At 38.9% G+C, this 144,179-nt stretch overlaps 1 protein-coding gene across 1 annotated transcript; it reads left to right on the top strand.

The window, feature by feature from the left end:
- Nucleotides 1-17,352: 17,352 nt before the first annotated feature.
- VEGFC (vascular endothelial growth factor C) lies at nt 17,353-104,865 on the top strand. The gene is made up of 7 exons (XM_068970960.1): nt 17,353-17,499; nt 75,375-75,588; nt 77,279-77,469; nt 90,030-90,181; nt 100,134-100,240; nt 100,527-100,860; nt 103,711-104,865. Exons 1-7 carry the CDS (start codon nt 17,353-17,355, stop codon nt 103,823-103,825), a joined length of 1,260 nt encoding a protein of 419 aa, XP_068827061.1. The 3' UTR covers nt 103,826-104,865.
- Nucleotides 104,866-144,179: the final 39,314 nt, after the last annotated feature.

Here is a 144,179-nt window from a genome sequence, read left to right on the forward strand (position 1 = left end):
AGATGTTGATGAACTATTTTAGACAAATGTAAGAAACAATTCTTCTCAAAGATGGTGATGAACAAAGCTTATCAAGGTTGTTTCTGAGGCAAAGTATTTATGTATCTTAATTTCAAAATGATTTGAATATAGGCTTTCCCAGACTCTGTGCCTGTGACATCTGTAGTTTCCACCTGTACTTCTGTCCACAATGTGTTCTTTCGTTCTATCTAGATGAATTTAAGAGCTCGGATTGTACATGGAAAAGAAGTGAAAAGGCACAAGCTTAAAAGATTAATTCAAAATTAAGAAACTCATGCCATATATTCTGCCAATCAATAATCTCAAAGGGATTTTCATTTGCCAGCATGCCTTTTGCTTAAACTAGTTTATAGATATTCCGAATGCAGAATTATTAATGTCTTCTTAGATATGATCATTTTTAAACATGACAATGTTATGTGAATTTCTCTCAAAATAAATGTTATTTTACTAAACAATAGATTACTGTAGGAAAAATTAAGTACACTGTAATTGTTCATGTACGCTGTCAACTCTAAAGGACCTATTCAACGCAAATGGCAAGTGATGTTATCTGTAGTATTTTACAGTGTTCGTTCAGAAAAGAGGCATTTCCTGCTATTTCCTTTGCAGCTTATCTGTATCCTAAAACATAACAACTATGGATGAAATCATTCCAATTCTAAAACAACTATGTATTTGTGTGCATGCCATTTTGTTATATTGAAATTCCTAAAATATCTTGTTTTCTTTAAAACAAAACCTCAAAAATAACATGTGAAAAAGTGAATGGTTAAATATATTCTGTCATGAATTTAAGGTTGTATTTAAACATAAACAGCCACTTGACTATTTGACTGACTACAAATAATGATCACTGACAAAGTAATTCAGCTATATGTGACACTTATTCACATATTTTTCTTCTTTACTCTTTAGTCCTTCTTCATTATATTTTCTTAAGCTTATTATCCTGTTGACTTAAACTTATATACTGTTGCACTACTACAAACTGACATAAATTCTGTAGCAAAAAAAATGAGAAATTAGAAAAAAATTTTTTTATATTGGAGCATAGTTGATTAACAATGTTGTTTTAGTTTCCGGTGTACAGCAAAGTGATTCACTTATACATATAAACGTTTCCTTCCTTTTTAAAATTTTTTTCCCATTCAGGTTATTAGGGAATATAGAACAGAGTTCCCCCTATTCTACAGTAGGTCCTTGTTGATTATCTATTTTCAATACTGTATATTAGTATGCACATATCAACCCAAAACTCCCAATCTATCCCCTACCCTTTCCCCCGAAGAAGGCAATGGCACCCTACTCCAGCACTCTTGCCTGAAAAATCTCATGGACAGAGGAGCCTGGTGGGTCACAGTCCATGGGGTCTCTAAGAGTCAAACATGACTGAGCGACTTCACTTTCACTTTTCACTTTCATGCATTGGAGAAGGAAATGGCAACCCACTCCAGTGTTCTTGCCTGGAGAATCCCAGGGACGGGGGAGCCTGACGGGCTGCCATCTATGGGGTCGCACAGAGTCGGACATGACTGAAGCGACTTAGCAGCAGCAGCAGCACCCTTTCCCCTGGGAGAAAAACAGATACTAGATGGATAGATGAATGTGTATCTAAATGTGTGGCATATAGAGATAGATAAAAGACGAGTTATAGAAAAAAGAAGATAAGAAGGAGGAAGGGAGGGAAAAGGAAAGATCAAAGAAGGAATTTTCATTAATAATTTTGGGTAATAAAATCCTGGGACTGGATTCAAGAAATGCCATTTAAAAACTGCAGTCATCCCTGAGTATCTGAAGGAGACTGGTTCCAGGAAGCCGAAGGTCCCAAAATCCATGGATGCTCCAGACCCTTATATATCAAATAAAAGAACTTCGTATTTGCACACAGCCTACACACACCTTCCCATATACTTTAAGTCATCTCCACGTTAGTTACACAGTCCTCACCCTTGAACGATGTGGCAGTTGGGATGCCGGCCCGCTAAGCAGCCCTATAACTTTATTGTCAGCCCTTCCTGTCTGAGGTTCCTCCGCATGTGAGGCCCTGCCGCTTTAGACTCAACAAACTGTTGATCGTGTGGTATATGACTGTATATATGAGAGTCTTATTTTATTTCTATTTTATCCTGAAAATTTGTCCATGAAAATTCCAGATTCATTGACAACACGATTCTAACAGATACATAATATTTCATTAAAGACTAACGTAGCAAAATTTGACCTTAGTTCCCACTCTGGTTACCCCTGAATTCTCTCTTACTCTTCCTCTGCACATTTTTCAAAACATCTTCTACACTCACTGTGTCTATCTCCTTGTTTCCTTCTGTCTTCTCAACCTACTGGAACAAGCCTTGTACTCCGAACTTTACACCAAAACGTTTCCATCGGTCAGCAGAGTGTTCAGTGCACAATGCTCAGCGCCCACCTCACTTACTCTCCTGCCAGCCTTTGACTGCCAGTGGATACCTCTATCTTAATACACTCTTCTCTTGACCTCTGTGACAACCCCATCTCCTAGCTCTCCATCTAACTCAGAGGCCACTCCCTGCGCTCCTTTGTAGGCTCAACCTCCTCTTCTTGACTTTTTACCATAGCGACCACCAGACTTTTCCATTCACACATAATACTTTCTCTGGAGGTGGTCACTTTCACCTCCCAGTGTTTTAATGATCCCACACTGATGACTCACAAATGTATATTTTCAGCCCAGGCTTCTTTTCTGGGATCTCATCTAGTATTCTCACTAATATTCATCATTTCCACATGGATGAATCACGGGCAACCAAACTTCCACGCATCCAACATGGAACTTGTAATCTTCCTGCATATACCAGGCCCTACTCAGCTTTCATATTTTGCTGTATGTGCCATCATCAGTCCAATGGTAAAAGCCCAAACCTGAGATTTAGCTCTAAAACTTTCTTGTTGCTCACTCTTATGTCCAAAAAAACTCAAAGTTCTATAAACTTTAACCTTTTTGAATGAATCCAGCTATTTTCATTTCTGTTTCTACCATCACAGTTCGACTTATAGCCTATCTTGACTGAACTCTCATTATCGTGTCCTGACTCTTATTTGCTCATAAACTCTTCCATTCCATTTTCAGCACTGTAGTGGGGCACTACAGATTTAAAAGCAAAAATCTAATGCTGTTATTGCATCACTGTGAATTCCTACGGGGCACTACAGGATCTGGCTGAGAACTAAGTTAAAGCTGTCAGCTGGAAAGGTGATAAATTCATGCAGTTCAGGCAAACTGCAGGTGTAACACCTGCATCGGTACAAGGGATTTGCTCTGCACATCGGCCGAGCTCAGAGAATACTGCAAGTAGGCTATCAGGCTAGTAAAAGTCAAGAGCTGATTTTCTTCCTTCGCTCCCCATACCCCTCTTTTCTTTTCCTTTCCCTTTCCCTATCTTGACTTCAAAGTATCAAATACTGCAGCTAGCAAGACAGGGGCTGAAGAGCAGCAACATAGAGCAACTCTATCCACCCCTTTCCTGCCACTGGAAGTGAGACTGCAACAGGACCAGTAGTGGAGGAAGGCTGCAATTTTAACAAAGACAGGAACTCTTTTTCATATATGATTATGAAACTGAATTAGAGTAATAAATTACAAAATTCTGACTGTTTCTATGTCTAGAAGAAATTAGAAGACTATTGTCTAACAATGATCAGAAAACTCATTAACACTGGCTTAATTTTCATGCAACTGCCAGCAATAAGTTTAAGCAGGTACTAGTGAAAAAAATAATAGGGATTTATAATTATACACTGTGAATCTTTCTTGTTCAGTCCACTAGTTTGGGTAAAGAAAATATGCAGAACTTTGTAATTTAATGACCAGTGAGAATGAGAAATCCAGGGCTTTGAGCATAAAATTCAAGCTCTTATCTTAAGAGCAATAGGACAACCTTGAGATAGGAGCCTTGAGACAGACAGCAAAGCAGAGAGACAGAGCGGCTCTGACCTTGGTAGAAGTGCAGCCACCACCTGAGTCCAGAACTTCTCACCTACAGACTCATATTACATCAGAAAAAAACAGATCTCTGCCACTTTTTAAGTAGGTTGAATAAATGTACCAGTATTCCCAGGACAATTGAGATTTATGTCTATTGTTACAGTGTAATTATTATCAGAGCCCTTTTTCACTCTCAAAAAGATCTTATTTTTGAATAAAATATAACATACATAAGAGAGATTAAAAATATATGAAAAAAATTGATGCAACTGCAAAGGAGAAATAGACAAACCCATCTGGAAGCACTCTCTCAATAACTGATAGAACATGTAGACCAAAAATCAGAAGTGATACAGAACAAGTGAACAACACTATCAATCAACTTGACTGAATTGACACATAGAAAATTCCACCCTACCACAAGAAATTATATATGTATTCTTTTCAAGTGCATATGGAGCATTTACCTGAGTAGATCACATTCTGAGCCAGAGAAACAAGGCTTAATAAATTTAAAAAGATTCAAGTCATAGTATGTTCTCTGTTCATAATGTAAATTAGATATAATAGAAGGAACTCTAAAACATCTGAAAATATTTGGAAATTATAAAACACAATTATAAATAACATGTGTCAAAGAAGAAATCAAAAGACAAAGGATACAAAAAATTGAGAGAAATCAATGAAATAAAAGGTTGGTTCTTTGAAACAATCAATGAAATTGATTAGCCTCTAGCTACTCCAATCAGGAAAAAGAAAAGAAAACTGTAAGCTATTAATATCAGGAATGAATCCATCATGATAGACCATACATATTTAAAAAGGAAAAATATGACATGAAAAATGCTATGTCAGTGAATGTGTTACAATTTAAGTGAAATGAAAGAAATCCTTGAAAGGTAAAAACTACCAAAACTCATTCAAAAAGAAATCAATAATCTGAATAGACCTACATCTTCTAAGAAAATTGAATTTATAGTTTAAAATCTTACCACAAAGAACAGTCAAGGTCCAGATGCTTCAACTGTGAATTCTACCAAACATTAAAGAAAGAAAAAGAATACCAATTCTATACAAACTCTTGGGGTTATTCCAGCAGCAAAAAGTGAGTTTAACACCTAAAAACTAATCAGTGTTACTCACCACATTAAGCAGCTAAAATAGAAAAGCCATATTGATCATCTCATGAGAGCTTTGTCCTCTTGTCATACTAAGATCTGAATGTGAATGTTCGCAAAAGCTTAGTTTCTAACAGCCAAAAACTGGAACACAAATGTTCATCAGCAGGTGAAGGGATAAAGGAGTGGTGTCTCTGTCCACACCACAGAATACTAATCAGCAATGAAAGGAGTGAACTTTACATGTATTCAACAACATGGATGAATCTCAAAATAACCATGCTGAGATCAGACCCCAAAAGAGTACATAGTGCATGGTTTCCATTATGTGCATAGTATAGATGTGCCATTTTTAGCAGGTTACTTATATTTCAAAAAACCTGTCAAAATAATAAATGAATAAATTAATCAATTAATAGATAGATGAATAAATAAATAAGTTTTTGTTTCAAATTACTTGCTTACTTTTAATTACATTCAACACACCACTGCACTAATGATACAAGGAAGAAAATGATGAGTGAACATTCAAACTGGTTAAGGACTAAGTAAGACAGGGGCAAATATAATTTTTATCAGAGTGTGATTTGGAGAAGAAGGTGGAGAATAATGATGGGAAGGAGGAAGAGGAGCAAAGAAGAAAGACAATGAGAAGAAACAACTGTGCTTTTGTTAAGCAGAGAAATAAGAGACATACTCATTCTTCAAGCATTTATGAACTGTTTATAATAGCCCAGGCCATATGCTCATCAGTGAGAAAATACCCCTAAGAAGTAAGCACACAAAGAGATAAACATGCATGTAGGTGACGAAACACAAACAAAAGTTAAGATTTATATTTAAGTGCTCAGAGAAACAAGGAGAAAAGAATTCACTGATGGATTAGAAAGGAACATGTGACCATGACCTTAACAAAAGTATTTCAATGAACATCAAGACTGGAAAGAATTGTTCCTACCATGGAAATGGCATAAAAAAAAATCCCAGATATGAGACAGTTTATCTATTGTGATTGGAGAATGAAAATTCTTAAAGCAGTGTTGGCAAATAGGACACATAAAAGGAAAGTAACTGGAAATAAAGCTTGAAAGGTGGGGCGGTGATAATATTGTGAAAGAAACTGCCTCCCACAGGAAGCAGTTTGAAACCAATTACATAAGAACATGGATATTTTAAAACAGTAGCATGACCAACAACTGTTCTAATCACTTGTGGGTTTAATAATTATTGGGTTTAATAATAATTTAATTATTTTAATAATAATTAATAAAATTAATTATTTAATAATTAAATCCAATAATTTGCTAATTATAATTATTACATTATTCATGCTTATAAACTATGTTTTTAAAAAGTCAATCAAAATGTTCTCTATCATAACATCATACTCAATAACTGATTTTCCAATATTCGCTTGTGAGTGTGAAAGTAGGATATATACAATCACAACTGGTGAGAGGTAGAATTTCAAAAATACTTTAATAAGCACAGAAAACTGTCAAAAAAGTGAATTATAAAATGTATATAATGGCAGAAAAATTATGTATGTATATATACACAGAAAGAGAAGAATCATTGATAGAAACAATGCGAGGTGTTTCAAATCATATGAAAAGTTCTAGAATGCATGAGGACAGGATGAATAGGTGGAATGAATACAAGAAAAGTTAACACATATGAAAATAAAGGTAAAAATGTCAATGTCTATAGGCAATAAGTTCTAGGAAAACATAAGGAGACAATATATCAGTTTGCATAAGGTATTTAAAGACATGTGACCTATAATTTCACAGATATATCACACACAATACTTTGGCCACGGGATGCAAAGCGCCACCTCACTGAAGAAGACCATGATGCTGGGCAAGACTGAAGGCAGGAGGAGAAGGGGACAACAGAGGATGAGATGGTTGGATGGCATCACCAACTAAACAGACATGAGTTTGAGCAAGCTCCGGGAGATGGTGAAGGACAGGGAAACCTGGAGTGCTACAGTCCATGGGGTCAAAAAGAGTTGGACACGACTAAGTCACTGAATAACAATCAAACACACACAAGCAAACATGAACTCAGACTGAAAGATCCCAAAGTGTGCAAAGAAGTGATAAATAAATCACAATGGACATATTATTGCAAAATTCTAGTCACATCAACCCCATGAAAAGGCAAAAAGTATGAAAAGGCAAAAATATATGACACTAAAAGATGAACTCCCCAGGTCAGTAGGTGCTCACTCTGCTACTGAAGAGTGGAGAAATAGCTCCAGAAAGAATGAAGAGACGGAGCTAAAGGAAAAACATCTATTGTGGATGTGACTGGTGATGGAAGTAAACTCCGATGCTGTAAAGAACAACGCTGCATAGACACCTGAAATGTTAGGTCCATTAATCAAGGTAAACTGGAAGTGGTCAAACAGGAGATGGCAAGAGTGAACATCTACATTTTAGGAATCAGTGAACTAAAAAGAACTGGAATGGGTGAATTTAATTCAGATGATGATTATATCTACTACTGTGGGCAAGAATCCCTTAGAAGAAATGGAGTAAGCCTCATAGTCACCAAAAGAGTCTGAAATGCAGTACTGGGGTGCAATCCCAAAAATGACAGAATGATCTCTGTTCATTTCCAAGGCAAACCAGTCAATATCACAGTAATTCAATCTATGCCCAATGTCTACACATGGACATCACTAGATGGTCACTACTGAAATCAAATTGATTATATTCTTTGCAGCTGAAGATGGAGAAGCTCTATATAGTCAGCAAAAAGAAAACTGAGGGCTGTCTGTGGCTCAGATCATGAACTCATTCTTGGAAAATTCAGACTTAAAGAAAGAAGGGAAAACCACTAGACCATTCAGGTATGACCAAATTAAATCCCTTATCATTATACAGTGGAAGTGAGAAATAGATTCAAGGGATTAGATCTGATAGACACAGTGCCTGAAGAACTATGGACGGAGGTTTGTGACAGTGTACAGGAGGCAGCCATCAAGATTATCCCCAAGAAAAAGAAATGCAAAAAGGCAAAATGGCTATCTGGAAGGCCTTAAGAATAGCTGAGAAAAGAAGAGAAGCTAAAGGCAAAGAAGAAAAGGAAAGATATATCCATCTGAATGCAGAGTTCCAAAGAATAGCAAGAGGAGATAAGAAAGCCTTCCTTAGTGATCAATGCAAAGAAATAGAGGAAAACAACAGAACAGGAAAGTCTAGAGCTCTCTTCAAGAAAATTAGAGATACCAAGGGAACATTTCACGCAAAGATGGGCTTGATAAAGGAAAGAAATGGTATGACCTAACAGAAGCAGAAGACATTAAGAAGATGTGGCAAGAATACACAGAAGAACTGTACAAAAAAGATCTTCATGAACCAGATAACCACAATGGTGTGATCACTCACCTAAAGCCAGACATCCTGGAATGTGAAGTCAAGTGGGCCTTAGGAAGCATCACTAGGAACAAAGCTAGTGGAGGTAATGGAACTCCAGATGAGCTATTTCAAATCCTAAAAGATGATGCTGTGAAAGTGCTGCACTCAATATGCCAGCAAATTTGGAAAACTCAGCAGTGGCCACAGGACTGAAAAAGGTCAGTTTTTATTCCAATCCCAAAGAAAGGCAATGCCAAAGAATGTTCAAACTATAGCACAATTGTACTCATCTCACATGCTAGCAAAATAGCGGTCAAAATTCTCCAAGCCAGGCTTCAGCAGTATGTGAACTGAGAACTTCCAGATGTTCAAGTTGGATTTAGAAAAGGCAGAGGAACCAGAGATCAAATTGCCAGCAACTGCTGGATCATTGAAAAAGCAACAGGGTTCCAGAAAAACATCTACTTCTGCTTTATTAACTATGCCAAAGTCTTTGACTGTGTGGATCACAACAAACTGTGGAAAATTCTTCAAGATATGGGAATACCAGACCACCTGACCTGCCTCCTCAGAAATTTGTATGCAAGTCAAGAAGCAACAGCTAGAACTGAACATGGAACAACAGACTGGTTCCAAATTGGGAAAGGATTATGTCAAGGCTATATATTGTCACTCTGCTTATTTAACTTATATACAGAGTACATTATATGAAATGTTGGGCTGGATGAAGCATAAGCTGGAATCAAGACTGCTGGGAGAAATATCAATAACCTTAGATATGCAGATGACACCACCCTTATGGCAGAAAGTGAAGAGGAACTAAAGAGCCTCTTGTTGAACGTTAAAGAGCAGAGTGAAAGCTGGCTTAAAACTCAACATTGAAAAAGCGAAGCTCATGGCCTCTGGTCCCATCACTTCATGACAAACAGAAGAGGAAACAATGGAAACAGTGACAGAGTTTATTTTCTTAGGCTCCAAAACTACTGTAGATGGTGACTGCAGCCATGAAATTAAAAGACGATTGCCCCTTGGAACAAAAGCTATGACCAATCTAGAGAGCATATTAAGAAGCAGAGACATTACTTTGCTGACAATGGTCTGTCTAGTCAGAGCTATGGTTTTTCCAGTAGTCACATATAGATGTGAGAGTTGGACTATATATAAAGAAAGCTGAGCACAGAAGAAATGATTCTTTTGAACTGGTGCTGGAGAAGACTCTTGAGAGTCCCTTGAACTGCAAGGAGATCCAACCAGTCCATCCTAAAAGAGATCAGTCCTGAATATTCATTGGAAGGACTGATGCTGAAGCTGAAGCTCCAATAATTTGGCCACCTGATGTGAAGAACTTAGACTCATTTGAAAAGACCCTGATGCTGGGAAAGATTGAAGGCGGGAAGAGAAGGGCATGCCAGAGGATGAGATGGTTGGATAGCATCACCAACTCGATGGACATGAGTTTGAGCAAGCTCCAGGAGTTGATGATGGACAGGGAAGCCTGGTGTGCTCAGTCCATTGGCTTGCAAAGAGTCAGACACAACTGAGTGACAAACTGAACTGAACTGAGTTACATCAAAGACAAAGAAAGCATTTTAAAATTTCACAACAGTAAATGGCAGATCAGGTTACCAGTCAAAACATGGAACAACATTCTTTAGGAGGCAGTAGGATGTAGTGCTTGATATTCTAGATGCTAGAGCCTCAGGCCTTTGAATCCAGGGTCTAGCCACCACTAGCTCTAGCTCTAAAATTAGACAAGATATGTAACTTCTCCACAGCTCAGTTTCCTCATTTATATAAATATCATAATAGTAATTTCTATGTAATAAGATTATTAGAAGTACTAAATATACTAAAATATGTGAGACACATAAAAATACAGTCAGGCATGTTAGCAGGCATTTTACAGCTATAAAAAATTATTATTCTCAGACTTCTTGGTAGCAATATTGGATGGAGGAGTACCACAGCAGAACATTTTCAAATTGCTTAAGAAACAATGGTGCTTGTTAGAATTTATCTATTTTAACAATCATTCTAACACATGAGTGGAAGAACAGAGAAAATATAATAAATATAAAAAGAAATCAAGATAAATATATCAGACATGACATAATTTATACATTAATTTTTAACTATTATTCATTTTCCATCCAAAATTTAGTGAGGGATTATTAAATGCCAACTATTATTAAGTTCTTTATGCATATGTGCATGCTAAGTTGCTTCAGTCGTGTCCGAATCATCTCATGTCTACTGCCTTGCTCAGTGGAGTCCTGACCATTAGTGCCTGGGAAGCCCCTCTTTATGTATGTATTAACTAATATACTATTCATACTAGCCCCATGTGGAAAAGAGAGATTGACCAAGGGTCACTCAGGGTAGACTGTCAGGCAGTCAAGGGCTACCTCCACAGTAAGCCTTCTGTGTAAGATCTGTAAATGTGAGGCAGGTCTTAAATATAAACCATCTGTTCCTGATTCCCTTTCTGAGTCTTTCTTCCATGAAAGTTTGTTTATAGACGTTATCTCTGAGGAATGGTCCCTGAGCGTGCTTTCAATGGAGGCAGAAACCTTTCTTTCTGAGGAGTTTTTAATTTTGGTTACCTGTGCTGTAGTGCTATCTTTCACACAAAAAGCAAATTTGTGGTTGAGTACAGTTATGGATAAAACCAAATACTTCCTAACAAAAGATTGCCACTAGCTGGCTAGCCCTCACAGAGAAATGTGTGCAAAGCACAGAGCTTTAATAACTAATAAGGACCTATTGTATAGCACCAGGAACTCTACTCAATAGTCTGTAATGGCCTAAATGGAAAAAGAAAGTTCAAAAGAGTAAGTATAACTGATTCACTTTGTCATCCAGCAGAAACTAACACAGCATTGTAAATCAACTATGTTGCTGCTTAGTCGCTTAGTCATGTCCAACTCTTTGCAACTCCATGGACTGTGGCCTGCCAGGTTTCTCTGTTCATGGGGTTTCCTAGGCAAGCATACAGGAGTGGGTTGACATTTCCTTCTCCAGGGGATCTTTCTGACCTAGGGATCGAACTCAGATCTCCTGCACTACAGGTAGATTCTTTACTGTTGAGCCACCAGAAAAGTTTTTTAAAAAACAGAATTTTTGTTTGTTTGTTTTAGACAAAACATGTGCGCACGTTCTCTAGTATGTGAGTCATAGCAAGGAAGGGCTAAAGAGAAAGGAAATCATATTAAAGTTAGAGACTCTGATATTCCACTGGTCATCCACATTACAGGCAGATTCTTTACTATCTGAGCCACCAGGGAAGCCCTAAGAAATAACAATGGCTGGTTAACTACTCAGAATCTTAAGGCTACAATCACATAAGAAAATAGTTAAGGAAAAACAGGTTAAGAAAGAAAGCATGCAGATGCAAGCAAGGCCACAGTCATCTAATTCTAATTCTGAAGGCCTTGAGCGGAAGCTGGTCATGTCTTGCAAACTCCACCTTGACACAAAGCTCACTGGTGAAGTTCTTTCCATCCAAAGACCACCTGTCTCTAAAAAATTCTTAAGAATTTCTCATTTTAAATGTCCTAAAGGTATGTTAATTCTGTTGTCAGTGAGTTAAACCCTGTGTCTTTTTTAGCTGGGACACACAAATGTAGGTTTTCACTTTCTCAAGTTTATCTATTGTAGCAGTCAAAACTACCTGACAGTTCCCTTCCATTGCGGGTCCTAGGCCTTTTTTTTTTTTTTCTTTCATGGTGTCTTTTCCAGATGACAAAGTCTCTGTTTCTTAGGGCATGTAGAAGCTACTTCAAGAATATGAAGGAAATGCAACTCATACCTGAAGGTGATAAAACTAGTTATACTGCAGGAACCCCTTAGAGAGTTTTGTCACATCTGGAGAAATACGCAACCTTAAACAAAGACCTGTGATGTGCTTTTATGATGAGAGTCAGTGAGTCCTCATTTGAGCTTAAAAATACCACTGACTTTCTCTGCTTTTCATGAGGATTGGAACTGACAAGGACGATATGACTTCTGAGTAAACATCAAGGATGCACAAAGTCCTCCAGGAACTATCCCAGGACAATGAGTGCCTCCGTCCATAGAAAGGGAGGTTGAAATTCTCCAGGTTGGAAACACAAAGTCATGCAACTTTTTGCTACCATCAGAACACTACTGTCCTGCTGTTCATTCCCAACTACGCCAATTGTCTAGCTGTATTTCACTGTGCACACCGTTCGCTGAACCCAGGATAGACAAGCAGGTGAACTGGAATAAAATGCAGAGATCAGTAAGAATGCAAACATTCTTTATTCACAGCAGCAAGGCAGACATGCTTTACTCTCTAATGGCTGACACAGCAGCAACGATGGCTATGCAACTCAACCCATCTCAACTGGACTGGACTCGACTCGACTCGACCCCTGCCCCCCGCCAAGAACTTTTCAGGTGATGCTTATACAGGGCAATTTTTTCAACAATGCTGATATAGCACAGTGTTCAGTTTGTCCTCCTTGGGGTGGAACACAGGGTCTGAACATGAACTTCCTGCTATCAACCAACAACAGGAAATAATGAAGAGCAGTGACAAAAAGCGATGTTGCTAGTAACAGGCAGCTTTCCACCAGGGATATACTGCTTTCAAATTTGATCAAAGAATCAAAGCATTCCTGAAAAGGAATATTAAGGGACACAACACACTTAGCATCTGGAAGCCTAATGAAGAGAAATTGGAACTGAGATTCACTGTGAGACTTACCCCATCTCCGAAGGCTTCAGTTGTTTTCCCTGTTTCTGAATTAAAGGTCCTGGGCTTCAGCAGCCAGGGAAGTATCAATAGGATATTGGTAGGACATCCAGGTTGTTGAACTTCTCAAAATATCATCAGCAAACCTTTAAACAAACAAAAGCTACATTTCATTTAGTAGAACTTACAGCAGTAGGAGAGAATACTATCTGACAGAGCCTAAAAAGGTGTCTCAAGAGAGTTAATTCAGAAACAGAATAATTGTAGGATTTGGGGACTCAAGTAGAATAAAGTAAGTCTGCAAAAGTGGAGAACTAAGTAGGGCTGGGCAAAGTTCATGAGGCAGTAGTTTAGGGTTGGCTGACATAGGGGAATGAGGGTCTTGATAAGCAAATTGTTATTGATAAGCAGGCTGTTTGGCAGCATGAGATTACTGTCTTCAATGTATAGATTTGTGGGCATTTCCTGAAGCAAGAGTGGACTAGTTTACAATCTTATCTTTTCCAGGCTAAAGCTTTAAAGCTTCCTAAAAGGAACAATTAAATTATACTGATATAAGTCCATCATTTTATCTAAGTCATAATCACAGATGGTCTCAATTCTCAAAGACTAAGATTTTTAATATTAGAGAAAACAGAATTTCAAATAAAATCATTAGAAGTTACAAAATTGGACATTATACACTAGTTAAAGGAAAATTAGATTAAAAAATGTGCCATCATGAACATCTCAGACTAGCAATACAGCATCAAATTATATAAGGAAATAACTGAAAGAATTAGTCAGAAACAGAAAATAAAGTCAATAATTGTAACAAGATTTTAACAACTCACTTCCAACCAAGATTTGAATACTAAAATTAATAAGCTCAAACTTGATATCCAAGAAAAGAGAGCATACAAAGAATTAGCTCCAGTAAATCAACCATGTACAAAGTCACAAAGAAAGCTTAAGTGAGTTTCTAAAATCAATATCATTTATAGTACAATTAAATAAGATTAAAATTAATAACAAAAATTCCATCAGCCTATAAAGCATAAAAATGAAATAATTTTTCAGGTAAAGAAAAAGGGTCATAGGGAAATTAAGATAAATTACAACTGTTCAACAAAGAAAGCACAACAAAAGTGGCAAATATATATGTAAAGCAAAATTTAGATGGAATTGTTTTTTAAATAAGTTCATCAGAAAATAGACAAAAGACAAACTTTAGTCTAAGCATTCAGCTAAAGACATTTGAAATAGATCAACAAAGTAAAATTAAAGAAGCAAAAATGAAGAAAAACTCAAATCAGAAATAAACTAAAGATGGTCAGAATGGATACTGGAGAACACAGAATGAAGATACTATAATCACTATATGCCTTCAAACAAAACAGAAATCCAATACGTAAAGCAGGCAAGAGGTGTCACTCCAGCTGGGGTCTGGGGAGATGGCAACAGGAACACTGCTCCCTAACTCCCCTTCTCAATTTCTCCCCGCTGGGGGGCACTTTTTGAAAAATCATTGTTCAGAAGCCCTGTTATTAAACAGGTGCTTTCTGAAGCTAATAAAGGACTCACAAGCCAGGAAAAATGCACTTCTTACATTTCAAAGTGGGCTGGTGGTAGAAAATTTTTCCACAGGGTAAGCAAGCAAAACCAAAACATACAAACAGGGAAACAGATAAGCCCTGAAACAACTAATGCAGGATTGTTTTCTGAAATCATCGATTTTTTTTTTCTTTTTCACTCAAATATACATTTTGCCAGCATTTTCTGTACTTAATAACCATAGCAGGAAGAAAGCATTTTCAAGGGGGGCAGCGGGGGAAATCCGGTGATTATTGCTCTATTTCAAATAAAACAAATAATATACTTACTATGATATATTTCAATTCTGTTGATTTCATAGTCCTCAGGGGTAAGCCCGGCTCCAGTTGGAGATGCCAGAGATTCTCAACTTGGTTGCCTAACAGGATCCTGAGGCTCACATCTTAACCCCGACCAATTAAGTAGAGTCTCATGATGGTGCACACAGGTGCAAACACACTCAGGTGTGGTTTTGAACTCTTTTGGTATTCCAGGTGCAGTCAAAGTTGAGAATCACTAGAATGGTTAAAAGGAAGCTCCAGTATCTACTTAAATCCCACCCAGGTCTGTCCTTAGCTCTTCCCTTTCAGATATTTTATCTGAAGACAAACATAGCAAATTAATCAAAAAGGCAAAAAGCAGGAACATAATGAAAGAACTACTACCCAGCGGGCTCAGCTTTCCCAAACATATCAACAAGCTACAATGATGGACTAACTCTGAGAGGACAGCGTCTAATAAGAGAAACAACAAAGCTCAAATCTTGGGCACCGTCTACCGACTTCACAAACGTAGGGAACCGTGAACATGAGTAGACAGCAGTACACGGATAAAAAAATTTTTGAGAAAGTTAGTTGATTTTCAGTGTAACGTGAGTCAACACTGATTTGACTGCCAGAAAATAAACTCCATCCAAGGCGGCATCAACACATGTAGGATATCTGGGCAAGGAAGGCCATTTTCTCCAGCTTGCTGTAACACTTTTAAGTACTGAGTCACGTTCTGGGGAGTATACTAGCTGAAGAACACACAAAATGAGGTTGCGGTTGAAGAGGGAACTTTGAGGGGTCTTTCAAAAAGGGCGCACGGTGATGGGTTACTATGACAGATATTTATGAATGGTTTGAAGAGCTCACAGAAGGAAGTTCGATTTGACTCATGGAGCCAAGTCCAGAAGTCAAAGCAATGGATAGGTGGAAGAAAACACTTTTCAGTGACGTTGACCATCAAAAATGTTAACGACGACGGGCGGCCACGCACGGCGCGGTGGGGGTGGGGTGGGTCGCTTCTGGTCACTGTGGAGATTTGAGGCTTCTTACTTGAGGGGAGTTTCAGAACTTGTGGGTGGACTCCAAGTCTCATGTTCTGAGATTTTATGATCTGTGTATTGAAACGTCGCCCCAGGTAAAAGTGAGGCTTTCCCACTTTTGGGGAGCCAAGGAAACCCTGAGCGGGGGACGTCTGCACCCAGGCCACCCAAGCCAAGGTGAACGCCGGCCAACAGGGCGCTCTGCCGCCCGCTCACTTTTCCGACCGGGAAGAAGCCCTTGGCTTCCGCAGACTTCACGTCAGACAACGTGCTTCACACGTGTCTCCCGCGTCCTGCTTCCTCCTTCAAACCCACTCCCCACAGGCGCTGCTCCTGAGGCGCCCGGCCCGGCGGCCCCACCGGCCACAGGCCCGGGCTTCCAGCCGCTCCAGAGCCTTCGCCCCACAGTCCGCCCGCCTTCGCATCCCCTGGGGGGGGCCCCCCGAGTCGCCCGCCAAGGGGAGACAGGGGGCCCGGCGGGTTCTCCGCCCCGGGCCGACTTTCTCGCACTTTCTAGAGTCTGGAGCTCCCCTGCCTCTCGAGCGGGGACGGGGGGGCCAGTCTGCGGGTGACTCTGGCCGGAGCCGGGGCGCCCGCGCCCCCGGAGCCCGGCGCCTCGGAGCCCGCGCGCCGGCCGGCCCCCCCCCAACCCCGCGGGGGGCTCGCGCCGCGGGGGGCGGGGGAGGAGCGGCGCGGGCGCCGGGAGACGCCGCCAAGGCCGGCGCGCGGGGAGGGCGGCCGGGCTCGGCACGCGCCCTCCCTCGGCCGCTTTCTCTCACATAAGCGCAGGCAGAGGGCGCGTCAGCCATGCCCTGCCCCTGCGCCCGCCGCCGCCGCCGCGCAGCCCCGCGCTCCCCGGCCTCGCCGCCCGGCGCCGCCGCCGCTCTCGCCGCCCGGCCACCCGGCTCGCCCCGCCGTGGGGGGGAGGCGGGGGCTCGCGGGCCCCGGGGCCGCCGCAGGGCGCGAGCCTCGCGGGGCGTCTGGGCTCGGCTACCCCTCGCTCCCCGAGCCGCCGAGCGGGGCGCCGTCCTCCCGCGCCCTCGCCTCACCTAGCGGGCCGCGGTCGCGGGCGCTCGGATGTCCGGTTTCCTGTGAGACGCTGCCCTGACCCCTCGGCTCGCGGGCGCCGGCGGCAGAGCGGCTCGCAGCGTCGCGAGCACCGAGCCCGGACCCGCTGCCGCCGCCCCGGCTCCGCGGGGTCCCGGGCGGCCCTCGGGGACAGGGCCGAGCCGCGAGGCAGCCTCGCCGGGGCGCCCGGCCCCCGCGCCCGTGGCCCGGCCACCATGCACTTGCTGGGCTTCTGCTCTCTGGCGTGTTCCCTGCTGGCCGCTGCGCTGCTCCCCGGTCCGCGCCGGGCGCCCGCCGCCGCCACCGCCTTCGAGTTGGGACTGGGCTTCTCGGACACGGAGCCGGACGCGGGCGAGGCCAAGGTGGGTGCGCGCTGCGGGGACCCTGGGGGCGTCGGGGACCGTGGGGAGCCCGGGGAGGGGGGGTGCGTCGGATCTCAAAGGACCCAGAACCTGTGCAAAGAATGGGCTTGTGTTTCACCTTGTGTGCGTTGGATCCAAAGTTGCTGAGCTGAGTGTAGAGTTTCTGAGAGAAAGTTTTCTCCTTTTTTTCCACAGAAAGTTGTTACTAAATAGGAAGGCAATTTACGCCGAGTGCAAGGCTCGGAAGGTAGCTGGTGACCGCGCTCCTATAACCTACCGGCTGGAGAGCGGTCCCCGCCGGGGAGCCGAGCTGTGCTGGAACCCCGGTTAACCCGCCGGGAGGGTTCTTTTCTTCCCTAGCAAGTGAGTTGGGACCTCAGCAGCTCCCAGGGCTTGGATGACCAGTCATCCGAGGCTGCTTTTTATGGAGTGTTCCTCTTCTGTGGGGTTAGTAATTGGGCTTGAGGGCATCAGACTTCAGATTCACCTGGAGAAGTTGGTCAAACTTGAGATGCAACAGGATCTCGAATCACCATCAGGCATAGCTTTTCGACTTAGTAAACGCTGCATTTGTGAAATGTGGTCAAGAACTGTGAAAAGTAAGGTGGATTTTCTTGTTTGTTTTTCGACGAGATGTTTAACTCTTTGCCTGAAAAATGTTGCCAAGATGCTTTGGGGACATTCTGATTCCCAAATGTCATATATTATTTGTGTCTGCTCTTCTAAAAAAAAAAAAAGTATGTTTACCTTAAAAGCTCAGATCTGACATAAGGATGGAGAATATGCTTAATAAAGTTCTTGAATTCATGAAAAAGTTTCATATTCCACATAAGATGGGAAGTCTCACTTCACACACTTGCTGTACCCCCTGGCTGGAACTGCTGCTGCTGCTGCTGCTAAGTGGCTTCAGTCGTGTCTGACTCTGTGCGACCCCATGGACTGCAGCCTACCAGGCTCTTCCGTCCATGGATTTTCCAGGCAAGAGTATTGGAGTGGGGTGCCAGTGCCTTCTCCGTGCCTTCTCCGTAGCTGGAACTAGATTGCAGCAATTTATTTCATCTGATGGCAGGAGTAGTGCCGGGCGTGTGTAACTGCTAATCATGAGTTTACTGATTAGCATATATTGAATGTGTACAAATTAAATTGCCTCCCCAGTTTTATTTTGAAACACACTTTTAAGATTGAGAAGACTGATTAAAAAAAAATCTTTGTACTTAAATTTGGGGGAAAAATTAAATGTTGGAATTTGTCATTCAGTAGGGTCAAGGGAAAAAAACTATGGAGTAAAAACGTATACACTAAAGTGCAGAAAAGAGTGTTTTATGTGACTTGTAAAATAATTTTCAATACAGATGTTTACATCGGTAAAATTACTGCCATAAGAATGTCTTCCTGTCCTCAAATGCCACAAAAAAATGTAGTCTTAGACCCACTAATGCTTCCTGCAGCTTAAATGCCTTGGATTTCATGATATTGATTCACTTTCTGTTTCCTCAGAGTTAAACTATTTCTTAAAAGTATGACTTAGGAAGAGAATTCCTCTCTACTGCCTACGATAACTTACTTTGGTTTACAGTTGAGAAACTGAAATAGCAGGTCCAGTTAGAAGCCTATCCTGATAAGCCAAGAGCCTGTGTAAGAGTCACTCCCTCTGTTGGATGAATCCTGAGTGGAGCGGACCATATGTGTGTATGTGCATGTGTTTATATACTTCTCTTTTGGTTGGAGTTAATTTATTCTTAATTTTCAAAACTGTCTTCGTTGGTGATTTAATTAAGTTTTCCCTTTGCTGTGAAAACTTTTATGAATTTTGTTAGCTTTTCATGGTTGACCATCCGTAAAGCAGAGTATTATTCCCTCACTGAAGTGTTCCCCAGCGGTTGAATAGAAGCTTGAGAGGGCGTGTCATTATTGCCTTCAGCGGAGTTGCTGTGTCCTTGCCATGAAAGTGCCAAGAGACATGGTCCAAAGACTCCACATCTCTCCCTAGTGGACAAAACAAGTGCCTTATTTGGATGTAAGCCCTGATAACAATCAGGAGCTAATGTTAATTTTCTGCGCTCTACATAAACCTTAAGAAGAGATTTCAGAAGGTTAATAGAAGACTCTACATATACATAATCCCCAAGAAATGCAGATTTTTGTTAATTTATACTTCAGAATTATTTTTTTAATATTAGAATAGAAGAAAACTCACAAGGTGTGAATCATGGTTAACTATCCATCCTTCACCCCACTCCCAAAGCCCCAAAGTGAAAGTTACTCAGTCATGTCCAACTCTTTGCGACCCCATGACCTATATAGTCCATGCAATTCTCCAGGCCAGAATATTGGAGTGGGTAGCCTTTCCCTTCTCCGGAGGATCTTCACAAAAAAATTGGGAGGTAAAATCACAAATGGAAATGAGATCTCCTTGTTCCTAGACCTAGGTTCCTTTTCTAATTATTTATGGTTGTGAGTGAAGTGATAGTTGCTCAGTCATGTCCGACTCTTTGTGACTCCATGGACTATACATGGAATTCTCCAGGCCAGAATACTGGAGTGGGTAGCCTTTCCCTTCTCCAGGGGATCTTCCCAACCCAGGGATCGAACCCAGGTCTCCCACACTGCAGGCGGTTTCTTTACCAGCTGAGCCACAAGGTAAGTCCATTTATGGTTGTATGATTTACTAAAAACTTCTAAATTGTTTTTCCCAAGGATGTGAGTACAAGCAAGTCAATGTCAGAAAAGTAAGGCAGGTAGTTTTACCTAATTATGTAATTTAAATTAACTAGACATGTCGGGGTTAAAAAAGGAAATATTTAAAATTACGAGCAAGCTAAAAAGAAAAAACTGCAAAACCTAAAAAAAGCACTAGATTACTAACTACAATTATTTGCCAACATGAGATAAGATAAGAGTTCACTGTGGTTGAAGCTGAGTTTGTTTTTAAAAGTTGATTTATGATTAACAAAAGGAAGAATTACTTCATATCATGAAATTCCACTTTCATTTCAAAAAATAAAAGTATTTTATTGGGTTAGACAGAGTTTAAATACCTAGATCCTTATATATATTTTTGATTTCAAAAAATGCAGGTGTGAGAGAATGAGGACTTGCTGTCTCAGCACTGCTGTCTTTTTAGTGACCATAGGGGTCTTCACAAGTTCAGATCACCCCCTGGATACCATGCATACCTACACTGAGAGTAGGTGTTTAAATACACGTGTTTAGGTTATATCTGCAATGTTGTGATTACCTATACATTAATTTCATTTTGTTTTCCACTACATCTTCATGAGATGGGTGTTATATTTTTTATTAAAGATGATGAATCTAAGACTCAAATGATTTAACCAGGAGCAAGAATAGAGCTTTTTCCTTTAAATAAAAAAACAAAAAAACTTCTGCAGCATATAGTTTAGAAAAGCATGGTAATGGTTTAGGGCCTTCAGGGTTGCTAAAGGCCTATTATTCTCTTCCTCTTGTAAGTGGACCAGTATGCAAGGAGACAGAGGAAGTATTGCTCTGCAGCCAGGATCGCCTGTTACATTCCCCACAATGGAACAATCTAAAAGAAACTGGGACTTTCTTCCAGGGTTCATCCCAGGATGCTCTCTGATTAAAGGTGGATCATAACTGGCCTAATCCATAGTACTGTTACAAGAATGGCTGCAGAGCTAGAGGCCTAAAAACAATTTCTGACAATTACTATTTCTAAGTTGCACTAAGTGTACAACTTAGAAATAATTCCTGTTTCTAAGTTCCACTAATATAACGTCAGTGAAATACAGTGATCTTACCTATATGACCTTTCAGGAATAATTGGGTTTAAAAGAACAGACTTCAGTTGCAGAGGAATGATATCTCCTTCAACTTCTAAACATTACATTGTAGCCCCTTTTACCTGTTACATTATTCCTGCTGCACTCTCTAAATACTTCAGAGGTCTACTTTGTGTTGCAAAACACCAATTTGTCACTTCAGATTTGTAGTAGTTGTGAATTAAGGTATTGATTTTTCACATTGGAAATATTAGTGTAGCAGAGAACTTTAAACAATAAGAGATAATGATTGATTTATATTATAATGATAAATTTTACTGTAAATATTTCAGATTTGTCAGTGTCATCCTTTCTGCTGAAATTTACTCATGCAAATTATTCAGGAGGCTCCTATCCACAATTGATTTACTTAATTTGTAGTTTAACTGTTAGAGAAAAATTGCATTCATTTAATTTACTTTATTGGGCATCCATCACAGAATCAAATAGTTGCCTTAAAATACCTTTTGCTGGTGGGGTCTCACCCTTTCCTGGTACTGATAGCACTCCAGTGGCTGTCAAGTGTTAGAAGGGATCCCTGATGATTCCTTTTCTGCCTTTCTGAAACCCCAGAGCTCATTTTCATACATTTATTTGGTTCTATAACCTTGACCTGATCTGACATAAAGCTACGTATAGTCTTTACTTACCCTCTAAGTTTGAATATATCTAAGCATCGTTGAAGAAACAGTAATATATTTATTTATGAGATGCTGCCACAGACCCTGCTGGGTGTAGAGGGAGAATTAAAATGCATATGTACTGGGTTTCTTGAAAAATTTTGGAATCTGCATTTATGCAATCCACAGGGCTTTTGGTAAGAGATTGGAATGGAGAACTATTCTCTTCCAAAGGGCTTTCTTCCTCAGTCACCTGTTGCCTCATAACAGCCTGGAAGGAAAATTGAAGTACTCAAGAAGAAGGCCCTATGGACACCCCTACCTCTTACTTTACCCATTAGAACCAGGTTTATATACTTTTTACTCCAAATTCTCATATTCAAATCTACTTCAATTCAGGGATGTTTTAGTTAATCCTCACTAGTGGCAGCTTCGGTTCTAAACAGGAAATTACTATGCAGTGAGTGATACAAAGTGAGTGAGTGATTCCTGTCTATAACAAGTATATCATCATTTTTAAGAAACAAGAAACTTACTCATTAAAAATACCAGAAATGAGTTAATCTATAAATGCAGACAATTATAAGACATTTTGTAAGAGTCTCTTGCTTTACCAGAAGTCAGTGGCTAGGCTTCTGGGGGATGCATTGGCAGTCACAGGAAAGGTGGGGTGATGTTGAGTAAGCTGTGAAAAATGGTTAAATGCTGGTTACAGAAAGGAGAGTGGGAGGGATATTTTGGATATTGAAGTGTGAGAGTGGAGGACAGAGGCCAGTAATGCCAATGCAGTCAGTGGGTGTTTGGGCAACTGGGAGCAGCCCATTTGGCTGGAGAGTCCAGAACATCATGAGAAACAGTGAAATATTATAGAAACTTCAGACTTCCTCAAAGTGCCTGGCAGTGCCTCCTCTCCTCACTTGTTGACCACCCATATATGTTGTCTGAGCTCCTCTATATGCTCTGGACTTCTGATGATGATAATGATGACCACTTAACTTATGTAAGCGCCCATCCCTGTTCTACTCAGAAGCATTTATAAAATACACTAATAACAGTCATCTTGGCTCTTCTGGCTTGAATTCCAAACAGAACAAGCAATGTAAACAGTGGTCATGCTTAGATACACACACACACACAGATACACACAGACGTACACATTCACCTCTTAATGGTTCTTCAAGCTGCCATCAATGGCTTACATGTTCTGTCTTACCAAGTTAAATATTTTTAGACAATCTGTTGAAATAATATATAAAAAACATATAAGATTGGATTTTCCATCATTTATACACTTATTCTCAAATAAGCTAGCAATTAGAGAGAGAAAGATAATCCTAAAGTGTCCTAGCAGTTCCTTCATTTCAAATCTGCTTACAAGTATTCCTATTAAAAGTAAGACCAGAATGGGGGCAGAAATGAACTATCATGTAAATAACACAATTACCTTGTACTTGTTATTTTAATTTTTTAGTGCAGCAGAAAATTTACTCAAACCCAAAAGTCAGTTATTATAAAATGGATGTAATGAAAGAGGAGGTATTCAGATGTATACCCTTGTATAAATAGCAATGCTTCAGAGTTTAAAAGTCAGACTTCTCAGCAAGGTCAACTTCAGTACTGTCCTGGTTTGGACAGATTGGGAGGAGATGAATATTTTAGAGTAAATCAAGAAGATGTAATTTACCATTTTGCTAAGTCGCTTCAGTCATGTCCGACTCTGTGCCACCCCATAGACAGCAGCCCACCAGGCTCCCCTGTCCCTGGGACTCTCCAGGCAAGAACACTGGAGTGGGTTGCCATTTCCTTCTCCAATGCATGAAAGTGAAAAGTGAAAGGGAAGTCGCTCAGTCATGTCCAACTCTTCACAACCCCATGGACTGCAGCCCACCAGGCTCCTCCATCCATGGGGTTTTCCAGGCAGGAGTACTGGAGTGGGGTGCCATCGCCTTCTCCTGTAAAGATTGTAATTAGCCATTTATTTTGTAATTTATTTCACCTTAAAACTTGTTCCTCAAAATACCTCCATATATGAAGAAACAGTGATATTCTTCAGCGTGATTCTTCAGCTCTTTCCCACCTAATTTATTACATGTTTTCTTTTTATAAGCTTACCAGCAATTGTCCTGATTTCTGTAGTGTGGGAACAGGATGTTATATGGATGTTTGATTTTGAGACAGTTGGGGGAAATCCAAGGGATTTGATCATTCAGTGTAGGAAGACTGTTTTGTAGACTCACTTATAATACGCTTCCACCTGTCCTGTGTGCCAAGTATGTGTCTGTCCCTGGAGGAGACATCCAGCCGTAGACCACCAAGGCATGATGGTTGTTCCCTAAACGCCACCCTTAAGTCACTGGGTAAAAAGGACTTTGGTACACAGGGCATTATAATGCCATATAATATCACATGAACTCATCCTGAATATTTTCAAAGCTCAAATACTTTGATGTTTATTAAAGAAACAGACTATTATTGCTACTTTAATGTGCAAATATCTCATCTTTATGTTATTAATTTGCACAAGAGAGAAATATGCATTCTACATGATAGTAAAATCGTCATAGAATAGCTAAAAGATGAAAATACACTTTCACCAAATTAAGGAAAAGACAATGGTAGAAGCTTACGTGCAAGAGTTAAGGGACTTCCCTGGTGGTCCAGTGGTTAAGACTTCACCTTCCAATGTACGGGATGCAGGTTTGATCCCTGGTCAAGGAGCTAAGAACCTCCATACGTCACAGCTAAAACAAGCAAACACCCCACAGGAGCAACATTGCAACAAATTAAATAAAGACTTTAAAAATGGTACACATAAAAAAGTATTAAAAAGAGTTAAATTTGTGTAAATTTGTTCAGCAAGTATGATTGCCTTGCCTCTTTGAGGGTGCTTTTCTGAAATAACAACCACAAAGCATCCAGTCTGCTGTCACTGAGATGAATCTCGGAGTAAATACCTTCCTGCTCCTAGGGTAAGGCTGGGTTATCTCAGTTCCCTGATTGGCTTAAGAGAGTAGATTTTGTCTGATGGTTCTGTCTGCCAGTTTGCCAGGCACTGAGAATACACTATGAATTTCTTGGCACTGAACACTTGATGGTGATGGGAGTGCCACTGGAAGTGGCAAGCAGAGGGAAAGAGGAAATTCAGAGTAAGTGGTGGATACAGCTCCCAGCTCTTCAAGAGATAGTAACATGTTTTTACTTAATAACATTTTCAAAGTATCCACTTCCTTAGGATTCCAGTAGAGATGTTCAGTTCAGTTCAGTTCAGTTGCTCAGTCATGTCCGACTCATTGCAACCCCATGAATCTCAGCACACCAGGCCTCCCTGTCCATCACCAACTCCCAGAGTTCACTCAGACTCACGTTCATTGAGTCAGTGATGCCATCCGGCCATCTCATTTTCAGTCGTCCCCTTCTTCTCCTGCCCCCAATCCCTTCCAGCATCAAAGTCTTTTCCAGTGAGTCAGCTCTTCGCATGAGGTGGCCAAAGTACTGGAGTTTCAGCTTTAGCATCATTCCTTCCAAAGAAATCCCAGGGTTAATCTCCTTGCAGTCCAAGGGACTCTCAAGAGTCTTCTCCAACACCACAGTTCAAAAGCATCAATTCTTCAGCGCTCAGCCTTCTTCACAGTCCAACTCTCACATCCATATATGACTACTGGAAAAACCATAGCCTTAACTAGACGGACCTTAGTCGGCAAAATAATGTCTCTGCTTTTGAATATGCTATCTAGGTTGGTCATAACTTTTCTTCCAAGAAGTAGGCATCTTTTAATTTCATGGCTGCAATCACCATCTGCAGTGATTTTGGAGCCCCAAAAAATAAAGTCTGACACTGTTTCCACTGTTTCTCCATCTATTTCTCATGGAGTGATGGGACCGGATGCCATGATCTTCGTTTTCTGAATGTTGAGCTTTAAGCCAACTTCTCCACTCTCCTCTTTTACTTTCATCAAGAGGCTTTTTAGCTCCTCTTCACTTTCTGCCATAACGGTGGTGTCATCTGCATATCTGAGGTTGTTGATATTTCTCCCGGCTATCTTGATTCCAGCTTGTGTTAGTTGGAATATTTTAGGAACTTTTGATCAGATACCATATTTCTAAGCAGAGGAAGTTTTGCTGACTAAATCGGGAAGGAAGGACTTAACACTAAATAGATAACTCAGCCAATATGTACATGAATAAAGAATTAGAGAATACATTATCTAAACACATCTACACATATCGAGGTACATTATCCATACAAATCTACATGCAGATACTGAGATCTATTTTTAAAGTGATTTTCATATTTCTATCTCAGGACTCGAAAAACTGTAATTATAGAAAATGAAGCTTTATATTTAAGTGCTGATCTATTTCTTCAGTTATAGGATGCAATTTTAAATTTTAATGTAATTTTCTTCACAGCAGTTTTCCATTCTCATTCTAATTTATTTTTCTAGTAAAAGTGCTATGCTTATTTTAGGGGGTCAGAAACAATATTAAAATAACATTACTTTTTAGATATTCTTTTATAAGGAGAGGCAATGTTCATGAAATTAATAATATTTTTGCTTCCAGTCTGCTTAAATACTTGAAATGGGTGAAAATTTTCTTAAAAAAAAAAGAAGACGCCAATGTGGTGTTTTAGAAAGATTCTCCAATATGAGTTGGTGCCACTTGAAGACAGGCAATGCTTACTCCCTCCTGGGACTGACTGGGAGAAGGACAAGTAGGCCATTTATCACCTCTTCAGCCAACTGGTGCTCAGAGGTTTAATACCTTTTTCGGAGATGACAAAAATAATTACCTTATTTAAAAAAAAGTGTTGGTGATAGCCCTGTAACCTCTCCTCAAGAAAATAGTGCATTTTTTTCTCTTCCTTGTTTATGTTTAAATGGAGTCTTTTCTTCCTCCCAATATCAAACCATCCCCTCTGCAAGTCCAAACAAAAATGGGTGAGATCGGCAAATTACATTAGACCAAAATAGTAAAGAAAAAGATCTTGATTTTTTTATTTTCTTTTAATCGGAGTGACCACCCAGGTGCCATGAATTCTATGATTAAATTCCCATAATCTGTAAAAGAGATTATTTCCTCTTACTCAAAGTTCCTTGGAAATAGTTACTATCAAATACCAAATGTGAAGCTGTTTCAAACCACTGTGGTTTACTTTACTACAATAGCATTGCCCACATGGAATATTTTTAATTCCTTCTTTTTTGTTTGTGTCTGTTGTATTTAGTTACTTTATCCTTTTAAAAGTCTTCTTCCCAGTTTATGTTTGGAAAAATGGAGCACTTATTTAGATACATGTTTGCTTATGGGTCATGACATTTATGACTTCCCTAAAAAACAAACTAATTCTTGTGTCTCAGAGCCAAAATTTTAGTTTTGGGCTGATAGTGATTCACTGTTTGTTCTCTTTAAATCCTAAGTCTTTTAATTTTGATGTTCATCCATTCCAAATTAGAATTTTATCAAGGTCAAGATTATTCATGAGTCATAACCACTACACTTAAATTTGGGTAATTGGAAGCTGCTTTAGATACACAGATTAAGCAAATAATGATGTCATAAATTAGTGCAAATGATTTTTTCCCCCTAAACTTTGGTAGCAGTGAGGCCTACTTGTTGGAGGCCTATTCAGTGTTGCTTTAGGAAAACAGGCTCTTGAGTCGCAGCGACATGAGCATAGCATACAGTTAGCCCCCTGCATCTGACCCCCGGCATCTGAATCACCATTGGAGGAGTCAGTCCCACCAGGTGGTTGGATACAGGAGGGCTGACTGTTCTATGCCGTTTATAGAATAAGGATTTGAGCACCTGTGGATTTTGGTGTTTGTAGGGGTGCTGGAGCCACGCCCTCGGATACCAGGGCACGGCTATGTGTAGTTACATTACTGTCACATGGCATACCATGGCATGTAACTTAACTGAATTCAGGATGAAGACATTTGGAATCAGGGTTACCTTTTTGTGTCATGCTTCTTGACGGTGCAGGCTCTTCTGTAATCAGTGGGGATAGTCACACTAGGGAGCCTCAAGCTTCCTCTAGCAGAGAACACCCAAGATTTTAATTTTGCCTTCATATGTCAGGTTTTTAAAATTATAGTTTCCCTTAATGTTGATGTTCACTTTCAGAAAGGAGATACACGAGGAGACCACATGTACCTGATTTGCTCTACTCCTCTTAGGGCTGGATGTGGGTTTCCTCCTCCCAGGACTGAAACTCAGACTGGCATAAATTTAATTTTCTCTTCAACATTGGAGTGGTAACTCATAAACTAAGAGATGTGCTAGTGAAGTGAAAGGCACTCAGTCATGTCTGACTCTTTTTGACCCCATGGACTATACAGTCCATGGAAATCACCAGGTCAGAATACTTTCTCCAGGGGATCTTCCCAACCCAGGGACTGAACCCAGGCCTCCCGCATTGCAGGCAGATTCTTTACCGTCTGAGCCACAAGGGAAACCCAAGAATACTGGAGTGGGTAGCCTGTTCCTTCCGCAGCGGATCTTCCCAACCCAAGAATTGAACACGGGTCTCCTGCATTGCAGGCAGATTCTTTACCAACTGCACTATCAGAGAGGCCAAGGGATGTGTTAATGTGATATTAAATCACACATTAAATTTGCGACACTCAGATGAAGCGTATGCTCTGCCATGTGCATTGCGTGTGGCTTGTGCTTAGTGAATGGGATATAATTGAGTTTTAATAGGCAGCTCTGAAAACTGCCAGCCTGTCAGGTGCCATTAGTCTACACATCAAGAGTTCCCATTAAATATACTTATGTTTAAAACTTTGCAGTTTTTAATAAATTATCACCAAGACATCATAAATATGGATTTCAGTGTGTGCTACTATGAGTTTCATTGGGACCTAATGGTGTGCTGCGATTCATGGGGTCGCAAACAGTCGGACACGACTGAGCAACTGAACTGAATGGTATATAAATCTCTGAAGCTGTATGATTTTTACCATAGTTCACTGGAACATTGCAACATAATCATATTTAGGTTCAGTCTTTTTTCAGAACAGTTTCTATTTTGCTAAGACTAAACTATTATCACTTTATTCATTAAATCCATTTTTTAAAACCATCTAGGTGCTTTGCTTTCCCAAGGATGTGATCTGTTGTGTCCTATGTACAGTAGAAAAAAATGTACAGTAACTCCAGGATCATGATCTTGAAGGTCAAAAAGACTCCTGATCTAGAAATCAGTATTCACTACAAAGCATCCAGTTTGATGACATGCCCTTGGGTGCTGATAGATATGGTAACACTAAAGTTTCAGACTTGGCATTACATACCCTTCAATGTAAATTACACATTCTTTTCTTTCCGTTTCTTCCATACTTTTACTCATATGGTATATTGCACGTAAATATTTTTGAACACACTATAAACAACTATTGCTCATTACAAAAATAAATGCTCACCACTGTCAGGAGTTATTCATTGTTTATACCACTTTGTGGTGGTGGTGATAGTGTCGTTCAGTCACCAAGTTGTGTCCGACTCTGCGATCCCATGGACTGCAGCTTGCTAGGCTTCCCTGTCCCTCACCATCTCCCAGAGTTTGCCCAAGTTCATGTCCATTGAATTGGTGATGCCATCCAACCATTCCATCCTCTGTGATATATCCACCTTGTGGTACAGTATATAAATTTCATGCTACAAAGAACAGTGACATCAGATTTTCTTAGAGTAGACTTAAATTTTTTTTTTCAAAATCAGATTTTACAGTCTCTGTTGTCATTTTACCTCAATACATCTTCCCACTATTTTGATGCATAAATTATGTTTTTATATTATGGCGATTTCAATTTTAATATAATATTGCTGGCTTATGGCTTGATAAACATATTGCATCTATAAATATAGAAACTCACAGTGTGTGGTGTGTGTGTGTATGTGTGTATAGCTATGGCATTTAGTGTGAAGAACCAAAATTTTTTCCATACTCATCAGTTTTTTTATGTTTCTGGTGGTAGGGAAGGAAGTCAGTCTTTGCCAACATGTAAAATGTATAATAATTTTGTCAAGCTAACTCATTTCATTGCTACACTTTGAAATCAGAAAGTTGTGGGGGATCAATCTGGAGTTTATGAGGAGAAAGAACATGTGAAAATGAGGCAGTCTCCGGGAATTGATAAGGTGAGTTACTGTGTGTGTAGAGAAGAGGGTGTTTTGGATCAGAGAAAAATTTTGCAGCAGAGAGTTGAAGCATGGTTAAAATACATCTAGGTTATGTTTAGTTATCAAAACCTGACTGCAGTGAGACTGATAATTAAAAAATGGGCTTAGTTTATAGTAGCCCTTGTAAATCTTTAGATGTTCAACAAAATAACTTGCTCTTGAGGCCAGATGATTTAATAAAAATTATTTAATTAGGTAATTCCTACTTAATCAACATTTCATTATAATAGATGTCATAGGACTAAATAATTGGGGATTGCAGGTTCTTATTGTTGGAGAAAGAATACATTTTTTCTTTTATTAGGCCATCTTGAGGAACAGTTTTCCCTCCAGTAGCATTTTTGTCTCTTGAATAATAGACTAACAGAAGAGGGTCTTATTATTTTTTTTTCCTAAATATGTTTTTTCTTTACTTTTGGCATTGTCTTTATTGCTTCCAATTATGATTGTGAGAAAATTGCAATAGAAATGCTTTATAACTTCTAGCTTGGTTTAGTCATCAAAGCTCACCAGTAAACACCTATATTGTGAGAAAACTGAGTTAGCCACAACTAGACCATCAACATGTGAAGACACAATGTCTTCTGTTCCCCAGTCACCATTTTTTGCCTATTTATGCTTTATTCTGTTTAAAGTTCAATATTTTGCTGATTATAATTGTAGGTACAGTGAAAATCTATTTCATTTTGAATTACAAATAGAAAAGACATCAAGTTCTTAGATCTAAAGACTTATTTAGACTATGATTATAACATAAAGCAAGATGAGCTAAAGAACTAGATTTCTGGGCACATTTTGACTCAAAATATATATACTTTGTGTATACCAAGAGTAGCTTTTATATCTGTATCTGTCACTTTCTAAGATTCATTAATTTGTTCATCAAGCAGTTATTGCTTTCTGTGTACTAGTGTTTAAGGTATCAAATAAAGTCTAAGGGAAACAATTCTGTAAAATTCCAAAGTATAAACTATTTCATATCATTACAAGTTTTATGTGTATATAATAGTGACTTGTTTTTTGACAAATATAGACAAGAACTTAGACTTCTGTGAAAAGTGACAACTAGTTATCTATTATAGTGCCCATACAGTACCTTTTAAAATTCAGTCAATTTAAAACATCTCCTGTCCAGTAATGCCAACTAATAAGTAGCAAAGTATGGCATATTTTTTAATGAAATGAAAAATACTGTGTTGTCCATAAAGAGACTAATTAAAGTACATAATCTGATAATTCCAAGTAGTAATACTTTATGAAACTTTTATAACTTAACAAATCCAGGTTGTTCACTTTGATATTTAAAAAAAAGACAAAGTCAAACAAAATATGATAAAAATGACAGAACTAATCACTGGATCATAGCATCGAGTTTTACTTACTACCAGCACTTTAGCCAGGGTTTGGTCCAGGGGCTCAGGATCAGGCAGCTGTGATCTTCTCGGTCTTGCTTCTTTCCTTTCCCTCTTGCTGCAGCTCTTGGAAGACTGGTCTGTACGTGGTCTCCACAGTATCTATGAAACATGGCAGGGGGCAGAAGTACAGCTCTTTTCTCCTCTCAGACTTGATCACTTATGCCTAGGCCCTGCTGCTTCGTATTCATTTTTTTCATGTCATTCAAATGCTTAATTGGAAATTTTAAATGTAGTTGTGACCCAACTGCGTTTGAGGTCTCCTGTATCCAGTTTAAAAAAGTTTTTTTCCCCAGCTCTCTTTGCAGCTCACACACCCTAGCCAATTGGCCAATGAAATCCAGAAGACAGAAGCTAGTGCAGATTTAAGGGAAAACTTTCGCTTTTGTAATAAGGTACTGCTTGTCTTCCTGTTTTCTTTTCTCCCCTGGAAATCAGAAAATCCCTTATAATTAAAAAATTACTTTATATTTATCAAAGGAACACTTTCAAGTGGACTGAAATTTTTATAATTATTAATATGAGCTTGTGGCTATGGAGGGACTTTATAAATTTCTTGTTGTTTAGTTGCTGTAAACTAAACAACTTGTGTTTTTATCTATCAACTTGTGTTCTTAATCTGTTGATTCAAAATAATCTGTATTTTGTATCTAACAATCTTTGCCTTGCTGACGGATTCTTTTAAAATGTTATGCTTATATCTTGTAAATAGTTTAAGAAGCCATATTTATTAACCACATTCCAAGTAAAAAAAATGTTCTGTTAAGAAGGCTTTATCTTTTGTCCCTTCTTGCTGTTAAAAGTGTAATATGTTGAGAATGACCACGAACCAACACTAAGTGTTTGGATAGTGGTAACTGGAGGGAACACAGGGAGAGAGAGAATTCTCAAAGGATCTAGAGAGAGAGGAAGTTAGAGATGAGAAGTCTCAGAACTGACAGAAAAAAAATGTGCAACCAAGAATATATTTTCCTGTCTTCAGATTAATGAACAAACACCTAGACTATTTAAAAGATGTATTTAATTCTAGGCTTTTACAAGCCTGAATTTGTCATTATAGAATCAAGATGGGAAATTAGGAAAGAGTGCTAATTTAAATTTAAAACAGCTGGAAATACAATACATGGTATGTATGGTAATCTTCTCATCTATCAACAAATGCCTACTGATGCCACATGAGCTATTTTAACTGCAATTATAAATCTCAGTAGAATGTGTAGAGGTGATTGGCTAACAGAGTACTGGTTCTTAAATACTTTGTCCAACACAAATTTTAATTGATGCAGCCCCTTTAATACTAATGAAGAGTTTCATGTTAAACTTTGGGGGGAAAATTCACCATCAAATAATAAATAAGGGATATATAACCTTATTTTAGGAGAAGGCAATGGCACCCCACTCCAGTACTCTTGCCTGGAGAATCCCATGGATGGAGGAGCCTGGTGGGCTACAGTCCATGGGATCGCTAAGAGTCAGACACGACTGAGCGACTTCACTTTGACTTTTCACTTTCATGCACTGGAGAAGGAAATGGCAACCCACTCCAGTGTTCTTGCCTGGAGAATCCCAGGAATGGGGGAGCCTGGTAGGCTGCCATCTATGGGGTCGCACAGAATCAGACACAACTGAAGTGACTTAGCAGCAGCAGCAGCAACCTTATTTTAAGTTGCTTATCTTAATAGTTTATTTATAAACACAGTTTTCTTTCAGTTAGATATATCTTTTTTTTCTCAGCTTCAAGATTTTGGAGCTGTAGTAATCTGGAATGATTAATGATTTTATACTTGATGAGTCTTCTCCCTGAGGGTTACTTGCTTCCCTCAGAGCTGTGGATTTATCATGCTCAACCCCAGGATAAATGTCTTAAATTCCCTTCTGCCACATTATTTTCCATATGGTGGATTGTTAGACACTCTGTTGCAGAACAGTATTCCTACAGTACACTCCCTCTGCCCAAGGCTCTTTGACCATCAGTCAGTCAGTCAGTTCAGTAGCTCAGTCGTGTCCAACTCTTTGAGACCCCATGGACTGCAACACTCCAGGCCTCCCTGTCCATTGCCAACTCCAGAAGTTTACTCAAACTCATGTCCGTTGAGTCTGCGATGCCTTCCAACCATCTCATCCTCTGTCATCCCCTTCTCCTACTTTCAATCTTTCCCATCATCAGGGTCTTCTCCAATGAGTCAGCTCTTCGCATCAGGTGGCCAAAGTATTGGAGTTTCAGATTCAGCATCAGTCCTTCCAGTGAACACCCAGGACTGATCTTTAGGATGGACTGGTTGGATCTCCTTGCAGTCCAAGGGACGCTTAAGAGTCCTCTCCAACACCACAGTTCAAAAGCATCAATTCTTTGGTGCTCAGCTTTCTTTATGGTTCAACTCTCACATCCATACATGACCACTGGAAAAATACAGCTTTTACTAGATGGACCTTTGTTGGCAAAGTAATGTCACTGCTTTTTAATATGCTGTCTAGGGTGGTCATAACTTTTCTTCCAAAGAGCAAGCATCTTTTAATTTCATGGCTGCAATCACCATCTGCAGTGATTTTGGAGCCCAAAAAAATAAAGTCTGTCACTGTTTCCACTGTTTCCTCATCCATCTATTTGCTATGAAGTGATGGGACCGGATGCCATGATCTTAGTTTTCTGAATGTTGAGTTTTAAGCGAGCTTTTCACTCTCCTCTTTCACTTTCATCAGGAGGCTCTTTAGTTCTTTTTTGCTTTCTACCATAAGGGTGATATCTTCTGCATATCTGAGATTATCTTTGACCATATCGGTTATTGAAACCTGATCAGTCATGGTTTGGTACTGAGGCTGGACCAGTTGATTTGTAGGATGTTCTCACTGAGCAATCTAGAGAATACAAATCAAGATGTGTCATGTTCAAGAAGCAATGTTAAGTAAAACAATGTGTTCTAATGTATTCCTTCAAGACATAATCTGGCCCATGAAATATATATATTTTTATATACAGCATTTATGTGAGATCATTTTGATTTCTAGAATTGGTCATATTTTTTTCATTTTTGGACTCTGATATTTAAATTTTCTGTTTCATATTGTGTTTTACATGCTGTAGCGATTTTATATAAGCAAAGATAATTTTTTTGCAATGAAAGTAAGTGTTCCATAAACTCCTCACATGTAGACTACTGGTTATAACCAAATATAGTTAAGTCATAAGCACTCTTCTGAAATAAAAATTCTTTGACTTCAGCTTCTGAAGTTATTAGTACCTATGTATAATTTTCTATCATATTTAAAAACCTAACACACACACACACATATACAATGAAATATTACTCAGCAATAAGAGGAATGACATAATGCCATTTGCAGCAACATGGATGTACCTAGAGATTATGAAATGAAGTAAGCCAGAGAAAGACAAATAGCATGATATAACTTATATGTGGAATCTAAAAAGATGCTATAAATGAACTGATTTACAAAACAGAAACAGACTCACAGACTTTGAAAACAAACTTACGGTTACCAAATGAGAAAGGTGGTGGAGGGGAAGGATAAATTAGGAATTTGGGATTAGCATATATACACTCCTAGACATAAAACAGATAAACAATAAAGACCAACTGTTCAGCAGAGGGAACTCTAATCAATATTCTGTAATAACCTATATGGGAAAAGAATCTGAAAAACAGTGGATATATATGTGTGTGTATAACTGAACCACTTTATTGTACATCTAAAACTAACACAACATTGTAAATCAACTATACCTGAATATAAAATTTAAAAATTTAAAAATAAAATCTAACATGCATTGAGCTAATTTTTCACAATTATTGCTGTTTGATAATTCAAAATATCAGAATTGTTACTTAATATGCAGTTTCATTCTGTTCAAACTTATATACTAAATTATCCAAGAATTGCAAGTAATGGCATGTCTTAAATCACCTGTATATAATATGTGTTATCAATTTTATTTTAAAAGGCACTTGACATTTATTCAGTAGTCCAAATAAATTATGTCTTCATAAGTGAATTTTCTGGACTCCTGAAAGTTAGCATTTATAAATATAGTAAGTCAAGTTTATTGTGTTGATAAAATTATACATAACTTCATCTTAATGACTCATTTACAATCAAACAAAATTTATTGCATGTTGCCTCTTCTCTTCCCACCACCATTGTTTACCACCTCTGCTGTGTGCAATTGCTTTTGCACTTTTCAAAAATTTGCATTTATTCTTCTCTCTTTTGTCCCCTTTCCCCGAGGCTTCTCCTATACTTTTGTCCTTTGATGCTAGAGAAATGTTTTTGTTTTTTATAGCTATGCCCTCACCATAAAAGAATTTCATTTCAGCATTGGTGATCTCACCAACTACGTAGAGAATATCATTTAAAATGGGATTTAACGGTATGAAACAAGAATTCTAACCTCAGTAGAGCTTAAGCAAGTTTGAGTTTCTTTTTCATGCCAGTGAGAAGTGAAGTGCTGGTGCTACGTCGAACTCTGTTAGGTTGTAAGTGTCCCAGGCTCTCCCACATTTTCTCCCCCAAAGTTGCAACAAGACTGATTCCTCTACCACATTATGTCAGATCTTGAGGAAGAACTAGGAGATAGAAGTCTGGTGCCTTAATAGCGAAGCTTTCTTGAAATCTCTAGAAGATTTGCACTTACTCTTATTGAACAAAACTGCCTTTTGGGCATCCCTAGCTACAAGAGAAACCGAGAAGTAAAACATAGGCAACTTCAAACAAGATTGAAATCCCATTTTATGGAAGAAAAGGAAAATGGATTTTGAGTAGCATTGTTTGGTTTGTAACATTGTATCAACATGATTTCTAATTTTGATTTCTTTTTCCCATAATAGCTCACTTTTTTTCTCATGCTTGCAAACTCGGTAGCTTCCTTGTACGAATGATTACTGTTATTGAAGGATTGAATTTTAAGTTATATGAGTGTTATCATATAAGACCTTTTGACTGTGCAAAAGATTTAAAGTTGAATTTGGAGAAAGAGTTCTCACATGAAACATTTATAGAAAATGAGAATTTAAACTTGCTAATTTTCTTGTATCAAAAGTAGATGTAGTAACAGAAGGGGAAAACGAGAAAATTAGCAGGTTTAAAGTGTCTTCACATTATCAATAAAACACCAGGAACAGATTCATCTGTGTTGTCCTCACAAAGGAACAACAGGGTCACTTCTCCCCGGTGGAGTGTCCACGGTGTCACGACCAAGATACAAGAATCTTCGTGTGTACTCTAGCTTCTGTCTGCCCTTCTTCATGTGTCTTACACATTTACTGAGAAGGAGAACAGGAAACATAAGCTCATAAGCACGTATTTAGTGCATTTCTGATGCTAATGGAAACCTTGGGCACATTTCTCTGTTTTTTTCTCTTTACCTTTAATAGTTCACCCCACTGATTTTGTTACTCAAATTTGTAAGTCTTTAAGTGTTAAACACATTTTTTTTTCCATAAGCAGACCATGTATCAAATGTAATGGGAATTTGACATGAAAAGATATTTCAAACAGAGAAGAAAACAACTATTATAAGAATGTTTGAAGTTTGAGTATTTACCTTGTTTAATTTCCATAAATCATCACCTGATACAATGATATTAAGATACATCTGATAATGAAATTGGACAAGTTTATATTATTTTAAACTTTTCCCCCTGCAACTGGATTATTTATCCTTAATGTTTTGAATTGTTCTTCTTAATTGCCTTAGGGGTGATCATCATACATGATGATGTTTCAAAGTAGTCCATATTAGAATTTAATTGTTTCATTCCAAGCACTGATTCTTGTTGTGTTTTTTTTAATAAATTTCCTTGAGAGAAGTAAGTTTTGCAAGTTGGTATTTGCACTTTCATTTGGATGAAAGATGAGAGTGTGTTGCACTAGGGCAGAGGGGATGAAGGAAGGGGTATTCTCATGGGTGCCTCAGAGGTCCATCACCCTCAGCCACTCAGAGGGTGGAGGAGAGGTGTGGAGAAGATGCTCATCATTTGAAAAAGCCAGACCTTCATGTGTGCCAGCTGCCAGGAAACACTCATAGCTTTTATCTGTATCCTGATCGCTTTAAACCAACTCAGGGACCATCTGTTGCTAAAAGAGGAGCTCAATTATTTTTCAGGGGCCGTGGGCCAGAGAGCATGATAATAGAAACAGATAACGTCAATGTTGACTATATATTAGATACTATTTTATTCTCTTTTTGGAAAGCCTGCATTGAGACTTTGTTCCATTCTGCTTCCTCAGGGAAATAGCCTTTTCAGGTCATTGGAAATAACATGTCAGATTTGAAAAGAGATTTCATTTGTAGCCAAAAACCTGCTAAATATATTTAGAAAATCTAGTGACTAATATTTTAAACTGTTTCCACAATAATAGTGTTGGTCATGTTAGGATTTACCATTTTGCATTGGAAATGACTTGTTAAGTCTGAAAAGAGACTCTATGGGCAGCCAAATGTACTTGCTAAGTGTGTTTAGAAAAGATTTTTACTAATATAAAGTTTTTTTTTTAACATAGTGTATTAATTTTAAGCAATACTACTGATTGAAATCATTAGGTAGCTTCAGTAGCCGTAAGAGAAGTTAATTTGGTGGTGTTCATTTTAACATTTCTAGCCATTTCCAGTTTAATGGGAGAAGAGGAATAAGATTCACCTGCAAATATTGGAACTTTCAATATTTAGGGTTATCATGAAACAGTATTTCCAGGGAGTGTAGGGCACATATTTTCTTTCCAGATCGTATGCCTGCTTTGATTATCCTATTTTATTTTATCTTTAGAGAGAGCATAGGGTGGTTGAACCAGCATGGACTTCGGGGTCAGTATAGGATTTGAACTAGCACTGCGCTAGGTGGTGTATGATCCCAACACTTCTGAGTCAGTTTCTCACCTATAAACTGGGGGAAAGAGTGTATACCATCTAGCTTTGTAAACTCACATGAAACACTGCCTCGTATTAGCTACTGGTAAAGTATTGTTCTCTATCCAAATTATTAAATCCATCATTGTGATCCCCACTCTTACCTTCAGGGTTTTCAACTGAGGTTGCGTGAATCAGGTCCACAGATGGAATAAAGTTCATCCGAATATCCATTTATTAATGTACTATCTGCTAGCTCAATACATATTTAATTACATATGAATAACACATTGTTCTTTTCAACATAGCACTGACCTCCCCATTGCCAAAGCCAGCAAACAATGATCAGAACTCCACATTCCATGTTTGTTTACACAATGGTCCGTCAGGTGTGGGGCCACAAGAGGAGTCACATGAGAGGCACAGGAAAACAAAGTCTGTCCTACCCGTAGGAAGGGGTCCTGGGGAGGTTCTGGTGAAGAGGCAGAAAGCAGGGGTGAGAGGAAAGCTGAGACCGCAGCCTTTCCTGGGACAGAAATGCCATTATTTCTTCAGATATCGCTTCTGCCCTCCAGCCTCTACCCTCCAACTGAATGTTCATTGGTCCTCTCCGCTGTCCCCTCTGTGCCCTGTTCTGTGTGGTCTGTGTCTGTTGTGCTTTTTCTCTGGTTTTCTCAGGATGTTTTCTACTGATCTACATACCAGTTCACTAACCCTCGCTTTTCCCCTAATACTATCAATCCAGTCTGTTGAGATCTGCTTTCAGTTATTACATCTTACAGTTTTCAGATTTCAGGGTTTTTTTCAGTAAATTCAGTTTCTTTGATAGCATTCTTCATCTTGTCATCCATTTTCTTAAGCATACTGGTCACCATGTTTTACAGTACCTGTTTCAATATCTGGCTTATCTGTGTTTTGATTTGTACTGTCTTTTCTTTTTCCCTAGGTTTCTTTCCTCTTAGTCTTGTTTGTAGTGTGGTTGAAATTTTTCCTGAGAATCTCACATTGCACATGAAAAGCTTTAACTGTCATAAAACCGTGTTGTTTTTCCCACAGAGGGTTTACTGTATCCTCTGATCATCGGGTTGGCTTCCCTTGTGGCTCAGCTGGCAAAGAATCCGCCTGCGAAGCGGGAGACCTGGGTTCCATCCCCGGGTTGGGAAGACCCCCTGGAGAAGGGAACGGTTACCCACTCCAGTGTTCTGGCCTGGAGAATCCCACTGACTGTAGAGTCCGTGGGGTCACCAAGAGTCGGACTCAACTGAGCAGCTTTCACTGGGCTTCACTGATCATCAGGTAGGTTAGGGACAGACGACTCCAGTCAGAGTGTGGCGTGGCTGGAGGCTCATCTCTAGTCTTTGCAGGGGTCATTCTGCTCCCATTTCCCCACATCCTAGGGAGCTGTCATGCAGAAGAACCATGTGAGAGCCCGTGGGTTTATGCACTCCCTCTTCCTGGCCAAGTCGTAAGCTTTGATTTTGGTTTCCTCAGCACAGTGATACTGATGAAAATGTTCTTTTCAGATTTTTACATGGCTGCTTTGCTTCTTTCCCCAGGCAGTTTGAAAATTAAGCCAGTGCCTCAAGAGCAAAACCATAAGTTTCAGACTTAGGTCTCTTATCTCACCTTCTCTCCAGGATCTGAGCCCCTCATGTCCTGACTGCAGTCTCAAATGTCACTGTGCTGTCTCTCTAGTCAGAGTAGATAGTGTGCCAGACAGACAGAATGCCATAAGTCTCACTTTTTTTTTTTTTAATAACGTCTTTGTTCTTTGCCTGGATTCTCAAACTTTTCCCATTCATGGACCGCATGTTACCTGAGGGAGAAAGTAGCCCTTAAAATGTCAATTCACCTCTCAGCTATTTCCCGCCCCCCCCCGAAGATCTTGGCCACTGAAGCCCAGGTGCCTTCACATTTTTATCTTCAAGTAGGTGTATGTCGTTTTTAATTTTATCTCACATTTTCTAGTTTTCAACAGGAGTGTCATTTTGTCACAAGCTGTTTCATTATGGTTAGAAGTGGAATTCACTCAGTAAGCCATCTTAATAATTATCGTGAGGTTAGTATGGCTTAATGACTAAGGGAACAAGGTTTTTGATAGGTTCATGGTTTAAAGTCCACTTACTGTGTTTGAGATGTTTACCCACTGAAAGTTCAATTTTATCATCTGTAATTTTTAGTAAGATTTTTGTGAGACTAAATTGGAAAGAAAATAGACTTAATTTGTTGTCCAAGGTGAGAATGACTTGTGTGCTTATGTGGTCTCTGATTTCCCTCTTTAATTTCAGTTTTTGCTTCCTAAAAACACTCACTTTCTTACTAGATCTTCACTATTTAAGGAGACACATACATACACACATATATGTATATGTGTGTATGTATGTGAAGACAGACAGAAAGATGGATGGATCTACTTTTTCAGAAAGAATCTGTTCTACCAATCTGTCAGAAACATAAGTAACCAACTTACAAGAGATTTTAGGATTGTTCCTATGATCTGCTGACTTTAAGACTCAGAGTCTGCCTCTGACATCAACTGTAGTGTGCAGATGCCAACTGCACAGCTTTGAGCATCTTTAATTGTAGACACAGTGTGAAATAGATTATCACTTCCTCTCTGAGCTTGGTTGGCCCAAATGCACAGGAAATGTGGGAGATTGCTTAGTTGTGGTGACTAAATTTATGCCAAATAAAACTAATAAACAGGTCAGAGACAGCTGAGTCTACTCCCTATCACTTTCTCAACTTTATCTTCCTCTGACCAGATTTTCTTCCCAGACAATGATTTCTTCCAATTCAGACTGAATTTTAGTACCCACAGTCATCTCATTTTATACTCCATGTCCTTCTGCTTCGATCTTTTCATCTATCTTAGAGGAGCCTGCAAGTTCTTCCTTTTGTGTCCTGTAATATATAAGTAACTTGGTGCTAAGTATGTTTATTTTTCTACTGATACATATGCTGTATATAATATTCATGGGGGCGCTGATTGACCAAGGCAGAGACTGCACACACACACACAGCAATTTTCATTATTGTCCTTGATGCAATATTCAGCATTACAAATCCTGACATCTTCATAAATCTATGAGAGTTTTGGGGGTTGCTTTTTCATTTTTTAGTTAACACCTATAAAAACTGTATATTTGTTTCCCAGAAAACTAACATATGCATATGTTACTAAAGAGTTTATATGATATCATCATATTCACTGACAGTAGATTAAAGAGACTTATATTAGAATGTCCACTGATATTTGAGGGAAAAGGTATAACAAGAAGAAGTAAATATGTTTGCTTATCAATTGTATTAATTTTCAAGCAATTATAGGACAGTTCCATAGGTCAGTAGTCATAACACTTCTTTCTTTATTGTTTTTAATTGTCATTTGCTTTTGTTAGATCAATAGCAGGATACTTTCACTTTAGGGAACAAATCATCCTAAATTCCTAGGATCCTTGACCTTGCTCATTGGGCTGGACTTATACGATTCCAACCTTGTTTATACTGACCTTGAGAGATTTTTGTCATATGCAAACCAATGGTACTGGTACTGGTCCTGTGAGTAATATTAAGCTTAGATGACATCTCAACCAAGATGGATGCTGCTTGCAGCTGCCTCAATGTGGCATTTGTTCAGTGCTTTAAAATATAACTCTTTAGGGCGAGGGTGCGATGATTTGGGAAAATGGCATTGAAACATATATTATTATCATGTGTGAAACGGATTGCCAGTCCAGGTTCGATGTATGGGACAGGGTGCTCGGGGCTGGTGCACTGGGATGACCCTGAGGGATGGGGTGGGGAGGGAGGTGGGGGGGTTCAGAATGGGGACACATGTACACCTGTGGCTGATTCATGTCAATGTATGGCAAAACCCACTACAATATTGTAGAGTAATTAGCCTCCAATAAAAATAAATAATAAATAAAATATAATTCTTTGTTTTAGAATCAGCAGATTATTAATGAATGGCATGCTTCTGGGTAATAAATAAAACTTTTTTTTTTTGGCTTATAAATGTTTATTAAAAATGTATAGACAGTGTAGCCTAAAATCATCAGAAGACAGTTTAGCTAGTTTTAGTCAGATTAATCCTATCAGGCATTAAAAGATGGTTTTGTCTGAAGAAATTTTTTATTCTTTGGAAGTAGCTATTGGAGAAAAGCCCAGTGCTTAGTAACTTAGTTGAAATGTCAGCATACAATTCAATTAAAAATAGCCTTCACTTTAAATTGTTTTCCTAAATATAGAAAATATATAAGGTCTTTGTAGGTAATTTTTTAAAAGCAGAAATATATTAAAATAACTACCTGTAACATTACCATTAGCGCCTACATATTCTCAAGCTATATTCAGAGAAAATAAACTCATGCTTAAAATATTAATTCATAGCCCACTTTTAAAGTATAATATTCACTATTATCCATATCCTGAACTATTCCTTAAGAATTTTAATGACTGCATTACCTCATTTCTACTTAAATGTTTTGTTTATGATATTATTATTAACTTTAATATTAGTTCCTCAAATGATGCCTCTTCTCCAGCTCCTCTTTTTCTATGGAATTCCCAATTCTCCTAGAATTGTTTATAATATTTATTTTTTTTTCCTTATTTTTATAATCTCACCATTTTCCTCTAAATTTTGAAAGACTTTGCAAGGATTATTTTTATTTCACTGATTTTTTTTTCCCCACAGAATGCCTCTTTAGTGATTTTGAATTAAGCAGTTCGACAATTATCTTACTCTGGGCCTTTTTTGTGGAGACAGTGTGATATTTTGAAATAATCTCCTGTGTTGTATAGCTTTATAAAAAAGTCATTTAGTCTAATTTTCAAAGTGAATTTTTTGAAGCTGTTTTGTAATTTCACAGCTGATCATTTTCTCTCATCTCCAGCCTATAAATGAATGAAAATTAACCCATAATGGAAGTTGAGGTGGCTTTTGTTAGAGGGTATATGAGTTCCTGTTAAATAGAACATTTTAGGCCCTGTTAAACAAGAACATGGCTACAAGAGCTTTAAATTCTTTCAGCTTCTGTCCCTTTTTTATATAATTAAAACTCCTCTCTCTATATTTACATTCAGTGAGAATCTTAGAGGAATGGAGTTAAAAATATATACTCAAGTCCCATCTATATATGTCATATATAAGATTATAACATGAAAATAAAACATACCTATGTGTATGAACTGTTTCAAATGCTTCACTCATTTTAAAATAAAATATCCTAATGGTTAGATTTTTCCACAAATATCTTTTATTCCCTTACTCTACTAAGTGAATTGGCTCAACTCCCAAAATACCAGATGTAATAAATCTTCCCAAAGAGAAGCCTATTAAATTTAATATCTAAATATAAATTGAAAAATATTTATCCTGACAGTTCTAAAATTCAAAAAACATTATAGTTTGAGTTTTTACTTTGATGAGACATTATTTTAGCTTTTCTGTATTTATACATTTTTTCGGTTCAGCTGTAAACTGTGAACTGGCTTTCTCTTTCAGAAAGGTGGATAATTTTCACAGCATTGAAAACTGGCCTTTAAGAGGGAGTTCCTTAGCATTTCAGAAAGCCTCTTAATCATTTCAATAGGAAATTCTTCTAGCGAATTTAAAATACAATTCGGTAACAATGAATTTGAACAGGAGTTATCTTTGCTTTCCTATCACTGGGTTTGGACAACTGTGGGATGAGCTTACAAAGGTTGGGACATCACCCAGAAAACGCCAGTCAAGACTAAGGCATGCAAGACCCAGGGTCTCTTCTAGGAATGGCCATGTGATAGTGCCAAGACATAGAATACCTAATTTCAGATTTATGAAATACAGACAATGTCCAGGGAAATTAAGCTTTCACTTTTATGGATTTTTCATAGTTACATGACTATGAATATGTGTATATCCATGGAATCACATTATTTCTGACTGTCTTAATTTGGGCTTCCAGAGAAGTAGACTTTGAGATGAAGATTTGAGGCAAGGAGTTTATCTGGGAGATCATCCCAGGGCACACTGATAAGGAAATGATGAGAAGAGACAGGATAGGAGAGGGCCTGATAAATGGCCCTTCATCAAGGAAGCTACGGGCTTTAACTCCGCGGGGAACTCTGGGAACCAGTGTAGAACATGCACTAAAATGAGCGGTAATTTACTCCAGCAGCAACGGGAAAATCATGTGCTACCTAACCTCACACATGGCTGCTTGTGTCACCTTGAGTAAAGAAACTTTGACCTGCATTTCAAAAATCAGATCAATTTCCAAATATATTTGTGGTGGTAAATACTGAGTTTTGAACATTGGAAAGAATTTGGATTTTAAGAAAGCAGAACTGATTTGGAATTCTGCCTAATTACTCTAATTTGATCTCCGTTAATGTTTAATATCTCTTCACTTTAAGTTCATCATCTGGAAACTGGTGACAATAATATTCTTGCGTCTCTCAGGAGTTTGTTGTAAGAATCACTTTAGACAACTGACATGACAGTACGTACTAGACCACAAAATAGTACATGCAGACTTAATTGTCTTTACTCCAAATGGTAGTGCCAAACAGAATCTCAGAAATCAAAAATACAAAAGATATAAATTAAGATACATGATTTTAGTGTTTCTGAACAAATATGGCAAGTATATGTCATATTTACACTGAATAAGCAATAACTATGTTAAAAGATTGGCTATTTAAGGAGAGTGAAAAATCACACTATTTTTCCATTATACATTTTAAAATTGCATTTTTTTTCTAGCCCTTCATTAGAAACTTCTCAGGCTAATTCATTAATGTAGGAATAAAAGCATCTCAGCAGTCTGTCAGACATCAAGCTCTGCATCATCCGCTTTGGAGGGGTTATGAGACTGGGTTCTGATTCATAGCTTTTCTGAAACTTTGGCAAAATCAGATTGAGACTTCCTTTGCATCTATCTTAATATTAGCAGAGATCCTTTGGGGGCACAGAAAGAACAAACTGTCTTTGATGAAAGGGTCATCCTCGCTGCCAGACCAACAGAGCTGCCTGCTGAGCAGCTTCGCACAGACTCCAGACAGACAGGGACAGAGGTGAGGAACACACACACCAGCGGACAGCAGAGGGGCGGCTGCTGGCTTCTCTCTTCTTAAGTCCTAGACAGACAGCACTGATGCTCAGGTTTTCTCATCCTGTGGGTGACACATCATTATTCTTCGACATGTCCTGCGTTTTCCCACCCCTACCAAAAGCACGCCCGAAACAAAGCAATAATAAACAACTTGCTGTTTGATTTTTAGACAGCAGGACCATCAAACAGCCCTTAGTGACGCCACAGCTTCAAACCTGTCACTTAGTGTTTCAGTAGGATCAGCTGGAGGCAGCAGCAAGAGGCAGAGAAGGCCAGGGTATGTAAAAAATTTTCCTTATGGATTTGAGTTCATTACAGTCAGTATCAGTCAGCTGTGTTGGACCTGTTTCCATGCATTTAGTCCCTGCCCTTCATCAATAAATTGTAACTAACCCATTCGCTGAACAGGCTGGCAGAAAGTTTTTGAAGGAAGCCTGGGTTATGATATTTCTTTAAAAAATGGTGGATTTGTTTTTAGCTAATTTATCTCTCTTTTATTTTTACTGTCATTAATTATTGAAAATAAGACTGTCATCATTCCTGCATACGTCACTCAAATCAGTCTGTTTTAGTGCACTACCCTCATGAAGATCCTATTCGATTCAAAACTTCAATTTGAATCCATCTTGATTATTTTTTTAAAAGTGCATCACACATCCCTATGCTTCCACGTTCAAAGCATACACAACCATGGTGTCAAATTTCACACATACTGTCACAGGATACAGTCCCATGATACATTTTCATGATGCCAAAGTCTTGAATTATGAACCGGGAACCATGAGGCAGAAGCATTTGCCTTACTCAGCATGCAGTGCCGCACAGCGTGCTACACAGGGAAGTGATGCCATGTGTCCCCCATCTACATGCTCTGAAAGTGCACGTCTCCCTGGAAGCTAAGTGCTCAAGCAGAGAGTAAATGTCTGCTTCTGGTTCATAAATTAAGCAAACAGGAGCTTGTCAGCATCTGGTGTCTGCCTTACTTTAGTGACTTTATATGAATAACTGATGCCTGGTGACCTTTAATAATTGAGGGGTTGCTCAAAATTTCAGTAGTGGATCCATAGTGTTGGTGTGCTGTTTTGGATTTTGATGTTGTAATCAGCATTCTCTTGGTACTTTACTCATGCTGGAAATCACAGCATCTTCCAGTCAAAATCTGTGAAGCCTTCAGTTTTAACACAGATACTCTACCTTGCACAACTTTCCAAAATATTAGCACTGAGAGGGAAAACAAGTCAATGAAATATAAGAATGATGATGAGGAGAGAGAGGTTTTCAAAAGGATATCATTCAACAAGTAACAGAAACTGAATCTTATTAACTGCTAACTTAAACTTGGTTAAAAGGGTATTTTTCCACCTTAAAAAACCTGTTACTGGTGTACTGCAGAGAACCAAGTAAAAACTGCATGGTCAAGATTCTGGAAGGTTCCTGCCTGCTTTTCAGTCTTAGCAGTAGAATGTCATGTCTTTCTCTTAACATATTTACATTCCAGTTGTTCAGTTACAAAGACTGTCCTCCTCCATATTTTCTTTATAAGTTTGGAATTCCTAGAAGGGTGAACTTACGGGTGGATCATGGGTTAGCTGACCTCATTGCTCTGATGTCAGTATCACTGCTGTCTCAAATTAGGAGACATTCACCACCTGCCATTTCTAGCACCTGGCCCCATTCTTGCCAAATAAATATTTATTGGAACAAATTTTAATGTTTGGCCCTTCACATCTTTATAGGCAAAACTTCTGCTACCCATCATGGAAGAATTTAAATAGAACTTCCTAAGAGTAGAGTTGTTTTTAAAATTTTGCAACAATAATTAGTGCCAAGAAAATGCATGAGGATGATGACACGCAGTTTTAGAACACACTGAGCATTTAATCTTCAGGACAGCCCAGACGATAGTTATTATGAAACATTTAGACATAATAAAACTGTAAGACTCAGGATGGTTATTAATAGTGATTTGGAGATAAATCAGAAAGTAAGTAGGAAAACTGGGATTTGAACTAGATTTATCTGATCCCAAACTCATGATCTTCCCCTAAATCATGCACTTAAAGATAAGGAAGAAAGAGAAGAAAACAGAAGGAACACTTCACTAAATAAGAGAATCAATTTGATCCTACATCATGTATAGCTTTTCTTCCTAAATATGGTGGTTTTATGTCAAGAAAAAACATACTGATCACTCTGGCTCACCTTTTTTTTCCCATTATGGAGATCTTGGGTACAGTCCATAATTTTTGTCCTCTAATGAACAGTATGATCAGTAACAGTTGCACCAAACATTTCAGTTTAAAATACACATTGAACAACTTTTCAAGTAAAGGTTACACTTTATCTTTTTTATTCTTCACAGCATAGTGTGTTTTAAGATGTCTAGGACAGTACACATTCTTATTAGTTTAAAATTAGGAGCTAGAGGTCTAAGTCATCACACAGACAGCATAATTCAGTAGCAATTTGGCAGTTTCCCAATTGCTGTGATACTAAAGATAACCATGCCAGATACATCAAGCCCCAGAGTAGACAGCCTGGATTTCTCACATTTTAATGTGCCTGCAGAGTATCCCTGTATGATCTTCATCAACACGGATTGTTCAGCTGGTGCAGTCCTGGGCACTAAAGTGATTTACATAAACTAAGTCATTATTCCAACAATTGAAACAGCTGGAATTAGTATAAGAATTTTTTCTGTTTCTTATATTAAGAATCCTTTCATGCTACAGATTTAGGATTGAAGTCAAATGAATACATCCTTCCCTATGTTCTATAACTTTTCAATTTACGTTAAGATGATGATTTGACATTAGATAGCACAACATATGGAGATTCTGGTCTAAAAATGAATACTTAAGACTTTTCCATGTGTCAAAAACAAGATCAAATTATGAAAGATACTGGATAGTGACAGTGAGAAATTAAGAATGAAAAACATATTTATTAGCTCTTTGTATGTTTTTGGTTTATCTGCCAAATTCAGGGAGTTCTGATTGAGATTAATTAATGGATTAATAACTTGATACAGCAAACATTTGTTGACCACTTGCTGTTCAGTTATCAGTCATTGAGTTATTCATTTAAATGAGTAAGTCCTACTTAATTGAGGCCCTACTGTATAAAAAGAACTATTTAAGGGGCAGTAAAAAAAAATTACCTGAAATTGGAACAAATGAGGTGTTTTCTTTTGCTTAAGGCATTTTTGGAACATTTACTTCTCAAAATGTCTCAAATAGCTATAGCAGTTCATTTCTTTTCAATAATTTAAATGATACCAAATACAATAACGGCCAGGTTATTTGGAGCCAAGGATGTTAAGTACTGTCAGTATGCCAATTGCTACTGGTTTGATCAAAGTACTTCTATAACTATTACAATGATGAGATAATTTTTTCATTTGCATTCTGAAAACACTTTCACATCGATGGTTGTTGCTTGTTCCTAGCCCTTTTCAGACTCTGAGGGAAATTCCCCAGACAAATCATAAGAGCAGGAACACTCAGTTCAGTTCAGTCACTCATTGTGTCTGACTTTTTGCAACCCCGTGGACTGCAGCACGCCAGGCTTTCCTGTCCATCACCAACTCCCACAGCTTGCTCACACTCATGTCCATCGAGCTGATGAAGCCAACAAACTATCTCATGCTCTGTTGTCCCCTTTTCCTCCAGCCTTCAATCGTTCCCAGCATCAAGGTTTTTTCCAGTGAGTCAGTACTTTGCATCAGGTGGCCAAAGTATTGGAGCTTCAGCTTCAGCATCAGTCCTCCCAATGAATATTCAGGCTGATCTCCTTTAGGATAGATTGGTTGGATCTCCTTTCAGTCCAAGGGACTCTCAAGCATCTTCTCCAACACCGCAGCTGAGAAACATCATTCTTTGGTGCTCAGCTTTCTTTATGGTCCAACTCTCACATCCATACATGGATACTGAAAAACCATATAGCACTGACTAGATGAAACTTTGTCAGCAAAGTAATGTCTCTGCTTTTTAATATGTTGTCTAGGCTACTCATAGCTTTTCTTCAAGGAGCAAGCGTCTTTTAATCTCATGGCTGCAGGCACCATTTGTGGTGATTTTGGAGCCCAAGAAATTAAAGTATGTCACTGTTTCCATTGTTTCCTCATCTATTTGCCATGAAATGATGGGACTGGATGCCATGATCTTCGTTTTTTGAATGTTGAGTTTTAAGCCAGCTTTTTCATTCTCCTCTTTCACTTTCATCAACAGGCTCTTTAGTTCCTCTTCACTTTCTGCCGTAAGGGTGGTGTCATCTGCATATCTGAGATTATTGATATTTCTCCCAGCAATCTTGATTCCAGCTTATGCTTCATCCAGCCCAGTATTTCACGTGATGTACTCTGCATATAAGTTAAATAAGCAAGGTGACAATATACACCCTTGATGTACTCCTTTCTCAATTTGGAACCAGTCCATTGTTCCATGTCCAGTTCTAACTGTTGCTTCTTGACCTTCATACAGATTTCTCAAGAGGCAGGTCAGGTGGTCAGGTATTCCATCTCATTAAGAATTTTCCACAGTTTGTTGTGATCCACACAGTCAAAGGCTTTAGAGTAGTCAATGAAGCAAAAGTAGATGTTTTTCTGGAACTTTCTTGCTTTTTCCATGATCCAGTGGATGTTGGCAATTTAATCTCTGGTTCCTTTGCCTTTTCTAAATCCAGCTTGGATATCTGGAAATTCTTCGTTCACTTACTGATGAAGCCTAACTTGGAGGATTTTGAGCATTACTTTGCTACCATGTGAGATGAATACAATTGTGCAGTAGTTTGAACATTCTTTGGCATTGCCTTTCTTTGGTATTGGAATGAAAACAGCTTTTCCGGTCCTGGGGCCACTGCTGAGTTTTCCAAATTTGCTGGCATATTGAGTGCAGCACTTCAAGCATCATCTTTGGGGAGTTGAAATAGCTCAACTGGAATTCCATCACCTCCACTAGCTTTGTTCTTAGCAATGCTTTCTAAGGCCCACTTAATTTTGGCCTCCAGGATGTCTGGCTCTAGGTGAATGATCACACCATCGTGGTTATATGGGTCATAAGGATCTTTTTTATATAGTTCTTCTCTGTATTCTCGTCACCTCCTCTTAATATCTTCTGCTTCTGTTAGGTCCATACCATTCTGTCCTTTATTGTGCCTATCTTTGCATGAAATGTTCCCTTGGTATCTCTGATTTTCTTGAGGAGGAACACTATTCCTAGCCTAAAGATTTCTTACGTTTTCTTGCACAAGATGAAGGGACCGTGGGGTTAATTTATTTGAGGACCTTACTCATCATCATCAAGCTATAAACAAATGGTTAGTGTTATAAATTGGTGTGGAAACTACCAAGTCACCATGTAGTTAATTGTGCTATTTATGAAAACTCCTGTGAAGCTAGCATCTTATTCTATCAAGTGGACATTAGAGAGACTTCTGTTCAATTTGTTATCATCCTCATAACCAAGAAACTTACTCAGCAACAACAGAATATGGAACAGTTTCAAAGTTTGCAAAACATTCTGCTCATTTTTTGCTTTATGCATCTGCAGCTCATAAAGATACAGAAATGTATTTTGAACTAAATTTGGTAATAGGCTCTAATTTCATATCATGGGAAATATGGATTATTTTTATATAGTCACTAAGAAATAAAATGGGAAAAAATAAATTTTGAGGAATTGGTATGATTTTCTAGAGTGTGTTTTATTGGGGGAAAAAAGTGAAGTTATCCTGCAAAAGTTTTATAACCAAACTATCTTTATGATTATTCTGTTTAGAACACTAATTTATATTGCTACTTGTGGTCTTTTTTTATGAGGTTAAAAAAAGGCATTACTCCTTTTCAAATAATTTTTAATTATTAGCATTACATGAATACTAAAAGATTTTTCAATTCGAATAAATCCTGAATTAATCTATATCTTAGTGATCTGAAAAACATTTGAAATTTAACATTTTTATGTTACACTAACAATCACAGAGTATTTTCAAACAGACTTCTTTTATAATAATTCCCACCTCTTTAGTGCTTTTTTAGGTTCATTTACATTTGTTTTTCAATGTTAATTACATTTTATGTAAGGGTGTTTACTAGTTAATATGACAAAGTGGGTGGTCTTTTAATTAATACTATCACATTTGTAAATAGTGCGTGCTTTGTGTAACTAGAATTTGTATACTGGTACATTAGATATTTTAAAAATATTTTTTAAAGAAACAATTATTTTTTTAATTAGAAGAATCATTGTAAAATGCATCTTTAAAGATAAAATGAGTTATGCTTCAGTATGTAGTTCATTGATAAATATTTAGTCTATAGTTTTCTTTTATCTCTAAGTGTTTAGCTCAGAATTGTTTTTAACTTGGTGAACATTACCCTATTTAGGAATATGAAAAATGCTGACGCAATTTCAAAATACTTTGAGGCACAGAAAGACTAAATAATGCAGATGCAACTAAGTTTTTAATTTTTGAGGCTAGATCTAAAACTCTAGGCTCTTATATATTGAGTGAATAGACAGACTAATGGTTATTAGCAGTTACAATTCAAGAAAAACACCAGAAAAATCTAACTATTGGCTCATTAAACAAAATATGGTCACTTTATTTGAAAAGTTTGCTTGAAATATGGGTGAACTTTAACAAATAATAGAAGCTATCCATTGTCCAAAAGCATGCAACCTTTTTTTTTTTTTTGTATTAGCAATTTAGGTGCAAATTATTCCAATAGTTTTCTTCTTATTCAACAAATGATTTTCAGTGCTGGACCCTTTAGAGAATTCTCTGCTTACAAAAATAAAGGCGTAAATCTCCTTTGGGGAGATATTGCTTGGGGTAGAGCTAGTGCCTCTTCTCTAGCAGAAAATAAGTAAAGTAAATTCATTTTTGAATAAACAAGTACACCTTTTTCAAATAAGGCCAATTAGTTTCCAAAGCCTTTGCTATTTTAGATATTACAGAAAGCTATTTAAATGTGCCAGTTTATATAATATAGATTTCAAAAGATTATGAGAAAGAATTTTACATACCTCATAGAAACAAGTTTATAGTCCTTTCAAATAGTGATTTTGGAACTGAGCCAAATGGCAAACAGCTCCTGAAGAGTATGCATGATGCTGGTTGACCCAAGGTCCTTTCACATTTGCAGGCCAGTATTAGGTCCTCCAAGATTAAACCTTGCAGTACTCTATTCAAACCATCAGCAGTTGTAAGAAAGCATTTACAAGCTCTTATATGATTCACAGTCTCTTGCTCCATTGAGTTCCTATGCACCGAATAGGCAAAGATAAGAATTTAAGTTTCTGGGAAGATTTCCTCTAAGCGCCTCTGTCCAACACATCCAGTGCTGACAAAAAGAAAAGGTGGTGCTAGTTCAGTTCAGTTCAGTTCAGTTCAATTCAGTCGCTCAGTCATGCCCAGCTCTTTGCAACCCCATGGATGCAGCTTGCCAGGCCTCCCTGTCCATCACCAATGCCCACAGCTTGCTCACACTCATGTCCATTGAGCCAATGAAGCCAACTAACTATCTCATGCTCTGTCATCCCCTTTTCCTCCCGCCTTCAATATTTCCCAGCATCAGGGTCTTTTCCAATGAGTCAGTTCTTTGCATCAGGTGGCCAAAGTATTGGTGCTTCAGCTTTAGCATCAGTCCTTCCAATGAATATTCAGGACTGATCTCCTTTAGGATGGATTGGTTGGTCTCCTTTCAGTCCAAGGGACTCTCAAGAGTCTTCTCCAACACTGCAGCTGAGAAACATCATTCTTTGGTGCTCAGCTTTCTTTATGGTCCAACTCTCACATCCATATGTTGACTAGATGAAACTTTGTCAGCAAAGTAATGTCTCTGCTTTTTAATATGTTGTCTAGGTTGGGCATAGCTTTTCTTCCAAGGAGCCAGCATCTTTTAATTTCATGGCTGCAGGCACCATCTGCAGTGATTTTGGAGCCCAAGAAATTAAAGTATGTCACTGTTTCCATTGTTTCCTCATCTATCTGCCATGAAGTGATGGGACCGGATGCAATGATCTTAAGTTTTTTGAATGTTGAGTTTTAAGCCAGCTTTTTCATTCTCCTCTTTCACTTTCATCAACAGGCTCTTTAGTTCCTCTTCACTTTCTGCCGTAAGGGTGGTGTCATCTGCATATCTGAGATTATTGATATTTCTCCCAGCAATCTTGATTCCAGCTTGTGCTTCATCCAGTCTGGCATTTCATATGATGTACTCTCCATATAAGTTAAATTAGTGGCGTGACAATATACAGCCTCAATGTACTCCTTTCTCAATTTGGAACCGGTTCATTGTTCCGTGTCCAGTTCTAACTGTTGCTTCTTGACCTGCATACAGATTTCTCAGGAGGCAGGTCAGGTGGTCTGGTAATCCCATCTCTTTAAGAATTTTCCACACTTTGTTGTGATCCACACAGTCAAAGGCTTTAGAGTAGTCAATGAAGCAAAAGTAGATGTTTTTCTGGAACTCTCTTGCTTTTTCTATGATCCAAGGGATGTTGATCTCTAGTTCCTCTGCCTTTTCTGAATCCACCTTGAACATCTGGAAATTCTTGGTTCACGTACTGTTGAAGCCTAACTTGGAGAATTTTGAGCATTACTTGACTGGCATGTGAGATGAGTGCAGTTGTGCGCTAGTCTGAGCATTCTTTGTCATTGCCTTTCTTTGGGATTGGAATGAAAACTGAGCTTTTCCAGTCCTGGGGCCACTGCTGAGTTTTCCAAATTTGCTGGCATATTGAGTACAGCACTTTCACAGCATCATCTTTTAGGTTTGAAATAGCTCAACTGGAATTCCATCACCTCCACTAGCATTATTCATAGCAATGCTTCCTAAAGGCCCACTTAACTTTGGCCTCCGGGATATTCAGCTCTAGGTGAGTGATCACACCATCGTGGTTATATGGGTCATGAAGATCTTTTTTGTATAGTTCTTCTGTGTATTCTTGTCACCTCCTCTTAATATCTTCTGCTTCTGTTAGGTCCATACCATTTCTGTCCTTTATTGAGCCCATATTTGCATGAAATGTTCTCTTGGTATCTGTAATTTTCTTGAAGAGATCTCTAGTCTTTCCCATTCTATTGTTTCCTTCTATTTCTTTGCACTGATCACTGAGGAAGGCTTTCTTATCTCTCTGTGCTGTTCTTTGGTACTCTGCATTCAAATGGGTATAATTTTCCTTTTCTCCTTTGGCTTTAGCTTCTCTTCTTTTTTCAGCTATTTGTAAGGCCTCCTCAGACAACCATTTTGCCTTTCTGCATTTCTTTTTCTTGGGGATGGTCTTGATCACTGCCTCCTGTACAATGTCATGAACCTCCGTCTGTGGTTCTTCAGGACTGTATCAGATCTAGTCCCTTGAATCTATTTGTCACTTCCACTGTGTAATCATAAGGGATTTGATTTAGGTCTTATATATATCAATGAATATCTTTTTTCTTTTTCTTTTCCTTTCTGTATTATAAAAAAATGTATGTAAAAATAGACCTGGGTCGAATACCTGTGAGTCAGAATTCTCTTTTTATCCCCCAAATGTGGACAGATTTACACTGTTCTGAATAATGTAAGTTATTTTATAATGTTGAAATTTAAATTGTTAAAACATGCAATCACCTATTTTACCAAAGTTCCTTTATATTTTGGAGGCAAGTTTTATCAGATATGTTTTAAGTTAGCTGTTCATGCCTTTTTCATCCACTTTCATGGATTCGCTAAAAGGCAAAATGGTTTTGAAATCTATTCTCAATAATTGGAGAGTCTTGGATCTTGGATTTTGTGATTGTTATTAGTCATTGGCTCCCTTGAAAACCTCCTGCTGCTGTGTTTTTAGTAGTCTCTTTCTAGTCAAGATTCCTGAAACCTATGTCTTTCAAACCCTCAAACCCAAGTCCATTCTTTCGGCAAATTAGCAGAACTGGTTAGGAAAATCCTCATTCTCTCGGCTAAGTCACCCGTCAATGAGCCACCACCTTTTTCTTACCTACACTGCACCCGCCTGGATCAGTCACTGACCTTGCTCAGGTGCCCAGTGACCAGACTTTCCGGTTTCATTTTACAGAGTGTGCAGAAGAATTAGACTTCAAACCACTCCTTCCTTTCAGAAACACTCTGTTACCTGTAGCTTTCATGACAGTACCTGTTTCTGCCTCTGGCTTGGCTATGTCGCTGGTTCACCCCCTGGACTCTGAGTGTCAGGTTTCATAGTTCCCCACCCTAGGTTCTCTGCTGCCCTCTGCTCATGCTGTGCCTTCTTAACTGCACACGTGGCTTCATTTTCCAACCAGACACACAGACAACTGTCAAGTAGGTTTTTCCTGATCAGTAGAACCACATATCCTGCTTCCTCACTTCAACATGGATGCCTTAAATGCCCCCAACTCACGTCTAAAATAAATCATTTTCCCCCAGTCAGAACGCATCCCCCCATAGTGTTCTCTAGTCATCCCTTGTCACGCACACCAGAAACGTATTCACAGGGACATTTTCCCCTCTTTCTCACTGTGCGAATATAAACCAAATACTCCAGGTCTTAGTACCCAGTAGCCCTCAAACTTTCTTAAGGTTTGCCACAGTTTACCAGACTCCATGTCCACACAGAGAACAGTCTTTCACACACAAAGAGACATTAAATACTTGTTGAACGATGATGACTACAGTTTTATCCCTTGTTAATAAGCAAGAGCCAAGTGATGAATTTTAAAATATTGCTTAAATAGCTAGAGAAAACAAAAATGCCTCTAAGAAATTGCTTGTATGTGTTTAATCTCACTATGGTGTCAGTAATAATGGCCTCATCAAATAAGGTGAGTCATGTATTTTTCCTATTATATTTAAAAAAAATTTTTTAAACTACTATTTCTTCAAAGTGTTTGTGTAAGTTTAGTATTATTTCTTCTGATGTTAATGTTTCATAAATGTAATATCTTCTCTAACAATATCTGAAAATATTGTAGGGTTTTTCTCTAAGAGTTTTACTTGCCATATTTCCTGTTTTTATTTGATTCCGTTTGTTTGATTTCTCTCTTTTTTACTTTAGAGATTTTCCTCAAATTTCTTATCATCCTTTGTTGTTGTTTTTGTTTATAGTTAAGGTTGAATCACCGAAAAAAATCAATAGTTCATTCTGGGTTGTAGAACTAGTCAATAGATAGGATATAATACAGAGAGAGTGGATAGAGATCTGGGGTGTTTTTTTTTGTTGTTGCTGTTGTTGTTGTTTTAATTTTCCCACTGGGGAAAACATCTGTGTGTGTGTGTGTGTGTATATATATATATATATATATATATATATATATACATATATATATAGACACACTATATATCTTTTCCCTGAGGCCACAAAGACTCTTCAGAGAAAAAGCATTTCCATGACTGGGGTAGGGAAGTAGGTGTGTGTGAGCAGTGGTGGAGGGCTGTTGAGGTCCCAGCTAGCATGGTACCAAGCAAAGTAAGAAACGTGAAAATTTACTTTTCTCAGTGTAGGCTTTTTCTTTGTCCCCTCATGCTTTCAGTAAGTCTTGTCCTGCTCTTTGCTGTACTTGGTGACCCTGGAATGAGCCTCTGGATCAGGCTAGGGTTTCAAAGGTTTAGTTGCTTGACTGGATAGACTTGGTAAATGGAGAATCTGAGGGTTAAATTTGGTCTTTATGTTTAAAACCCATCTGTCCGTTTTCTCTGTTTCTTCACCTCCATTTTGCAGAGTACCCATGAGTAGCTATATTTGTGGATCTGAGGCATAAAATGACTTGCTGCTTCTAGCCATTCCCAGCTATTCCCAGCATGGTTTTCAGCTCTGTCTCCTCTGATAACACCTCTATGTATTTCTTAAAAAAAAAAGAAAAAGTATCTTTCTTTCATCTCTCATTCTCTCCTATCCTGTTCTTTTTACCTCTGTGGCAATGATACATTACCCCTATTTTAGCGAAGTTCTGGGAGGAAGCAGAGCTATACACTTGATTTAAATCTGCCAAATTTAACTGAAGTTGAAAGATAAATTTTTCATTCATGACTGACTTGGTTTTAGCTCTGTTTCCAATGAATATTGTTAATAAACTGAAAAAATGCATGTAGAAGCATCTGTTCTATAGGAAAAAGTAAAAGCAACTAGACACCTGGTTTTTATATTGTTAGTACGTCATTATACATTTGGAAAAGGAAATGGCAGCCCACTCCAGCATTCTTGCCTGGAGAATCCCAGGGACGGAGGAGCCTGGTGGGCTGCCATCTATGGAGTCACAGAGTCAGACACGACTGAAGCGACTTAGCAGCAGCAGCAACAGCATACATTTGTCATGACCCATGATTGCTTTTGCTCATCAACTGATCTAAAAATTGACACACTAGAAATGTTATGTCCGTGATGTATCATCTCAAGGAGAAGGATGATAAATATTTAATTCTCACTGATACTGAACTCATGATTGTTACCCCCAAGTTTTCTGTGACTCAGTGGTTGTTGATTTTGCTTTCTCATTTGGTACCCTTTTGCTTTGAGTCTTTTGTAGCCACCTCTATCTTTATGTCCTTTTCACCTTTATATTGTGGTGTGGCAAGACTTCCATTCTGATGAAATGGGGATAGTTACTTTTTCTAGCTACTAAGAGGTTGGGGCCAGACAGGAAACATGACGGTCCAGTCAGGCTCTGTGTACTAAAGACACTGAGGCAGGGAAAGGAGATGATTCTCCAAAATCCTGGACTTTTAATTCCTGAGTTTCAGGGAAATGCTATAAATCAATGGTAGTCTTACAGAGTCTGCAATGCATTTGATAACCTTTATGATGTGGGGAAAAAAAGGAGCTAAAGGTATAATGTTTCAGTTGCAACATAATTCTGTCTTTCCTATTCATGCCCCAAGCTACAACTTCAGAATGTATTTTTGAGACTATGTGGTTTAATTCACCTTACATTACCTCAAGGGAGAAATGCAATCAAGTGCTAAAAACTTTCCACTTAAAATATAAAATAAATGGAATCTTCATTAATCCAATTTTCACTTATTAATCTTTGAATGAATAATCACTGCTTTTGTAACTTTTTATGAGATCTGTGTGGATCAGACTTTCTTTTTTCCTTCTTTCTGTCTTTCTTTTTTATTTCTAGATTTTTAAATTTTTCGCTAAGCACTGATTGTCTGTATTTGATTTTTGAATGTGAAAATAAAATAGAGGAAAATAATTCAGATTAAAAGGATATGGATTTCTTATGTTTACTGTCTACCATTGATTTAACCTTGTCAGCATGTTTAAATAGTTAAAATTAAAATGTACTATTTTTCAATATTACTTTAAAAAAAAAATTGTGGGTTTTTTTCTTATTCCTTGATTTAGACTAAACAGGAACATTTTCCTAAATGATACCTTAGTCACTTAAGAAAAAAAATACATCATTGTCAATAGTTACATTGGGACTATTTTAATACGATTTGAATTGAATTACCTTTAAATATTTTTCTAATGTTTCTCTTTGGTATTAGGAAAGCCTTATTTGTAGAGTTCTTCCATGACATGAAAAATGATAGGAAACTGCTTTTATTTCATCCTCCTGTTTAATTTATTCTTTAACTAAATACCATATGCCAGATAGTCTACAAAAGGTAGGCAATAAAATAGGCACGATAGGGAGTAAATAAGAGTAAATACACTAGTGTTTACAATGTCTGAAATAAATATGAAGGAAACAAAAAGGTGCTGAAAAAGCATATGTCAGCCAGGTTATTTAACTACAGAGGATAGAAAGCTGCAGTGATTATGTGACCTTTGAGCTGAAACCTTAATGAAGAGAAAGCACCAGCTGTGTATAGTGCTGGGACATACAATTCTAGGAATGGAATAAAATTGTCTAAGGTTTTAAACTTGAAAACATCATGACATTGTGAAGATATTGATGTTCTATGACTTAAGGTGGCAAGGGTATAAGATTGGAGCATTGATGGGAGTCACTCATTGCCTTAGACTGGATTTTATCTGAAGGAGAGTTGGGTTTTACTTGAAGTCTAAGCCACTGAAACACAGGTGAGTGGGATCATTCAATCAATAGGTGTTTACCGAGGATTCTTGTGATTTGTGGATGAAGAGTCAATTGGAGGGATAAACAGAGCAGCTGAACAGATCAGTTATGAAGGTAATGCAATAAATCAGGTAAGAGATAGTGGCAGCTTAAATTTGGAGGTCAGCAGTGAACATGGAGAAAAACTACTGTATTTTAGAGGAAAGATTATTAGTACTTGCTGATAGGCCATATTTAATATGATCTAAGTAAGGGAAGGAATGAAAATAAGAGTTAATTCCCAGACTCCTAAATAAGCAACAGGTTAGTAAGTTTTAATGAACTGGGAAAAGCCCAAGAGGAAATGCATTTGGAGAGGAAATTCATCAGTTCCGTTTTGCATGTGTGCTCAGTCACTCAGTCCTGTCCAACTCTTTGTAACTCCATGGACTGTAGCCTGCCAGGCTCCTCTGCCCATTGGATTTTCCCAGCAAGAATACTGGAGTGGGTTGCTGTTTCCTCCTCCAGGGTTTCTTCCCAATTCAAGGATCAAACCTACGCCTCCTGCCTTGGCAGGCAGATTCTTTATTACTGAGCCACCAGGGAAGCCCAGTTCCATTTTACTTATGTTAAGAATGAGACCTTGAGAAATCTGATCTTTTTTTCAGGGTTGGGGAGAGATGAGGATACTTGGAAAGAAGTATAAGGAGAATGTCAGGAAAATTATTTCTGAGCCCTGAGAATTCAGACATTCAGGATGATATACAAGATAAGTCAGCAAAGGTCACCGATAATAATCACCACTAAGGGAGAAGGTTCCAAATAAGAAAAGGAGTACATTAAGGCTGTATATTGTCACCCTGCTTATTTAACTTATATGCAGAGTACATCATGAGAAATGCTGGACTGGAAGAAACACAAGCTGGAATCAAGATTGTCGGGAGAAATATCAATAACCTCAGATATGCAGATGACACCACCCTTATGGCAGAAAGTGAAGAGGAACTAAAAAGCCTCTTGAGGAAAGTGAAAGAGGAGAGTGTAAAAGTTGGCTTAAAGCTCAACATTCAGAAAATGAAGATCAAGGCATCCAGTCCCATCACTTCATGGGAAATAGATGGGGAAACAGTGGAAACAGTATCAGACTTTATTTCTGGGGGGCTCCAAAATCACTGCAGATGGTGACTGTAGCCATGAAATTAAAAGACGCCTACTCCTTGGGAGAAAAGTTATGACCAACCTAGATAGCATGTTCAAAAGCAGAGACATTACTTTGCCGAATAAGGTCCGTCTAGTCAAGGCTATGGTTTTTCCTGTGGTCATGTATGGATGCAAGAGTTGGACTGTGAAGAAGGCTGAGCGCCAAAGAATTGATGCTTTTGAACTGTGGTGTTGGAGAAGACTCTTGAGAGTCCCTTGGACTGCAAGGAGATCCACCCAGTCCATTCTGAAGGAGATCAGCCCTGGGATTTCTTTGGAAGGAATGATGCTAAAGCTGAAACTCCAGTACTTTGGCCACCTCATGCAAAGAGTTGACTCATTGGAAAAGACTCTGATGCTGGGAGGAATTGGGGGCAGGAGAAGAAGGGGAAGACAGAGGATGAGATGCCTGGATGGCATCACTGACTCGATGGACATGAGTCTGAGTGAACTCTGGGATTTGGTGATGGACAGGGAGGCGAGGCGTGCTGCAATTCCTGGGGTCACAAAGAGTCGGACACGACTGAGCAACTGAACTGAAGGGAGAAGGAATAACAGAAGAGCATGACTCAAGGAGGAAAAGAACACATTTGATGGAATAAGAGCAGGGTGATCCCCAGGACAGAAGTGAAGTGTGACAGGTCACGAGAGCTCGCAGAGAACTTGTGGGGACTCAGTTCCAGTGGAGTGACTGTGGGAGCCTTGACAGGTGAGAAACCCTGGGCTGGATGAAGCACAAGCTGGAATCAAGATTGCCAGGAGAAATATCAATTACCTCAGATATGCAGATGACACCACCCTTATGGCAGAAAGTGAAGAGAACTAAAGAGCCTCTTGATGAACATGAAAGAGGAGAGTGAAAAAGTTGGCTTAAAACTCAACGTTCAGAAAACTAAGATCATGGCATCCAGTCCCATCTCTTCATGGCAAATATATGGGAACAGTGGAAATAGTGGCTGACTTTATTTTTGAGGGTTCCAAAATCATTGCAGATGGTGACTGCAGCCATGAAATTAAAAGATGCTTACTCCTCAGAAGGAAATTTTTGACCAACCTAGACAGCATATTAAAAAGCAGAGACATTACTTTGCCAACAAAGGTCCATCTAGTCAAGGCTATGGTTTTTCCAGTAGTCATGTATGGATGTGATAGTTGGACCATAAAGAAAGCTGAGCACTGAAGAATTGATGCTTTTGAACTGTGGTTTTGGAGAAGACTCTTGAGAGTCCCTTGGACTGCAAGGAGATCCAACCAGTCCATCCTAAAGGAGACCAGTCCTGGGTGTTCACTGGAAGGACTGATGCTGAAGCTGAAACTCCAATACTTTGGCCACTTGATGCGAAGAGCTGACTCATTTGAAAAGACCCTGATGTTGGGAAAGATTGAAGGTGGGAGGAGAAGGGGACGACAGAGGATGAGATGGTTGGATGGCATCACTGACTCAAAGGACATGAGTCTGGGTAAACTCTGGGAGTTGATGATGTACAGGGAGGCCTGGCATGCTGTGGTCCATGGGGTTGCAAAGAATTGGACATGACTGAGCAACTGAACTGACCTGATGGGTGAGATGAAGAATAGCACAGATATAGACAGCGCCCTCCAACATGGAAGCCGTGAGGGAGAGCAGAAAAATGACAGCAGCTAGGCAGGGATGTGGGCCTAAAAAGCATTTTCTTCTACTTTGGATAGTTTTCTCTGTACACAGTTGCCTAAGCTAATAGGAATACTACAGGAGAGAGAGACAGAGGAAGGCTTAACATGAGGAGACATGTTCCTAGACAAAGATGAATTCAAGGCCCTGCAGAATTACTGGCTTTGCAGAGGATGAGGAGAAGCACTTTATTCATTTTGTATATAAAATGCTGTTTGTCCAATGGATGCAAGATGGAGAAAATGGTTTGAAATTAGCATGGAAATAAATTGGCATGTGATAAATGGACCTGTGGTGAGCACTGATAAAGAAAAAATTATTCTCACACTTGTTAAAACATATAGGAAGGAAGTTATTCTTCAGGACTTGATCAGGGTCGAGCCAAGTTGTTCCTAAACTAAGCAGTGAGGGATCTGTAAGTCCTGATAAGAAGTGGCTGTGGTTTCCCCAAAGCTCAGAGATACTGCCCTGAGAAAAACATTCCAAATCCTACTATTGCATTAGACTTGGCAACAAACTGTCATCATTTCTCTAGCTTGGTTATTTACTGAGTGTATATCCTTTGCATACTCTGACCACCTACCACACACACATACATGTACCCCCTTCCAGAGCCAGAATTCAGTTGTGGTCCAAAATCAGTACCAAAGGAGATAAGTAGTTGAGTAACTGATTTTATAAATAAAAGAATGCATAGAATTTATGCTTTTGCTATTAAAAAAAAATCCTTGAATAGGTTTTAATCATAAAGGGGAATTTAACAGCTCAAAGGTTAGTGAAAATGCAAAACAAAATTTTTGTGTTTTCAGACACAGTACTTCTGGTTAAATAATTCAACTTTACTTTACTCAACATTGTTTCATAGCAACAAATTCCCCTCCCTGACACTTTGGTAAATAATCTGGAATTTTTTAGACATAGAAGGACATAAAGAACAAGAAATTCATCTGAAATTAATTGCAACATACAAAACAGGTATGCCTTAACATTAGCAAATTCTTTGGGGAAAAAACAAATTTGAGAATCTTACAATTAATATGCTCATCTCTTAAAAATTATAATCTCTAGCATGTAGACTCAAAAAAAGGAGAAATCTTGGTTATAAATAGCATGCCTAGAACAGTTCTTTGCCACATAGGAGTCATTCAATAAAAGTTTTTAAAAGCATAAAATTTTTCCCTTCTTTGCTGTTTATTTAAAATATCTTATAAGGGACAAGCAGCTGCTTAGTATACCAGCCTTCTTCCTTTGTGCTTCACCTTTCTAAGTACTGTCTTCTTAACACAGAGAAGCTTTGCACAACACATTTTATTATCTACATTTATAAATGGGAAACCACAGGCTTGGGATATTATTAATATCATTTTCTACACTTATTAAAAACTTACTATAAACAAACACTGGCCTACTTACCAAAACCTGAAGAAATCTGCAGGCTTTGCCAAATAACGCTGGGGTAAGGGAGATCATTCCTGGCTGCAAGCTACTCTCTATAGTATGTATATAGGAATATTTGAATAGGGTGTGTGCTCAGTCCCTTCAGTCATGTCCCACACTTTGTGATCCACTGGCCGGTAACCTGCCAGGCTCCTCTGTCCATGGGATTCTCCAGGCAAGAATGCTGGAGTGGGTTGCCATGACCTCCTCCTTGGGATCTTCCCAACCCAGGGACTGAATTCATGTCTCCTGTGTCCCCTGCATTGCAGGTGGATTCTTTACCACTGAGCCACCGGGGAAGCCCTATTTGAATAGTAAGGTTTAGTTCTTTGGCATTTCTTTAGTAGTCAGTAAATGCATTCACTATTTATGGCTTCACGTAAACTACCTGTTGCTATTTTTGCAATCATATCTGGAAAAGGATTGGAATTAATATTTTGCAATCTTTTCACCATCCTAAGGGGAAAAAAGTCAATTTCATTTGAGAACAAAAGACAAGCAAGAGGTTTTCAGTGTTCAGTGCAAGGATCTGTGTGCAGAGTATCATCTCCATTGCACTGGTAATGCAGACATGCCAGATGGTCTACGCTGCCATGAGAAAGTTGTCTTAAGAATAACATGATTAAAACTGAATGTTTAAAATATTTTCTAAGAGTCTAACTTAGATTTTAATGAAACAAATATTTGACTTTTTATTTAATTCATATATTTGGTGAACTAGAAAAGTAATTTTTATTTTTTAAAAAAAGCTTATGCTACTTGTAATGGATTTTAAAGAATCCATTCGTTATTATTGAAGAAGGAAATGGCAACCCATTCCAGTATTCTTGCCTGGAAAACTCCATGGACAGAGGAACCTGGCAGGATACAGTCCATGGAGTTTGAAAAGAGTTGGACATGACTGAGCAGACACACATGCATTCTTTTTATGACACTATTGTTCAGCACTTACAATAAAAAGGTCAGAGGATTAGGCAAAAGTTAAAACTTCCAATTAGCAACTTCCAATATTAAACTCAAATTTAAATACCTACATCAGGGTTACCTATCTGTGGCACATCAGGTTGGTGTAGACATGGATGATGGGTAACGCGTGGGTGAGAAAATCCCGACCCTGACACCTTCACTGAGACATTAGGTAACATGATTTGCTAAGGTTATATAAGAACATCTACAAACTTTTATTCCTTAGAAGGATGCCATTTGATTTTCCAGAATTATTTGTGATTTTTACCAAAGGATGATTTTAAAAGTGATTTATATAACTATGTATTGGACAATTTCCCAAATCTGAACCCTCTCCAGGATGCCACTTAGCCCAAATTTTGTTTTTAAAGCCTTTAAATAATTAGAACATACTGTTACAATTTATAAATTTGACCACAGTGGGTGGTTACCTGAAGGAAACAGAATGATCCACAGGTTCACATGTCCTAATAAATGCCATAATTAGATAAGAAAGATTGCATAAGCAAGTTCCTTTGCTATTTTAGGGGCAGAATAAATAACTTCAGTAACCAATTATTCTAGAGCTTCCCAGATGGCACTTGTCATAAAGAACCCACCTGCCACTGCAGGAGACATAAGAGACTCCAGTTTGATCCCTGAGTCAGGAAGATCCCCTGGAGGAAGGCATGGCAACCCCCTCTACTATTCTTGCTTGGAGAATTCCATGGACAGAGGAACCTGGTGGGCTACAGTCCATGGGGTCCCAAAGAGTCGGACACGACTGAAACAACTTAGCAATGCACCATGCAAGCACTCATTTAACTGATTCGATTATACCCTATTTTCAAAGAAGAAAGGAAGAAAACCGAATAATAGTGTAAAGCTCTTTATCTTGATAACTGCTTTATGTTGCTATTTTGGTCTCATAGGACAAACAGATGATGTATATGATTACTAATATGACAAATAATTCCTTTCCAAACGTTTTAGTTGGTTTCTTATTAAACTGGTAATTTAATCACATCATCCTCCCTTTGCTTTATCTTATGAATTTGTCCATGAAAACATACACTTATTTCAAATATAAAATTTTACTTGAGCCAGACTTTTAAAAATGACATATGGACAGTTTAAGAAAAAATATATGTCCCTTATTTTCTAGTTTGAACATTAAGTAATTTTTCTCCCTCTCTTCCCAATATAGATATATTAAACAACTAATCAGATTTGCCTATGATCCTTTTATGGTCACTTCATGAAAATCCAGTAGTATGGTCAAACCTTTCTTTGATGGACTCTTGCCATTCTTTTGATTCTGATTGTGAATATTTGATAAGAGTATATGCTTTTAGGTGAAAGGAAATTTTCCATAATTATGTGCATTTCCCCATGAATTTTTAACTTCATAAAATTATTAAATGAATGGCTACTTTATATACAGCATAGTAATTAAGATTGTTGCTCAAAGGGACTGTAGTTTTATTAACAGCTAATTTCTACTCACTGGCAAATCTAGGACCACTACCAACAATCCTAGATGAATGCTATGGCTTTCACCTCTTATTGACTCTCTGGAATCACTCAGGTCTTGGAGGAAGGGCAACCTACATGCACTTGCGTCTTCTTCCTACCTCTGAACAACTCCTAGTGATCACAGAGCAGCAAGAGGAAAACTAGTTTTTACCAACTATGTGTATATAGTTGATCAGAGCCTACTTTCAATATCATCTCAGGTGTTCACTTCATGTTATGATTCTTATGTTACAGAGAATTGTAGAGTGTGGATAAAATCCCAAAGCTCTTTCTCATCATGTAACTTCTAGAATCAGAGATCTTGCTTCATCTGGCTCTTGGCAGAGTAAGAAGGAAGTGTGTTTTGGCTGTAGGAATTACCAGAGAAGGAGTTTATGCTTGGTTGTATCTCTGCTTTCAACACTGCACTCTCAGCTTTTATTGCCACAGCATCTCAAAATCTTCCAATAACTGTCACATGGGTTATTGTTTGCAAGTGTATACTTGCTGATGATACAAAGGAGTAATCAGAGTAATCTCCTAATTGATCCCTCCAAGACAGAATGCAAAATTGGATTCATTCTTAGATTATATTAGGCTTTCCATTACAGTTGAATATCCATTTGTAAGACACTATTTTAAGACATACAAAATCCTTTTGGAAAATAAAAGGAATATGTTAATATTCAAGAAAATGACCTCAGCATTCTGGAAAACACTGGTGAACATAGACTCAAGAAAGCATTGACAAAGGACCAGCTTTTCATATGGATAGAACTTCTGCTTGAAGGAATTTAGTGTTTCCTTGGTTCAGAACTCATTCTAGGTTGCTGGGGCCTCTTTTACTTCTTGAAAATAAACTATCAATGTGAATGTGCCATGGTTAGCAGGTAATATCTATTCTCAAGATTTTGTTCTTCCTGGATTCACAGAAAGCACTATAATGCTTAACAACTCAGTACCTAGGTCACTGCTCATTGAGAACAAAATTGCAGAAGGCAGATCTAAAGAAGTTCTGGCACAATACTCAGAGTTACAGTTTGAGACTCAGTTTATCTAAAACTGTAGTCTCTGTACTGTGCTTCTGCTCACCAAAGATGGTAAAATGACAAGTAATCCCACTCCCAACTATGAAATGTATAATATACATTCATATTAAAGGTCTGTTTGAATCATCACAAAAGCTCCATGGGGAAGATATCATTATTGGCATTTATGGAGTAAAATGAGGTTCAGAGGAATAAAATCTGATGTTACTCAATTAAAATAAAGTCTGTAGACTATACTACAAAGCTACAATCATCAAGACAATATGGTACTAGAACAAAAACAGAAGTATAGACCAATGGAAAAAAATAGAAAGCCCAGAGATAAACCCACACACCTATGGGCACCTTAACTGTGACAAAGGAGGCAAGAATATACAGTGGGTAAAAGATAGTGTCTTCAATGAGTGGTGCTGGAAGATCTGGACAACTACATGTACAAAAATGAAATTAGAACACTTCCTAACACCATGCACAAAGATAAACCCAAATGGACTAAAGACCTAAATGTAGGACCAGAAAATATAAAACTCCTTTAGAAGAAAACATAGGCAGAACATTGTATAACATAAAGCATAGCAAGATCCTTTATGACCCACATCCTAGAATAATGTAAATAAAAACAAAAAAAGTAAATGGGACCTAATTAGATTTAAAAGCTTTTGCAAAGCAAAGGAAAATGTAAACAAGGTGAAAAGACTACTCTCAGAATGGGAGAAAAGAACAGTAAATGAAACAACTGACAAAGAATTAATTTCCAAAATATACAAGCAGTTCATACAACTCAATAATGAAAAACAAGCAACCCAATTAAAAAGTTGGCGAAAGACCTAAACAGACATTTCACCAAAGAAAACAGATAGATGGCTAATAAACACATGAAGAAATGATCATCACTCATTACTCAGTTCAGTTCAGTCGCTCAGTCGTGTCTGACTCTTTGCAGCCCCATGAATCGCAGCACACCAGGCCTCCCTGTCCATCACCAACTCCTGGAGTTCACTCAGACTCACGTCCACTGAGTCAGTGATGCCATCCAGCCATCTCATCCTCTGTCTTCCCCTTCTCCTCCTGCCCCTAATCCCTCCCAGCATCACAGTCTTTTCCAATGAGTCAACTCTTTGCATGAGGTGGCCAAAGTATTGGAGTTTCAGCTTCAGCATCATTCCCTCCAGAGAACACCCAGGGCTGATCTCCTCTAGAATGGACTGGTTGGATCTCCTTGCAGTCCAAGGGACTCTCAAGAGTCTTCTCCAACACCACAGTTCAAAAGCATCAATTCTTCGGCACTCAGCCTTCTTCACAGTCCAACTTTCACATCCATACATGACTACTGGAAAAACCATAGCCTTGACTAGATGGACCTTTGTTGGCAAAGTAATGTCTCTGCTTTTCAATATGCTATCTAGGTTGGTCATAACTTTTCTTCTAAAGAGTAAGCTTCTTTTAATTTCATGGCTGCAGACACCATCTGCAGTGATTTTGGAGCCCCAAAAAATAAAGTCTGACACTGTTTCCACTGTTTCCCCATCTATTTGCCATGAAGTGATGGGACCGGATGCCATGGTCTTTGTTTTCTGAATGTTGAGCTTTAAGCCAACTTTTACAATCTCCTCTTTCACTTTCATCAAGAGGCTTTTTAGTTCCTCTTCACTTTCTGCCATAAGGGTGGTATCATCTGCATATCTGAGGTTATTGATATTTCTCCTGGCGATCTTGATTCCAACTTGTGCTTCTTCCAGTCCACCGTTTCTCATGATGTACTCTGCATATAAGTTAATTAAGCAGGGTGACAATGTACAGCCTTGACGTACTCTTTTTCCTATTTGAAACCAGTCTGTTGTTCCATGTCCAGTTCTAACTGGTGCTTCCTGACCTGCATATAGGTTTCTCAGGAGGCAGGTCAGGTAGTCTGGTATTCCCATCGCTTTCAGAATTTTCCACAGTTTATTGTGATCCACACAGTCAAAGGCTTTGGCATAGTCAATAAAGCAGAAATAGATGTTTTTCTGGAACTCTCTTGCTTTTTTGATGATCCAGTGGATGTTGGCAATTTGACCTCTGGTTCCTCTGCCTTTTCTAAAACCAGTTTGAACATCCGGAAGTTTACAGTTCACATATTGCTGAAGCATGGCTTGGAGAATTTTGAGCATTACTTTACTAGCATGTGAGATGAGTGCAATAGTGCGGTAGTTTGAGCATTCTTTGGCATTGCCTTTCTTTGGGATTGGAATGAAAAGTCACCTTTTCCAGTCCTATGGCCACTGCTGAGTTTTCCAAATTTGCTGGCATATTGAGTGCAGCACTTTCCCAGCTGAAATCATCTTTCAGGATTTGAAATAGCTCAACTGGAATTCCATCACCTCCACTAGCTTTGTTCGTAGTGATGCTTTCAAAGGCCCACTTGACTTCACATTCCAGGATGTCTGGCTCTAGATGAGTGATCACACTATCGTGATTATCTTGGTTGTGAAGATCTTTTTTGTACAGTTCTTCTGTGTATTCTTACCACCTCTTCTTAATATCTTCTGCTTCTGTTAGGTCCATACCATTTCTGTCCTTTATCGAGCCCATCTTTGCATGAAATGTTCCCTTGGTATCTCTAATTTTCTTGAAGAGATCTCTAGTCTTTCCCATTCTGTTCTTTTCCTCTATTTCTTTGCATTGATCGCTGAGGAAGGCTTTCTTATCTTTTCTTGCTATTCTTTGGAACTCTGCCTTCAGATGCTTATATCTTTTCTTTTCTCCTTTGCTTTTTGCTTCTCTTCTTTTCACAGCTATTTGTAAGGCCTTCCTAGACAGCCATTTTGCTTCTTTGCATTTCTTTTCCATGGGGATGGTCTTGATCCCTGTCTCCTGTACTGTGTCACCAACCTCAGTCCATAGTTCATCAGGCACTCTATCTATGAGATCTAGTCCCTTAAATCTATTTCTCACTTCCACTGTATAATCATAAGGGATTTGATTTAGGTCATACCTGAATGGTCTAGTGGTTTTCCCTACTTTCTTCAATTTAAGTCTGAATTTGGCAATAAGGAGCTCATGATCTGAGTCACTCATTATTAGAGAAAAGCAAATCAAAACTACAATGAAATATCACTTCACACTGGTTAGAATGGCCATCATCAAAAAATCCACAAACAATAAATTCTGGAGAGGGTATGGAGAAAAGGGAATGCTCTTGCACTGTAGGTGTGAATGTAAATTGATATAGTCACTATGGAAAACAGTATGGAGATTCTTTAAAAAAAAAAAAAAAAGAATAAAACCACTGTATGACCCAGCAATACCACTTCTAGGCATATACCCTGAAGAAACCAAAACTGAAAAAGACACATGTACCCCAGTGTTCATTACAGCACTATTTATAATAGCTAGGACATGAAAGTAACCTAGATGTTCACTGACAGATGACTGGATAAAGAAGCTGTGTTATATATACACAATGGAATACTACTCAGCCAAAAAAAGGAACACATTTGAGGCAGTTCTAATGAGGTGGATGAACCTAGAACCTATTATACAGAATGAAGTAAGTCAGAAAAACAAATACCATATATTAATGCATATATATGAAATCTAGAACGATGGTACTGATGAACCTATTTGCAGAACAGCAGCAGAGATGCAGACATAGGGAACTGACTAATGGGCAGTGGTAGGGGAGAGGAAGGGGAGAGGAAGCTGAATGGAGAGAGCAGCATGGAAGCATATACACTAACATATGTAAAGAGGTAGCCAATGGAAATTTACTCTATGACTCAGGGAACTCAAACTGGGGCTCTGTAATAGCCCAGAGAGGTAGGAAAGGGCAGGAGGTGGGAGGGAGATTCAAGAAGGAAGGGACATATGTACACCTATGGTTAACTTATGTTGATGTATGACAGAAAGCAAACCAACATTGTAAATCAGTCATCAATCAATTAACTATATATATATATATATACAATTATTTTTTAACTTACAATAAAAAAAGGTCTGCAGCCAACATGAATATCTGGATCTTTTGATACTACAGCTTATTTTTCTTCTTTGCAAATATGGTAACTAAAATCTAGTGGGAATAAGTAAGTAAATTACTCAGTTTCAAGCTTTTTTATAACATTTGCCTGTGATAGCTTCTGCTTTTGCCAATGGTTTTTTGATCTTATAAAGTTATATTATTTATTAAGGGGCTCTAGTCCCAAAAGTGGATTTGTTTTAAATCAAATAGTATATCAAAGGCATAGTCTGTGCAGCTATAAGAAGAGTGAAATAAATGAAAGGCTGAAATGAGAGCAAATACTATAGCCTTCCAACATGCTTAGAGATGATTACTGTTACATTTTTATTCAGATAATAAAGCTTTACATTTAAAATTTAAATTTTAAGATATAGAAATATTTTTGTTGTTGTTTAGTCCCTAAATCCTGTCTGACTCTTTGTGACCCCACAGACTCTAGCCCCCAGACTCCTCTGACCATGAGATTTCCCAAGCAAGAATACTGGAGTGGATTGTCATTTTCTGCTTCAGGGAATCTTCCCGACCCAGGGATTGAACTCATGTCTCTTGCGTTGCAGGCATATTCTTTATCACTGAGCCATCTGGGAAGCCATAGAAATATATAAAGAACATAATAATTAACTTAATCGTACAACTTGAAGAAGATAACTTTTTTGCCACATATATTCTACTCTTGAGAACACATACACACATGCATGCAATCTGTCTAGATATATTGTTTTCTGAAATAAAAATTGTACATATATGAACAATGTGTATAGGGGTATATTATATATAAGCTGTGTTTTCTCCATTTTCATAGACTGTATTATGAGCCTCTCTTCACATCTAGATTACATATTCATATCATCAGTTTATAGTGACATTACTTTCTGCGCTAGTTTCTTTTTGTATTGTACGTTACTCAGTCAATTCCTAATTATTTTATGTAAAGCTGTTTTTTATATTCACTATCATAGACAGCCTCATGATAAATATGTACATATTTCTGGCATAATTGTATTATCACTCCTGTTAGATAGGGAATTTAATTCCAAAGTGCATTTGCTGTCTAAAATGGAGCTTGTTTTAAAGGCCTTTTAAGTTGAAATAGCACATTTTCCTTGAATAGCTATACAAATTTATACTCTCACCAGGACTGAAAGGGATGCTAGTTTCCTTCATTTCTGCTGTCACCAAGTACAATGAATTGTATTTACTCTCTGTGAATATGCAGTTCAAGTACTTTGTCCATTTTTCTTTTGAAGTGTCTGCTTATATTTTCTTAATATGTTCATATAATATTTTGAGAATATTAGCCCTTTTCTATCTGTCATGTGTATTGCCAATGATTTTTCTACTTTATCCTCTGTCTTTTGTTTACAGTGTTTTCTACCATAAAAATAGTTTACATTTTGTTTTCCTATTCACTTCTAGAAAGGCCTTTTTTCAATCTAAGAGTATAAATAGGGTAAATAGGGTAACTTTTATTTTCTAGTATCTTTTTCATTTTTTATACTGCATTTTCTCTGTTGTGAGTTTACATGCTTATGTTTTCTTCTGTTTCTCTATTGGGTAATCAGTTATTTTCTCTTACAGATGTAATTATTGTTAGAGTTATTTTCCTTTTTAAATTTTAAAGTACAAAAGTGATTTGCCATGAAACTTCACATAATACTTAATTGAAAGCCCACTTCACCAACATCCTTCTCAAGCAATAGTTTCGTGTGTACCTTTCACCGTGTCACACAATGTTGGTATTGTATTGCAGCTCCTTTTGGTAAAGAGAACATTCCTGCCTGTTTCTTGTGAGACTCAAGTGATCAGGTTAGGTCACAACCTGGCTTTGATTCCAGCTGAGTCATGGGGGAAAGTACCTCAGGGCCCAGGGACCCACCAGTCTCACAGTCTCACATTACTCTGGGTGTTCAAGGGCTAGTCATGCAAACAGGCAAACAGAACTCCACCCATGACATGTTCCTCCAGGTGGCAGTGACACAGATACACCCATGTATTTTACCATCTTTCTCTTCAGTGAAAGTGAAGCCGCTCAGTCGTGTCCGACTCTTTGTGACCCCATGGACTGTAGCCTACCAGGCTCCTCTCTCCATGGGATTTTCCAGGCAATAGTACTGGAGTGGATTGCCATTTCCTTCTCCAGGGGATCTTCCCAACCCAAGGATCAAGCCCAGGTCTCCCGCATTGTAGACAGACGCTTTACCATCTGAGCCACCAGGAGAGTCTTCTCTTTGGTAGTAATCCTTTAAGATTCTGAGATGTTGATGATTCTTGAATCTTGTGTCTCATGTGACATTTTCCTAAGAAAGATATTTCATACGCATTTAATTGGGAGACTGTGAGAGGATACTTTGTCACTTTTGTGTAAGCTAAAGTCTCCTGTCCACCTGACTCTTGATCTATTCAGTAGAGTTGTATTTTGTATAACTGCCTGGTGTATCATCCTGTAATCTTTGAGAAAGCCATGGATTACTATCAATACCAGGCTTGAAGAGATGAATCCATATACTCAATTCACACAACAGTGAGGAAGGGGGAAGTGCTGAACTACACGGCCAGTTTTATTATCTAATAGGAAGGAACCTGTTTCATAAGCTACTGCCTAGGAGCCTCTGTGATAATGTAAGAAAACTATCTTAGATTATGTTTCTCAGAATGTAGTACAAAAATCACCTACATCAGAATGATTTGGAGTGTGGTAGAAACACTTTCAATTTAACTGTATTTTGATTTTTAAAGCAAATAAATTAATTTTGTACTTCAGAAATTAGAAAGGGAAATCTGTAAATTGTTGGAATGTAGATCCTGATGTCATGCAAGATACCTGGCAGGGGAGGTGGGCGGCAAGTAGCTCCATTTTTAACACCTCTCAGATTGATTCCAGTGGAGCTTAACTTTGAGACTTAATGTCCAAAGTATTTAATTATATAGTTAGACCTAAGATGGGATAATCATGGCAATATAAAAATAAATATTTGATGAAGTATTTCACTTTGCATATAAAGTTAAACAATGTCCCATTTTCCATAGTTTCAAGGTATAATTTAGGAAAAAAAAATGTATTTTTTCTTAGATATGGTAACGACTTGAACATAACTTGGAATGTTCTACTTAATTGAATACACCAATATAGACCATTAACTAATTAGCAGAATTCATGTTCTCTGAGCTATTGTAGCATGTCTTTTTACTGGCAGAATAAATCTTGATGTTCAGACTTTTTGGAAATACTGGAAGGTTCTGCCAAAATGTAAACCTTATTGTGATTCTGTTATTAAAATCTATGGGATCTTTTGTTCTAAAATAGTTTTCATAAACTAAAATTCCTAATTTCAAGCATCCTGCTTAATTATATTTTATTAATGTTAATAACTAAAAGTGAAACAAAGAATTATCATAGACTGGATTTTTACCTAATCTTATTTATGTCGGAGGGTAATAGAAGCTTCGGAGAAGGCAACGGCAACCCTCTCCAGTACTCTTGCCTGGAAAATCCCATGGATGGAGGAGCCTGGTAGGCTGCAGTCTATAGGGTCGCAAAGTTGGACACAACTGAGCAACTTCACTTTGACTTTTCACTTTCATGCACTGGAGAAGGAAATGGCAACCCACTCCAGTGTTCTTGCCTGGAGAATCCCAGGGATGGGGGAGCCTGGTGGGCTGCCGTCTACAGGGTCACACAGAGTCGGACACCACTGAAGCGACTTAGCAGCAGCAGCAGCAGCAGAAGCTTAGATAACTTTTAAATTTGCACGTTCATCAACTTTGTAAAACAATGATAAATAAAATAAGCTACTTTAGAAATTATTTTTAAAATTTTGTCTCAAAATTTTCTATCCTAATGACCAAACGTGTATTTTATATTTTAATTGTGATATTTAATTTAATTTAAATTGTATTGATTCAAACTAAAAGATGAATGTGATTTTACCAAGAAAAGTTAAGCAATTTGGGGAAAATGAATAATATTTTAATAGAAATCTAGCATGTATTATCTATATATATATATGCACATATACATATATATATCAAACAAGCCTGAAGGTTTTCTAGTGCATCTGTTTCCTTAATCTGAGAAGTACTATGTTGCATTCTTCTTCCACAGGCTTATGCAGGCAAAGAAATGGAAGAGCAGCTGCGGTCAGTGTCCAGTGTGGATGAACTCATGACTGTGCTCTACCCCGAATATTGGAAAATGTACAAGTGTCAGTTAAGGAAAGGAGGCTGGCAACATAGTAAAGAACAGGCTAACACCAACACAAGGACAGGAGAAACTCTAAAATTTGCTGCAGCACATTATAATACAGAGATCTTAAGAAGTAAGTATGGCAAAAGAAAATATATAATAAGCTTCATATGTCAACCCAGTGCAAATTGCCATTCTGATCCTTTAATTTCAGCGTTTGTAATACTACTGAATACCTTTAAGGCCAAAAGTAAAACAGAAAGTAAAGAATTATTTTCCAAATACAGAATTTTAAGATTTCACTGTGAGTGGTTAAAGTGGTTTCTTGAAAAATAAAGACAGGTGCATGTATATCAGCACACTGTAATTTTTTTTTAACTTGAGATGATACCCCATCAGAAAAATTTTAAAACGTACAAACATTTTATACACCATAACACTTCAATCACTTAAACATTCTGTATCACAAAAAATAATTGCACATAACTTTTCTTTTGCTTTGGATATAGAAATGTTTACTTTCTACATCATCCAAAATCATCTTGTCAGCTGCTATTTGTTTCTTGTTGCTTTAGATGGAACTTAACTTGAGAGCTGGACTTTGGTAAAGTTAGTGAGAGATCTCTAAGCAGCAGTCACGAAAAATTATGGTGTTGCACAAAGTGGCATAGACCCCCTGGGACTACTTAACAAATAATTCCTTTCAGTTGTTAGATATTAGCTGCTATAAACGTTTGAGATTACAAATTATTTTGAGAACAAAAGCAAACAAACAAAATGGATTCATGACTGAATAACCCACAGTTTATATCTTTTTTTTTTTTCTAGAAAATTTATTTTAGGGGAAATAGGAGAAAAATAAACTAGAACATTTAAGAAGTACATCATCTGTAATGCGGTCTTTAAAGAGGCAACAGTGCCATAGGTAAAACACCAACTCACTGGAAACAGAATTCCAAGAGAAAGCATGCAAGGAATAGGAAGTTTTTACTTTCCTGAAAAAAAACTTTGTTCAGGATACATGTCCCAGTTGCTAGAAAATACCTTCTCTTTTCAAGTAGCTATCACCAAGACATGGTCACCAGCCTAAAAATGAGTTTCCAAAACCAAAGCCATCATCTCATTCACAACTCAGTTTAAAAAGAAAAATTAAACATGTTGTTTATATTTGCATTGCAACATTAAAAATACTACATATAATAGCAAATGAGCATGATTCTATCTCCATGGGTTTTATAAGCATCTATGTTAAATTTTCAGGGATCTCCCAGGTGACTCAGTGGTAAAGAATCCGCCTGCCAGTGCAGGAGCCAAGAGACAAGGATTCGATCCCTGAGTTGGGAGGAGCCCTGGAGGAGGAAATGGCAACCCACTCCAGTATTCTTGCTGGAAAAAAAAAACCCATGGACAGAGGAGCCTGGAGGCTAAGTCCATGGATTCACAAAGAGTCCGACATGACTGAGCACACATGGACAAGTAAAGTACTGTAGAATCTATTCTAATTGTCTTGTAGAATCTGCTCTATTTGTGCTGTAGAATCTATTCTAATTGTAAGGAAGCATAACACTAATGTAGCTTGTTACATGGTACTAGACATTAGTTGTTTTGTTTTGTTTTGTTTTTATAGAAAATACCTTTAGCTGCTCTGTTAAAGACCATATCCTATTCCAGCTCACAGGGCAATGTAGGATCCCATCAACTATTTCTTTAAAGTATTACATCTAAATCTTAACTCTGCAATCCATTGTGAGTGACTTCCAACTGCTGTGGGTTTTTCCACCTTGGCATCTGTGTAACTTACGGCCTTCCCTGTGACCCGACAGGTATTGATAATGAGTGGAGAAAGACTCAATGCATGCCACGGGAGGTGTGTATAGATGTGGGGAAGGAGTTTGGAGCAGCCACAAACACCTTCTTTAAACCTCCATGTGTGTCCGTCTACAGATGTGGGGGCTGCTGCAACAGCGAGGGGCAACAGTGCATGAACACCAGCACAAGTTACCTCAGCAAGACGGTAGGTGTGCGGCTCCGGCACAGCCCTCCGCGGCCCGGCTTCCCCCGCGCCCCCTTTCAAGGAGCTTGGCTCAGGGACTTCCCAGAAGTCCAGTGGTTGGGACTCCACCTTCCAATATTGGGGGGCACGGGTTCTGTCCCTGGTTGAGGATCGAAGACCCTACATGCCTTGCAGCCAAAACACTAAAACATAAAAAAAAGAAGCAATATTGTAGCAAACTCAATAAAGACTTTAAAAATGGTCCACATCAAAAGAAAAAGATTTTTTAAGTAGATTAGCTCAATTCAGAGCTGCTTCTATTGTCTGTGAGGAATGAAGTTAATTTTTCAATAGTTGTGTTTTTGATGAGACTATCACCAAAAAAATAACTGATACTCTATGAACTCTGTTTATATAGTGGCATCAAAGCCACTTTTTAAAAATCAAATGGAAACACTTAATGACAGTATCATATTCTCCAAAAGGTAGTATTGATTTTTAAAAGATATTAAGATTAAAAATAATGCTGTTTTTATATTCAACTTAAACTCTTATTTAAAAGGAATTTTGGTCTTCTGAGTCTGATAAAAAAAAAGTTGACTTTTTTAAAGTTACAGAAAATAAACATGAGGGATTTAGGAATTATTGTAAAAAACATTTTTTGAATACCTTTAGTTGTGTATATTTTAAAATATTTCAGTCAAGTGGTGTGATGTGCATCCTAGACAATATTGTTTATTACTGTGGTGCTTCATTTAAATGAAATATCACCTTGCATTGATTTTTTTTAAGGCCTAGATATACCAGTTGAGTTTTCCAAAGAATAAAGGGCTATGTCTCTTTTAAAATTAGGATGATATGCAATACACTCAAATGATAGATTTTTAAGGAATTATTTTACCAAGTAAAACAAAATGTATCTATTAAGAGCTCATAATTTATCATTTTAGAACTGCCTTATTAGAATTAGTTGATGAAATTTTATTTCTTAAGTGCTTATATCATATAGATTTGAATGACAGCCGTTGTAGTATTGGAATTTTGTTGTTCTTTTCTGAAAATTCCTGTTTTTTCAATAGTTCATTTATTTACTTCATGAAAATAAGTTAACAGTTGACAACATCCGAAGATATTTTTCATTACTCAGTTCAGTTCAGTCACTCGGTTATGTCCAACTCTTTGCGACCCCACGGACTGCAGCATGCCAGGCCTTCTGTCCATCACCAACTCCCGAAGCTTACTCAAACTCATGTCCATTGAGTCAGTGATGCCATCTAACCATCTCATCCTCTGTTGTCCTCTTCTCCTCCCACCTTCAATCTTTCCCAGCATCAGTCTTTTCCAGTGAGTCAGTTCTTCACATCAGATGGCCAAAGTATTGGAGTTTCAGCTTCAGCATCAGTCCTTCCAATGAATATTCAGGACTGATTTCCTTTAGGATGGATTGGTTGGATCTCCTTGCAGTCCAAAGGACTCTCAAGAGTCTTCTCCAACACAACAGTTCAAGACCATCAATACTTTGGCACTCAGCTTTCTTTATAGTCCAACTCTCACATCCATACATGACTACTGGAAAAACCATAGCTTTGACTCCAACAGTTCAAGACCATCAATACTTTGGCACTCAGCTTTCTTTATAGTCCAACTCTCACATCCATACATGACTACTGGAAAAACCATAGCTTTGACTAGACGGACCTTTGTTAGCAAAGAACTGCCTCTGCTTTTTAATATACTGTCTAGTTTGGTCATAGCTTTTCTTCCAAGGAGGAAGACACTTTGCAGCCCAAGAAAATGAAACCTCTCACTGTTTCCATTGTTTCCTCATCTATTTCCCAGGAAGTGATGGGACCAGATGCCATGATCTTAATTTTCTGAATGTTGAGCTTTAAACCAACTTTTCACTCTCCTCTTTCACTTTCATCAAGAGGTTTTTTAGTTCCTCTTTACTTTCTGCCATAAGGGTGGTGTCATCTGCATATCTGAGGTTATTGATATTTCTCCCGGCAATCTTGATTCCAGCTTGCGTTTCATCCAGCCTGGCATTTCTCATGATGTACTGTGCATATAAGTTAAATAAGCAGGGTGACAATATACAATCTTGACTACTCCTTTCCCCATTTGGAACCGGTCTGTTGTTCTATGTTATTGTTTCATTACTAATCCCCCACAAATTCTTCTACTATGTGTTAATTAGAAAGTGTTTTAAATGAATCTGGTTTTACAATGTCTCAAGCTTTATAGAGTAACATTAATGATTACTTTAATATTTACATTAAATTATTCAGAATATATCTTCTTTAGATACCTATGCCCAACATTTTGTGTAAAGTTCCTCAATCAGGCTTTTTCTCTGCAATATCAAACTAACCCCAAACAACAACAGCACCATAAAAAGCACCTGGTCTTCTAGTTTTCCCTCTCACTGCATGACGTCATCTCTAGTCAGAAAGAGAGAAATCGTCTCTGATGGGACTGTCACCAAATCAGATGTTAATTTCTTAGTTTTGTCCCCTAAGTGTCTCGAATCCCCATGCCCAGCACCATGTCTGTCATCCAAGGCACTTCTGATGCACTTTCCGACTTAGGAAACACCATCCCCCTTGCTCTCCCAGCTTCCCGGTCCCTGCTTCCTATCCATCCTCTACATCACCCCCGGGGATATTTTCAAACACATAAGACTGATGCTCTCGGTTTCCAGAGTAAGAGGCCTTCAGCGATTCCCAGTTGCTCCTAGAATAAGACCAAATTCTCCATCACTGCCTCTGCCTTCCTCCACTGCATCTTCTAACACGACTCGCCCTTGACCTCCCTCTTTCTAGTCCGCGTGTTCTCAGCTTCCTTCAGTTCCCTCTCCGGCCCAGACCTTTGCACACACCTCTGAGGTGTCCTGGCCTTCTAGTCTCCTCTCGCCAAGATCCACCTCCTCAGACCTCAAGTATTGCATGGCTCCAGGAAGTCCTGGGTGAGATTTTTATGACTGGTTTACACTCAGTATTCTTAAAAATTCTTTGTGGTTTCTAATACTTTTGTTTCAAAACAACAACTATACCTTATAATCATTTAGTTTACAGTATAGGGTCGTTATTATTTGACTAGTGTCTGTCACCTCCACAAAGGGAAGAACAGGTCTGTTTCATGCACTGATCATCCAGGTGCCCACCACAGAGGGAGTGCCCACCCCCTTATAGGACCCCCAAAACCATGGACCCTCTCACCAGAAAAAAGATGAAGATACAGACACGTCCACAGCACTGATCATCCAGGTGCCCACCACAGAGGGAGTGCCCACCCCCTTATAGGACCCCCAAAACCATGGACCCTCTCACCAGAAAAAAGATGAAGATACAGACACGTCCACAGCACTGATCATCCAGGTGCCCACCACAGGAGTGCACACCCCCTTATAGGACCCCAAAACCATGGATCCTGTCACCAGAAAATAAATGAAAATACAGACACATCCACAGCATTTGCCCTACAGTTTCAGGGAGTTGGTTCTCTGACCCTTAATCCTTAAGTATTCAATCAGACTTTAAAACAATTTCTTAATGTTTAATGATATTAAAAAGTTGATTAACTCACTTGCGTGATTTTTAAGTGATTCTTTTATAAATTGCAGCTCCATCTTTTTTTTTTTTTTTTTGCAGCTCCATCTTTTAAAAAGATCTATTTCTTTAACAAATTGGAAAGAAGTTTTTCCTTTTTTTCCCATTTATATTTAATACAAGCAAAAGTCAACATTCTATTTCTCTTACTATCAGCTTACTAAATATGTGTTTACATGTGTGCCAAGTTGGAGTCCCTTAGGTAAAAGTCTGAATTTGGGAAACAGAAAATCAGTTCTTTGTTAGTAAGCAAAACAAATATATTTAGTCTTCAACAAACCATTAGTAGTTTTCTGTGACCACTGCATATTTATTCTCTAATTAGGTCACTGGTCCAATTAGGTCACATATTCACCTAATTGGTATCAGAGTGAAAGTATTTATGTACAGACAAGTATTACATAGCATACAAACTGCTCTGCCACGTTGGAGGCCTTAAAGGGGTTTAGGCTTCAGAAATTCTAAGTCTCCAGGGCTAAGAGCATTTAGTGCTAAGTTTAAGTGTTGCTGCTGCTGCTAAGTCGCTTCAGTCGTGTCCAACTCTGTGTGACCCCATAGACAGCAACCCATCAGGCTCCTCTGTCCATGGGATTTTCCAGGCAAGAACACTGGAGTGGGGTGCCGTTGTCTTCTCCAGTTTAAGTGCTATGTGTAAGTAAAACAGAATTTGATCCAGTAGCCTCAGTACTTAAACATCAAACATGGTATATTTTTCCTGGAAGAAAATTAAGTCTACTTTATATCATATGGAAATAGTTCTGGCTGTATTTCACCTTCTTTCACCTCAAGACTTCACAGAATTTAGGATTATTTTATAATACATTTATGATGTTGCTACTATTCGTTTTACCTGCTTCCTCCCTATTATCTGCTCTCAAGAAAAACAATTGGAATTTGCTGCACCATTTTTGAAGTCTGTCTGGTTTATTGTTGTTGGTTTAGGTTGTTTTCCCATTTTGTTTGGATCCTTTTCAATAGACTTGATACTTACAATAATCACGTTTCACAATTCTTATAAATTCTGATCTGCAAAGCAGCAATTTTTAACTGTGTAACTATAAATAGTGGGGTACTTTTCATTTTAGTACTTCAATTTTTAAAAGATTTTCAGGAGTTTGCAATTAAAAATTTGAAGTCAGTTGGTAAGGAGGCACTTAGTCTTCTGGGTCCTGCCCCGGGCACCCTCCTCTGACTGTACCTGCTCTCCCTCCTTACCTTCTCTCTCTGCTCTTCTGGGGATCCCTCCCCTAAGTCTTCATCTCCACCTCAGACTTCTCTCGTGGTTTCCCCACAGCCTACTCAACCTCGTGACTGGGCTTCCCCCAGACAGTCAGAGTCAGTCTGTGACACACCAGATCCCATCCTATCCCTGCCCCCAATAGCATCCTCACAAATAAGTCAATAAATCTTTTTCTTTCTTCAGTATTCTCTGTCTTAGTAAATGATGCCATTCTTTTATTAGTCGGTTGATCCAATTTTTCTTCCTTTCACTAAAAGCCCAATCAGTGATTCCTATACCTTTCCAACATCTCTGGGACCCGTCAGTGCCTTTAATCTGCTGACCTCACCCTGGTCTGGACCATATCCATCCATTACCAGGACCATTACACATGGACCAGCTGCAAAATGATGTCAAAGCCCCCTTCCTACTTCCCTTCAATCCTTTTCCCACATTATAGCAGTGTTTTCTCTTTCTAAATGATAAATCTGACACTGCTCAAAACTCTCCAGTAACATTGCTTATTGACAGTGAGCCAGCATACAGCAAATGTGTTGGTAAACTGGTCTTTGTGTTTGAAACATCTCCTTACACACCACTCCATATCCCCACTTGTCTAGCTAATTTCTGCTCATCCTCAAGCCTGGACATAAATGTCATCTTCACAGCATCCTTTCCTGTGCTTCAGTAGCAGCCTTTGTTGCTCATCCAACATAGCATCATCACCTTACCAGTCAGATCATTTTACTTCCCATGCTCTAAACCCTAAGAAAGCAAAGACTGTGTTTGGTTATCACTATGGGGCATAACAGTGCAGTAGTTGGTACACAGTAAACACTGGGCACTGAATAGAATAGCTCCTTAGATAAAAAGGAACAGATCTGAGGTCAAAGGTAGAGTTTTAACTAGGCTGATTTTGAAGCATCTGAGTGGTAAGTAGGTGGAGATACCAGAGGAATATTGGGCATGTAATTTTAGAATCCTGCAGCAGTGATTGGATCTTCAGCTGTAGGTGTAGGAAGAAACCTCACATTGATGAATGGTTTTTTGGAGCCTTGATGTGGTTGTTACTGCTTAGAGAATTCTCATATCAGGAGGGAAGATTGAAAACCAATGCTGAGGGATGGCCAATATTCAGTCATGATAGTCCCATGGTTTTGTAACTTCATGCCCTTCTCCAACCTGAAGAATCCACTCAGATTTTTTTAATAGGAAAAGGGAGAATTTCAATTTTAATTCAATTAAGCAAGTGTGGTGAAGCACCTACTAGGTGGTGCCTATCAAGAAGATTCACAAACCAAGGAGAGCAAGACATGAAACTGCTAAAGGCACTGTTTCTGTCTTTGACGTTTTTACTAATATAATTATCTGTTTTATTTTATTTTCCGAGTAGTATAAATGGGAGCATGTGATGATTGTTTTCAAACACAAAAGGAAGTTTCTTACTGATATTTTTCTGAAGGAAAAAAAAAAAGTTTTTGTTTTGTTACAGGAATTCCAGACATCTTTTGGCACCAAATCACCAACTAGAATCATATAAACTGTAAGGACAATGTACCTTAAGTAATGTACAACCCAAATTTTTAGTAGAAACTTATAGAGCATTTTTATGGTGCTTCACGAAGGGCAGGTTATCAGCATGTGTGAGGAAGCCAGCCGTGAGCTGCAAAGTAAAACCACATGCACTAAGCATTCCAGAGTGAGCTAATCGACAACAACTGCCTCAAAGTCCTTCCCAAATAATATCTAAGCAACTTTGAAAAGTTACACAGTTAGGATGTCCTCTTGACCTCGTTCCTAAACATATGCTTCAAGCGTATTTTCTCATGAGAAGTTGTATGTTTAAGACACATAACCAAAAAGTAGAAAGCAGATTTTGAGGAATGTAAATTATTTGATGGCAGAAGCAGAAGGCATCTGCTTTCAAGCCGGTATTTGGATAAAAAGTTATTTAAATGTTGGTATTGTCATTAAGCAGCTTCACTGAAGATGGGAATGAAAAAAGAATTGCTAAATCCATGGGTTTCCCGTGGATATCTCAGAGTTAGAACCAAAGAAACAATGCATTCGTGCCGACAGAAGAAGCGGCTGTCTGGGCGCTAAACTTCCTTTCCTCATTCTCATGTACAAGAACCACATTATTTAAAATTCCATATTGCCATCTTAAAAAGAAACAGCCATTCTATTTTTTTGTTATAAGGAAATTACGCATATAGATTAGCAAAACTGCTACAGATATGTTGGAGTTAAAGTAAATGTTTCCTAAAATTGTCTTTCACTGCAAAAGGCACTTAATCCTAAGTAAACTGCAGCAGTGGAGTGAAACTTAGAAGGATTATTTTGTACTGCTGACAAGGATAGTTCTTCCATTAATTAAACAGAACACTAGCAGTCTGAAGGAGTAATTTATTACATTCATATGTATTTAACAAGTGGAACGCAATTTGTTTTGAATCTTTAGCTAAGTAGTATTTGGCAAGAACAGTTGTTGGAAATCAGGTTTTTCCCAGATGTGGGAAAAGAACTCTAGACAAATAACAGTTATCAGAAGTTTCTTTAAGAATCACATTTGCCTTCAGAAGAAAATTAATGTATCTATTAGACATAACACTTTTTCCAACTTAAGGTACTGATCATGTCCACAAGTTTTATTCAGTAATTCTAAAACTCCTGAATTGGCATTTTTATTTTAACTGTATTACTGTATGTACATTTTATGTATAAAAACATGTAAAATGAATTCAATATCAGATGTCCTAATAAGGGCCTGCTGTCTTCCCAGACCTAACTTAAGTTCCATAACCTCTTGATACCTAGCCATATGGTTAGTATACTCAATTGAAAGGTTAAAAATAAACCCTCAATTTTCCTCTTTCCCATTTGGAGGATGATTTGTTTAAATGTTGTGTAGTTTTTCTATTGGATTTTGCAATTATTAGTCTTTAAGCCATGTTGGTGGCTCAGGCGGTAAGGCACCTGCCTACAATGTGGGAGACCTAGGTTCGATCCCTGGGTTGGAAAGATCCCCTGGAGAAGGAAGTGGCAACCCACTCCAGTACTCTTGCCTGGAGAATCCCAGGACAAGACAGAGGAGACTGGTGGGCTACAGTTCATGGGGTCGCAAAGAGTCGGACGTGACTGAGCGACTTCACTTCACTTTCTCTGCAGTTATTAGCCATGCTTTCTGGGGCTACACCTTGTGTCTACATTTAATTAACAGGCTCAAAGTTGGAATATTTAAATTAAATCCAGTAGTGAGATACTAGTCTCTGAAGAGAAACTGGTCATATTTTGAGATAAAAGTATGTTGTAAAGGAAGGCATTTTTTGTGTGTGTCATATTTGTAGCCAAATATTCAAACATTCTTTAGAATTTGGTACTAACCTGTAACCCAGGATCTTCTCAAAAAAGGAAATCCTATACCTTTCTCTTACATAGCCTGCAAGAAAAGTAGAAAAAGGAATTGTTGCTTTACAACTGTTGCTATGCTGGGGTAAACAACCTATTGTTTCAAGCTTTATTTGAAGTCCATTCTTGTTGGTGGGAATGGACCATTAAATATTCTTATTAAAGAATTCCAGTTGATAGCAAATGAGGACCTCTCAGTTGGAAATGTTTGTCATTTCCTCTTGTTTATTACAGTTTTACTGAATACACAATCAAAAAAGTTTTTTCAATTTCCATCCATGTTTAAATGCCATCTTTATGTAAATTTTTTTGATCTTCTCAAACCAGTGACTCTTAATGAAAGGCATATACTGATAGTATAACATCAATCCCCATGGTGAGTTTTATTATTATTTAGATGCCAAATTATATACAAGCTAAACATCCATTGTTCAAGAACAATTCACTGTATGACATCAAACTATTTGAGGAAACTCATGTTCAAAATATCAAGTTATAATTATCATCATCAATTAGTATTTTCTAGATATATGTATATTCATAGAATTATTAGCTAAAACTGAACATAGTGCATAAACTTTGTACTCTATAAGTTTAAATTTAAAATAGAAAGTACTGTTGTGCACTCATTAAAGCACAAAATAATCTGACAAAGTACGAAGATTTTTATTGTATTAAAGTGTAAAGAATCTATTGTTTCAAACACTAATGTGTTTGGCTACACCTTAACTCTTTTGAAAGAAAATTATAGTCACTGTGTTGGTTTCAGCTGTTATAGAAATAGCAGGCAAAGATTCCATAAAGGGATTAAACTGCAGGTTCTTGTTTACCAACAGCATTTGTGGTAAATTATTTGGTATGTTCATAATTCTAACCTAATCTCATTATACATATACAGAGATTTATTTTCCAAATTCACTCTTATTGTTAGTTTTGCTTAACTATGGTTTTCAATCATTGATTGATGAAACTGTTATCTTCAGCTGGCATAGGTACAATTACTCCTTAATGCCCACCCCACACCTACAGCACATCTCAGTGAATGTTTCTAATTTTTCTAAAGTTAATGGATGAATAAAACTAATTATCAAAAATCTTTCTCCTTTTAATATTGGTCAGAGCCATCTTTCTCCGGGCCCTTAAATTTTTTCCACACTGGCACAGTCAAGTAGAGAATTAAGGAAACCACCTGAAAAACTCTCAGGTCAAAATTTGGAGGTGGAAAATGCGTTTCAAGAGAAGAAAAGGTGTTTTACTTTAATTTTCAGCCTGTTTCTTCCTTTTTATCAAATTAACTTAATTCAACTGGCCAATTACCTACGTAGACTCAAACAAGAAACATTCCTATAACATCAATAATTAAATTTTTATTTTCCTTAATTATAAATAATTTCTCCTAAACTCTTCCACAGTTCTAATGCTTATGAAAATTTTTAATTTACAGGAAATACACAGTTCTCTGTAGTGACTGTTTTTTTTAGTGCCCCTTCACCTGTCCTTTTATCCTTACAGCTAGTCTATTCACCAACCAGAATCCCTTCCACCCTTTGAAAGTATAGGGCCAGGCTTACTTCACTGGGCAGATGCTTCTCAATGTGCATTTTACTGATCTCTGTCTTCACTAGAACAATCTTCTGTTCCCCGGTACACACCTGGTGCTTTGGGGTGGGTCCTGATTGTGGTCATTATCCAGCCAGGAATGGCTGAAGTCTGTACGTGATCACTGATAATGCTCCTTTACTGTGCGCTCTCCCTTTTGGAGGTCATGCCAGGGTGGAACCTGGTTTTGCAACAATCATTGAATGGAGGAAGGATGCAGCTGAGGTCTGGGGGTGGGAAACCATCATTCACTCTTCCCCAGTAGCTGTTATCTCAAATGGTGCCTTATCCTTCACTATCAGGCCTTGTTCTGCCTTGTGTCACTTGAGATAATGCCAGATCTTGCAGTGTTTTTTATATGCATTTTCTAAGCAGAAATGCCCTTGTGGTCTGAAATGTCTAATCCCTCCCTCTCCAGTCATATGAGGCAACCTTTATTGTTTCTACATCCCCACCTGCTCCTGCCCTTTGACCCCTCCCCACTACAGCCCACAGAGCTGCCTTGGTACCCAGTTATCTCCACTCAGTCCTTATCACACTTGAGGACATTTGACCCTGTCACCACACAGGGTCCCCTCTCTTTCTTTTACTTCCCTCCACTCAACAGTACCCCCTCCTGGTTCTCCACATCAGGTCATAATTCTTCCCAGGCATGTTTACTAGTTCATGTATCTTTTTTCAATCTTTTACATGTTCCCTGTTGCACAGGTTTCTATTATTAGACATGTTCTGTTTTCATTCAGAATGATCTCACCAAGTAATGTCATCAGTGTCCAAGACTTTAATTCCAGTCTTAATACCAATGGCCCTTAACTTGCTTTCTTAAGCTCTGGGTACATATATCTGGGTACAGAAGAATTAAACATAAATTCTTAGGTTTTTGTGAGCTGACCTATACATCTTCCTATCATTTCCACTATGACAGGGTTTAATTAATTTGTAAATATAAAAATTAAATAAAATGAAATGAGTTTAGAAAATGCTTATTTTCTAAACCACTTTATATTTTTTCTATAATGCTGGTTCCTAATGTAGGATCCAGAGATGTTATAAGAAGTAGAAAAACTATATTATATATAGATAATACAGAATTATCTTCTCTTAAAAGAATTAGGCATAGTGCAAAAGATGTCTGCCAATGTGGTATTTTACCAAGAAAAAAAAAAAGGTTTCCTCCAAACTACATAAACAAATGTCTTTTTAGAGAAGAAACTGGTCAAAATTATAATACTGGGATATGTTGAGATCATATGTTGAGATTTCTATGCAGAATAGAAAATACTCTGGAAAAATATCTAAATTCTTGAGAATGTATGGAAATAACTGACATCTACAGAGCAATCAAAATATGTATCACAGTCCCATGAATTAATGGGTGAAACGTTGTCCTGAATTGACTGATTTTAAAAGAAATATTCAGCTTTGAGAAGCTTAAATGACTTTTCAAAGATCACACAACTTATAAGTGTGGTTGCTGATAAAGTGCCCTCTCTGGATGTGAGCCTGTGCCCAAACTCCTCCCAAGGACCTGATGCTAAGAAAGTAGCTGAAGTTTTACATGAATATTTAATAAGTACATTTCAAGTGAAGAAAATGTACATTTATTATTTAGGTATTTCCGTATTTCATTCTTCAAACTTCATTTTAATAAATCTCCCTCTAGGCATAAACAAAATGGACAACTATTTCTATTCCCTAAATATTTACCATGATCTTCCGTGGTTGCCATGAAATTACAGCAGAAGATGGATTCACAAGGCTCTAGAGTGTGTTGTCGTTTCTAGCACTACTCAAACATCCATAAAGATACCAAGTAACACATGGTGTGACTGTAGTTAAATTACTATGAACAGATAGTTTCAAGCAGGTAATGGCCAGGATTTCGCTTTTACCATTATTACTGATCATAATTTAGATTTTAAGAAACTTTGGGATTTAAATCCTTAGTTTTACTTAATCACTAATTTACTTGTATATTCAACTTAAAACATTGTTTTTGTGAAAGGAAGAGATAAACTGAACTTCTCCATTAATAAGGCATTCAGAATAAGATTTTAAACAAAATTTGAGACTCTAATCCACCCTCATGTATGATGTCCTACCCTATTCTACACTTATATTTTCATAATACTTTTGTAAAAACAGCAGAAATGATGCTTTATCTATTAATGAATGTATCTTTCTTTTAAACATAATAAACTCATCAGATATATCAGAAAATGTAAAGCTACTTTGAAGTTGAAATTTCATTTGGAATGAAAATCAATTTTACATCTAGGTATTTTATGTGTGTGTACTCAGGTTATAGAAAATAAGACATAACTAAACATTTCCAGGTTTTGTGGCCAATAGCTTTGCTCTTACATCAGAAAGATATTTATATCTGTGCCATTTTTCAACCCCCTGGAATAATCAAAGACTGAAACAATCCTTTCTTCCTTGAAGAAACATGTGACATTGGTCTGTCACATCTCTGTAATCATTAGTTGGTTATCAAAATTCTAATATGCTTAATAATAGGGGCATGAGATAAGCACATGGACTGTTTACTGTTCAGATAAAGGATATTGATTTGACAGAAAATAGTTTTTCCTTGTAATCACAAAAAACTTTAGCATCCTGCATACATTATGTGGCACTCCCTAATCATGAAGAGTTAAACTGGCACTTTTGGGGCTCCAACATTTACCACAGAAATGCTTTATAGTATCTATATAATTTTTCTTCTTTTTGTCCCTTCTTTGTAGTTGTTTGAAATTACAGTGCCTCTCTCTCAAGGTCCCAAACCAGTAACAATCAGTTTTGCCAATCACACCTCCTGCCGATGCATGTCTAAGCTGGATGTTTACAGACAAGTCCATTCAATTATTAGACGCTCCCTGCCAGCAGCACTACCACAGTGAGTATGACTTTGATCTGCTTTTTTCTGCATCCTCGACTAACATAAAATTATTTCCAAGTAAACACATTTGATTAAAAGAATTTTTGTGAAATGTGCTGTATTTCTCTATCAAATAAAACAAGACAAATTTGAAAATACACTGTGAACATAAAATTAAACTGAAACAGGAAAATCTATGTTATAGACAAAATAGCTTACCCATATAAAGTAAGTATTTCTGTGGAAAGACACACATGCCAACATTAAACACTCATACAATCAGGTGTGCAAATTTGTAGATGGATATTAAAACTAAAAGCACTTGAGTCTTAAGATTTTTGGCCCAAAACAAAAAGTAAACATGAATATATTATTTTATATCTTATAGCATTTAGTTGCCTTTCTTCTATCTCAATTAGTTTTTCTCAACATATCAATTCATATTTTTTATTTCAGAAAGGATTGAATATTGAAATATTAATACTTTAAAATTTTTTTCTTAATATTTTTCATATCCACTCTCAAATAAACATTTGTTCAGTTCAGTTCAGTTCAGTTGCTCAGTTGTGTCCAGCTGTTTGCGACCCAATGAATCACAGCACGCCAGGCCGCCCTGTCCATCACCATCTCCCGGAGTTCACTCAGACTCACGTCCATCGAGTCCGTGATGCCATCCAGCCATCTCATCCTCAGTTGTCCCCTTCTCCTCCTGCCCCCAATCCCTCCCAACATCAGAGTCTTTTCCAATGAGTCAGCTCTTCACATGAGGTGGCCAAAGTACTGGAGTTTCAGCTTTAGCATCATTCCTTCCAAAGAAATCCCAGGGCTGATTTCCTTCAGAATGGACTGGTTGGATCTCCTTGGAGTCCAAGGGACTCTCAAGAGTCTTCTCCAACACCACAGTTCAAGAGCATCAATTCTTCGGTGCTCAGCCTTCTTCACAGTCCAACTCTCACATCCATACATGACCACAGGAAAGACCATAGCCTTGACTAGACGGACCTTAGTCGGCAAAGTAATGTCTCTGCTTTTGAATATACTGTCTAGGTTGGTCATAACTTTTCCTCAAAGGAGTAAGAGTCTTTTAATTTCATGGCTGCAGTCACCATCTGTAGTGATTTTGGAACCCAAAAAAATAAAGTCTGACACTGTTTCCACTGTTTCCCCATCTATTTGCCATGAAGTGATGGAACCAGATGCCATGATCTTCGTTTTCTCAATGTTGAGCTTTAAGCCAACCTTTTCACTCTCCTCTTTCACTTTCATCAAGAGGCTTTTTAGCTCCTCTTCACTTTCTGCCATAAGGGTGCTGTCATCTGCATATCTGAGGTTATTGATATTTCTTCTGGCAATCTTGATTCCAGCTTGTGTTTCTTCCAGTCCAGCATTTCTCATGATGTACTCTGCATATAAGTTAAATAAGCAGGGTGACAATATACAGCCTTGACGTACTCCTTTTCCTATTTGGAACCAGTCTGTTGTTCCATGTCCAGTTCTAACTGTTGCTTCCTGACCTGCATACAGATTTGTCAAAAGGCAGGTCAGGTGGTCTGGTATTCCCATCTCTTTCAGAATTTTCCACAGTTTATTGTGGTCCACACAGTCAAAGGCTTTGGCATAGTCACTAAAGCAGAAATAGAAGTTTCTCTGGAACTCTCGCTTTTTCCATGATCCAGCAGATGTTGGCGATTTGATCTCTGGTTCCACTGCCTTTTCTAAAACCAGCTTGAACATCAGGGAGTTCACAGTTCACGTATTGCTGAAGCCTGGCTTGGAGAATTTTGAGCATTACTTTACTAGCCCGTGAGATGAGTGCAATTGTGCGGTAGTTTGAGCATTCTTTGGCATTTCCTTTCTTTGGGATTGGAATGAAAACTGACCTTTTCCAGTCCTGTGGCCACTGCTGAGTTTTCCAAACTTGCTGGCATATTGAGTGCAGCACTTTCCCAGCATCCTCTTTTAGGATTTGAAATAGCTCAACTGGAATTCCATCACCTCCACTAGCTTTGTTCGTAGTGATGCTTTCTAAGGCCCACTTGACTTTCCAAGATGTCTGGCTCTAGATTAGTGATCACATCATCATGATTATCCGGGTCATGAAGATCTTTTTTGTACAGTTCTTCTGTGTATTCTTGCCACCTCTTCTTAATACCTTCTGCTTCTGTTAGGTCCATACCATTTCTGCCCTTTATTGAGCCCATCTTTGCATGAAATGTTCCCTTGGTATCTCTGATTTTCTTGAAGAGATCTCTAGTCTTTCCCATTCTGTTGTTTTCCTCTTATTTCTTTGCATTGATCGCTGAAGAAAGCTTTCTTATCTCTTCTTGCTATTCTTTGGAACTCTGCATTCAGATGCTTATATCTTTCCTTTTCTCCTTTGCTTTTCCCCTCTCTTCTTTTCACAGCTATTTGTAAGGCCTCCCCAGACAGCCATTTTCCTTTTTTGCATTTCTTTTCCATGGGGATGGTCTTGATCCCTGTCTCCTGTACAATGTCACAAACCTCATTCCATAGTTCATCAGGCACTCTATCTATCAGATCTAGGCCCTTAAGTCTATTTCTCCCTTCCACTGTATAATCATAAGGGATTTGATTTAGGTCATACCTGAATGGTCTAGTGGTTTTCCCTACTTTCTTCAATTTAAGTCTGAATTTGGTAATAAGGAGTTCATGATCTGAGCCACAGTCAGCTCCTGGCCTTGCTTTTGTTGACTGTATAGAGCTTCTCCATCTTTGGCTGCAAAGAATATAATCAATCTGATTTCGGTGTTGACCATCTGGTGCTGTCCATGTATAGAGTCTTTCTTCTCTTGTGTTGTTGGAAGAGGGTGTTTGCTATGATATTTGTTATTCAACATTATTTCCCATCCTATTTTTAAGCTGGTTTTATGGTTTAGCATATACAGCACCATATGTTTCATTAGATCTCATAAACATCCTGGATAGAGCATAACGGATTGACTCTGTGAACAGTTTATAACGAATCGTTACACATTGCCACCTGAGGCCTAGGAACTTTCTATCCCCAAATGAGAACACAGCACTTTGTTCTTTAGGACGGCCAGGGCATATAGCATGGGCATGTAAAGAAACCTTGTATAACTGCAACATTTATAACAAAAGTATAAATAAATTGATGAATAAACATATGCATCACCAAAAACTTTCTTAGGAACCTTCCCTTTTAGGGGTCTTGACCTTAAGCGTGGTGTGCTAATGCCAGTTTCCCCTGCTTCATCTCTTTGTGCTGCTTTACTTAGTGTGAGAGGTGGGAGTCCTTACCTTTCCAGAGACACTTGAGGTAAAACTCTTGGGTAGCCTACTTTAACTGACAGAAAGGAAAAGATCTTACAGGCATCTGTGAATAAATTCACGCTGATGCAAGTGCAGACAATGGCTCCCTGAAGTAGTAGAGAAATTTCATTCACACAGTACTGGGTTCTAGTCACTTGTATCCCTTGGCAAGTCATCTAATCTAAGCACTTCAGTCATAATCTCTGTGCTAATGGTTTCCAGAATTACAATGCAAGATCTGAGCATTTTGCTGGCTTATAATTAATATTTTATCGAAGTCCCTTTTATATGCATGCATGCATTTCAGTTCTGTCTGACTCTGCAACCCCATGGACTGCAGCCCACCAGGCCCCTCTGTCCATGGGATTCTCCAGGCAAGAGTACTAGAGTGGGTTGCCATTTCCTCTTCAGGGGATCTTCCCAAGCCAAGGATTGAACCCACATCTTGTATCCCCTGCACTGGCAGGCAGGTTCTTCACCACTAGTGCCACCCTTCTATATAACTGTGTTTATTTATAGTCATATTAGAGTAATAGGTACAGAATCAAAGATTTATTAAGTCTGTTTATTTACCTCTATATTATTCATAGTAGTGATCTCTCACATTCTTTGAGGCCTTGGAATCACACAGTTGTCACTAATTACTTCTTTTCCTTGTATCATACCCAAATGCTATTGATTATTTTGGGGGAGAGGGGAGACAGCCACTCCAGCCTAAACTGACCATTTCATTGCCATCATTGCCATCCCATCTACTTCATTCTGCATGGATTTCTGATTTAATGCAGTGGTTTCAGTACTGTCTTTCTTGTACCAAATATGTCTCCAGTTCCTGAGTAATGTCACAAGTAAGCTTTAAAAGGCATCATTTCATTCACCTGACCAGAATCCTTCAGTGACTTTCAACTTCCCAAAGAACTGGATACCGATTTTCCACCTCTGTCATCTGGCATCAGCCTTCCTTTCTTGTTTTGCTTCCCATTCTTCTCCAAGTCTGTGTTTCACGAAGTCTGATTCCCTAAAGACCAAGCTTATTTCCTGCTCTGTACCTTGTTTCTATTCTGGCCTGGCTTAAAATAAATTTCCTTTCTTTTCTGCCTTTCCAAAGTCCTATCTGTTTCTCAGAGTTCAGGTGGAGGTCTTTCTCCTGCCCTTGTCTTGTCCAAGCATCACAGGCACCTTTTGCTTCTTGAATACCCACAGCAATGACTATATTTACTCTGTCCTTGCACAGATTTTTAGGGCTCTGTAAAAGTTGCATGTGAAACTGGATTGTGAGATTATTTTAGGCAGGTTTATGTGTTCTATAATGTCTAGCTCATAACACTTAAGAATCATTGAGCCATTCCTACTTCAGATCCGAGCAGACATTGTCTCGCTTAATACGCACAAAAACATCTGTGAAGCTGGTGGCAGGGTTAGCCTTATTTTACCAATGAAGCAGATAATCACACTGCAAACTTGGGGACTGTAAACACATATACTACACTCATCAACAAATGCTTGCTAAATAACTTACTCATCTGTATATATCTCACAGCATTTGCGTATTTTACTCATGTTTTCATCATTACTTCCACACTGCCTGCTGTTCGAGGTCAAGAAGAGACAAAAAGAGCAAAAAGATCTTGGGTCTTGGGGTAAACCAGAGCTGAATGACGTCTGCCACTAATGAGCATTTTAAGATTGGGCATTTCATGTCCCTGAATTTCAGTTTGCTTATATATAAAATGTAAAGATATAAAAAGGGTTGAAGGAAATGTGGCATACTTCTACTGTGCTGAGAATGGTGTCCAGCATCTGAGAGATAGTCATTAAAGGACAGATTTATTATCATCATGAAGATTCATGTTGAATTCATTTCCTTGTCTCTGTGTTTTTCAGTGTGTTTTACTGCATAAAATTAAGAATTTTATTTTATATTCCAAGCCAGTACACACAAAACTGTGTGTATAGCAATATCTAACAGTGTATATGGCATTACCAACTAGATGGACATGAGTTTGCTCCAGAAGTTGGTGATAGACAGGGAGGCCTGGAGTGCTGCAGTCCATGGGGTCGCAAAGAGTTGGACACGACTGAGAGACTGAACTGAACTGAGCTATGTATATATGTTTGTGATATTCATAATATATATGAAATTTAAAGTAGATGTCTATATTACTCTACAAGTAGTTATGCAGCCATATAAAACTATAAAAATCAAAGTTTTGTTTTAAATTATTTCCTTTTTTCATCATATCCCTTAAGAATCCTTTTATAGACGTTTTTTCCTAATCACCTACCCCATGAAATTTTAATGCCATAGACATACTTACATCTTTTTTATATATCTTAAATATGTCTGGGCTTTATATATTAAAGAGGAAATATAAAGCTTTGTTTTTTATTCAGTATAGGATTAAAAAGGACAAAATAAAAATTTTATAGTGAAAAGTTAAATAACAATGTAAAATCTGTTAATACTGAATATAACTTTATAACTACGTGCTGGGAAACATATAAAGTAATGTATTTATTTATAAATGGTAATATATCAAATGACATACAGAAAGTAGCAACTGACATAAATGTGTGATACAAATAAAAATTTTTGAACATTTAAAATAATCATTTCCAGCAAAAGAAAATATTTTTAAAAGTAAGTTTTAAAAAATTTTTTGAGAAATTAACTTTTTTGAACTTCTGCTTTCTATGAGAAAACAATAATTAACCTGTATAGCTACTAGATACTCTTGTAGAGAGTGTCAACAATTTTTCTTCTCAGCATCTGACGTGCTAATATTTTGATTAACTTTTCTAGAATTAACTAATAAATGTACACTCTTTAATTCTCAAAGCTCAGGTTTCACACAAAACGGATCAAGCAGAAGCCACAGGGCAGCCCACAGGCACCACTCATTGTATGACTTTGAGATAAGGCAGTTGGTCAAGACGAATTCTTTCAATTACAGCCATTTTACTCATTGTACTTTTGTAGCCTTACTTTGTATACACTTTAGATATGTTTCCCATGCCAAGGCTTGTGTGGTAGCCAATAAAACCTAATAGAAACTAAATAATAAGGAATGAGACTTTGTTGGTTTTGGAGAGCCAAAAATCATTGTCAGATCCAAGATTCCTCCTCCTCAATACCTAATTTTTACCCTCTTACAGATGATATTTTTCTCATTATGAATGCATGTCTTATTACTTATGGTGCACTTACATACTTTTTTCCTATTGTTCTCTTTTTTTTTAATGTTAGTCTCAACCTATTATGAGTTGTAACCCACAATTATTTGGAAAACTACCACAGTGATCATGGATATATGATGAATACATAACTATGTTTTGAAATCATTGCCTTTGTTAACAAGAGTTAAGAGGAACCACCACCACAATAGCTAAAATAAAAAGGCAGAGAAAACCAAGTGTTTGAGTTGATGTAGTACAATGGGAATCACAGATGAGAATGTAAAATTGTGCAACTGCTTTGTAAAATTTATTGGCTGATGCTTATGAGCTTAAATATACACTTACAATATGATTGATAACTTCCCCTTCTAGGTATTTACCCCAGAGAAACATAAACATATTTCCATATCATAACTTGTAGACAAATAAGCTCTGTAACCAATAACTGGGAACAAACCAACAGCAATCAAAGGTGAATGAACAAACAAATTCCATTATATCCATACAGTAGAATATTACTGAGCAGTCTAAAAAGAATGACCTGTGGATGTGCATAACAACATAAACGAATCTCAAAAACATTCAGCTGGGTGAAAGAAGCTAGGCTAAAAAGAATGCATACTATATGATTCATTTTACATGAAACCCTAGAAAAAATGAATATAATCTAGACTCAGAGGAAGGAAGATCATTGTTTAGTCACTAAGTCATGTCCAACTCTTTGCAACCCCACGGAATGCAGCCTGCCAGGCTCCTCTATCCATGAGATTTCCCAGGCAAGAATACTAGAGTGGGTTGCCATTTCTTTCTCCAGAGGATCTTTCTAAGGATCAAACCCATGTCTCCTATGTCTCCTGCATTGGCAGGCAGATTCTTTACCACTGAGCCACCACGGAAACCCTAGTGAGAGTTACACAGGTGTATAAATTTGGGAAAAGGCAATGAATTTAAAATAGGAGCTATGTAGGCATTTTATTGTGGGCAAATTACTCCGCAGTAAAATTGATTCTTTGTAATGCCAAGTGAAAAAGACCCTTTCATTAACTATAATTTTGAAATTAGTGGTAGATGTCTTCGAACCTTTCTGGTGACACTTTAAGTCAAGATTATATTCCTTCCAGGGAGGGCTTCCCAGCACTCCTTTCTACAGAGACTGAAATTTCGCTCAGATGCAACAATTTCCCATTTCTGCTCCACCCTGGCTCCCACCCACCACTCCCAGCAAGATAACAAGTCTTGTCTTTCCTAAATGTTTGGTGTTACATTTACATTATTATGATGTTAACTAAGTAGCAGATCATTTTTTTTAACATTATTTATGAACAAGTATAACTAATTAAAAGAATCTTTTGCAAAATGAGTCATCCATAACATAATTATGGAGTTTCTGGAATAGACAAAGAATGTGTCTTCTGGGTACTGTGAGAGAAGAACAAAGATGAGCTTGACTGCCTCTAACCTCTGAGCATTCAGAGTCAAAGGGCAATGCATGTTACATTGATATTTTTTTAATTTTACTGTTACCATGCACCATGTATCTGCCACCCACGGCCCATGCTCATAACTCCTGAAGCCAGGTGGCTGCCGTGATGGCAGACACCAAAGAAGAGGGTGCTTCCTGCAGGTGGCTTCCTGGTTTGAAAATTCATTCTCTGCTCACTAGCTCTCTGAGTTTTGCTAAGTTCTGTAAACTTTTATGACAGATTTTCCTCACTTTTAAAATTAAATATAAATTGAAATGTTCATATAGCATAACATTTATGATCAAATCCTCACAATCTATTCAACAACATGATACTATATTGCATGTTAACCTAAGATTATAATAGCATAGCATACTAAAATAACAATGATGGTAATGATGACAGATCTACCTCATAGACATGTAGTGATCTTTATAATCAGTATTTGTGTTAAATATTCACCCAATTCCTGACATACAGTAAGCATTCAACAATTACTGGCTTCTATTTTTACTAACATTTTACAAGTGGAAAAATCGAGTCTTGGAAATGTTAATTAGCATATACAAAGCTAAACAGCTTCTTAAAAAGTGCCAGAGAGAGATAAAAAGCAAAGTGTCTCTTTTTCTTACCTCCATGTTTTCCTCAATAGTGCGCATCATTTCTAGTATTTACAAAAAGATTTCAAGTCTCAATAGCAGCAGCACCAAAAAATATCATAAATTTCACAGGTAGAAGAGATTATCTCTAACAGAAATGGTTAAATATCAATATTTATATTGATGTTTCCATATTCTCTTTTTTCCAATTATTTCCTCTTATATTTTCCTTCAGGTTGAGTTCCATGAATTTCTAGGGTCCCTTTAATGATAGACACTCTCTTTTAATGTAGGGAGCCATTTATGATTAAAAAGTGATACCCTAGATTTTTCTACTCAGTGTTTATTCATTTATGAATATTTATGTTGAGTCTTCTATGTGATAGCATTGTGCTAGGAAATGTAGGATATTTTGAATGGATTATATAATTTCTTAATTAAAGCAACTCACGTACCAGAGTGCAAATGAAGACATATATATCTAGTATAAGAAGCATATAATACACTATGCTCTGCTTCATTCAGTCATTTAACGAAAAGTCATGTGCCTTCTACGTACCACCGTAATGCTGGGCTGTGGAGATAGAAAGAAAGAACATCCCGGTGGCAATATAGTAGGTGGATCAGAGAAGCAAAACAGGAGTTGGAAAAAGTAGAGAGGAAGCTTCTGAAAAAATCCAAGAAAGAAATCATGAGTAGGAACCAAGACAGTAGAAATGGGTGTGGAAAGATATTTTAAGAAATATAAGAAAGGGTGTGACTTGGGGACTGTGTGGGGGATGACAAAGTTGAGGATGAAACTGCATGGATGATATTCAAAAAGGGAATACCTGTTTACAGGTAACAGTAAGAAACATGGCCTTTGATTCCTTTCTGGGGTGTGTGGAGTGGGAACTCTGTGTTAATGGGCCCTTTACAGTCATGGGCATCTGTGCTTCAGAAATAAGTCAGTAAAATGCATGTATAAGGACATTTCCTGTAGGATTGTTTAGAAACCCAAAATCTGGAAGAAACTCCAATGGCTACCAACAGGAGATTAATAAGTAATAGTATACCCACTTGTGGACTAATAGAGATAATGGAGCAAATTTTATGAAATGACATATAAAGATTTCCATAATAGATCATTTAATGGAAAAAGGAAATTTCAGAATAATATGAAAGGCTTTATCCCATTTTCTCATCAACTAAAACTGTGTGATCATACAAATAAATGTATTTGCCTTAAAAAGAGGAATCTGAAATTATATAAAACCATTAGGATTGGACAGCACCTGTGGGTGGGAGTAGTTTGAGAGGGAATGTTTGCATTTTGTTTTATGTATTCTTATATTATCTTAACACTTTTTCATAAGTATCACTGATTCTGTAATACATAGGTAAGAAAAGAGATGATCCCTTCCATGTACCCCTTATTGTTAACCTGTCTCTCCACAGGTGCCAGGCTGCAAACAGGACTTGCCCCGCAGATTACATTTGGAATAACCACGTCTGCAGATGCCTGGCTCAGCAGGATTTTATTTTTTCCCCCAGTGCTGGAGATGGTAAGCCAAATGATGCTTTAAGACTAAATGCCAAGGGTCTCTCTGTTGATTAACAAATACCTAATATTAAAATCACATGTACAGTATTCATCCTCAAGCTTTGAAATCAGTCACTACAAAATAGGACACTTTCTGCTTCACTTTCTGCTTCTGGTACTGTTTTGAACGTCTCTGTAAAGGAACCTACCTGTGGAAAGGAAGACACTTCTAAGTGCTCTTCATTGTTTCACTCCACACCCAGAACCGAGTAAGGGATAGTAAAGCTGTCCTGACTGTGTTTGTCTAGACTCTGCAGACGGATTCCATGACATCTGTGGGCCCAACAAGGAGCTGGATGAAGAGACCTGTCAATGCGTCTGCAGAGGGGAGCTTCGGGCTTCCAGCTGTGGACCCCACAAGGAACTAGACAGAGACTCATGCCAGTGTGTCTGTAAAAACAAACTTTTCCCTAACTCATGTGGGGCCAACAGAGAATTTGATGAGAACACATGCCAGTGCATATGTAAAAGAACGTGCCCAAGAAATCAGCCCTTAAACCCTGGAAAATGTGCCTGTGAATGTACAGAAAATCCACAGAAATGCTTCTTAAAAGGAAAGAAGTTTCAGCATCAAACCTGCAGGTAAGAAACCTTCATAAAGAGTATTAATTTCTCTTATATTGGAAATAGTTTTCTCAATCCAAAGCAATTTTCTCAGCCAAAATACTGGTTTGTTACAATGGGGCCATTTAAGTTCTGTAAGATGAATTATGATATTTTGTAAACAATGCTAAATTTTGGGGAGACTGTTTGCTCCTGAAAAAGCAAGATGAGATCCCTGGAAACCAAAAGGAGATCCAAGCTCTGACTGCACTAAGTCCTTGTCCCAGAGGCTAAGAGAGCAGCTCGCAACAGGAGTTAGATGATAGATGCATAGGGCAGTCATTTCTCGAGCATCTTCAACATACACCCAGGCAGCGCACACCTGCCCCCACCAAAAATGACAGTGCAGTCAGATGTAATTTTGGACAGCTTTTCTAAGTGCAGAAAATGTTGTGCGAAGTTCACAAAGGGTAGGATAATACCATTTACTGTGGAATTGTATCTAGAAATGAAAATAGTGAAGCTAAGTATTTAATGAGAATTAGAGAAATATATTAACACATTGTTAAAGGTTACTCAAGGCATTCCTTAAACCTGATTTGGCTTCCTTCATCACAGAAAAAAAAAGTCTCCTGGACTCAGACCCTTTCAGTGTTCACCCCTGACCTTCTTCCTCTGATCCAAGAATAAGCCAGCCCTAGGTGTTTGACACGGCCTCCCACTTTGCTTCAGCATCGCTCCACCAATCACACCTCTTCTCTTCCATACCTTCAATGTCCTCAACTCTGTTGTTCTCTCCCTCCAATTTAAAAAAGTTCTCGAATTTCTTTATTGGCATTTCTTACTGCAGTGTTGAACTTTCTTTAGCAACAAGCTCTGTCCTTGTCTTCTGAGTTGCTCCATGATGGGTCATTCTGCATTTATCCGTTCACCTCTTTCATCTCTTGTTTATTCCCCCAGCTGTAATCCTGTTATGCCCTGAGGACTCCATGATTAAGCTTCGTTTAAGGTTTCAGTAGCCCTTTCACTGTCAGATTTCACAAACAATCCGGTCTTACTGCAGTTTCTCTTTGGGCTTTCTGTTTGGGCCGAGAGAACACTGTGCTTTCCTGATCGTCCTTTTAGTCTTCTCTCTACCTGTTCTCCGTCACCATCACTGGGTTCTCTTCTTCCACCAACACTTTACAGACGGTGATAACCCCCACATGACTTAAAGCTTACCTTCCATTATTTACAATATAGTACCTATATGAATGTTAATCGTTACTTTTGTCTTCAGTAAACAGTGTCCTTCTTTTGATTCTCAAGAGCTTGTGTTACTGTTTCCGTTCATCTTTCTGATGGCCCAGCCACACTAACATGTTAGCTACTGCATGAGGAGACTTCCATGAACCTAGGTATCTCTTCTTCCATTACCATTTCAGAAAACCTTATATGAATTCTTATGTTTCCTCTTTAGAGTATTTTTTTAGCAATGATATTCCAATGTTACTTGCCTATCCTATTCTAATTACCAAAAGGATATACCAAAACTGTAGAAAAATATAGATACTAAATCTTTTTAAAGATCATTAAACCGTTTTGCACGTTGAATCCAAGTGAACCCAGTTTACAGTGAGAAGCCTTAAATTATTGTTTACATAAAACTAACCAGTTATTATATTTTTCTACACAGTTCTTACATTAACTTAGAGAAAACGTCTCTATCATTGTATTTCTCCTCACAGAATACATTGTTTCTTAATGGCCTTCTATTTACTGAATTTCTTTCCATGTTCATTTTTCTAAGCATATAATTCCAGATTTTATGCATATACTGAAACAAAAAAAAAGATAGTTTGATATTTTGAAAAAATACATACTCCTTACTTTCTCATCATATTTATTCTAAAAGTATAATGGGCAGAGTATCTATTCTGTGATTCATTACCTTAGTCAGCAAGTTTCATTGATTACTGAAAATCATATCTTTTTAGTAAAGGATTACCAGTATCCCTATACTAATGCATTTGTATTTAGAAATGAAATAAATAAAATTTTAACTAGATATGCTTTCAGGAGCAAAGGAAATGATATTTCAAAACCCTAGTTGTAGTTTTTCTGTGGTACATTCTGATTTCCAGATGGCCTTGCATTTTTCTCGATGGTCACATTATATATACTCATCCCTCAGAAAGTCCTTCAAAGATGTTCTGTTCACTGGAGCAACAGGGCTGTGGATGTTATTGACTGCTGAGTCATTTGTCCTTTCATCACCACTAGAAACTGGACATTGAGGGTGGGGGGAGAGGAACCTCCCCCACAGTAAATACTGTCCCTCCCTGTGCCTTCTCCCGGCCCGCACTGTTTTTGTGTGGAGTCCAGGTGGACGAGGGAGGCTGGCCACCCTTGTGTAGCAGCCAGCTGCCAGCCCAAGTTAAGAGTAAGGGTGGGGCCTCCTGTGGACCACAGCCCTGCCAGAATGGCTGGGTTTAATCTCCTTGACGTCTGGGTTCCAACCAAGTCCCAGATTCTTGAGAATTCTGCCACGCTTATGTGATCACGCTAAATCGGCAGACCGTAAATATTCACTTTCAAAATTTCTGTTTTATGTTACTTTCAACTATAAAACACAGACACTTCAAAAGAATGAATGCTAACAACACCCCATTCTTCCATTTGTTATTTCTGCAAGCAAGACTTTTTTTTTTTTAAGGTTTTTTCCATCCCTCTTAAATTTGGAAATTCCAGGCACAAACTTTAGCAATTTATAAACTGGACAACCGTTTTATGATAAAATGAGTAACTTTGTTCCAGTCTGAAACTTAGAAAAACACAAAAGTGCATTTGTAGCATAACAAATTCATATCTTGGTCTTTAACAGAAGTCTGTCCTTCTTTGTTCCTCTAGTTGTTACAGACGACCATGTACAAATCGAGTGAAGCATTGTGAACAGGGACTTTCATTTAGTGAAGAAGTATGTCGCTGTGTCCCTTCATATTGGAAAAGACCACACGTGAACTAAGATTGTATCTTTTCTAGTTCGTCATTGTTCTATCATGGGAAACCATGCTGCCATGTTAGAGCTATGAACACAGAGACTTTGTGGACCAGGTAACAAAGACAAAAGTCAGTTTCCTGAACCACGTGGAGAATGTTACAGAAATGGACTGGACCTCATCTGCAAAAGACCTCTTTAAAAGACTGGTTTTCTGCCAATGACCAAATAGCTGAGGTTTTTCTCCTGTGATTGTTTTTTAAAAAGAATAATGACTACATAATTTATTTCCACTAAAAATATTGTTTCTGCATTCATTTTTATAGCAATAACAACTGGTAAAGCTCACTGTGATCAATATTTTTATATCATGCAAAATATGTTTAAAATAAAATGAAAACTGTATTATAAGCTGGTAAGTTGAATCCGTTACCATCTTATGCTATCAGCAAAACCTGATATTGTGAAAAGTCATCTCCCCCTGCCCTGCCTGTTTTGTTTTTTCTTTGTCTCTGGGTATCAGATTATGATTGCTGAGAAAAAGTATGCTCCTGTAAAAGAAAGTTTAAGATGGATAGCAGTTGCTATTACATTTTATTTTTAATCTCAGTATATTTAATGAGTATAAATGTTTTAGCACACAATACTTTTGAATTTATAGCCAAATGAATCAACAGAATACATATCATCTTATTAGATAGTCTGCTTAGCATGGTTATATCACTGAAAGTTATTCAGTGCCCCGGGAGCATTCAGACTTAACCTGGTATAATAGCTATCAGTATGTATTAATATTAAAATGGCTTTAAAATATTTTACTCAAAAATAATCTTTTCCAAATATTTAATTTCTTGTGACTAGCTAAATATATTTTATAAGCTGAAGTGCTTCTATCCAACACATATAAATTGGAAGTGACATTTAAATGCTCATATGTTAAAAAGCAACAGTAACACACAGTACTTATTTCATTTTTTTAAAGGTAACACACTAAGATATTTTTTTCTGAGAACAAATATTTGCCTACATAAATACAACCACATAAGTGGTTTGCTTGTTGACAGAGAATTGATTATTTACTTGTATGACATGATTCCTAGCAAAAATAAAAAAGCACATAACTACTAGCAAATACATAAAAATAAGTAGTCCTGAAAGAAGGAAAAAGAATCTATAGAGTTATGTAAACATAAAAATAAGTCTTTTAAAACTTGTAAATATAATACAACAAAAACATTTTAAATGATATAGGTGACTACTCAGTACAATAAAAATATTAGCATGTATATGTTTTGCTACAAAATAATTTATTTTTTATAATATTTTATTAAAAGGTTATATTTATGTCCTAATATATTGAAACACTATTTTCAATACTGACTTTTAAAACACTATTATATCCAAAATTTATTGAATTACATGTACATGTTCTGGACAACTCTAGCATCTCGTTCATAAAGTCAAATCTGGTTTACAATCTATTGGGAAGAGAAAGCAGTCTTCTGAAATTCTCTTATTATATACTTATGGATCATCTTTATATTTTTTTAAGTAAAGAAGGATCTAAAGCCTATAGACAGAAAATACATGCTCTGTACATCTGTGAAGCAGCTAAGATGTAGGTAATTTTCAAAGTTGAGAATAGCAACCAAACTAATAATAATAGTAAAACAAAAGTAAAATATAAGTAAATTTGACAACAGCTATAGTTTTATCAAAACTTCCCCAAGAGAACAAACTCAAGGGTCATTACCAAAAGGAAATATGGAATCATAATAAATAACATCCTTCCACCTGAAAGGGAGCCACAGTCCTTTGTGCAGAAGATGGTCAGTGTCTATACAATTCAGCCAAGATTCAGTTTCAATAATTTTTCCTCACAGTTCTGCCAAGAATATAACCAAACAAACATGATATCTGTTATGTTGATGTGGTATTCATCATTTTTAGTCCTGATGCATTTAAATATGTTAATTTATTTAGCTAATAAAAAAAAAAAAACCTAAGTTTCCAATGAATTCACTGAAGCCATGGAGAGAATCTTAGAATCTGATATAGTGATATAGTGACCCTTACAAGTTATCAGTTTAAAAAAATTTAAACTATGTGTTGAAAATTAGTTCCTCAGAATATATGAGTATGCCAAAAAAAAAAAATCATTAGGCCAAAATATAAAGCATAAGACATGCCAGAAAAAATAACATTTAATTTGTCCCTGGAGATGTAATAATTTTGATGAAAAGCAAAAACAACATCAACAAGACAATACTTTGGCAGAGATTTTTGGAAACAATTTTATGTAGACCATAAAAATCTCACTTCATTATATTATAATAATTGAGATTTTGTGGTGATGGTTAAGTAGAATAGAGATCAAGCTAAACAGTCATTTAAAATATTAATATTAGCAAACAGGATTCAGTAAGAAGCTAAGATATACAGTGAAGATGTTCATAAATTCTATAAGAGTCTCCAAATACCAATCAGTCAACTCTTAAGAATAAAGATGAGTGAACACTGGAAGCTTGCAGCAACAATTACTATATCCAAATCTTGGAAAGTTTATAAACAGAATTTCATGTCTAGAAACCTAACACTGTATGCTGCTGCTGCTGCTGCTAAGTCGCTTCAGTTGTGTCCGACTCTGTGCGATCCCATAGACGGCAGCCCACCAGGCTCCCCCGTCCCTGGGATTCTCCGGGCAAGAACACTGGAGTGGGTTGCCATTTCCTTCTCCAATGCATGAAAGTGAAAAGTAAAAGTGAAGTCGCTCAGTCGTGTCCAACTCTTTGGGACCGCATGGACTGTAGCCTATCAGACTCCTCCATCCATGGGATTTTCCAGGCAAGAGTACTGGGGTGGGGTGCCATCGCCTTCTCCATAACACTGTATATATTCTGTTTAAAAGACTCACAAAACAAAGTATTGTGGTGAGCAGTTATAAGATTTAGCTTCCACATATTTTTTTTTAAGAAGGAGGTTTTGACCTTTTGACATTTGCTAATTTCTTGAGGGAAACAGATTCCATTATTAGGATTTCTAAAAATCAACTCTGTCCTCCATTTCCATACTGCTCAAAGCAAAAGTGAGCATTAGTGGTGCACCCTGTGTGCACTTCTTTCAGAGAAGGGAGAAAATCACTCACTGACCACACAGTCCAGGCTTCCTCCAGGGGTACCCTGCTCAGCAGGAATTTTACTCAGTGAAAGAAAGAGAAGAAGCAGATTCAACAGGTGAGGGAGGTCATATTGCAGCACTTGCTTTGGTATTTTGTTAAAGTTTACACATCTCCTTAAGTAATCGAATTTCTATATTCACCTTCCCAGGAAATGCTGGGGCAAAGCACTGAAGCAAACTCCCTTGACTCCACTTCATCTACACTTCTATACCATCCCCCAAGGTCTGAACTCCCAATAGCAGATTTTTCAAAGGATGCTTTTTAGGGATTTTACCTTTTAAACTGAGAATGAGAATAACATAAAAATAGTATTTCCCTCCACTGCAGTAGAAGAGTGTGTTGATGTATCTGATTTTTTAGATGAACTGTAGGAAGTTGTGAATAAATGCAATGTTTGTATCCTAAAGAAGCATAGAGTCCATCCAGAGAACTGCTTAGGGAAGTCCATGGCACATATGTTATAAAGTAAGTACTGCTTTATCTGTTTGTGTTGGGATTTTTAAGATATTGGCTATTTTGTAGGCAGAGAATAGACTTATAGACATGTACTAATAAGTGGAGTTTGGTGGTTTGAAAAAAAAAAGTTTCACATGCTCTTTTTTCTTCATTCTATAGCCAACAACCCACTGCTTAAAAAAAAAAAAAAATTACATACTATAACAGAAAGAGGACTGGACTGGGAATTGTGAGCCAGTTTTTAATCCTGATTTTCTGCTTTGTCCTTGAGCAAATCACCAAAATCTGAGTCTCAATTTCTTAATCTGTCAAAGTAGTAAGTTGAATGAAATTGTGCATTATGTCCAACCCTAGAGTTACAAACACCATACTGCACTACCTTCAGAGGGGAGGTAAAAAGAACAACTTCAAGAACTTCAGGGAAGCACCACGCCTGTGATGAGTGAGACAATCATTTCTATCAACTCAAAGCATTTACAGTTGCCTCTGTAGACAGTCCATGGGCAGCACCAAGTGTTTTGACTTCTGGACTTACGAACATGTAGATGCCAGATCCTGATGCTGCAGGCCCAGTTCCTAATCAAATCCTATCATCAGAATCCCAGATGGAAGCACTGTCAGAAGTCAATTTCACTTCAACAGCCTTGCCTGGATGAAATACAGTATGTGTGCCTCTGACTGAGGTTTGGAAGCAGTGCACAGGAAATCTCAATTTTTGCTTTCTTGGGAAAGTTGCTTGGTTTTGTTTTGTGGGGTTTTTTTTTTTTTTTTTTGAGATATTTACTTTTCCAACAATTGAAAGAAAATTTCCAGAGTCTCCATGTGTGATCCCCTTTGATATGAAGAAATCAGGAAATACAACACTTTAAGTTGTCTAAAGTAGTTGTAATTTAAGAATTAGAATTATAGTATAAAAGATTTTCATTTACAATTTCTGACATGAAACATTTCAAACAATCACATGAGAATTTTGTTGTGATTTTCTTAAAGATTAATAGTTATTCTTAATGAGGTCACTAATCAGAGGAATGGGGCTTCCCTGAAGTTTTTTAATTAAATTAAAAAAACTTAAAATACATTTGGCTGGAAATAACTTCCATCTCTGTTTATGGGCATGGATGCTGAAAGTCACATCATTCACCAGCGATCATATTGTGATGAATTTGCTTTCAAGAAGACAGTGAAGAAACAGAAAGAATCTCTTCATCTCTGGATTTAAAGCAGATGGTTTTGCACATACTGTCCTATCACATGAGATCTCCGTCGTGATTTTTTCATAACAAGTTACATGACAGGTTTGTGCTGTGTGAGGAAATGACAAGCTCTGTGACTCCTGTCTCATGAGAGTAGGCAGTGTCAGGGCTGGCGGGAAAGAATTTTACTTCATCTGTACCGCCTGGTAAGGACCCACATCTCTTGTGCTGGGGGGAACCCAGAGCTTCAAGGAGCTGAGGAGGTCCTCGAGGTTGCAGAGTTCTCTTGAGTCCCGGTTTTCTCACTTCTACGGTGGCAATCAGTGTGTGCTCCACAAAGCCATAGGCTGGACACCAGATCCCCAGGCCTCATTGCACAGAGCAGCTCTATCTGTTTTATGTCAAGACATTTGGAAATTTTAATTTTAAGAAAAGTCCTTGCAAATTCTTTCTTCAAATTACTGCTCAGAAATATGACATTTACCTTATTGAATTATTTTAACCACTTCTTGCTCTCTACAAAAGACATCACCTTCCAGAGGGGCAGTTGTGGTCAAAGTTTTGGTCAAAACCCTGTAGCTCTGAAAATCCCCTTCAACCAATGGATTGCTGACACCAAGCAAGGTCACCGTGTTCTTATCAGGAGAGGAAAAGAGTTCGCAACCCCCATGCAAAGTGCCCCAGCTTGAATAAAGCTTACAAGAGAGAATTTATGAGAAAAACTAGGTAGGCTTTCATTCAGGTTTTTAAAATAATTAACACCTATTGGACAGCCTTTGACCAAAGGTAGGCTGGAGCATCCCTGTGTTGGATTTATAATCAATGGCCCCCTCCATGCACACACCTTCAACTGTGAGGCATTATTCTTTGACCAGATCCACATGCTTGATTCTCTCTTACCTTATGAAGAGTTGTACCGACTTTGAATCTGTAAACAAAAATATGGAGCATCCCTTATCTGACATGCTCAGTTTTTGTCAGAAGGCTGGTATGAACTCAGCTCATTTTTTATACTTTGCCCTCTTTTAATCTGGTCAGCTTCCATAACAGAATACCACAGGCTGGGTGGCTTAAACAACAGAAAGTGATTTCTCACCATTCTGGAGGCTAGAAGTCCAAGATCAAGGGGCCAGCAGAGTTGGTTCTGGTGCAATCTCTCCCCAGCTCCTCACTCCCACCACATGTCCTCACTGTATTCCTATGTGGTCCTTCCTCCGGCACCTGTGGAAGGAAAAAACTCTCTGGTCTCTTCATATAAGGACACCAAACCAAGCAGATCAGAACTCCAGCCTTAGGATCTCATCTAACCCCGATTTCCTCCCTAACAGCCCTATTTTCTGATGTAATTACATTGAGGCTTAGGATTTTGACATAGGAATTTGGAGGGGACACAGTGCAGTCCATAGCAGCCTCTCTTGCAAATTTTAATTGGCAAGAAAAAGTTGGATATTGAATCAAACATTTTGACACCAAAGAAATTTATTTCAAGGCAAATAGAGTGCCTTAATAGTGTTGGGAGCTGGTGTGAGAGCAAAGGAGATCGGCAGAGAAAATAACTAATTCAAGAACACTCAAGCCACCTAAAACTCAACCTGAGAGTTTGTGAAAAATAGCTTACCTAACTGAGGTGTAAGTAAAAATAATGAAATGAGCTGGACTTTGCTCCCAACTTGGGTCTTAAATTGACCTGCCTCTGTAGTTGATAACATCAAGATACCTTGTATTGTAATGGGTTTGTTCTGAACAACTGTGTGCTGCTTTCAGGAATCACCATGCATTCTTAATTTGTCAGATGAAATCTGGAGATAACTGTGACAAACCTAGAAAAGGTGTTTCCTAACAAGACACAAGCTGATGATCGCACTCAGCATTGGGATTCAATGGGTGGCCAAGAATCAAAGCCACTCTTGTTGATTTCAAAGGGAAATTCTTTCATTCCTTGGTTGCAGTTGATGGCAAAGTTCTGAGAGAGCAAAAATTAGAGAATGTCAGGATTCAGCCAAGTATAAAATTTGGGGATCTGAATTTATCACGACTTGTGACTGTGACAAAAGAATGTTGTAATACAGAATTCAATCATACCTTTTGTCAAATTAGGTTATTAAACTTTGTACTTTAAATATATCAATTCCAACCCTTCACTGTTTAATATGTAAAAGAGTTTACTGGAGGCTAGCTTTGAGAGATCAAGATAAATGTTCTTAGAAATGGTCATTTTTAATTTAAAAATGTGGGAGTTTTTGTAAAACATACAGATAGAAAGAAAAAGGAAACAAATGAGAAGAAATAATTCAAAGTCATCTTAATATTAATGACATTACATTGGATATAAATTTTATACTCAAATGTCTGCTTGATTAAGTGTTTCCCATATCATTGAGATAGGAATTTCCTTCATTTTTAATAAAATGCACTTTCGTGAAAGGAGAATGAAAAAACTGGCTTGAAACTCAACATTAAAAAACTAAGATCATGACATCCAGTCATATCACTTCATAGCAAATAGAAGGGGAAAAGTGAAAGCAGTTAGAGATTTTATTTTCTTGGGTTCCAAAGTCACTGCAGATCATGACTGTAGACATGAAATTAAAAGTTGTCTTTTCTTTGGAAGAAAAGCTATGACAAACCTAGACAGCGTGTTAAAAAGCAGAGACATCACTTTGCCAACAAAGGTCCATATAGTCAAAGCTATGGTTTCCCTGTTAGTCATGTACAGATATGAGAATTGGACCATAAAGAAGGCTGAGCACCAAAGAATCATATGCTTTCGAATTGTAGTGCTGGAGAAGACTCTTGAAAGTCTGTTGGACTGCAAAGAGATCAAACCAGCCAATCCTAAAGGAAATCAACCCTGAATATTCATTGGAAGGACTGATGCTGAAGCTCCGATTCTTTGGCCACCTGATGCAAAGAGTTGACTCACTGGAAAAGACCCTGATGCTGGGACAGATTGAAGGCAAAAGGAGAAGCGGGAAGCAGAGAATGAGATGGTTGGATGGCATCATCAATTCAATGGTCATGAAACTGAGCAAACTCTGGGCGATAGTGGAGGACAGAGGAACCTGGCGTGCTGCAGTCCAGGGGGCCACAAACAGTTAGACACGACTTAGTGACTGAACAACAACAACCTTAGTCATAAACCTTAGAGATTCAGTTTAAATCAGCACTTCTCAAACATTAACTAGAGAATTCTTACTGCATTGTTAAAGGCAACATGTTCTGGAAAATGTCATTGAGAAATGCATAATATTCCTGTCCTTTAAACTGAACAAAGGAGGCAAAACTGTGTTCTTAATATATAACTTGCTTATAAGATTGGATGTAGCTATTAAACAGTTGTTGGAGAAAAAATACCATAACTCAGAAATAACTATATTGGGAATTCTCATCCATTTCTAGCAGATTGGAATTTTTTTTTTTTTTTACTTTTTCCTTCCTCAAAAGAAAATAAATTTATGGAGATCTACGGAAATCCCAAGTACCACTCCTAAAAGATGAACAACAGAAGTCTCAATCAAGGTTGTTGAAAGCATAGTTTGCTGAAAAGGGTGAAAGGTTAAAGTGTACAATTATAAGAGCTTAGAGGAAGGGAGGTAATAATTTTAAAATAAAACTATAAAAATCACCAGACCAAAAAGTATGTGTGATATATAATTTTGAAATACTAATAGGCAAATTAAAAGGTAAAATGTGCTCAGTCACTTCAGTCATGTCTGACTCTCTGCGATCCCATGGACCATGGCCCGCCAGGCCACTCTATCCATGGGATTCCCCAGGCAAGAATACTGGAGTGGGTTGCCATTTCCTTCTCCAGTGATAAAAGGTAAAATAGGACTCTACTATAATGTTCATAAAAAATATAGATCATCCTCCATGTATTCAATACTGCAAATCTTCAGAAAACCTAAATATTATCAATAAGATTCAACTTTTGGGTGATACTTTTATTTTACTGTAGCCATATAAAACTATTCTAGTCTACACACATCAGGGAACTAAGCTGGTCTTGAAATAAAACACTCATCTAAAAATTTTTGATTAGACAACCACAAAAACTTGCAGATAATATTTCAAAATTTGAAGGTAGCTTGGTAATGGTGAGGTGGGATATACTTTTCTATGTTAACAAATAATTTCTCTGTGACAATCCTCTTCAGTCTTCATCAATTTTTATCAGGTTCTCTATTTATCAAATTGTATGAACTTTTAAAGAGTAATACTATTTACATTTTGATGTTTCTACTTGTTCATGTATAGCTCTCCTTGTTTGCCGTTGGCCTGGTCATGGAGTTTATGTTGTCTCTCTGTATAAAAATATTATGGAGTCAAACCATTTTTTCTATCTGCCCTTTTCATTTCATTTATGTTAAGCCTCCTTCCCTTTACAGTAGTCAGAAGATTTTTCAGGATTATGAAGGTGATGGAGAAAATGGTATCACTAAGGAACATGTACAACAATGAACCTGGGACATGAACTCGGTCAGTACTTCTCAGAGAGAGGAAACTCGCTACAGGCAAGTCTAATTTCAAGTCTCTTTTCCTTCCATGGTTTTACAAGAAAGGCATTTGACTATTCTGGTCAAGAAATCAGATGCTTCTTCGAATTGTAATCCTAATAATAATTTCATTGGACCTCCTTTGTTCCTAAAATATAAAATCCCTAGATTCGTAGAATATCTGTATAAGGAAATAAAACTATTCAAAGGAGAAAACAAACTTACAAATTAATTTCCCAGAGAATCTGTCACATAAAATGTTAATTATTTCATGTTAGAAAAAAGAATGTCCTATAGAAAACTAAATGGTTTCTTAATGGTAGCATTTGCAAAATTTAACTTTTTAAGTCATCAAAAACCTATTTTACTCTATGGCTTAATTTAACTTTTGCCCCAATTATTTAGTCAATTGCCCTACCGATATTTTTGAATAATTATTTCCTCAGGTGGAGTGAATGAGTGTGTGTGTGTGTTCTTATTCTACGTATCTGTTATGTTTTTTTTTTTTTTTTTTTTGCATGCAGCATATGGGATCCTAGTTCCCCGACCAGGGATGGAACCCAACCACCTGTGTTGGAAGCACAGTTTCTTAACGACTGGATTGCTGGGGAAGTCTTTATATTATTTTCTTATGTACTCTTGGTTGCTTCGAAGGCTGTCTACTTTTTTACCCACTTATTTTTGATTCTTTCGTCAGTGCTGTGAAATTTTAGCCTGAAACATTTTTAATCTCTGTTAGGTACAACAAGTGTTCCTTCTTTCTCTTCCTTTGCCTAATTTTCTTAGCTCCTGAAAACCACAGGGATTCTGTCTCCTAAGACATACTATCAGTCATCCCACAACCTCCCTGAATGGGATTTCCTGGAAATTATAATCTCAGAAGGATGTATAAAGGTGAAGCAAGGGGAGGATATTGGCCTAGCCACTGCAAAATTAGCATCAAGATGGAAGAGGAGAGCTACCTGGTGCCTTGGCAACCTCTCAAACCAACTGTCACTCTATGGAGGAATTACAGCATGACTTTCTATTTTATTTAGGTCCACCAACTGTGTTATCTCAGAAGGCGAAAGACAGGCCCCATCACCAGCTTTTAAAAAAATCTAACTACTCAACCCCCTAGTTGGGGTAACTTCTTCCCAGACACTACCTATCACGTGTTGTTCATTAGTGGTCTTCATAGTAACTTGATTACAAAGTTGAGGAGAGTGATGGACTCCGAGAGGACAGGTGACACTTAAACCCCAAGTCCCACTGCCTCTTCAGACCACGTTTACGGAACATGATTATTGGAGGAAGTCACATCTTACAATCTGTCTTCTTGTCATGCTGAGTGAGGATGAGCACACTTGAACTTGGAGATGGCCTTACAACTTCTGAATGGGAGGGACACTCAGAGATGGTTACAGGACCAGTACCAGCACTTGTCATCACCAATCAGGTAATAGTCAAGGAATCCTTCCGAACACATTTTCTAAGAAATTTGTAAGATTACTTCCTCTCTAATGGCATTTTGGGTTGTCGATCTTTAGATAAATATATAAAACCTTTATGCTAAAGCAAAAAACAATTTGGGTGCGAGGAGAATTAAAGTGAGAAAAATGGCACCCTCTGGATGAATAGGGCTTCCCTGGTGGCTCAGCTGGTAAAGAATCCTCCTGCAATTCAGGAGACCTGGGTTGAGAAGATGCCCTGGAGAAGGGAAAGGGCACTCCAGTATTCTGGCCTGGAGAATTCCATGGAGAATTCAAACACTGACTCTATCGGGTCACAAAGAATCAGACACGACTGAGCAAATTTCATTTCACTGGATGAAAATGTTAACAGAATCTCAACGGAGACTTTTTTGTCAAATTACACACCTCCCTGGCATTAACTTTAGCAATAGGTATGGAATTCATGAGGAGCTTAATTTTTATTGTACAAATTAAAGACATTAAATAGGAAGTTTTTTAGATTCTGCTTGTGGTGTAATCTGTGCCTCAAGGTTGAAGTCTATTGGAAGGAAAGATTTGACCACAGTTAATCATAACTCACAGTTGGTGGTTGGCTAACCTACAAAGTTAAAATGAGGATAATTAAGTATAATATAATCGTGCCTTAAATATAATTTCTTTTTTTATATGCATGTACATGGATTCACTAGGCTTTTGGTGTAGAAACAAGACTTTGTCTTTGAAGTTGGATATCAGTTTTATATACAAATCCTTAAATGATTTTTATGTTTCACAGTTTTTATTTTATTAAAAGGAATTGAGAAAGTCACTTGCAAAGCAATCTGAAAAAAAAAAAATTCTTCTGTTACATTTGCCCTAAACATTGACAGTTGTTGGCATTCCCAGACCTAAATGGACACACTGGTTTTTTACTGACTCTCCTTGGCTGAGCCTTTCCAAAGCATTCAGTTTTGTTTGTTTTTTTATAATTCATAACAATTTTTCCCTATATTATGGTATTTAATTGGAAACACTGAATAAACATTCATTCATTTCATGGAGTAATTCACCATTAGAGATGACCAAGTTTAGATCATATAATTTCATAAACTTGAGAAAAGCCATTCCCTTCATAACTAGAATAGAGACTTGTATGATTAAAAGATTTCAAACTATGGACAGTGAAGCTTCAAATAATTACTCTTTCAGTCTTCAAAAAGATTGCCCCTAAGGAAATACAAACAAAAACATTAAGTCAAGCACCTATAAACAGAGAACATAAAACTAACATTTTAAATTTGAAAGTGCTAGTGGTCTTTCCGTATTCTCTCATTTTACATCTTTCTGGTGACTTGCTAGTGCCTGGAGCATGCTCTGGATTAAAATGTTTACTTTCTCTGAAACCTCTAGTTCCCAAGTCTTTTATGGCATGCACTCCTACTCTCTCACCTCAACTCCTAAGTGGCAGCTCTAAGCTTATCAAACCTAGGAGACTTCAAAATAATGTGCCTGCTTAAAAGCTGAGTGATGCCTGTTAAAAGCTAATGCTACCCAGGATAAAAAATAATAAAGGAACAGGAATGTAACCTCTGACCTCTCTGAACCATGAAATGGTTTTTCCAGTAACAATGAATATACCTTTTCCAAACAGAGGTCAAATAAGTTGTAAGTAACAGAGTAAATTTAAAATATTATACCTGGTAGACTGACATGTGTTTTTCTTCACATAATGTTATAAACAATGGTCATATTTGAAAGGAAGAAACTTAGCACAAATCATCTCAAATTTTAATTTTCTCTCTTGCCTTCCTGTCTTCCTCTTTTTTAATTTTCACCTTCTGAGAAAACTTCAGAAGCAGCCACCTTAGAGTGCATCCATCTGCTGGGGTGCCATTGCTTAAAGTAGTCTTAAGCTTGATTTCAAAGACAAGCTTGATTTCAGATACAATTTTTAATAAATCTCTAATCATTATTTTATTTTTGTGTTTGTTCTGTAAGCTGAAATATTCAAAGGTTAATTTTATCTATTCAATTAAAAAATATTTAGTACATTTTTCCAGTTTTTCCTTTACACCAAAGGAATCTGATTATTCATTCTGTCTATAAGTTTACTGCAGATGAAACGTCATTTCAGTATTTCAGACAGCACCTTTTCCATCTTGTGTCCTGTCAGGCCCGGCAAGGATATTTCCAGATTGTCAATCCTCACATTTTTCTGGCTGACTTTGTTCTTTCCCGTGTGCAGTCTGACCAAGCCTGCTTTTCTAGAATAACTTTCAGCCCCCCATGGTCTCATGAGCTTCAGTGCCACAAAGGTCTGTTTATATTAAACCAGACATTTCCATGTAACTGCATATTCTCTGCAGTGTTTTCTCCATAGCCAAGTAAACTCAATAAGTTAAATTTTGAGATAATATCTAAAAAGAAAATCTCAGCTGTTTGACTAAAGGATGGATTTCATTGAAATGTTTCACATTTTAAGTACATTGCTTGATAGAACTATTGCACGTAACAGATTCTGATTCAGCTAGAAATGAAATTCTCACACCTGAATATCAGCTCAAGCGACAGAAAAAAATATAAGAAAGTTCAGCTACTGGAAAAAGAGAGTGGATACCATTCTTATTTGGGAAGTGTGAATATCTTGCATTGATGTGCAGCATCTTTTATCACTGGAGTGACAAGTTAGTTTAGGAATTATAGATAATTTAATACAATATTGTTTATTTATTGTATTATTACCATTTTACATTTTCTTCTTTACAATTCCTATTAGTCACATGTTTGGCTCCATAAATTTATCCTTTCAAGTCCTTTTCCTTTCTATCCTGATTTTAAACTTTTTAGTATTTTTTTTTCTTCTGGGTCTTGAAATATTTTTGCACTTGATCTTTCAGTCAAAGAATTCAAGCTTCAAAGGTGGTTGTCCTCTCTTGCAGTTTTATGTACTGAACTGTTTAATTGGGAAATCTTGAAATGGGAACAATTATAACTAAAATGTTAGGAATTGGAAGAAAAAAATTTTTTTTCAATTTTGTAAAATACCTAGTGTAATGCCTAGGATGTAACAGGTGCCTCATTTTTTAAAAAGCTATAAAGAACTTTATTGATATGAAAAGGCCTCCGGATTGAGTATTTTCCATATCATGGAATTTATGTGAAATAATTGACTTGCCCCTTACATGTTAGGTTTTGAAAAGCCAACAAAATTCCAGTTTTAATCTCTTTAATTCAGAATTGCTTTCAGCAGGAATTAGACTGCTATCCTTTATGTGGAGATGTTGTGATACCAGTAGGTTAGTGCCTTTTGCTAAGCAATATTTTGCATATTTTATAACTTTCTATTTCCAAGATTGAAGGGTCAGATTTTTTTTTTCTCTAAAATCTAGCTGCAAAATTGATGATCTAAAATCACTTTTCTCTGACTGTTTCTAACTCCAAGTTCTTTGCCTCTACTGAACTGAAAACAGTGATCTACGTGAAATAGAATGGAATTACGGCTTTGGCTCCATGGAGGTTCTGGCAGAGAGAAATGGTAGAGAGGTGGGGTTCCCACTTAACTACTCATGAAATTGGAGAGTAGCATCCTACTTTGGAGACAAATACTGAAAAACAGCACGTTGAGAATAGCCTGGATTTCTGGGCTCTGTGGAGGCCTGTGGGGAAGTCTGTCTGAGTCCTGTATTACTGATCTGACCCAAAGTTAAAAAATAAATAAATAAAATAAAATAAAATGCTGAATCTTCCTTGAGTCCAGGGAAGGTAGAATTCCTCCAGGTGTTTTTATAGAAACAGACAACTTCCTACTGACCAATAATGTGCCACAGAAATGAAAAAAAAAAAAAAAACATGAGGCAATTTCTTGAAGCTCAGAAATATGAATTCCTTTTTACATTTCCACACGTTTAGCTGCTTTGAGTGCAAGTACACTCTAAAATCAAGATGACAAAGCAGTATTTTGCTCAAAGGGGGCTTTTTTTTTTTCTTCTAATCACTTAAAACCCAGTTCAAGAACCTGCAAAATCCAAAATAATTATGTGAGAGATCTAATTTTCCTCCCATGTTGTTCCATTTCAGCTCCATGGCGTTTTGGCTGCAAAGTACAAGAACAGCATTTTGAAGGTCACATACCACCCAGCGGAACTAGGGCTATCAGCATACTCAGACATGTCAATGGAAGGAAACAAACCAAGATGCTAACAGAGTCTGGCTGCATGAAGAAAGGACACAGGTGAAACAACCAAGTGACCCACAGGGAGAGCAATGCCAGCTGAAATAAAGTTGTGACAAGTGCCAAAGCTTGAGGCCAGCTTCCTATGAGATGAAAAAATTTAATCTAAGTCTTCAGAGAGTGTAAAGCCTCGCATTTGGAAATTCTGAAAATGGCTCTTCCCAATATTTCCCACTCTGCACTTTTTCCTTCAATTCCATTAATATAATAGCTTTCACAGTATCATAATTTTCACTCTATTTTTAGAGTGGTTGGAAGCCTTGTTTTAGTTTGATTCCATGATAAGAGTATTCCTTCCTATTTGTAAAGAGAAACAATATGCCAAGTGATGGAAGAAGCCCCTCTTCTCTCCGCCAGCAACTAGTCACAGGGGAAATAAAGACAGAGGACACTATCCAAACCCTCTCTAAAAGTTGCAATTGAAAAACACCAGGATGAAATAATTCTACTCATCAAAGTCATGAAAAAGTTGACCCTGAGGAATAAACAAAGTAGAAGGAATTCTTCCAGGCATCTTGGGGAGTTGTTTCCACCTCCCAAACAGTCCAGCTTCCAGAGAATTATTGAGACAAAAAAATAAAAAATACTTATGACTCAGGTATTTTTAAAATATTTCCTTTTTGTTCCTCAGTGGCTTTTCAAGTTACCCTCTTATGAATGCTCAGCCCTCACACATTTCTACGTGGCAGGACCAAGTTGTTCCTCAGATCTTTGTTTCATAAGGAATTGATGAGACAGTGATTCAAGGTTTCACATACTCTGTGTGTGTCTGGGTGACTTCTTAGCCATGGAGTAGGTGAGTTTAAAATTGAGTTAATAATATAACCTGTGTATTCAGTACTTGCTATTTCTTATTTTGTCCTGTGTGCATTTTTCACAGATGGCTGCGGGAATCTCTCTCCTCCCACGTGCTCCGTACCGTGCTGTGCGATCGCCCCCATTGAGGGTCCCACCGGCATCTGTCTGGTTGGGCTGTGACTGTGTTGAATCACTGAAGCACAGTGAGCTGAATAGCTCCGCAGGGCTCTTACGCTGGGGGAAGCCTGAGCAACACCGAGAAGCCTCGCACGTGTGATCCGTCCGCTTCCCCACTGAGCCTGCCTTCAACTGCGCCCAGCCCAGCGGCGGACACACGCCTGATTCCAAACGGCGGTCCTTCCAACCAGCCCCAGCAGAGGCTCCTGATACCACCGAGTAGAAATTAGGCGTCTACTGGGGATTTTTTCTCGGGGGGGAGAAGGGGTGCAAAGTCCTAGGTGCTGTGTTTAGGCAATAATAGTAATTTAAATAGAACTGGATGCCATGAAATGAAACACTGTCAAAAACCAACCCTAAAGTGAAAGTGAAGTCTCTCTGTCCTGTCCGACTCTTTGCAACCCCATGGACTGTAGCCCGCCAGGCTCCTCCATCCATGGGATTTTCCAGGCAAGAGTACTGGAGTGGGTTGCCGTTTCCTTCTCCAAGAACTCTGAAAAGCCTGTGGTAAACCAAAAAATGAGCACCATGAGACACCCATATCCCCATTCCTGAGGAGACACCTGTCAATATAACCTTGTTTATTCTTGCAGAAGAAAAGATGAACGATCTCATGACGGGGCATTTACAGCTTATCCAGGCCTATCACAGTGTCCTGTTAGAAGGAGAAGGAGGGAGGCTGGACACAGAGAGGAGGCCATGTGAAACCCGAGCAGAGATGCGAGTGAGGCAGGCAGGACCACAGAAGAGAGAGCGGCAAAGAGGAGAGTCTCCACGAGAGATTTCAGAGGGGACTGAGCCCCACTGACACCTTGGTTTTACCAGTAAAATCCAGCTTTAGACTGGTTCTCCAGAACCATGAAAGAATGGACCTCTGTTGTTTTAAATCCTCAGCTTGCGGTATTTTGTTAGCACAGTCATCGGAATTCAGGTGGCCCTCAGACAATCCATGAAGGCCAAAAGCGACTGGGGAGACTGCTGTTGGAAGCTAGAGGAAAGGAAACAGTCCTGGGGGAAAATCAGGAAAACACTGATGAACTCAGCAAGCTGGGCAACAAGGCTTTGGAAGAGGAGCTGGTGCCCGTGGCCTCTCTCGCAGCTTGTGGTAGAAGGCAACAGCAGAGCAATGACCTGAGAAACTAACTCTATTCGGTTTTCAAGAGCAACTGTAGGGACCGTAGGAAAGCAATTCACAACAGAAAAACCTTAAATAAGAAAGGGATCTTCGGTTCAAATATCAGAGTGCTAACAGAAAAACATTGTCACAGAGTCAAGATGTCAAGATGAAACTTTATATATGACTGGGAAGCCTTCGTGAAGGCCTTGAAAAGATTTGCGTTCATAATCTGTGGACGCATTCAGATGGGCAGACAGCTTCCTAATGCTCTTCAGGGTCTGCCTCTGTTAAGGGGAAAAGTAGGACTTTTTTTTTTTTTTAAGTCTTAAGGATCCCAAAGAAGTTGACAAGTGGCCCAGTGCAGAAATGGGCTTATTTATTTTCGTCTAAATAGTTAGGTTTGTAAGTTGACATATAACAAACCCACAGGGTTTTAAGGAAATGTGTTCACTGAAACTGAAAGCAACAGAGATAGCATAAAATGAAGAGTCTTTGACTCCCCAAGCTTCTACAGACAAAATACAGGATGAAAGCAAAATAAACAAACATCTGCTCAGCTATAAATATGGGCTACAGCTTGTGAAAAAGAAGAATGTCCTGGGAGAGGAATGAAGGGCCCAGGATGGATCCAAAAGCCACAGAGAGCATCTCTCAGGTTGTGGGTCTGAGCCTTCATCAAGGAACCAGTAACATGGCCCTGCTGGATTTCAGAATTGCTAGGGACAGGAGATTCTGTTTTTGAATAGGACAGTCTATTAGTGTTATCCTAAATCTGTTTGACCATCACATGTTTGCTCTCTGGAGTCAGATAACCTGACTCTTTCGCTCTCAGATCAGATTGAGAGAAACCACACTTGAGGAATTGCATCCAAGGTGTCTTATCTACATGTCACCTGCTTTAGATGACAAGAATTTGGAGCTTGAGCCCGAGGTAGAAGCCAAAATCGAGTGAGGCTTCGGAGTCTCAGAAGAGAGTAACTGTATTTTGCAGACTGTGAGATTTGAACTCTTGTAGCCCAACGGTGAATTTAGCATATTCTATTTCCTGAAGATGGGCACCAAATGTATCCCACACAGCATGTGTTTCTGAAATGTGCTTTGTGACACTCTCATCAAGAAATGCAGTCTAAGTACATCCCTCGTGGTCCAGTGGCTAAGACTCCAAACTCCCAATGCAGGGGACCCAGGTTCCATCCCTTGTTGGTCTAGGACCCCACATGCCACAACTAAGAGTTCCCATGCCACAACGAAAGAGTCCAGGTGCCATAACTAAGCCAAATCAATAAAGAAAAAGAAAACAGAAGTGCAGTCTGTTCTTCCTTCAGTCTGGATGGGCCTGTGCTGGTTTCAGTCCATCGAGTACAACGCGGGTGCAGCCACCTGACCTCGAGGCTGGCTCATTCATCCAGCTTCTCTTGTGGCCCAGGTCATTCGAGGCTCAGTCTCTGGACTCTGCGTCCACGGTGTCCTCCTCCAGAACCTCCCCACAGTGCCATGTGTCTCCCACCCCACATGGAGGAGGTGCGGGTGGATGCCCCTCATCAAGAGTCCCAGCTGAGTCCAGCCTTTGAGTCACCCCAGGCCAGACACCAGACATCTGACTGAGGAACCCTCCAGATGACTCTGGCCCTCAGGTATTTGAAACTCCCTCAGCGGAGGCCCCAGATGCTATGTGGCAGTCGCAAGCCATCCCTGCTCTGCCCCACCAGAATTCCTGACCGGTAGAATCAGTGCCCATAATACAAGTATTGTAGTTTTACAGTAATAAATACAGATATTTTATTACACAGTAACCAAAACAAGAATAGATCAAAGAGGACAAAATCAAGGAAGAAGTGACTAAAGAAATGCTGCAGAGGTAAACAAATATTAATACTACAACTGAGTTTGTTTACATGCCTCAACAACATCAGCAACTGGGCTTTCGTGACATAGAAAGGCCCTGGAAATGGATAAACGAGGCAATTAGTGCCCCATGCAATATACACAGTTCATGATTAACATGCGAAAACCAAACACATGCACAACAGCGGCACGGAGGAAGCATGCCCTCCCATGTTTCTGTGTCATTATTAGAGAGATGCTTGGCAAAATGTTAAGCAATTTTGTTTTTCAGTCTGCCTGATTTGCCAAAATACCAGTGATTTTTAAGAGAGGGGGTTGGAGGCAGGGAGAAGGGAGAATGGAAAGGAATCTTAAACTATCAAAGAAAGGTTCAGCCCAAACCATTTTAATGAAAACAAGACTTCATAGCAAAGTTGCCAGATATTCCAGTGGACTCACAGCATTTTAAATTCCTAACAGCACACAAGATGCTTTTTCTGTGATAATTTGTTTCCTTCACAAACACATGGACACCCTTTGCAGACAGTGTGCTACTGCTGACTTGGTCTTCGCATCTCTTGCTGCAAACATGGTGCACTGTTTGTGCATAAGAAATACAAGGTCTTAGACCAAACTACATCCTCTTTATAAACAGCATTTTAAAAGGTGACAGAATCAGTGTGTTATTCTGATTTGACACACGTTTACCTCCTCAAATTAACGGGAATAAGATTTCCAGGTGAGCAAGCCTCCTTATCCTAAGGAATAATAACAAACGGATGCAATTATCCAAGGAGGCAGCCAGGTTCATAATAAGGAATTGTATTGAGAGGAACACTAGCATCTCACCAAGTGCATAAAAGTGGGAACTGGACCATTTACTCAATACACTGGGTCTCTGTTACTGCAAGACAAATTACCAGAATGCAAACAGCTTCAAATAACAGCCACTTATTAACTTACACTCCAAAGGCCAGAAGTCCAGAGGGGCTGAGTCCCCTGCCCAGGGTCCCACAGGTTGGGTGCCCGAGGCTGGCTGGGCTGGACTCCATCAGGGCTCCTGGGGAAGAATCTGCTTCTAAGCCTGTTCATGTTGCTAGCAGCATTTGCTTCCTTCTGGAGGACTCTTCTCTCAGGGATGGTGAACCTCCCTCACACAGCATCCCTTTCACGTTTAGAATCATTGTGACTTTCTCTTTTACAACCAGCTGGGGAAGGTTTAGAAAGCTTATGGGACTATTCAGCCACCTTCACCATCTCCCTATCTCCAGGTGAACTGATTAGTCATCCTAACATCAGAGGAACCACGTTGCTGAAAAAAGGAAGAGGTCTCAAATTGACTTTCAACCCTCCCTGTACGATGATCAATATCAGCTCTTAGGCACTGTGGCCTGTCAACAGGCTCTGAGTTTCAGAGTCACAAAACTTACCAGGCTCCTCTGTCCGTAGGATTCTTCAGGCAAGAATACTGGAGTGGGCAGCTGTTCCTCCACCAGCTATCTTCCGGACCTAGGGATCAAACCCAGGTCTCCTGCTTGGCAGGCAGATTCTTTACCATCTGAGCCACCAAGTAAGTTACTAATTCCTGTATTTCTCATAGTTCAGAAAATTTCAATGATGTAGATAAGTCTAATTACTCGCATTTTGTTGATGAAATTAAGAGAATGATTTAAGTAGCTTCTCCAGGATTACTAAATAAGTTAATGGCAGGATCTGGAAAATTCCAGAAGAGTCATCTCCTATTGTAGAGCAAGCCCCAAAACATACACAAATCCATGAACCATAATGCTACCTTCAGGGTCATTCTCATCTCTTCCAAAATTTTCTACCCTAAAATGCATGGAGATTTTGTTGAAATGAGATAGGAACCAAACACATTCAAATAGCAAGTTAACCTAGATCACAATTTGGTTTAAGAACTGAGAGCTGCTTGCCAATCCAAAGTGTGTATCTTATGGGTTCAGAAATATTATCTTCCTGTTTATTTTTTCCTGTTTTTCTGTACAGAGCATCCTAGAGAAATCACCCACTTTACACTCAGTTGTTGGTAATAACTAAGGAATGGACATGGAAAGTCACAGAGATTTGAAGGAAAACAGATGTTTCTAGATTTTGGGTTTTTTTTTTTTTTTCCACAGATACTGAAAAAAAAAATGCTTAGAAAAACATGCCTTGCTTGACTGCAATTTTCTCCAAAAAAAAAAAGCCTACATTTCTCCTGTAAATGGATTCAAAAACACCAGCTATGAAAAACTACCACCAAAATTATCATACTAGACCAGACCAGAAAGTTGGCATTTATAGCGACTCATCTACAACTATTCCAGAAATCTGGAAGCACAGAGCTAGTTTCTGTCATTGGAGTTTGGAAAGGAAAAAAAAAAAAAAAAAGCTGAAAGGATTTGGAAGTAGATTACTGAGGAAAACTAAAATTTTATTTCCCAATTAGTTTTTTTTTAATTTTTGGAAATTTTCTAACTTTTGGAAACATAGGTGAATTTAAAAATTAAAGTTATGATTATTAATAAATAAATGATTGAGGATTCACACATGTTAAGATAAAATTTTAAATCAGCTTTTAAGAGATAAATGCAAATTATTTTCCTATTTAGATGTTTTGTCTAAATTCTCTTCGATTCTTTGCTCATTCCTTTCTGTTGGCCAGTTTATTTCCAGTAAAATAACTAAGCTACATAAGACCTGCTGGTCTGAGAGCTGTATTTCAATTTCCAAGTCACTAGTAATCCAAAGTAACAGTCACAAATGCTTTGTCAATTAAAAAGTCAAGACGGAAGTTTTACTAGTTTTTTATAACTAGTTCTACCTGACAAAGCCTTTATTAAGGAAAACTGAGAGTATAGAAACTAACTCCTATGTAAGTAAGGCAGTCTTCATAGGGTCTACAGAAAAACAGGTATGAGCTTCCCAGGTGGCTCAGCAGCAAAGAACCCGCCTGCCAGTGCAGGAGCCACAGAAACAGGGGTCCGATCCCTGGGTCAGGCAGGTTCCCTGGAAGAAGAAATGGCAACCCACTCCAGTATTCTTGTTGGGATGATTCCATGAACAGAGGAGCCTGGCGGGCTACAGTCTATGGGGTCTCAAAGAGTCGGACATGACTGAGCACACACATGCACACAGAGAAACAGGCAAGTCTCTAATTCAGGGAGAATATAGTATGAATAGATGTTACATGTTATATTATTTGTCTTCCTTACCTTCCTTACTTCTGCTTCATTGACTACACTAAAGCCTTTGGCTATGTGAATCACAACAAACTGTGGAAAATTCTTAAAGAGATGGGAATGCCAGGCCACCTTATCTGCCTCCTGAGAAACCTATATGCAGGTCAAGAAGCAACAGTTAGAACTGGACATGGAACAACAGACTGGTTCCAAATCAGGAAAGGAGTGCATCAAGGCTGTATATTTTCACCCTGCTTATTTAACTTCTATGCAGAGTACATCATGCGAAGTGCCAGGATGGATGAACCACAAGCCAGAATCAAGATTGCTGGGAGAAATATCAATAACCTCAGATATGCAAATGATACCATGTTAATGGCAGAAAGAGATGAGAAACTAAAGAGCCTCTTGATGAAGGCAAAAGAGGAGAGTGAAAAAGCTGACTTAAAACTCAACATTCAAAAAAAGATGATGGCATCCAGTTCTATCACTTCATGGCAGATAGATGGGGAAACAGTGGAAACAGTGAGAGACTTTATTTTCTTGGGCTCCAAAATCACTGCAGATGGTGACTGCAGCCACAAAATAAAAATGTGCATGCTCCTTGGAAGGAAAGCTATGACAGAACTAGACAGCATATTAAAAGGCAGAGACATTACTTTGCCAACAAACGTCTATATAGTTAAAACTATGGTTTTTCCAGTAGTCATGTATGGATGTAAGATTTGGACTATAAAGAAGGCTGAACACTGAAGAATTGATGCTTTTTAGCTGTGGTGTTGGAGAAGACCCTTAAGAGTCCCTTGGACTGCAAGGAGTCAAACCAGTCAATCTAAAGGAAATCAGTCCTGAATATTCGTTGGAAGGACTGATGCTGAAGCTCCAATACTTGGGCCACCTGATGCGAATAGCCAACTCATCAGTAAAGACCCTGATGCTGGGAAAGAGTTAAGGCAGGAGGAGAAAGGGACTTCAGAGGGATGAGATGGCTGGATGGCATCACTGACTCAATGGACATGAGTTTGAGCAAGTTCTGGGAGAGGGTGAAGGACAAGGAACCCTGGAGTGCTGCAGTCCATGGGGTTGCAAATAATCAGAAATGACGAAGCAACTGAACACAACAAAACTGATCTGACTCTCAAATTAGTTTTTGCACATAATTAAATATCTTTTCTCCTTATAAGTAAAGAACAAATAACTTAGCATCATTTGATCCAGTCTCCTCTCCCACATTTTTCACTGTATTTCATACCATGTTTTAGGACTGATATTCCTAAAACCCTACTCTGAATATATTACCTGCTAGCATTTACAATGTTGCCTACCAGATCAGAAGCAGAATCATTTCTTTAGCATTCAGAGTGCTCCAAAAAAATCCCCAGAGCATTTTTCCACTACTTTCCAGATTTTGATAAGTTTGGACTGGACCTCAACTCTCCTCAGTATTCTTCACTTTTGCACCATTACACATTCCCGTTTGGGGATTCTTGCTTACATTATTGGTAGCTTATCTTTAGTGGCAGCCCATTCCAGTATTCTTGCCTGGAAAATCCCATGGACTGAGGAGCCTGGTAGGCTACAGTCCATGGGGTCGCATGGAAAAAAATCTCTGAATGAGCAGTGACTAGCATGTTTCAAACCTGAGCAGCGGATGGATCCACATTAAAGAAGCTCATGGGAGGACTTCCCTGGTGGCGCGGTAGACAAGAATCTGCCTGCCAATGCAAGAGACATGGATTTGATCCCTGCCCTGGGTACGATCCCACTTGCCTTGGATCAACCAAGCCCATGTGTCACAGCTATTGAGGCTGTGCTCTACAGCTGGGAACCCAACTACTGAGCCCACGTGCTGCAACTATTGAGGCCCACGCACCCTACAACCCGTGCTCCTCAGCAAGAGAAGCCCCCACCGTGAGAAGCCCCTGCACGGCACCTAGGGCAGCCTTTGCTTGCTGCAGCTAGAGAAACCCTGCACAGCAACGAAGACCCCCGCACAGCCAAAAATTAATTAATTAATTTTTGAAAAGGGTATGGGAATCCCCTGGACATGAAGCTGCAGGTATGGATTCATGGCCTCTGCTTCAAAGCTCGGGAAACTGGCTCTGATTTTTAAGTGTGCAGCCACAAAGCAGAAACCTCTCAGAAGCACCTGGTGTGTTCTCGCCACCAGCTTCTTGTGGAACGACTACACACGCATGAGTAAATCACTTGAACCCTTTTTGCATGATAGAACTGTGTGATTTCTAGGTCAACTGGGAATAAAAATAACTTCTCCATTGCAGGGGGATGGAGACGTGACAAAGGATGGCCCCAGGATAGACCGTAACTTAAAGTGGAGATGACATGACTGTACACAGGTGGCTGTTATGTTCACCGTGAATAGAGAACACACATCTCCTTCCTTTTTCCTCTAGTCTTTACCAGTTCCACCCACAAAAATCCTTCCTCATTCTCTGCCCTGGCACTCTTCTATTTCAATCTCATGGAGACCATTGTGCTGGGGGAGAGGGGCAAAAACTGTAAATTCATTCAATAAATTGTAACTCAATTATTACAAGTCTGCAGATATTAATTCACACGTTTTGCTTTCTCTAGGTTTCCATATTAACATTGCTAGATAATATAAAATATTAATGATTTAAGAAAAATAGCCACATATATAACAAAGATGGGCTTCCCAGGTGGCTCAGTTCAGCTCAGTTCAGTCTCTCAGTCGTGTCCGACTCTTTGCGACCCCATGAATCGCAGCACGCCAGGCCTCCCTGTTCATCACCATCTCCCGGAGTTCACTCAGACTCATGTCCATCGAGTCCATGATGCTATCGAGCCATCTCATCCTCGGTTGTCCCCTTCTCCACCTGCTCCCAACCCCTCCCAGCATCAGAGTTTTTTCCAATGAGTCAACTCTTCTCATGAGGGGGCCAAAGTACTGGAGTTTCAGTGGCAAAGAATCTGCCTGCAGTTCAGGAGGAGATGCAGGTTCTATCCTTGGTTTGGGAAGCTCCCCTGGAGAAGGAATTAGCAACCCGCTCCAGTATTGTTGCCTGGAAAATCCCAGGGACAGAGGAGCCTGGCATGCTACAATCTATGGGGTTGCAAAAGAGTTGGACACGACTTAGCAACTAAACAACAACAAAATATAACATAATGAAATTATTCCCAATGTTATGGTATAATAATTACCATGGTAATAACATTTGGTATACCAACATTTTAATTCTGAGACTGAGTTAAATGCTTATATAGTTTTCTCATTTACTATGGAAGTTATGAAATGGATTCTTAACAAATCAGGAAAATCTATTCTTATCTTGTATCTATTCTAGTTAGTTTACCATTAGGCTAAGACATTGATATATTTACTTTAGTTTTACTCAGAATTCTTCCCTTTAATTAATTCTGCATAGATTTATTTATTTTCTTCATTGAAATTTTTATTCAAAGCTCAGTTTCTCAACCTAAGGCTAAACCACCAAAGGCTGCTCTGGAGATAGTCCCTATGCAGATGCATTTCCTGGGCTCCTCGTCTCTCTCCATATTTTCTTCCTTTTTCTAGCACACGGAATCTTAACTACGATAGAAAAATCATATTTGGGGGGAAAATCCCCAGCTCTTATTGCATATTCTTTGCTATTGTTTAGATAGGAAATCTTGGCTCTTGCTATTCAATGGATACAGTTTGAGAAGTGACGTTGCTCAGTCGTGTCCGACTCTGCGACCCCATGGACTGTAGCCGACCAGGCTTCTCTGTCCATGGGGTCTTCAGACAAGAATACTGGAGAGGGTTGCCATGCTTGTAGGGGATCCTCCAAACCCAAGGATCAAACCCACTTCTCCTACATCTACTGCATTGCAGACAGATTCTTTACTACTGAGCCACCAGGGAAGCAGGAAATCCGGTTTACTGCTCCCCCTTTGACCTCCACTGACACCACGCAATGGGTCTCATTGCCCCAGGCTGGGGTGAAAATCCACTGACTTCACCTCAGCAGGAAATGGGAGAATGCCTCATTACTGACTGATGGGACTGGAATTCCTGGATTCTCAAATTTCTTCATCTGCACTGAAAGGGGAAGGGGTTCATCACATCTGCCTGGCAGAGATGAAAGTTCCAGCTCCTAACCTAACCTTCTCTGACATCACCTTGGCAGGTGGGTGGGCTCACTCATTACAGTCCGACGAGAGTGGAGGTCTGCCCTACCCGTTCCCCTTTACTGGCATGAGTGGTACTGGGGCCACCATTGCCTCTGTGGTTTTTGGCTGGAGTACAGCGGTTACTGCCTAAAAATTTTCTTGCTAAGCTGCCTTCCTCCTGTCCTTTGACTAGAGAGAGTAGGGTTTCACTGGGGCTCTTTTTGTCTGCACCTGTTGGTGGGTCTGAATCTTTGTACCTACTTCTTCATCTCCAAGTCCAGGATTTATGAGACTGAAAGAAAGCCAGGGTGGGTGGGGGGTGCATCCCTGTTTTGATCCTTGGGTCCCAAGGTTCCTACTAGTCCGCTTCTTCTCTGCACTTTTAGAGGTTGTTTTGTGTGTAATAGTTGTGCCTTTAAGTTGTCCTTAGAGAGGAAAATAGGGAAAAGTTTCCTTACTCCTTCCCAGAAGCAAAGTCTTTTGGTGTGATTTTTAAATGGTGCTCTCTCAAAGGCATGAGTGGAAAAATTCACATTTATGAAACACCATTAGCCCCAGGTTGAAACTACTATTGGTGACTCTTCATGAGGACTTACTATTGGAAACCTATATATAGAAAACACTATTAAAGAGTATTCTTATGATTAAAGGCATGCTAACATATATAGTAATCTCAAATGTCAGTGTATTTCAAATTACTTGACATTTACTTGAAGAACAGAACATTGTTGGCAGAATACTGCAAAATGATAATTCTCTCTTATCTTTTTGCTGGGAAAGAGGAAAACCATATAACAAGAGAAATGCCTTTGTATCATTGACCGGAACTAAGTGACTTTTCCCACAGTTTGTTCAGCTTGTGAATATCATTATCATCTGACTTCATCAACTCAGTCATCAAGGTGAAAGTCATCTAGAAAACTATCTTCAGGGAATAAAGATGCTGAGCAGAGGACTGAGGCTCATAAAGAACAACTTGAATCCCAGAGGAGAAAATCATTTTAATCCATGTTATTTTTCACTTAGGCAGTTATCACATCATAAAAGCAATAGATGCAGAAAACTCAATGGGAAATGGCCACAAGAATACAAATGTTCTGAAGGTGAGCACTTCATTGTAAAAGCTCTGGTATCTAGTGTAAGTCTGAAAAGGCATAATCTATCTCAAAGTTTCTTTTTGTGTTATATTTACTAGAGTCTAAGGTTCTGAAAGAAAAATAATTGTACAATCAATCATGTGGTTGTTTCTAATTATTGTGATTTTGACTATATAGAAACATGATCTTGAGTTTAGCATTAATTTTTTGGTATGTACCACAGTGTAAATAAAAATGCATACAAAAGAGGGAACTAGGGACTGGTGAGGGGAAGGGATGATATTCAAAGAGCTCAAGTGTTTTCTAAAAATATGAACTTATTTTTCCAAATAAGTCTGAAGAGGACTCAATATGCTTTGGTTTCAACTATGAACAGGGGTGTTCTCATGCTTTTTGCACCATCTGTTTGCGGTCACAAATCCAATTGTGAGAAAAATTCCACTCTTATGACATCTTTGTATTAATTTATTTGTGCCCTTTTTTGCAGTAGACTGACATTTCAGGGTCAAAAAAGGGGTAATTTAATCAAGATACAAAGAGAAAAACATGATGGGTCTTTGGGTGATGTTGACCTCCTACCAATCTAAGCAAACATACAGGTCCTCAGTATATACTAACTCACTTAGAAACTGTCCCTAATAACTTAATTAGCTTAATAAATGGCATTACTGAGTTTCTTTTAATAGCACTTCACTGTGGATTCTTCCCCCAAAGTGTTGACTGTGTAGAATTCTTAATAGTATCAACCATTACCTGCTGTCTGAAGCCTTTCCTGACATGTTCAAATAAAGTTTACTCTTTCATCCTCTGTGCTCTCCTGACTTCTTTCATGAATCTACAGAAGTGATTCTCGACTGGAGGTGATTTTGTCCCCCAAAGAACACTTGACAATGTGTAGAGACATCATCAGTTATCACAAGCGAGTGAGTGCTCCTGGAAACGAGTGGTTAGAGATGCTGCTAAATATTCTACAACTCACAGAAAAGCCCCAACTATAGAAAGCTACTCAGCAAAAAAAGTCAGTCCTGAAAGAAGTTACCTTGATTCCACACATGATCCTGGAGGTTCAGTTAACGAGGATGTGACTTTATGTCAATTCCCACCTTGTGTGCCCTTCATCGCAACAACCAGTTCATCCACTCATTTCCAGCCGCAGTGGCTGAGTCCAGAGGAAACCTGAGAGCTCTTTTTCTGATCCCAGAAAATTTGGTGTGTTTTCCTAACTCAGGACTTAGATCAAGTTCTTTTCTCAGGTTGTGGCTGCAGCACATTTCCATTTATAAACAAGAGTGAGCAAGGGAATGACTATCAAATGCCCTCATAGATGAGGTTTCAGAGAGAGTCTTTCTGCCCACCTGGTTAAACACCAGCCTTTACTCCACCTAATAAACAGAGTCAGCTGCCAAAGCCTGGATGGTGACTCCTTCTCTCCTTTTTGTTTCTCTCTGGCATGAGAGACACAAAAGTCACCAAGATATAGCCATAACATAATTAAATCCTTGGGCTTACAACTGTCTTGTTTTTACTGCCCTGTGGATGCAGGAGGGGAAGGTCTCTTTATTTGCAGCCAAAGAGCCTCTCTGATTCTCAAACTTATGTTTCAATTGGTGATTCATACCCTTTCGGTTTTTATTTTCTTTCTCTAGTTCATCATGGTACTCGTCCGATGCCACTGTTCTTATATCACCACTTGTCCCACTCTTCCAAATCCCTGTGGTATGGGTACTCTGTGTACTAGAGCATTGCTTTCTATCCATATTCCATCGCAGTTCACCAGGAATGAAGTCTTAACAACTGCAGCAGTGTAACAGGCAATTACCACTCCACCTACTAACTGGATGGAGGACACATTGCCTGCAAACAGTTAGTGGTGAGGAATCAAGTTCCAAATTGCACATGAGAGACTTTCTACCAGAGGGCTAAGCTAGCCACACTACAGCACAAGAAGCAACTGTACACATCTTTTCCCAACTCTGCATTTGTAAGATCTCCCAAGATGGATGAATTTATACCAAGGAAATTAGCAAGAGTCATAAATCAAGATGTATTTCTTCCCAGAGACCCAGTGCTCTAACAGTAACCAACACACCACTGGTTTCCTCTCCAGTCCCCTTCTGGCACCAACTGTCTTAGGCTGGGTTCCTGGATAACAGATTTTGAGATGGAGATTTGTCTGCAGGAAGTGTATTGGGCTACTAAGAACAATACCTGTAAGGAAATGAAGGAAACAGCACAGACCAGAAGAGAAGTGAAAATATAATGCAGTCTTGTAAAAGACAATCTCATGAAGAGCTCCAGTTGGGATTCCCCAGCAGAGTGACTCAGAATTGAAACAGGGAGCTGCATCTTTGTCCACCTGCATTGACGAGTCAGCCCCCCAGCAGGGTGTGGACCTCAGGGAGTCAATTCCTGGGGGAACCCAGATGTGAGCCATAAATGGCCAAAAACATTACTGAAACACCTGGGGACTGGTCCTCAAAGTGAGACGCTGAACACTGTGAGCACCTGTCTGTACCAATAAATATTCATTTCACCTATTTCTAAAGTACATCATTTCCTAAATAAACCTACTTTCTTTATTAAGATTGCCTAGAGAATCTTCTTGTAGATAGATATTTGTATACATTGATATTTATTTTAAAAGAAAATTCCTAAGCAATATGGTTTTCTAATGGGCTGTGTTAATTTATGCTTCCATCAGCCAGAAGTCCCCTTTCCTTGCACTTTCACCAACAGCATGTATTATAATATTTGCAAATATAACAACTGAAGAATGCATTTAAACTTTGGTTACATTGGCATTTTTATTGCTAATGAAATTAAACGTCTCATATACTTGACTTTTTCTAAAATTGTAACCATCTTCTCATGTTCTACTCCCTTTTCCACTGTGCATATTTTTTGCTATTGATTTGAAAGGCTTTTAAAACTATAATTAGGGTTTTAGCTTTTTCACTGTTACACATTGAGAACATTTTCACCAATGGCTTTGTTCATTTTTTGCAATTAGAAATTGTTTTTATTATGTATATAACTCATTCATCTTGTTGTTACACTTAAAAATATATCTACTTCTTTTGAGGAGCAAGTATACTGGTAAATATATAGGAGACTTTCAACAAATGTCATCAGTTGATGGATATATCGAAAAGGACTGTAAGGAAGAGAAGCACTTTTATATAAAATTGGGCATAAAACTAAATTATCATGAAAGCAAAGATGATAAATTGATGGGAGCAGACTATAAAACCTCATCCTTAAATAGCTAACAGTTATCTATATTAAACATCATCATTTGAGGAATATGCTGGCTCACTAAATAATTTTAAGTATTAAATTTCATTGCAATTAACTAGCATATAATCATTTAAAAACTGTATTATAATAATTTATCAAATTGAAATGAATAAATGAATGCCATGCTGAATTAATGATTCCTTAAATCTCATGTAATATCAAGCTCCTTGGAATTTCCTAATTTCATATCTTTGCATTCTTGTCATTTATCTACTTGTCCTATTCACTGTATACTCATTGAAGGCAAGAATTAGATCCTATTCAACTTTCTATACACACTGAGTTATTTAACCAAGTTATTTATCTTCTTGCACATTACTATTATCATCACCATCAATATGGTTAAATGTATTGAATAAATGTGCACTATTCTGAAAGTGCAAGTCACTCAGTGATGTCTGACTCTTTGCCACCCCATGGACTATACAATCCATGAAATTCTCAAGGCTGGAATACTGGAGTGGGTAGCCATTCCCTTCCCCAGGGGATCTTCCCAGCCCAGTGATTGAATTCAGGTATCCCATATTGCAGGCAGATTCTTTACTAGCTGAGCCATCAGGGAAGCCCAAGAATCCTGGAGTGGTAGCCTATCCCTTTCCAGCAGATCTTCCTGACCAGGAATCAAACTGGGGTCTCTGCATTGTAGGTGGATTCTTCACCAATTGAGCTACCAGGGAAGCCCAGTGCACTATTCTAAGTGCTTTCAGTTTTAAGTCACATAATGCTTACAATAGCCTTGTGAAGTGTGTGTACTACTACTCACATTTTATCAGATAGAAAAATAATTTGCCAAACCTTACACAGCTGTGATTGACAAAACCACTAGTTTGACCAGGGAGTCTAACTCTAAAGCCTCCATCCAGAATAAATTATATATGTAAATTATCCCTAATAATCCCACATCAGATACACGTCATAATGAGCTAAGGCTATGCCACTGCTACACTGTAGTGAATATAAGTAGAATTTAAAACAATTGAACTAGAGTTTATTTTCATGATAAATTTATAGTGTGATGGTATTGAGTTGAAATTTCAGTATTTTTCACTTTTCTAATTTATCTATATTTTCTAGAAAATCTAGAATATTCTTGAATGATTTGGTAATAGAAAGGGAATAAAATAGCAATTGGTTTGGAATGAAAAGAGGGGAAACATGGCACTTACCAAACGGTCATTCTTTAATATCTAAATCAGCTCAAATTTTGAACAGGAAAGGAATAGGAAGAAACCTTTTTTTTTTTTTCCCTAGCTCTTTCTTTTGCTATTCCTCTCTTTACTTATGAAAATAAGTGTCTTATAAATTCATATTAATAATTCCAATAATGCTACTGTTTTAGATGGACCCACTTAATTGTTTTCTTGTGCTATTTTGATCACTTTTTAGTTATATGATTAAATAACTGGAATTAGGGTATTCGGAAAGTTTAGTGAAGTACTGGGACTGACGATTTGGGGTTCCTTTACAAAATGAGCAGTGCATGGTTATTGAAAGCAATATCAATTTAAGTGACTGTCAAATTAAGCTCCTTATTTCAGGCCTGGAAGCAATTGAGTGTTGCACATTCCACACTTCTGAGGAATCTTCTTTTGCATAATCACTTAATCATTTTGAGTGGGCAGCAGGACAGCTTTTAGATCCTTGCTCATTTGTTTTTCATATGCACTTGAATCTAATTGTAATGCATATCACCAAAGAGAGGCAATCAGCTTTCAGAAACCTCCCTTATCTTGGCAAGACTTATTTGATGAAGAGCTGATGAAGAGCTGCCGGCCTGTGTCAGGCAGGACTCTGCACTTTGTGCTGGACATCACGTCACCCTCATGCTCTCCAGAGGTAACCAGGCCTTTCTAATCTTCTGCAGATGACACTGTGCAAAGCATGTCTTCCAAAAGAGCATCTAAAAAGGTTTTAGGCCTCTTTGACCACTTTCTGTAGTAACTTGATTTGATGGTTTCTTTATCTTCAGAACAATTCCAATACAGACACTTCCAGCTCTGACACTGATATTATAAGTGGCCTTCCCTGGGTTTTCTACGTGACAGTGCTGCAAGGCAATGACGCAGTGGTCATTCAGTCATTATAAGAGGGCCTGGAGTATCCCCAGGGAGCTCTTTGAACAATCCGCCCCTCCTTCAGGAAATGAGAGGAAGTGCCAACCCAGTGGAAATTTATTTATTACCTGTTTGAAGGTTGCTGAAATAACAAAACCTCCTTAACAGACAAGCCAGGGCTGCACAAAGAACCTGAGGACGTTCTCACGTTGGGCCCTGAGCATCACTCAGGCCAGTGAGTGGAGTATTTTGTTATGGGCACTCCCAAAGAAGGAAGAAGGCAACGTGGTCGAATAAAATAAATTAAAAATAAATCAAGCATCAGTGAAAAACTTTCCTTGACCCAACTCATTGCAGGAAATCTGCTTGAAGCAGATCTTGGGGCCACACAGGTCAACAGCTCCTGCGTCAGAGCTCCACTGGGCTGGGAACCCCCTGTGATCAGGTTCAAGGAGTTGAAACCAAGCCTGCCTCCGAGTGGCCACTCCCTGTGTCAGGGGAGATGGCTTTATTCTTGACCATGCAGGAACCCTCAAGACTGAAAATGGAAGTCATTCTCTCTGGCTTCTGGAGGCAGAGCTCTGCATTCTAGAGGCTCTGCGTGCAGGCCCTGGGGCCTGCCCTCACCGACATTTTCAGCATTGGGTCAGTGGGAGAGCACTGATCTTTCCCTTTGATCTTTCTGAGTCCCTCTGCAGCTGGCCCCTCTGCATTGTAAACCTCTGTCAATCCCTGAAAAGGAGGGTCTTTTCTCTCAGTTTCCTCTACCTGTACTTTTTTGTGATAGAGTGTATTCTTGATCTTTTTTTAGAAAATCTGCCTCCTCTCCAATACACAGAAGTAAAATTACACATGAAAAATAGGAAAAAGAAGTTCAAAGACTGTAACCTCGAAATCTTGTTCAGGTTACAATCCTGCCGGCTTGCTCTATAGATTTCAGACTCAAGACTGTAAACTCAACTCTGATTCAGATTTCTAGCCTGTCCGCTTCCCAGTCTGCACAATCGTTAGTAACTCCAAGCCACGGGCTGGTGGTTCCCCATGACGATGTGAGGAACAGGCCTTGGGCCCTGCAGGCCCCTCCGAGCAGCTGCAGCTCCAGGGCCCCTAGGACTCTGGCTGGAGTCCGTGGTCTGGCTGCTGGAAGGCCTGGAAGAGGAGCATCTGGCATTTCTGGGCAACCTCCTCTCCAGCTGGGCCAACCGCATCCGAATTTTCTGGGCCTCTTTTCCTGTCAGCAGTGGGACGAGTCACTGACACCAGGAAACACACCAAGTGCACGTTCGAGACTACAGAAGCTGGTAGTCACATTCCATCAAGGAAGAACTGGGCCGTGAACCCTGTCCCGATTCTCAGAGGCGGCTTTCTGACCCAGAAGAGAACACGGCCAGAGAGTCTTGGAAGCAGTCCTGGGGACCAGTCATTCGTGACAGAGCCCGGGAAGGGGCTCTGAGCCTGAATCTGGAGGAGATTTGAAGAAATAGAAGTTGGCAAATTTAGCCCAAAGAAGGGCCTACTCTCTGCACATTTCAAGAGGCGCACTCCTGAAATGACTCAGGAATTGGAGACCTGTCCCAGGGCCACCTTGGGAGGCACATGAAGATGGAAGAGCCACGTGGATGAGGGAGCCTGGGGCCCTAAGCTCCCCCAGAGGAGCGTCAACCTGTCCAGGAAGAGGAGGACTGAACGGGAACAAGCGAGCTCCACCGAAAACCCATAAAAGGTCAAGACCTTCCAGTGTCAACTGATCTCACCTGAGTTCTTGTGAGTGCAGTCTCTCAGCCTGGTGGCACCCGTGAGCCCCCTGAGTGACAAGCACAAAGGAGAGCAGGTACCTGCAGGGAAGGAAGACCCCTGTGACCTTTCAGGGAGAAGCCAGCTTTCCTGCTGCATAAGGAAACTAAATTGAGGGACTGAGCCTTGCCAGGAAGGGACATAGGGTCAGGGGTCCTCAGGGCAGCCCTCCATGGAGCCTGGACACACCCACGTGAGGGAAGTGGATGGAACAGGGCAGGGCTTGCATCCTCCGGGTCGGCCATGGGGGCTGGCGGGGCCTCGAGTGGCCCGAGTTCCAGGGTGGTCTCTGGCTGCGCTCAGTCAGCCCCCACCAAGTGCACCATCTGGAACAGCATTCTCCGGGGTGCAGCCCGCCACAGAGGAGACTCCCGTTTTACATAAACTGGCTGCCTCCCCTCTGCCGGCCCAACTGATCATCTGTCCTGCTTGCCAGGCACTGGTTTTCTTTAGAGACGGAGCATCCCCCAGGGCTTTGTGCATCTGTGGTGCCCTCTGGAGCCAGGAAGGGTGCTGACCTCCCAGGAATGTCCTCCCCACCCCCTGGCCCTGGGGCAGCTGTGGGGTCTCCGCTGAAGCCCACCAAATGCCTGAGACAAGGTGTCCCCAGGAGATCCTGGTTATTTACACTCATGGCTATTTTCACAATAAAAAGCCCACATGCTTTAAGGAGAGGAAGAGTCAGCCGAAAGATTACCTGCCTGAGTTGAAGAATGTCACAGAGTTCATGGCACAAGCCTGCGAAACCCTCAAGTCCCCAGGGGTGGAAGCCAGTCCTCTCCAGTGACACGCTCCAGAGTTTGGCAGTGCTTAATAAAAGCTGGCATAGGGCTGTGCTTGAGGACACAGTGCACACACTCAGACAAGAACAGCAAAGGGAGCCCCCAGGTCATCGAGCAGCTGCTCTCACCACCTCCATGGGCCCCCAGAAGCCTCCCCACCCCACACCCTGGATCTTGTGTTGCCCAGACTTTGAGGGCCACGAAGACACCCCACAGGCCACCACCCATGTTCTGGGGCTCACAGCCTCCATGACCAGACACCCACCCTGAAGGACTCAGGTCCACGCTCATCAGCTCGGGCCACTGCCTACTCTCCCCTACCGCATGGCCTCGATCTCAGACCCTGGAGTCACCCTGAGGGGGCTCGGCTTACAAAAACCCGACACCCCAATTCCAGCCCTGCTGTCCCCCAAGCCAAGAGACTGGCCAAGGGGACCCAGAGAGCTCAGTAAAGAGGGAGGCTGGGGGCCCCTTGTCCAGAAAGCCCTAGGGTCCTAGAGATGGCTACTCAAAGTCTCTCCAGGTGAGTGGCCCCAATGGCCTCGGCATCCTCATGGCCCCAGCCCATCGACCTGCCAGAGACGGACAAGAAGCTTAGGCGCTCCCGTGCTCTCTGTTCATCACCAGAAGCCTGGGCCAGCATAAGCCATGGGGATGCTGGATGCTGCTGGCCAGCAAGCAGGGTGATTTCCACCTTCCATCCAGGGTGACGGATGTGTGGTACCAGCAGAGGCATGGTCAGCACCGGGCACTAGGCACCAAGTGCTAGCTGGTGACAGGACCACATCCGTGCAGCGAGGACTTCCTGGCCAGCGAGTGGAGTTCCACCCCGGCCCCTACATCCACCCTCTGTCCCAGAATCTGCCACTGTCCTGAGACTCACCTGCATCAGAAATGAACCAGGTACTCTCTTGGCCAACAAAAGTGAAAAGAAAGCGAAAGTGAAGTCGCTCAGTCGTGTCCGACTCTTTGCGACCCCGTGGACTGTAGCCCACCAGGCTCCTCCGTCCATGGGATTCTCCAGGCAAGAATACTGGAGTGGGTTGCCATTTCCTTCACAAAGTAAATACTAAATAATTCATGGGGTGATGGTGAGGGCTCACCTTCAGCAACAGACAGTCATCCAAGAGGCACGAATATCCTTCCAATCCCCAGTGACTAATGCAGAAGGATGGCTTAGCCTCTCAGAAGAATGCAGAGTGACTTCAGAAGAAAATAATGCATGATTTGAAAGCAAACGCTCAACTTCAGGAGAGTCCAAAACTGCTTGCCTAAGAGACTGCAGCATGAAAGCAGAGTACCTGCAAGCTGAAGGAACAGAAAAACGTGCTTGAAAACTCAGACACACAAATGAAACAGGCTGTGAAGGATAGAAAGCCAGTTAAGATCTCCACCTGAAACTGTACTGAAGGTTGTAAATTTGACTGATCAGAGAAGATTACAGGAACAACGGCATCTTGGAATTAGAGAAAGAGAGTGAATTAGAAAAGGGAGATCAACTCGTCTATCAGTCAGAAGTTGATGTGAAAAAACTCTTTGAGGTTATTAATGCAAATGCTACTTTCAAAAGGCTTGAAGGAGAAAAGTAACAAATGCTTAAAAAATTGAAACCAAGACAATCAAATGAATGAAGAATTTACAGGACAAGTTGAACAAACAAACAAACAAACAAAAGCAACTTCATATTGAGTGGGCCTTTTGCACACCGAAAATTCAGAGCCTGAGAGAGAATCAGAAGCTTCAGCTGAAACTTCAAATACTGCCTGAAGTACAGTTCATGGAGAACGTGTCATGCAACTCCAGAGATCACAGATAGAGGAAATGTGCTGCTTAGAGAATAAGCTCCCCAAGGTGTATGGAAACATAAACTACACGTATCAGAATTCAATTTCTACAGGGAGAATGTGAAGCTGTGGACAAAGAATTGAAAAGAACTACTTTCTTCTATCAAAACCAGATTTTCCACTGTGGGAAAATAACTTATGAAAGTTGAATGGCAGCTCTGTCAACCTAGAGAAAGGCCAAACAAGCTAAGAAAAATGACCACAGCAGACAAAGAGCAGCTAAAATGGAGTTCAAGTTCCAGACTTCCCTGCACAGCAGCCCTTTGGTTCCTGCTGTTCCACCTGCAGCCACAAAGGTCTTCAAGTTTCAGGGGGTCTCCTTGCATCACAAGGTTGCCAAGGAAACAGGAGGTTTAAGCTGTGAGGGCTCAGAAATGCTGAGTCACATACAGGCTTGATTCAGCTTTCACAACAGCAAACCCCTGAACATCCACAACCACAGCAAAACAGTTGCCTGTGTTTTCTCTCTTTAAAAGTAATTTTGCCTAAGCTCTTTTTAGTTGTAAATGTTGGTATTTAATTGATGCTACAATTAAATTTATATCATTATAAATTTTAGGATAATGTTTTTCAAATATGGATTTAATATAACTCTCATGAGTCCAATTTCCACTTCACTGGATTCTTGCCTGGAAAATCCCATGGGCAGAGGAGCCTGGTAGGCTGCAGTCCATGGGGTCTCGAAGAGTCAGACATGACTGGACGACTGCACTTTCACTTTTCACTTTGATGTATTGGAGAAGGAAATGGCAACCCACTCCAATACTCTTGCCTGGAGAATCCCAGGGACGGGGGAGCCTGGTGGGCTGCCGTCTATGGGGTCGCACAGAGTCGAACACGACTGAAGCGACTTAGCAGCAGCAGCAGCAGGACCCTCTAGAATTAGATAGTAGACACACAACACTGAATTTTGATTTTAAATAAAAAGGCCACTATTTCTTAAAACATCTTTGAAGTTTGATATGAATAGAGATGTTAGAAACAATAAAGGTTATTTCTGTATGCTATAAATATAGTCTAGGAATTTCCCTGGTGGCTCAGTGGTACAGATCTGCCTGGCAGTGCAGGAGACACGGGTTGGATCTCTGGTTCAGGAAGATCCCACGTGCCGAGGAGCAACTAAGCCCATGCACCGTAACTACTGAGCCTGTGCTTTCCAGCCTGGGAGCCGCAACTACCAAAGCCCATGCACCCTGGAGCCTGTGTTCCACAACATGAGGCCACTATGTGGAGGAACCTGCACCCCACAAATAGAGGGTCCTCGCAGCAAGAAGACTCAGCACACCCAAAATAAATGAAATAAAATCATTAACAAGGTAAAAAATATAGTCTATATTTCACACAAAATGTGGTTGGAGTTTTGATACATCCCATGTACCTCTACCTTCAAAAGCTTTTTTAATATTCTGAGCTTTTGGTCCACAACACTTGACTGAATTTTATTGAGGTATAATAAGAATTCATCTCTGCTGAGAGAAACACAACTGAGGAAGGAAAAAGAAGACCATTTTTGTTTTCCACACAGGTTAAGCATTTAGTAATTGATTTTAGGGTTTCCCAGATGACTTGGCGGTAAAGAATCTGCCTGAGTTGCAAGAGATACTGGGTTCGATTCCTGGGCTGTGAAGATCCCCCAGAGGAGCCTGGCAGGCTACAGTCCATGGGGTTGCAAAAGAGGCGGATACGACTTAGCAACTAAACAGCAATAATTGGTTTTAACCCGTCTGCTGTTCCACATGCACTGACTGGGCAGCTTTGGCTCCTCAGACCCTCTGCTGGGGAAGCCGGGCTAAAGGCACCACCGCTCCTAGTCCACATGCTCTGGGGGTCGCAGCGGGCAGAGAGAGGCCAAGAAAGCAGTCGTGGGGGATGACAGGACACACGTCCTTCCCCAGATGGAGAAGGCACTACCTGAGGGAAGCAGGAACCGGTCAGCGAGGCAGAGGGAAGAGCAGGCTAACGGCAGGAGAGAGGAAGAGCAAATACAAGACCAAGAGCCGCCAGGACAGTCAGAGCAAGACAGCGGTGTCCGGCCAGCGTGGGTGAGGAGCGGGAGCCAAGCTGGTCTGCTAGAAAATGGCTCAGCTCCCATCCTAAGGGGTCTGGCTTTACCTCACACTTTGATGAGAGGATCTGAGGGGGACCTGGTACAGAGTTTCATGTTAGAGGGAAAATGCTGGCCACTCTTTAGAAGGCAAGCCTAACGTCAGAAACGGGAGGCAAGCAGAGCTCACTTCCTGACCCATAAGGTGAAGGATGGGTGACCTCAGGAGACGTCTAGAAGGTGGAACTCAAAGAACACGGAACAGACACGAGGAAGAGGGAAACGGAGCGACAGAGTAGTGTAAAGTCATTTTGCTTGTTTTGTTGAGATTTTCCAGAGTAGCTACTCTAACTCTGATAAGATGCTCAGAAAAATAGATGGGAAAAACAAGTTACCTTTCTAGCTCTGGTCCCCAACACACTCCAGATAACCAGATAAACTTAGAAAGAGACTTTGCCTAGTGTTGCAAAAAAAGAAAAAAAAAAAAGGCTTTTGATCAACCTTTTTTTCACTTGGGAACATAAATTAGGTTTATCATTATTGATATACACAAGGCCCCTTTTCCCTCCTTCCCTCTCTCCTTCCTTTTTCTTCTTCCCTTTTTTCTAATAACGTAATTAGCACCTGCAAATCTCTACTGTGCAAAGCTAAAAGGATGCCAGTAATTTACATCCAGGCTTGCGGTTCCTCTGTCTCCAACCCATCACTGTCTCTACACAGCCTAACGTTATCACCACGCAGAATCCCTTCCTTTCAGTTTTATGTGACTTCATGGTATATATATCCTAAAGCAGAAAGCAAACACTTTACCTGTTTACTTTAACATGATATTGCCACGATTCAGCCTTGGTATCACACGCCACTCAGTGCCTCGCTGTGTGTGCTGTAGAATCTCTTCTATGTGAACCTGCCTTTGTTCATTTATCTCCTCTCCTGCTGAAGCGCGCTGGGCAGTTTCCAGGTCTGAACCTCTGTCTCCACTTTTGCACACGCTTCTTTTCCAGTTTACAGGATGATAACAGGCTAAGGTTCCTCATTTTTTTTCAGATGTGGAGGATACCCTGAACCCTCTTTATGTATTTCGTCCCACACAGGGTTTCAAACCCTTATTTCAGCCTAAGTGATCTATCTTTTCACACTGACTGTTGATCCTGAATCCATGAAGTCTCTGTTTACATAACACCAAAATGACAAGCTATGTTGCCTAATTTAGGCTACTGGTTAACTCGGTGGAAAATAAATCATTCACA

The sequence above is a fragment of the Capricornis sumatraensis genome, chromosome 4 (assembly GCF_032405125.1).
Source record: "Capricornis sumatraensis isolate serow.1 chromosome 4, serow.2, whole genome shotgun sequence".
NCBI classification, from domain to species: domain Eukaryota; kingdom Metazoa; phylum Chordata; class Mammalia; order Artiodactyla; family Bovidae; genus Capricornis; species Capricornis sumatraensis.

Coding starts and splice junctions, on each gene's coding strand:
- VEGFC (XM_068970960.1), top strand. CDS start 17,353: ATGCACTTGCTGGGCTTCTGCTCTCTGGCGTGTTCCCTGCTGGCCGCT. Junction 17,500..75,374: donor CGGACGCGGGCGAGGCCAAG/GTGGGTGCGCGC, acceptor CTTCTTCCACAG/GCTTATGCAGGCAAAGAAAT. Junction 75,589..77,278: donor TAATACAGAGATCTTAAGAA/GTAAGTATGGCA, acceptor GTGACCCGACAG/GTATTGATAATGAGTGGAGA.